We start from the raw sequence: 111654 nt of genomic DNA on the forward strand, positions 1-111654 counted from the left end.
ACTTTTGGTTTATTCAACTAACATGGTAGCTAAAGTGCCTAAAGTTTTTTTTTTTTTTTTAAATATTTATGTAAGCTAGTATATATATTGTTATACTGACACAACAAATTTCACAATATTTTCACAATTATTGACGTGTCAATTTCTTACAAGTCGAAATAAAATAATAAAATATGAGACTATGACCAACCATAACTAAAATTAAATATTTTGAGAAAATATTATAACATTTATTGTGTAGTGCTTTTGGTTTATTCAACGGGCACGGTAGCTACAGTGCTTAATTTTTTTTTTTTTTCAGTAATCGGTTTGTATTTTTTTTTCTTTTTTAAATATTTATGTAAGCTGGTATATATATTGTTATACTGACACAACAAATTTCACAATTATTGATGTGTTAATTTCTTACCAATCGAAATAAAATAATAAAATATGAGACTGTGACCAACCATAACTAAAAATAAATGTTTTGAGAAAATGTTACAACACTTATTATTATCACAATATTTTCAATATTGTTGAGATCTCAGTTTCTTATAGATTAAATAAAAAAAATGCTTTTTTTTTTTTTTTTTTTTTTTTTTTTTTTTTTCAGTTATCGGTTTGTGTTTTTTTTTTTTTTAATTTTTTTCTTTTAAATATTTATGTAAGCTGGCATATCTATTAACTATATAAAAAGAGCCAAAGGCTCATGAATAGTGTTTTTTTGGTTTATTCAATTAGTGAGGTGCACTTTTTTTTTTTCCCTTCAAGTATGCCAGTTGGTTTGAGCTTTGTTTTTGTTTTTTGTTTTTTTAAGATCTTTATATGTTTACTTTGTACTTGCAATGCAAGTTTACATTGTAAATATACAAAAGTGGTTAATATTATACACATTTGCACAAAAAATGATAAATATTGTACAAATTTTGTAAATGTGTACAAAATTTGCCAATTTTTGTGTGTCTACAATATAAATTTACAATGTAATTAAGTACATTATATGCATAAAGATATTATGAAAATATTGTAACACATGTGTCAATTCCTTATAGGTCAAAATAAAATAATAAAATATTATGCTGAGATCTAGCACAACTAAAAATGTCATGACATTTTGTTGTTATTACAACATATTCACAACTATTGAGGTGTAAGTTATAGGTCAAAATAAAATAATATAAATATTGGACTGAGATCTATCACGGTCTTATACGAATGAGATTAACTTTTTATGACATAATTACCAAAATTCTTAAAATTAATTTCTTTTTTGATTAATGTAAATCTCTATATATTTTAAAAATCTTTATTTTGTGATACAAATAAAATCTAAAATTGATCCTAATCACTACTTCCTTGACTAGTGTTGTTAAAGTTGCTAATCAAATTCATTGTTACGTCAATTTACATGTAGAAAAACTAGGTGGTAGATTTTGAATTTCCCTTATTATCATGTGCCTATTTTCCCTCCAAAATTTCTGACTATTTAGTGTTAGAAGATGAAATGGACTCCCGTCCCTTTTTTAATTGATTGCTTATTAACTGGGGATCATTTTTTTTCCCTGCTTTCTCACATGGACAGCTTCATCTTTTTGTTTCTTGAGAACTATGGAGTCAGGAAGTTGGAAGCTCTTTTTGCAGTTCTCATTGCAACTATGGGTGTGTCATTTGCCTGGATGTTTGGAGAAACAAAGCCTAGTGGAAAAGATCTTCTTATGGGTAAAAAAGTTTATTTAATTGGATATCTGCTGTTTGTTTTATAAGTTTCGTCATTGGTTGGAACCATAGGTGTAACTGAACCTGATCCTTCTTGTAGGTATTTTGGTGCCAAGACTCAGCTCAGAAACAATTAGGCAGGCTGTGGGAGTTGTGGGTTGTGTCATAACGCCTCACAATGTATTCTTACACTCTGCATTGGTACAGTCAAGGAAGATTGATCCGAACAAGAAAGGCCAGGTTCAAGAAGCACTCAACTACTACTCAATTGAGTCTTCGGTTGCAATTTCAATCTCCTTCATCATCAATTTGTTTGTGACAACGGTTTTTGCTAAGGGATTTTATGGCAGTAAACAAGCCAATAGTGTAGGACTAATAAATGCAGGGCAATATCTTGAAGATAAGTTTGGAGGAGGAGTCTTCCCGATTCTTTATATCTGGGGTATTGGTTTATTCGCAGCTGGACAGAGTAGCACGATAACTGGCACTTATGCTGGACAGTTTATCATGGGAGGCTTTCTCGACCTTCGTCTCAAGAAATGGCTGAGGGCAGTGATTACACGGAGTTTTGCAATTGTGCCAACTATAGCCGTAGCTCTTGTATTTAAAACATCTGAAGCTTCATTGGATATTCTGAATGAATGGCTTAATGTGCTTCAGTCAATACAGATTCCTTTTGCGCTTATTCCCCTTCTTACCTTGGTGGCCAAGGAGCAGGTCATGGGGGTCTTCAAAATTGGGCCTGTTCTTGAGGTAAGTTGTGAACTTTACTACTCTGTCATTTTGGGCATAATATTTTTCATTTTGTGGTGACAGCCATCTGTTGTTTGTCTAGCCTGTAAACTTGTAGACTTGTGGTTATGAACAATGAATCCTAGGTCAAGGGTTTTAGGATGGGCATATAGAATAGGCTTCTTTTAGTCCATTACTTGCATGCAACCTTGTCGCCTTGTGGTTATGTGGGTCAACTTTCATGTATGGAAAAAAATATTAACAAAGGGAGAAGCATGATGAAATTACTTCTCATGTCAAAATTATCAGCCGTCAATTGTTATTGGTTTTTGGCTATGTGCTTGATCATTCTTGGACTTGCTTCACATAATGATCTGGTTTCCCAAAAAAAAAACATCTAATGTATATATTCATCAAATTAATTTGTATTCAGATTCTCGATGTCATTTAGGTTATCTTAAACTTGGCCCTTTCATTGTCTACTCACATCTCTATTGGCCACAGATATATACATGAGCAACTCATTTGCCTATGCTTTTCCTTTAGTGACTGCCCCCCGCGCCCCCCACAAAAAAAATAAAAATAAAAATAAAAAAGGAAGAAAAGATTTAGCGATCATTATCAGGACTGTGTTAGAGAGATTTGGAGAGGTAGTAATATGAAGTATATACTTTTACTTTGTTTTCTTTAAGCTTGTGCTTTAATACTACCCAGATTTATAGATAGCTGTATGTGTGTTTGAGTATGTTCAATATTTTTGCTTGGGTTAGGTGGCTTTATGTTGTTTTGTTTCTGGTGCTAGATTCCTTCTCTTTTCCTCCCCTGAATTTTCTTTAAGTCAACCATGTGTTTCTTAGTGAGTTGATGCGGTGGTTGGCTAAAAACAAAACTCAGTAATTTATAGATCACAGCAAGATAATATCATTGTTTTGTATATTGTGGTGTTGACTTTGGTCCTTTATCTATGAAGTACATGTGTGTAATATTCATGTCATGTATATTAGGAATATCTGCCGTTTTATTCACATGATATAGTGCAATATGGTTCCAATTAGAAACACATGGATTTTATTAGAAGAAAGTAAATATCAATTAATTTTAGAGTTTTTGTTTTAAGATGTGTTGGTCCCGATGGTATGTAGCTGCTGAAATATTTTAATATTTAGCAAGAAACTGTTTAGAGTTATGTAGTTCAAGCCCTCATACTCTACGATTTACAGAAGCTATTTTTCCTGCATAGTAGATTTTGTTGTTCTTGTGGTAATGCTAATGTCTAACTGTATTCCTCTCCATATTGGCTTTTGGAATTTATATTTTAATCATAAACCATTAGGGAAACAACTGACTCTGTTGAGATTTGGAGTTTCCAGATAGGTTCTTCGTCTATAGGCTGATCATTTATATGCCTGTGAGGAAACAATGGAAAAATAAAAGGTTGCAATAAAGGCAGTCAAAGGAAGGGAGCTAACAATAAGCAGAGGCTGCAATTTTGTCTCTTTAATGATTTAGATTAGCTTTAGCTGGATAAACTGAAACATTCAAGATATCCAGTGATTAATAAAACCTCTCTCCATGCTTGACTAGTCATTTAGTTTCCAATAAAAGCATCTTGAAATATTTACCCTGTTCGTGTTGTTTGTTCAGTTGAAATTATATGATTCAATTCACTCATCAAGTAGATAAAGATGCTTGACCCCTTTTCTTTTTTTTCATCTAGTGTCTCCTCATGTTGCACATGGATAGCATGCTAGTAAACTTGAGTTATGGGTGCGCTGTAGTTTTTCTTTTAAACTATTGGAGTTGAGGGCTTTGTCTATCGTTCAGTTAATTGACTTCCAAATGATAACAATTCCCTACCTAACTTTATTTTCTAATATTTTGTCAATTAATGTTGCAGAGGGTGGCTTGGAGTGTGGCGGCATTGGTAATGATTTTCAATGGGTATCTGTTGATTGATTTTTTTGTATCTGAAGTTACTGGGCTACTGTTTGGTTTGGCGGTCGCGACTGGCACAGTTGCATATATAGCATTTATTGTGTATCTTATTTTACACAGTGGTACCTTCCCTTCGGATTTGATTACCTTAATTTCCAAGAGGTTTACTTCGACTGGGAACTGAGTCAACAAATACGCGTATGACAGAAACTATAGAAAATCTGAATTATGCTGTTGCTCAATGGAGCTGGCGTTTTAGCACAAGAGGGTCATTGATCTGCTCTTCAGAAGTGAAACATTCTTCTACATAACCATCTCTAAGTTTTGTGCATCTTGAATGTGAGTACAAAGATACAAACAATTGAAAGCATATTCATGTAATGCACCTTTTTGCATAATGGAGCTGCCCAGAGTTACATTCCATCAATTGATCACACCGGGTTATTTTCTTCATTTCAGAGGATGGACATAGCATTGTTACAAACTGCAGGATGAATTACTTTTTTAGTTTTTGGTTTTGTGGTATCAGTACCCACGAATTGTACCAGTAAAATAGAATAAACTGCTTATTCTTTTAATTTAACAGGTTAACATGTACCATAGTCAAACCAGCAACAACTGATACTTAAGGGATCAATACAAAAGAATGGAAGGAATTTTGCAAAATTGTTTGGATGCCCTCTCTGTCTCTCTTGAAGAAACAAAAGAAACTAGTAACTAGAGAAGAGAGGAATCAAATTATTGTATTACTACTTGCTTATTCCACTATGTACAACTCTGATTAAATAGAGAAACCCTAAACTTATAATAGGAATACAATAGCAGAAATAGGAAATCAAATAATCTCTAATTACTCAGTTTCCTTTTCTGAATATTTCCTTCTCTAAATATTTCCTTCACCTTCACGCCCAAGATTATACCATATATAGCTATCCACACATACCATACATAGAATCTGTCAACACTCCCCCTCAAGCTGAGGCATAGATATCTCTCATGCCCAGCTTGTCCAAGATTCTATGGAAGTGATTAGTTGCTGCCCCCTTTGTCAAGATGTCTGCGAGTTGATCTCCAGTTCTTACATATGGAGTGCAAATGATGCCTTTACGCAATTTCTCCTTGATAAAGTTTCTATCAATTTCCATATGTTTTGTCCGATCATGTAGAACTGGATTATGAGCAATATTAATTGCTGCTTTATTGTCACAAAACAGCTTGATGGGATCCTTACTATCATATCCAATCTCCCTCAATAGTATCTTCATCCATAATATCTCACATATCCCATGGGCCATTGCTCTAAACTCAGCCTCTGCATTGGATCTTGCAACCACAGATTGTTTCTTACTCCGCCAAGTAACTAAGTTACCTCCAACAAATAGACAATATCCAGAGGTGGAGCGTCGGTCTATGATTGACCCTGCCCAATCAGCATCTGTATAAGCTTCTATCTTCAAGTGATCATGTCGAGCAAATAGTACTCCTTTACCCGGTGAGGATTTCAAGTAACGGAGAATTCTACGAACAGCTTTCATATGTGTCTCTCGTGGCGAATGCATAAACTGACTTACCACACTTACTGCATGAGCGATATCTGGTCTAGTGTGTGATAAGTAGATTAGTCTGCCAACTAGTCGCTGGTATCTCCCTTTTTCTACTAGGGGGCTGTTGAGGTCTTCTCCCAACTTGACATTCTGCTCTATTGGATTATCAATAGCTTTGCACCCTAACATTCCTGTTTCTTTGAGAAGATCGAGTATGTATTTCCGTTGAGAAAGAAATATTCCATGCCTTGATCTTGCCACTTCAATGCCTAGAAAATACTTCAGATTTCCCAAGTCCTTTATTTCAAATTCTTGTGCCAAGGATTGCTTTAGTCTTTGTATCTCTTCCTCATCATTTCCAGTTAGCACCATATCATCCACATAGACAATAAGAGCTGTTATTTTTCTTTGTAGTGAATGCTTAATAAATAATGTATGATCAGCCTGACTTTGATTGTAGCCAAATTTCTGCATAGCTCGGGAAAACCTTTCAAACCATGCTCTAGGAGATTGTCTCAGTCCATACAGGGCTTTCTTTAGTTTGCACACTTTACCATTAGAAGCTGGTAGCTTAAGGCCAGGGGGGAGTTCCATGTATACTTCTTCTTCAAGATCTCCATGGAGGAAAGCATTCTTTACATCCAATTGGTGTAGAGGCCAATCTTGATTTGCTGCCAAAGAGATAAGAACTCGTATAGAGTTCATCTTTGCTACTGGTGCGAATGTCTCCTTATAATCAATCCCATAGGTTTGTGTGAAACCTTTTGCAACCAATCTTGCTTTGTATCTTTCCACTGACCCATCTGCTTTATGCTTAATTGTAAACACCCACTTGCATCCAACTACCCTTTTTCCATTCGGTAAGTCAACATAATCCCATGTGTCATTTTTCTTAAGAGCTCTCATCTCTTCTTGCATCGCTTCTTTCCATTTTGGATCTCCTAATGCTTCCTGGAAGGTTTGAGGGATAGACACAGAAGATAACTTGGATAGGAAAGAACGAAATGTAGGTGAGATATGTTGATATGAAAGAAAATTTGCTATGGGATGATGAGTGCATGATCTAACTCCTTTGCGTTGTGCAATAGGAAGATCAATATCATTTATGGTGGGTATAGAGAGAACAGGAGCAGAATTACCTGAGTCGGGTTCAGATGATTGCTCGGGAGCTTTAGGAGTAGTCTTACTTTTCTGGCGCCTTGAATAGACCCTTAGTTCTTTCACAGGTGTCTCATCCAGCTTATCATCAGTGGATGACAGCTCATTATTAGCCTCTTGCACTTCAACATCAATGAAATCAGTTTTCAGGTCAACCTTAGTGGAGGTACTAAGAATAGGTAATGACACAGAAAACTCCTCATCACCATTATACTCCCCCTGAGGAGGAGTTTGAGGTGAGAAGTAAAATTGTGTCTCAAAGAAGGTTACATCCATTGACACAAAGTGTTTTCGAGAAGGAGGGTGATAACATTTATATCCCTTTTGAGTAGGAGAGTAACCTATAAAGACACATTTGAGGGCACGAGGGTCTAATTTACTCCTAGATTGACCATGAAGATGGACAAAGCAGATACACCCAAAGACACGTGGAGGGATGATAAAATTAGAGGATGGTACAGATGAAAAAAGTACCTCAAGTGGTCTCTTGAAGTCAAGGACACGAGATGGCATTCTATTGATGAGATAAGTTGCAGTGAGCAAGGCATCTCCCCAGTAGGACTTTGGAACACTGGCAGTAAGGAGAAGAGCCCGTGTGACTTCTAGGAGATGTCGATTTTTTCTTTCAGCAACCCCATTTTGTTGAGGGGTATAGGCACAAGTGGTTTGATGAATAATACCATGTGTATGAAGATATTTTTGAAGAGTACCAGACATATATTCCCCCCCATTGTCCGAACGAATCATTTTTATTGAGGTGTTGAATTGTGTTTGAACCATTTTGTGAAACAGTTGAAAGACAGTAAACACATCACCTTTGTCTTTTAACAAATATACCCATGTAGTTCGTGAAAAATCATCAATAAAGGAAATAAACCAACGACACCCATTTAAAGAAACAACCCTAGAGGGCCCCCAAACATCAGTATGAATAAGCGAAAAAGGTGCAGAACTTTTATTACTACTAAGAGGAAAAGACACTCGATGGTGTTTAGCTAGTTCACATGTCTCACATTGGAATATGGAAACATTATTATGCTGAAATAAAGAAGGAAACAATTTTTGTAACAATGTAAAAGAGGGATGTCCTAGTCTGTGATGCCATAACCAAATTTGAGCTGCTGAGTCATCTGAGTGCACTGTATGATAAGCCTTTTTGAGCCATCCTTGTGCTTTGGGCTGTTTGTCCAGATAGTAGAGACCATCCTTAAGGCTACCACTGCCAATCATCCGCCCCGTGGTTAGGTCCTGAAAACAACAGTAGGATGAGTAAAAAATGGCTCGGCAATTTAACTCAAGGGTTATACGAGCAATAGATAATAAATTTGCTGCCAGGTTAGGAACATGAAGCACAGAGGATAAAGGCATGGATGGAGTCACAACAATTGAACCTTTACCACAGATAGGTGATAAAGAACCATTGGCTACTCTGATTTTGTCCTTGCTGGAACAGAGGTTATAGGAAGAAAAAGATGAGGATTTACCAGTCATATGATCTGTAGTTCCCGAGTCAATTACCCAAGGATCATCATACTCCGTTGACGATGCATTAAGGGCTGTAGCTAAATTACCTGAATGGGCAAAGGATGAGGATGTATCAGTAGGTGCTTCCAATCGAGCCATAAACTGACGCAGCTGTGCTAACTCCTCTGTGTTAAGTGCCCTTTCATGATTAGGAGCTGGAGTAGGTGCTGGAGTAGGTGCTGGAGGTATGTCCTCTGTGGAAGTAGTGTGATTTGCACGTGGACGAGAGAATCCACTAGAACGGCCCCCTCGCCCTCTTGTAGGACGGCCATGGAGCCTCCAACATGTCTCCCGAGTATGGCGTGGCCTATTACAATGATCACAAAATAATTTGTCCTTGTCATCTAGAGCATTCTCATTCCAATGACCTTTGTCCCGATTCTTAGAATCTCCTTTGGCACCACGTTGAAAAGTAGTGGCCAGTGCAGCTTGTTCTGGAGTAGATGAATATAACATGACACCCCGACGACTTTCTTCATTCTGAACATATGAGAACACCTCTTTGAGTGAGGGAAGAGGATCCTTTCCCAAGATTTGGACTCGAACTTGATCATATTCAGCTCGTAGTCCTCCCAAGAATTCATAAATACGTTCATCTTCAACAAATTTTTGAAAGTCTATCGCATCTTGTGTACATTTAGCTTTGAAAGTTTGATAGTGATCTAATTCTTGCCACAAACCGCGAAGGTTATGTTAGTAAGTTGCGACAGACCAATCTCCCTGTGAAGTCGCTTGAATACGACGCTTCAAATCATAAACTTGTGCTTTATTTCCCATTTTGGAGTAGGTTTGAGCTGCTGCATCCCAAATCTCCTTTGCAGTACGAAGAAATAAATATCCTTGACTGATCTCTGGTTTCATAGAATGCACCAACCAAGACATGACTGTAGAGTTCTCTGCCTCCCATCTGTCATATGTGGGATCAGTCTCCAAGGGCTCTGTGATTTTCCCATTCAAATAGCCCATTTTCCCCTTACTGTGAATAAACATTAATGCAGATTGGGACCATGTTAGGTAGTTTAGCCCGTCCAACTTTTGAGTTGTAATCTGGAGAGTTGGATTCTCACTTAGGGAGGTCACTTGACTCTCTATCCCTCTAGTGTGAGTTTCGGAAGTCTTGCTAACTTCTGACTTTTCCGAATCAGCCATCCAAATAAAATAGCTCCACAACCGGGCTTAATACAAAAAAAAACTGAGTAGCACAAATCAAAACATAGAGTAATATTCAAATAAAGAGACACATACCCCTTTTATTTATTTATTTTTTTTATTTTTTATTTTTTAAGAATAATTACATGTGGTAAAGCTGGGCAGGAAACAGAAAACAAACCAGATGGATGACACCCAGAGAAGCTCTGATACCATGAAGAAACAAAAGAAACTAGTAACTAGAGAAGAGAGGAATCAAATTATTGTATTATTACTTGCTTATTCCACTATGTACAACTCTGATTAAATAGAGAAACCCTAAACTTATAATAGGAATACAATAGCAGAAATAGGAAATCAAATAATCTCTAATTACTCAGTTTCCTTTTCTGAATATTTCCTTCTCTAAATATTTCCTTCACCTTCACGCCCAAGATTATACCATATATAACTATCCACACATACCATACATAGAATCTGTCAACATCTCTCCCCCTTACTTTTAATTATTCTTTAGGGAGAAGATATCTTAAAACATCATATATATATATATATATATGTATGTATTTTTCCTTTTCACAGTGAATCTTACATGGTTATTGGTCCATAGACTTCACATACAGTGAAAGTATGTATATATTTTGATATTAGGGGGTTTGCGGATATTTAAAAAGTATGAGGAGTTTTTTTTGATAAAGCAATCCTTGTACCACTTCTTCAACAATAATTTTAGAGTAATGCTAGGAATACATCCCTTCCCACACCCTAATACACACTTTATTCGTGTGTCAACTATTGATTGGATTTCAACATCTTCAAGTATGTGTGGTGGAATCCTTTAAAAGTGCTAAAATTCAATCTAAGAGCATCCACATCAGTGGATGGATAGTCTTCTATAATACAAAAACCTCCTCATTTTACACATTTTGGCCAAAAAACCTCCCCCATCAGCTCATGTAAACCTGTGTAAAATCATCTAAAAATTTCCATGAGCTACAGTAACCGTGCATATATACATGGTTACTGTAGCTCGTCTATACATTATTATAATAATTTCTAATTTTGCTCGTTTTTTTCTCTCTCTTCTCCATCTGCACAACCAACACCACCATCATCATCAACTGCTTCTTCCTCTTATACACACACTCCCACAGTCAAAATCAAAAATCAACCACAAAATCAACAACAAAATCACCCAGAAACACCACAAAACCAAACACACCCACACACAGACACACCAACGGAGATAGAGAGAGTGGATCGGAGTTCTTCTCGGCAGATCGGCGTGCTTGGATCGGCGTGCTTGGATCGGAGTGCTTGGATCGGCGTTCTTCTCGCCGTGCTTGGATCAGAGACAGAGAGAGTGGATCGGCGTTTGTGGCGGATCGGCGTGCTTGGATCGGCGTTCTTCTCGCCGTGCTTGGATCGAAGTTCTTCTCGTCGTGCTTGGATCGGAGACAGAGAGAGTGGATCGAAAGTTCTTCTCGGCGCCGTGCTCCCTGCTCGGATCGGAGACAGAGAGAGAGTGGATCGGAGTTCTTCTCGGCACCGTGCTCCCTGCTCGGATCGGAGACAGAGAGTGGATCGGAAAAAGAAACTCTAGAACAGAGTCTCGTGAGTGGAGAGAGAGAGAGACGCTCGTGAGTGGAGAGTGGAGAGACCGGGTATGGAGAGATAACCCAGAGAGAGAGACCGGGTATGGAGAGACTGGGTATGGAGAGATAACCCAGAGGGAGAGAGATAGAAGAGAGAGAGAGAGAAATCAGAAAATGTGATACAAGTAGAGGGAAAGCGCGATAAAAACGGGTATATGGGTTAGGTGGGAAATAATAAAATAATTAAGAAAATTGATTATTTAAATAAAAGAGGTGATAGAATAGATGAACTGATGTGGGTGTTTTGTAAAAATGATGGTGTAAAATAGAAAAAGTAGGTTTTTAATGTAAAATAGACGAAATCTTTTAGACGAGCTGATGTGAATGCTCTAAAGTTGACACATGAACAGGGTGTAGATATGGGTGTGGGAAGAGTTGTGTTCCTAGCATTATTCATAATTTTAGGGCCATAACTTATTCCATACACTTTTGTCATAAAAAAATAATAGATTAATGTAAAAATAATAGAATAATTATAGATTTATGTGAAAGTAACATATAATCATTCTGCTGTTGTGTAAATTAGTTACCATTAGTAAAGTGTGAAATAAGTTGTAGTCACGTGATTATTAGGGCCATCCGGAGCTACAAAAGTAACGGAACTACAAACTTGTCAAAGTTGAAGCATTAATTGGGTCATCAAATTGCGGATTATTAATCCGTGTGGATGCTTGGAAATAAATATCCAGAGGAGTTTCGTACTATGGTGAATTGGTTGTGGGAAAAGTAGTAGTTACTGTAGTTTCTTCATTCTTGTGCAGTAGACGAGTCAACTTAACAAAAAGAATGCCCAGGAATTGACCACTTGCCAGCTAGTAGTGTAAGCTAATAACACCTTGATGCCGCCTTTGCAAATAGGCTTGCAGCACCACTTTGATGATTTGGTACCACAGAGTAGTCTGGCGAAGCAGAAGTTCTATGTGACCCTATTATAGATTTTTATTTTTTTGAAATAATTTATGAGAAATGTTAATGGATAAGTAAGCGTATATTAGTTTAGGAGATATTTTTAAAAATTTTTATGGATAAAGGAAAGGATAACTAAATTTTTTTGATAATTTTTTATATTTATAATAAAAATAATGTTAAAATTTTCTTAAAATGATTTATTAACAATTGTTCTAAGCATGCCTGATAGCAAGACCCATATTTTATGTGGAAAAAAAAAGTGTAATACTCACCAACTCAAATGCAGATTGGACCAATCTTAATTAGTTTTTGTTTTTGTTTTTGTTTTGTTATTTTAAATACTAGCAAAAGGTTGGATGAGTTTACAAACATAACGTGCAAGGAGTTAATCATTCAAAATTAGAAGTCAACTCCAAAGACCAATATGTAGTCATGTCAAAGACCAAAGATAATATTGTGAAACAGCTCTAAGTCAAAGTCCTCCAAAGATAGCGACATAGCGCTATTCTCCAGTCTTACCAATACCTAGAAGGAAAAAAAAAAAACTTAGTCAAATTTTGTCTTTGTGGTTATCTTATGAGAAAAGTGATCTAAATTGATGGTTACTCCTATAATTGAAGTAATAAGCATTCACTACAAGCAAATCATTTTCTAATGAATAAAGAACAAGAAATACAAACAAATAGTTAGAGAGCAATGCAATCAAACAATGAAGATCACTTTTGATTTTTCAATTTAGTGAAATTTTGCAACATATCTTTTGATTTTTTTTAATAAACATTTTGCTGATTTTATTGAATTTACACGTTTGATCATCCAATCAAGGCCTTACTTGGAGAGCATCCATGTGTCATTTCTCTAATAGATAGTATTAAACACCAAAGAGGGACAAATAATATGCACCTTGTTTGACATGAAGACAACTCATTTGCCTTTGGTAATTGCAGGAAAAGATGAAAGATATGGTTAGTTAGAGTTTCATTGATCTTGGTGTGGATTACAATTGGGATTGGAGAGCAATAGTTGAAAGTAATTGAGATAATAATAATAACTGGAAGCATGGTTGTCAAAATCATGATCCGGATCGTAAAATCGAATGATTTTACGATCCCACCACATCAAAAAGTTTAAAATCGTATCAAGATTGCAAAAATGGTAGGATTGTATGTAGGATCGTAGGATCGTATGGGATCCTACCGATCCTACCATTTGGCTTGATTTTTTTTTTTTTTTTTAAATGGGATTCATTTGGGTAAGATAATCCACCTAAACCCACAAGTTTAATGGGTTATCAGAAGCCCAATAATGAATTGAAGTCCCAAATTTACCCCTATGTCAACATAAAATCTCAAAAAAAACCTATAGTACTTAAGTTTAACGTTTTCAAAAACAAAACCTAAAATATTTAGATGATGAAATGGGATATTACAATGATAGTGATTAGATTAGAAGAACCTTAGAATGAGAATTCTCTTTTGGATTTCATATTTGTAATTAGCTAGTTTACCTTAGATTAAGAATTCTCTTTTGGATTACATATTGTAAATTTGTAGTTTGCTAGTTTTTATATGCTAACTAGCCTAACTTATTTTGGATTTGGAACTTAGAATTTGGAAAACATTTTCCATATGTGTAGATAATATTTTGGTACTTAGTTGCTAATTAAACATATACTGAACTTTTTAGATACATTATGTCAAAAGTTAAATATATTTTGTTTCGTTAGAATGACATAAGAACGATGTAGTGCGTGCAAATTACATTTTATGTTGCAATATTTTTTTTTTAATGGATGGATTCATATTTTAAGTGATTATATAACATAAAAAGTTACTATCAATAGGTTTTTTGCTTAAAATCTGAAAATAGATAGGATCTTACGATCCACGATCCGATCCTACGATCTACGATCCTACGTAGAATCCCGATTTTGACAACCTTGACCGGAAGGCAATACATATGAAACAAACCAATGTATATACATTCATACATACATTGAAATATATATATATATATATATATATAATCCATGTATTGAACTTCAAACATTAGAATAAAATTGAAAGAATATGAAAATATAAAATTACCCAGATGGAATATTAAACATGAATGGCTAGCTTAACTGTCTATGTGGCACCAAAACACAGACACACACAGCATAACATAAGTGAATCAAGAAAATATATAAAAGCATAGGATTAAGGGTACCAGAACTTTGAGTTTGTGTTTATAGTACCTGGGTTTTTTTGCACAGACCTTGACAACCTCAAAATCTTGTCAGCCAACTGGGATTCTTAATCTTTGCAAAGCTAGACAGAGTGAGATAGTATCTATGTTTATCACGCTAGCTTAGACTCATGCAAAGGGAGCCTAATTGGGGTTTAGGGTTTTTCATCCCTTGTTGGGCCTTTAGGCCCAGCCCATCGTTTCCCAATTCCAACAGTAACTTTTATTTGTAATGGGCTCTAGCCTCTGGTCTTGATAGCTAAACAAGCCCAAAGTATCAAATAAATCAATAAAAAAATTTTAAAGTGGATTTTAATTAGTATAACCGATAAAGTCTTTTTTCTCCTACATAAGAAATCTAGAGTTTAATCTTGTCTACGTAAAAAATTATTGTGTTTTACTTTTAATCTTGTTTGCACAAAAAATCAATTGATAATTTGACCTGATGTGAATGATTAACTGGTAAAAGGAGTTGGTATATGTTTTTTTTTTTTTTGGTTAAGAGGATAATTCCATAAATTATGTTTGATTTCTATGGTGTCTATTAAAAAAACTTAAAATAAAATAAAGGCAAATAAGCAATGTCTAGCACATTTAAGACCCTTAAGCTTAGCTATGGGCAGGTTACAATTCATAAAGGGCACCTTTTTTATTTTTTTATTATCATCCAATTCAAATTGAAAGGATCGAATATACTCATCAAAATAAAATAGGACATTATTCTACTAATCCAAGTCTTCAAACAAACTTATCTTAAAAAAAAAGAAAAAAAAAAGACACATTTTAGTTCACTTTGTATATTTCCTTCAAGTCTACGTTCTAACTTTTTTATTTTTATTTTTATATTTGTAACCTTATAATAACCATGTAAAGCTACTGCTTCTTTGTTCTCCCTTGTCCACCTGAAGTCTATCGCTACTTTCCATTGATCACCAAAATCAAAAACCAAAAATTAAAATTAAAAAAAAAAAAAAAAGTTGGAGCGCAAAGAATAGTGCAAAATGTGAATCACTGGTTTCATCTGGAGCGGTTTGGACTGCAGGTGTAGCTGAGAGAGCTTTGGCGAGGAGTGGAAATGGAGGTTTCTGTGTACGGCCATGGTGGGAAGGAGCTAAGAAGGTTAGGGCTTTGGGAAGTGGTTTGAAAACAAAGCGTGAAGAAGAGAATGAAGGGATTGAAGCGAGCTTGAAGGTCTGTAAGGTCGTCCCGCCCATACCCATGGTTTTTGTCTCTGTCAGGGTTGGACTGGACTTTGAGTTTGAGTTTGAGGAGAGAAAGAAAGAAGTCCAAATCTTCTGTCCCACTTTCCCTGTTCCACTCTATAATCCACCAATAAAAACTTGCCACGTGTTCACCTAATTAATTAAATATTACTATTAATTAATAACGGTAGTATTAATAAGTCAATAATGATAGTATTTAATTAATTAGGTGAACGCGTGGCAAGTTTTTATTGGTGGAGTATAGAGTAGAGCAGGTGTAAAGGGGTGGGTTGTGCTAGTGGTATTGGGCCTCCTGCTGCACTAAGCCCAAGTTTTTCTGGATAAGAGAGTCCGGACCGGTCTAACTTTAACTTAAGGTGGTCCGGCTTGTGCGCAAACTAAGTCAAGTCTGCCAGAGACATGTTCACGGCAGGCGGAACTGTTTCAGATAAATTGTGACAGGCAGACATAATACTAATAGAATAAACAGGAAATATCTATCCACTTAAATGGGGGAAATGACCAAATAGCCCTTAACATCAATTATAATAACAACACTATTTGTTTTCCTTTTACGGAAGAGAAGGGAAAAAGAAATAACAGAGAAACATCAAATGTTCACGGGTCAATCGGAATACTGGAGGAATTTGACCGGAAATTCAATCTGCAGGAGCAGAACCACAAAGGGGAGAACGTCCCTCCTCAAAGCAGTCAATCTCTCAGGAAAGAATCCTGCTGTAGAGGTTAACAGCCTTGAGGGAAACGGGCCTGAGTGGTTTTCTGCGTAGGTACTTTCAAGTTTTTTCTTACAGAGGGCCAGATTTCATGAGGGAGAAAAGGGATTAATCTACCGGTGCATGCCCACCTTTCTAACTCTCACTATTTCTTTCTTTCTTCTCACTATGTTTTCCTTTTCTATTTCTTTTAAGTTTTTTATTTTCTTCTCTAAGTTCCGTTCGTCCTGTCCCCTGTTCACGGCAAGACCCTCATTTTATAGTGCCTGTCGTGACCCGATTTTACTGTTTTAACCCTTAATTCTCTTTGTCTGGTCTGGGTGTACTGGCCGACCATCACTGTTCCGTCTGTGCGTCGCCCTCCCATCTCCAGACAAGGAAGAGTATTTTGTTTGCTAGTCTGTCGTGGCACCCGGTAGTAAGCCATCTCAGCAGGACACCTCCCTGAAAGAGCCTGAACCGGAACCATAAAAATAGATTTTTCCCCTCTCCCCACCACCAAACCATGCCCTCTGATCCTCTGACCCCCCGACCTCACCATGCTCTGTATTGGCTGGGTACAGACTGGTGGTACCTGGGCCTTGTGTGCCTTCATTCCATATGTGTCCAAAACTTGCCTGCTGCCCATTTATCTGCCGTGGTCTGGAGGCTCGCCGTCCGTGTTTTTTGACCTCTTATGTGGGCTTTTCTTTGTTTTCCTGCTTCATTCAAGAGCTAGGCTTTGTCTGATGATGGGCCTTACATTTCTTTGGCCCACTTCTTAGTTTTCTTTATTTCTTACAATGTTGTACTGTTATTCCTGCCGTAATAACTTAATCCTGCTGAGCCTCTTTTGGGCCAGCCGTTTATTCCTTCTCTCAATGGCTTGGCGTGGCCGCTGTTTTGCTTTTACTTATGGGCTCCTATGTCCCTTTGGGCTTTCCTTTGAATATCCTTGGCCCGTTTGCTTTCTTTGGGCTTCCTTGGCCTATTTGTTAATTCCACACTCCCATAAGTTTTTTACTAACTTCATTGGGCTTCCCTGGCCCAATAACCTTATTCTCATCTTAGTTTGCATTACCTTGGGCCTGCGGCGGCCCTTTCTCGCTTTTCTACCTCATACACTGCCCATGGGATGCTATTTCTTTCTTTCCAGGCTTCTTTGAACCCACTTGCCTTTTCAAGACCCATTTGTTTATTTCTTGGGCTTGGGATCCATTATTCCTGCTGCTTGGGCCTAATGGTTTTGCTGTCTGCTTTGTTAATTCTTTGTTGCCCTTGTTATTGGGTTTTCTTTCTCACAAATGGCCCTCAACATCTAGCCCCCTGAACATATGAAACGTTCCTACGGTTCATATGTGAATGAAAAGACGTCTCTGCCCTTCTCTTTTCTCATCTTTTTCTTCTTCTCTTTTTTCGCGGGTCTTTTTTAAGCTGTGGACCTCTTCTTATATATACATATACATATATATATATATATACATATATTTTTTTTTTCCTTCCTGCTGCGAACAGGGTTGTCTCTTCGAATTTTCCAATTTGGTAGTTATTCTCTAAGCATAGCCGCCGCTTCATTAATTTCATCCCATTCTGATGGCTGACCCGTCACCTTCCTTCGTGTCGTTATTAATGACCTAGGTATTTAAGGAAGAATCCTTCTGCACTTTAAACACAAACTCCTTCTTTTCCAAGAACATATACTCTCCGTCTCTTACTCTTCACCATCTTTTCCCCTTCAAACATTTGTACCCATCTTCTCCGACTAAAACTTCTCACCATGTCGCCGGTGAAAAGCCAAGGTTCTTCCCGCCGTAAAGGGAAGGCGATCGCTTCTGACCCTCCCGCCGTTTCTGATGTAGGTGAGGGGACGGAACACTCCGATTCGGAACAGTCCACTGGGGAAGAGACACGGTGTGACCCCAACAGTGAATGCGCTCCTTTGATCGACCCGTGGTATGAAGTCCACCCTCACTTTCCAAAAGTTCCTGGTGACTATGCGCCGCCGCCGCCGGGTCGTGTATGGCTTGCCCTTGTCTTGCGAAACCCCGACATCTCTTGGGCTCCGTTAGCATCTTCAATCCTCGATCTGGCCATTCGCCAAGGCACCTCGCTTCCCATACCCATTCATTTCGAATTTGGGTCTAGCATTGCCTTAGGTTGGAGAGAATGGGTTAATAGTGAGCTTTCCGATACGGGCTTTATGTGGTTGTTGCAACGAGCCGGTGTCTTGAAGGCTATAGTCTCATTTCGATACCTGTCGAATTTCCGGGACCTCTACAACCTCCCACATTTGGTCCGACGATGGTGTACCACCACCCACACCTTCTTTTTCTCGTGCGGCGAACTCACCATGACCCTTGAAGATGTGGCTAATCAGTTACTCCTGCCCATTCTTGGTGATGCCGATCCTGCCACTCTAGAGTTTTCTCTGGAGGAAGAGGCCATTGAGGCTGAATTGAGGAAAAAGATAGCCGGAAATGCCAAGTTGTCATACTGGGTTAGTTCTTCTTCTAAGTTTTCTGTTGCTGCTCGCCGCGCGACTTTTATTGCATTTTGGCTTTGCAAATTTTTTTTTAGGTCCCACCCCTACTACGCCATAAAGCCTTCGTACTTTCATTTGGCTATTAAAATATCTGCTGGGGTGAGCCTGCCGCTGGCCCCCATGTTTTTGGGGCATCTGTATGTCCAATTAGACATTCTTCGTAGTGATGAGAGTCAGGCTGGGTCCTGCCACATTGTTACCTCTTCCGTTCATTGTACCATACTTCAGCAGTTGTTGTTTGAGCGTTGTGCTTAGTACTTGACAAAGTGTAGATCTGCTCGGTTTGCTAAAGAGAAGTACCAGACATGTCCGAGAGTAATTACTGACTTTTGCGGTAGGTTTGAGTTCGATTTTCTGGTTGCTTTTCGCTGGTCTGGCTTGAAGCTGATTGGCTATTTTGTGGTTGAATCTTTTGATAAGGGCGTCGGTTTTTCTTGGAGGGCCTATAGAAACTTGGGTACAAATTATACTTGTATGGATTCTGCCATGGGTTCGTTTGTTGACACCATTGGGACTGCCACCCCCTTGGTTAGTTTTGATGAAACAGGGATTACTTATCTGGCGGCCACTAATGCCGAATGGCTGCCTTACCTAGCTAATGAAGGCATTAGGTTTGTTCACTATCCTGCCAACTGGGTGAGAAGGCAGTTTAGGTTGGATCAAGATATCCCCGATGACATTTCCTTCCTCATGGAATTTCCTACTTCAGTCCGCCCTTTCCTGCGGCACACTGCCTTTGAGTTTTGGAGGCAGCGCTTCAACGTCGTTACAGTTCCCGGTTCACTAAGGGAGGGTCTCTATACTCTTCCCATGCACGGTTATTGGCACGCGGTGATGACTAGATTTGTAGATGAGCTAGCGGGTAGCCGTGGCTTCTCCCTTATTCCCCCTGATGGGCTAGGTATGGTTGTCTCGGTTAACCCTCGCTTGCTTCTTTCTTCCAAGTCTGTTTTGGCGTATGCTAGGAAACAAAACCAGTCGGCCATTTTTAAATGGGACGCAGAGAAAAAATGATGGTACTGGCATGCTGGTGATTACCCTCCTGGTTGGGAGAAAAAAATCAAGGTAATAAACATCTCAGTACTGAGTAAGAAAGTTCTTGCCAAACTCAAATCTGCCGACAAGACCAAGCCTGCCACCCCACTACCACCTACAGGTGCTTCTCTGGCTAGCAGAACTCGCGGTAGCAAAAGGAAGACAACCCTTCACCCTGTATTTGCTGCTGAACGGAGGGTAAGTTATCTCTCCCTTTTTTTTGACAAAAATACTTCTTAGCTTTCTTGCGGCTAACCTTGCTAATTTCCTTTGCCTCTTTTCTTTTTAGTCCAAGCATAAGGAAGACTCGTCAGTTACCCGCCCAATCTTGCTTGATGAGCCCGAATTTGAGGTAAGTCTCTTTTCTTCACTTCTCTCTTCTTCTTTTTTTCGCACGTGCTCCCTCTGCCATGTGTCTTTTGTTTTTTGCTTAATAATTCCTTTGATCTTCACGTTGGTATTTGTATTCACCTTCTTACCTTTTTTTTTTTTTTTTTTTTTTTTTTTTTTTTTTTTTTTTTTTTTTTTTTTTTTCCAGGAGGAGCCTGAACCTCTATCCATATATCACCCCACTGCCGAGGAGATTTCCGCCTCCATGGGTGTACCCATGGAAGGCTTTTTTAATGGGGCCGATGTAGTATTTGCAACACCCGCTCCCTCTACCGCTGCACATAAGGCTCTTGCCAAAACTCCCACCCCTTCCGTCGAGCCAGTACCCAAAGAGGGTACTCATATCGAAGGGGTTGGTGAGACTACATCTTTGTTTGTCGAGACACCCACTCCTCCAGAGGGAGCCATTCCTCCTACCGCCGTTCAAACCAAGACCGCTCCTTCTGTTCTGCCGCTTGTTATTTCGACCAGTGACCCTTTTGCAGCTATCTTCCATGCTGCAAAGGGCAGTGCTTCCCTTGTTGTTACTCCTTCCTCCATTCCCGGCTCCGCTACCCGTGGTCCTGATATTGACTTATCCTCGGAAGGGTCCGATGACATTCTTGAGGATCCCGATGATGCGCCCGTTCTGAAGAAGAGGATTTCCGATTCCGATGAAGAAGAGAGTGCTTCACCCGAGCCTGACTTCATGGGTATGTATCTTTTCTCCCTTTTTTTTTTTTTTTTTTTTTTTTTGTACTTGCGTTTCATTTGCACGCCTATCTCCTTGCTTGCAGAGACTTTTGAGGGGCCAGGAATTGCAGCAGGCGTGGGAATGACTGCTCCTACCACACCCGTAACACCTATTCCTGCCGCACCTTCAGCACCCTTTTCAGCCGTACCTACTGCTCCTGCTTCCGCTGTGCCTACAATACTTGTTTTTGTTACACTCGCAGCCCCCATTCCTGGTAGCTTTGGCAAGTTTCCTTTTCCTTTTATCACATCCTCTTTTTTTGTAAATCTTCTCTTCCCAGACCACGACTTCTCATTTTGCCTTGCATTTTTTTTTTTAATTTTTATTTATATAGGTCCACTTCCTACTGCCTCTTCTCAGTTTATGGTGGGTAGCAGTTCCATCGTCGTCCCAGATGATGCTGCGACCTTCGTTGCCCGTTTTGACCAACTGTAGGTTAACGACCTTGGTCTAGCAGACTTCTGGGCTTCCGGTCCTCCTTACATGGATTTTTATGGCTTCTGAGTCCCTGAGGATTGCGTTTCCCACTTGGTGATGATCTACAACAGCCGTGGTGACTTTATGCATGAATTCCGTCTTGGCCGTTCTGCTAGGGAGCATTTCTTGAAGATGTTAGGATGCGTGCTGAACAATATTGAGCATAACTTCATTGATTCTATTTCAGCCGAGAGAATCCTGTAGTGGAGGGCCATGATTCAGGAGCTTATTAGCGTGGGTTTTGCTGTGGAGTTTGTTCTTGATCATCTTCGTGAAGTTGCCCGAGCCCTTTTTATGAGGAGAGTTCAGCCAACGGTTGATGCCATAGATGCCCTCATCGAGCTCCAGGAGATGGATTTGGAGGGTTGTCGTGAGCGCCTTCTTTCCAGCGTTAGTGAGCCCAGTTGTTTTGGAGACCAGAGTCTCATTTCCGGACTCCATTGATGATGGCGCAGTTCCCTTCCCTTTTCTTCGCTTTCCTATTTTTGTTATGTCGCACAGAACACTTATATACTTCCTACAGTAGTTATTTGGCGTGTGTTTGCCACAGTTTGGGTTTGTAATGATGCTACACTTTGCTACTTCTTTTACTATTACTATGACATGATGCTAATATTTCGTACTTTTTCATTACATACTCATGAAAGCACGTTACAACTTTTTCTTCTGTGATATAGTCACTTGGAGGAATAAAAAAAAGTGATGGAAACATAAAAGTTTTTTTTTTTTTTAACAAAAGAAAGGGACAACCACATAACTCTTTCTCCTAAGCAAAATAACGTTTCAGCCATTTCCCATTGACGGGATCCATCAAGTCTCTGCCATCCATTTGAGTTAGGCGATAATACCCACTTTGATGTGCTTCCCTTATCACAAGAAGTCCCTCCCACTTTTGTGCAAACTTAGATGGTCCTGCCAAACCTCGCCTGACATAGTTTGTCACCTTTAACATTAGTTGTTCTTCTACAAACACTCTTTCCTTGGTCATCCTGCCGTAGGCTTCAGTCATCTTTTGCCTATATCTGCGGCTACGTTCTCGGGCTTCTTCTCTCTCTTCATCAAGTCCTTCTAGGTCCTCGAACCTTTCTGCCGTGAAGACTTCTCCCTCTTTTTCCTTTTCTCGCGTTTGCATGACCCTCAGGGACGGTGTCATTATTTCTGCCGGACTCACTACTTTAGTTCCATAGACTAAGGAAAAGGGTGAAAAGCCTGTGGCTGACTTTGGTGATTTTCTATAAGCCTAGAGAGCATCTGGCAGGTGCATCGCCCATCCTCCCGTATACTCTTGGCTCATTTTGCTGATGATCTTTATGAGAGTTTTGTTTGTTGCCTCTGCCTGCCCATTCCCTTAAGGGTAATAAGGTGATAACCTATGGTGCTTGACTTGGTAGAACTCTAGCATCCTCCTTACATCATTGTTGACAAATGGTGTGTCGTTGTCACTGATGATCCTGTGGGGCATCCCAAACCTCACAATTATATTTTCTTTGATGAAGTTTGCCACTGCTCTCCCTGTGGCCTTACGGAGTGACATTGCTTCTACACATTTAGTAAAATATTCTGTAGCCACTAATATCCATATGTATCCGCGGGATGGTGGATTGACTGGCCCTACTAAATCGAGCCCCCAAGTGTGGAAGAGCCATGAGGTGACCATGCTGTGCAAGCCCTGTGGATGGGTATGAATCAAGTTGGCTTGTACTTGACAACTGCAGCACTTTTTCACAAATTCTGCCGCATCTTTTTTCATGGTTGGCCAGTAGTAGCCCATCTGCAGCAGGCATCTGTAATGCTTTTTTTTCCCCTGGTGTTCGCCACATTCTCCTGAATGTACTTCTTTTATCATTTCTTTTGCTTCTTCAGGACCCAAACACCTCAAAAGGTCCCCATCATATCCCTTTTTGAAAAGGACCATGTTATGCAAGAAGTAACGTGTTGCCAACCTCTTAAGCTTGTATCTTTCACTGTGCTTTTGTGGCAGGATGCCTTCTGTTAGGTACTGTATGAAAGGGCTTCTCCAATCCTCGCTGACGAACACAGTGTAACTTTCCTCCCTGTCTACCGCAAGCTGGCAAGTCCCACATTGGGTTTGGATTTTATCTGCATCTTTACCCATACTTGACCAATAGAAGCCTGTTCTCTGAAGCCTGTTCTCTGAAGCCTGCGGTAAAGACTGACCTCTCCGCAAGACCCACAAGTTTTTTCATGCATTTCTTTCAATTTTCTCTGGGCTTCTTCCTACCCCACGCATCTGGATAAGACCCCACCTGGCATCCTGCGGTACAATTCTTCTTTTACCAAGGCATAATCTTTTAACATCTTTAATTCTGCTGCATCGTCTCCCTTTACTAAGATTTCCTTTATGGGGATCCGCCAATCCCCTTCGCCTTATTCCTTCCGGAACTTTTCCTTCAACACCTCAATGATGGATTCTTCCCTCTTGCTGACTTCTATCCTGGTGTTACTCCCTTTGAAGATTATTTGCGAACCCAGTGCAGCTAATGCGTCTGCAAACCGATTTTCGTTTCTCGGAGCATGCTCTATTTCAAAGGTTGAGAATTTTTCTTCCATTCTCTAGGCCATCGCTCTGTACGGGGCTAGGCTAGGCTCCTTTAAGGAAAAGCTCCCCTTGGCCTAGCAGACAACCAAGTTCGAATCTCCCAATACTTTCAAATGTTTGACTCCCATTTCGAGAGCCGTGGCAAGCCCGGTTAAGTAGGCCTCGTACTCCGCCGTGTTGTTTGAACAGGGGAATTCCAGCTTAAATGACAGCGCCATTGCCTTGTCTTCTTTATGATACAAAACTACTCCTACCCCTCCGGAATGGGTAGTAGAAGACCCATCAAATTTCATTATCCACTGTTCTCTGACTTCTTCTGCCATGACTACTTCCCCTGGAACTTCATCATCTAGTGGGAATTATTCCTCTCCTGGAAACTGTGCCAATAAATCTACTATAACCTGACTTTTCACTGCCCTCGGTGTCCCCATTCTTAAGTCGTATTGTGATAACTGTAGCAACCACTGGGATATCCTGCTGGAGAGGATCGACTGTTGTAACAGAGTTTTAATGGCATGGGACTTAGTCATCAACCATACTTTGTAGGCCAAGAAATAGAGACGCAACCTCTGCGAAGCGTATACAATGGCCAGGCACGCTCTCTCTGCCCTTGGGTAACGAATTTCTGCATCTTTTAAGGCGTGGCTGATGTAGTATATTGGCTGCTCGGCACCACCTCCATCTTCCTGAGCGATTAGTGCACCGATGGCGTACGAGTTGGTGGCCAAATAGAGTAACAGTGGTCTTTTATGAATAGGGGCCTGCACCGTGGGGAGGTTCATCATTATCTGTTGTAGCCTTTTGAAGGTCGTTTGTTGCGCTTCCCCCCACTCAAAATTTTGCCCCTTCTTAAGCAACTTGGTGAAGGCAGAGGTGATTGATACCAATCCAGGGATGAATCTCCGGATATAGGAGACTTTTCCTAAGAAGCTCTTTAACTCTTTTACTATGACCGGAGGTCTCATAGTTGCTATGGTCGTGGTTTTGGCCGGATCTACGTCTATGCCCTTGCTGTGAACCAGGAAACCCAAGAATTTCCCAGAAGACACGCCGAATGCGCACTTGAGGGGATTCATTCTTAACTTAAAAGCTCTGCATCTTTCGAATACCCTTTTTAACACACAAAAGTGCTCTTCTCTCCTCTTCGACTTAACCACTATGTCATCCACATAGTCTTCTAGCTCCTGATGCATCATATCGTGAAATATGGCCGTCATTGCTCGTTGGTAAGTTACGCCCGCATTTTTTAACCCAAAGGGCATCACAATGTTGTAAAAATTGCCTATGGGTGTTCTAAAAGCAGTTTTCTCTGCATCCTTTGATGCCATTCTGATCTGATTGTATTCGCTGAAACCATCCATGAATGAAAACATGGTGCTTCTTGCTGCGGAATCTATTAGTAAATCCATGTTCGGCAATGGAATTCGTCCTTTGGACAAGCTTTGTTAAGATTTTTGAAATCTACAAAGCATCTTATCTAGCCGTTCTTCTTCTTTACTAGTACTATGTTGGATAGCCAACAAGGATGCTGAATAGGCCTGATGAATCCTGCGGCCAGCAACTTCTGCACCTCTTTGACTATCTGCCCTTCTATTTCTGTGTGAAATATCCTGGCAGGCTGGGCCACTGGCTTGGCCTCTAGGTCTACATTTAATGTATGCGCAACTAGCCTGAGATCCAGTCCTAGCATTTCACTGTAGTCCCAAGCAAAAACGTCTTTGAATTCTTTCAACAACAGTATGAGTTCTAACTTCTCCTTTTCTGTCAGGCTTGCATTAATTGAGATAGGCCTTGGTTCTCGTGAATCAGACCCTAAGTCAACTTCTTCCAACTCTTCCTCCGCCATAACCTAGGTGTCCTTTTCTGCCGCAACTGCCTCATCCGTCTCTTCTTCTTTTCCCAAACTTCATTCAGCGATGCAACACGCCAAACTCTTGTGTTGCCCTTTTTGGGTGGGACCCACTTGCATCTTACCCATGGGCCCTACGCACCTTCATAACTTATACACAATCCTACCATTAAGGCCTCGGACCCTGATGCACTGAGGTGTTTTGTCTAGCTCTGCGGCAGACGCTTCTTTTCTTTTCTTCTTTCGCGCCAGTAGTTCTCTTAAACCGGGTTCTGGGTCGTCTTGGACATCTTCCCACCTAGGCACGAAGGTACCTCGTGGCTTTGAAACCGAGTTTTCCCCAGATGGAGCCCATTGGTCATAAAACATGGTTTCCACCAAGTGGGCTTTTGCCTGCTCGAATGGCGAGGGGTTTGCAGCTATGCGTATCATCCTGCCATTCAATCTTCCTTTCACACATTGGTGGTAAGTGGATGGGACCAGTCGGTGTTTGTGCAACCAGGGCCTTCCCAAAAGCACATGGTAGGATACTTCTGTTCTAACCACGTGGAAACGAGCTAAAGAAGCTATAGGGCCTACTTTCAACCACAACTGAATGTGGCCTACGGTGTACTCACCTCTTCCACCGAACCCCGTTACTTCCATCGGGCATCCTTGGATCTTTCTTTCTGAAATTCATGCTGCTTGCAAGGTGCTCAACGGAATGAGGTTTACGGAAGCACCTGTATCCACTAGGGCCCTCTTGATGGGGATTTGATTTATAGATGCTGCTAAATAGAGAGGCCTCCTGTGATTTGGGTGTCCCACCTCCATATCCTCACTGCTGAACATGATTTCTGTTGATTCCTGTAGGAGGGCTCTGTCTTCTGGCATTTCTACTGACAGCCACTCCACCTCTGCCCCGAAGGCGATACTTACCAAAGCCTCCGTGGCTATTTTCCTTTCTTTTGCTATAAGTCCCAACTGGTCAAATAGATTTTTGAACTTGGCACTCTGCTGTAGAGTGGTAATCGCCGCGGCAGGCAAGACCAAGTTTTCTTCCTCGTCTTCCCCCAGGTCTGCGCATATTACTACTTCTGCTACATCCTTTTTCTTGTGGTTTAGGAGTGGGTTTCTTTGGACTTCCTGTTGGGTTAGCTCCAATGTGCCTTCTTTAATCCTGCGGTGCACCAACCTGCGAAGCGCCCAGCATTCTGCGGTGGGATGTTGTACATAGTTGTGCAGGCGGCAGAAGTGAGGATCTCTCTTTTCTTCCTCCGTGGGCTCTCTGGAAACCTGGTTGGGTTTGAAGATCCTGTCCGCTATCCACTTATCAAGTAGCACATCCAGATCCTTAGGAGTACATGGTAAGGGTGGGGGCGTATCATACTCCCTTCCCTCTGTTTTCCTTCTCTGCTCTCCAGTGGACACTGTCATAGCTTGCGAGGTGTTTCTTTTTTCTAAACTGGGTTTTACAGACTGAGCTGTCTTTTTAGCTTTCTGCAATAGCTGCGCGAACTGGGAAATTTCTAGATTTTTCAGGACAGCTCTAAATTCCCGAATCATGTTGGTCATGCACATTTCCACTAATGTCCTTTCTTCACAGTGGTTGTAGTAGTCAAGTGCTATGTCCCTGAACCGTTTGATATATTCCATCAAATCTTCGCCATTTCTTTGCTTGGTCGCTTGCAGAGTTGCGAGCGTTACCGTTTCCTCTCCGTGGAAGTACTTAGTGCAAAATACATCCACCATGTCATCTCAAGTTGGGATCGATCCTAGTTTTAAGCCAATGTACCAGGTGTATGCCCGGTCACACAGTGACTTTAAAAACTCTCGCAGACATAGGTCTTCGTTTGCTGCGTAAGGGCTAAGGGTATCAATAAATTTGCTCACATGCTCTACTGCACTTCCCTTCCTGCCATCGTACTATGCAAAGGCCCTTGGCTCATACCTCTCGGGGTATGGTTTCCTGAGTACCTTTAGAGGGTAAGGAGGTCTTCGTGCGTAAAACCTCTCCTTTGGTGTTCTGGCTCTCTCTTGCTCTAGGAGAGTCGCTACTTCAGCCATAGTAATGAAGTGCTATTCAACGTTTCGTGGGACACCTCCTGCCAATGTCTCCTCTCTATCTGTCGCATGATCTAGGTTATGTTGGCTGCCTTTTTCCTTTGTTTTGTCAGCTTTCAGTTGACGGATCTCTTCCATCATTTGTTGCTGTGAGTGCTGCAGTGATTGCAATACTTCAATGAAAGTGTTGACATTGTCCGCGGGGACTCTTGTCTGAGGCTGAGGATCAGCCCTCATTCTGTTGGCACCTTTCGTTTGGTTAAGTTGCTATTGGTGAGGCGTTGTTGGCCTAGATTCTACTTGCGAGGGTACAACACTTATATTCCGTGTCGTCCTGGACTTTGGTGGCATTATTTGCGAGGGGCTCTGTTTTCTTTTTTCCTTTTGCCCCTATCTGCTTCCCAACTCTCCAGCGGAGTCGCCAATTGTAAAGGGGTGGACTGTACTAGTGGTATTGGGCCTCCTGTTGCACTAAGCCCAAGTTTTTCTAGATAAGAGAGTCGAGACCGGTCCAGCTTCAACTTAAGGTGGTCCGGCTTGTGCGCAAACTAAGCCAAGTCTGCCAAAGACGTGTTCACGGTAGGCGAAACTGTTTCAGACAAATTGTGGCAGACAGACATAATAATAATAGAATAAACAAGAAATATCTAGCCACTTAAATAGGGGAAATGACCAAATAGCCCTTAACATCAATTATAATAACAACACTATTTGTTTTCCTTTTACGAAAGAGAAGGAAAAAAGAAATAACAGAGAAACATCAAATGTTCACGGGTCAATCGGAATACTGGAGGAATTTGACTGGAAATTCAATCCGTAGGAGCAGAACCACAAAGGGGAGAACGTCCCTCCTCAAAGCAGTCAATCTCTCAGGAAAGAATCCTGCCGTAGAGGTTAACAACCCTGAGGGAAACGGGTCTGAGTGGTTTTCTACGTAGGTACTTTCAAGTTTTTTCTTATAGAGGGCCGGATTTCATGAGGGAGAGAATGGATTAATCTACAGGTGCATGCCCACCTTTCTAACTCTCACTATTTCTTTCTTTCTTCTCACTATGTTTTCTTTTTCTATTTCTTTTAAGTTTTCTATTTTCTTCTCTAAGTTCCGTTCGTCCTATCCCCTGTTCACGGCAAGACCCTCCTTTTATAGTGCCTGCCATGACCCGATTTTACTATTTTAACCCTTAATTCTCTTTGTCTGGTCTGGGTGTACTAGCCGACCATCACTGTTCCGTCTGTGCGTTGCCCTCCCATCTCCAGACAAGGAAGAGTATTTTGTTTGCTAGTCTGCCGTGGCACCCTTTCCTGCCACGGTCTGGGTTATTTCTCTCTCCCTATCCCTCATGGCATGCACCTAATGGTTCCAACTCAGCTTGGCTCTTTTGGGTAGTAAGCCATCTCAGTAGGACACCTCCCCAAAAGAGCTTGAGCCGGAACCATAAAAATAGATTTTTCCCCTCTCCCCACCACCAAACCATGCCCTCTGATCTTCTGACCCCCCGACCTCACCATGCTCTGTATTGGCTGGGTACAGGCTGGTGGTGTCTGGGCCTTGTGCATGCCTTCATTCCATATGTGTCCAAAACTTGCCTGCTGCCCATTCATCTACTGTGGTCTGGGCATCGCCGTCCGTATTTTTTGACCTCTTATGTGGGCTTTTCTTTATTTTCCTGCTTCATTCAAGAGCTGGGGTTTGTTTGATGATGGGTCTTACATTTCTTTGGCCCACTCCTTGGTTTTCTTTATTTCTTGCAATGTTGTACTATTATTCCTGCCGTAATAACTTAATCCTGTTGGGCCTCTTTTGGGCCAGCCGTTTATTCCTTCTCTCAATGGCTTGGCATGACCGCTGTTTTACTTTTACTTATGGGCTCCTATATCCCTTTGGGCTTTCCTTTGGACATCCTTGGCCTGTTTGTTTTCTTTGGGTTTCCTCGGCCCATTTGCTAATTCCACACTCCCATGGACTTTTTACTAACTTCATTGGGCTTCCCTGGCCCAATAACCTTATTCTCATCCTTGGGGTTTATGGGCCTGCCATAAACCCCTTACTTTCTTAGTTTGCATTACCTTGGGCCTGCGGCGGCCCTTTCTCGCTTTTCTACTTCATACACTGCCCATGGGATACTATTTCTTTTTTTCCGGGCTTCTTTAAGCCCACTTGCCTCTTCAAGACCCATTTGTTTATTTCTTGGGTCTGTGATCCATTATTCCTGCTGCTTGAACCTAATGGTTTTGCTATCTGCTTTGTCAATTATTTGTTGCCCTTATTATTGGGCTTTCTTTCTCACAAATGGCCCTCAACAACAGGAAAAGTGGGACAAAAGATTTGGACTAAAGAGCTATTTTCAGCCAATTTATCCTCAAAAATTTTGTAGATTATAAGTTATCGAATCACTTTATATATATGTGTGTGTGTATATATATATATATTGTCAATTATTTTGGTTTTAGAATTTTTTTTTATACAATGACATTAGTTTAAATTTAAAATTATGGGTTGTTTATTGTTCTGATATATTTTCTAATATATTAAGTTTTAATTTTGTTCATTTATAAAATAAAATAAAAATATTAAGTTTTAAATTTTGGTGATATTAAATAAATATTTTTATTAAAAGTTAGTTTCAGATTTATTATTGTAATAAGTCAATTATTCAATGTTAGTTAATTTAATTTAATTTCAAACACAAGTGAAATTCGAATTCATTATACGTTCAAAATTTTGTTCACTTTCTTGCTAAACAAGCTTGAATTTATTAATCAATATAACAAGAGGTTTCAGATTAATATTCTTTCCTGCTATCGGACATAGTGAAAAGTGAAAACTCATTCTAACATCTATGTAATGTGACATGCAAATTCTTTATTGTGAGAGATTAACTATTGTTTGAAGGGTAGGAGATAAACTTATTAATGCTTCAATTTTTTTATTTTTTTGAAGAACCCTTTAACAAGTAGTGGGGGCTAGCTTTAATAAATGGATTTTAAGCTTTGAGCAATGGGATTTGGGGGAAACAATATACTTTGTTTTCATAATGGCCATGATAATTTGGTTAACTTAATCCTGTTTGGTTTGTTGTTGATGATGCCGAAAAATCAACAATAAGTCACACGATCCTCACGTGCTCGAAACAACACCTGCACAACAAAAAGAGAAGACCTCACAGAGAGTACTGGTGTGGTGTCGGCCAAGTACCCTCTGAAAGTCAAGTTAGAACTTCGTACAACTCTAGAGTGCCAGAGCGGGGTAAATTATGCATACCTTGGTTAATGAGGGTATTGGGGCTTTTATAGTAGTAGAGGGTTGGCATCTTTTCCTTGGTTTAAAAGTATTTTCCTTATAGGAATTTTCATGATCGTATTTTACGGAACCCTTTCCTTGTAGGAGTCTTTTTAAACGTAGGGCACAAGATATTTCTTTGTATACATATGCATGGAAGCCAACGACAGATTCGTCAGTCTCGTGTATACCCTTCAACTTAATGTCATCAGCTTAGAGCCATAGACTCCATACTATTGCCATATATTAATGGATACAAGGCCTATGAGTTTGTCTAGAACATTGCTCTATGCCTTTATATCAGTGAGTACATTTATAATTTTATCCTTATCAGCTGCCCTCTACTCTATATCTCCGTCAGTCTAAGCTAACGGCTTATGGAGTTATTTATTAGTTTTCTTTTGCTCAGGAGAGAGGAAGAATCATTTATAGGCGATTCCTCGAGCAGCCTTTATTTAATGCTTGGACATGTAGCACAATCCAATTGGCTCCGCTTCTGGATGATGGTGTCGCTTCATCTTCCGTGCCTATCCTCCCTTATATATACCTCGTCTTTCCCTTCATTTTTCTCTATTTTACTACTATTGACTGTCAAAGCGAACCTGTCACTTGAGAGATCTTCACCCTCGTTCTCTGTTTTAGCTAAAATCGTCATCTTCTAAGAATCCGTCAGCTTACCCTTTGCTCTTATTACTTTCTGTTTTCTATGTATTTTTTAGAAAGGCCATCAACTTAGGTTCTTGGAATGCCTCCATCGCTTGTAGGTAGTCAGATGTCTAGAGAAGCGATGAGTGAACAATCGTCAGTCTATGATGAAGCGGGCTACGACGAGGTCTTCTCGCCAGGTCATGAGCCCGAGGAGGGCTTTTCCTGGTTGTCAGAGAGGGAAACGTCAGCCCAATCTTCTGACGAGGAATTGGAGAGTTATAGAGGGGAAGACAAGGGAGTGATGAATAGTGAGGAAGATGAGTAATGAGGAAGATGAGGGGGAAGGAGAAAGAATGACAAGGACAACAATGATGGTGACGAGGATGATAGTGATGAGGAGGCTTTAGATAGCACCTTGAGAGCCCCTAAAGATGACCGTCCTTTCATTCTCCCTAAGATATGGACTGTCAATGACTTTCTGCCGACGATGTTGGACAAAGTCTTTAAAATCCTACGAAACTGTTACCAGATACCGGATGACGTCCCAATCTGTCTCCCTGGGAAGTTTGAGAAGTGCTACTTAGGGAAGACTGTGGACGTTGGCATGTATGATGCCATGTTCGCAGCAGGGTTAAAGCTGCTGCTGACAGTGCTTCACCATCAACTGGCCAATTTTTTGGGCTTGTCTGTCAGCCAAAATCTCCCCTAATTCTTGGAGGATATTCATTAGGGCTGAGATTTTGTGGGGTCTTTTAAGTGGTGGGAACTGTCAGTTAACAATTGACGAGGTTTTTTGGTGCTATCGACCTCAACATATAGTTTCGTCTCAAGGGATATACCACTTTGCGGTGAGGAAGAAGGGGCTAAAGTTGGTATCTGATATGCCCGACTCCAATAAGAATTGGAAGAGTATATACTTTTTTGTAAAAGGGACGAACTAGGTGTGTCGTCAGGAAGAATGGAAGACGATGCCCCATGGTTATTTTGACAACACTTGGGCTTTTGTCAAAGATTTAGGTTAACCCCGTATGCTCTTTTTCCTTTGTTTGTTTGTTTCAAACTTCTAACATCGTCTACTTCCCTTATTTTCAGCTAGCATTCGTCCTCATATCACAGAGGACTAAGAAGATTTCATCCATCAGGTAACAGAGATCCCGTTGGAGCAGAGAAAATGTCGGGATCTCATTACACTCGACACTTTACACCTTTACTGCGAAGGTTTGGAGCCGACACTGATCACTCGCCAGTTAAATGCCTATTCTCGTCAACATAAGTATTTCTAAATTTCCCGTCATCTTTGTACGTGTTTTTCTTTATATTTTTTTTTGTCATCACTTGTGCATACTCGTCTTTTGCTTTTGTAGAAATGGAGGTAGCTAGACAGAGGGTGAGGGCAGCTGCTTCTCATAAGAAAGAAGAAGAAAAAACAAAGATGGGGGAGTCCTCATCAGCCCCTAAGGCCATTGGTAAGGGGGCGGCTAAAAGGAAAGCTGATGGGAAGGACAAGCGCTCGTCGAAAAAGGCGTCCGTAACTCCGGGAGAGAAACTTCCTAAAAAGCTGTCGCCTCTAAAGCACGGGGCTGGTAAGGGGTTGATAACGATGCTCGGTCCCGTCACTCAAGATTCTGAGCGTCGCCTTCTTACCCACAAGGATTATGCTGTTGAGATGCTTGAGTCCATTATCAAAGACAAAGATGCAGATCCTTGTGTTGGTCAGGCAACGAGTGAACTGGGGGATTCAGGCCTTTATGACCTTGCTCGGGTAAGTATCTTTCATTCTTTCTTTTACTTATCCATTTTCATGCGAATCAGCCGATGGTTGCTCTATTTTGTAGGCCCTGGTTCGTATGAAGGCTTTGCAGGTCAAAGGTGTTGCCAATGAAGGGGTGATTGCTCGTCAGCAAAAGCGCATTAAGAACATGACTGACGGGCAAGAACAATACAAGAGTGCCCTCCGTACTCTCAATTAAGAGTTGAAGGAGTTGAAGGAAAAACTAGAGGAGAAGGGCCGTCAGCGAGCAAAAGATCTAGAAGCTAAGGAGACAGCAGAGAAGGAGTTGGCGACTCTGTTGAGCCAAGTAGAGACAGCCAAGGTCGACACTGTAAAAGAGTTCAAGGATTCACAGGCATTCATTAATTCCTACGTCGAATATTATGGTGTGGGGTTTGAGGATTGCCTTAAACAGGTCAAATCCAATTACCTTGACTTGAACTTGGCGAAGATCTCAATGGATGCCCCCTTGCTAACAACACCTGCAGGTGACGCTGTTCCAAAAGAGACTGACGACTCTACCGAGTTAGATCAGGACACTCAAGATGACCACGTCATCCTTGCTCAACCTATGTTGAATCCTCCCGTTACTCTATCTCCGTTTGCCAATCCTCTAGTTGCTGACGACCATTTAGCTCGGGATGCTCCTAACCTTCCTCTTCATGGTGACGAGGCCCATAAGACCCCTCTACTTCATGAACGTCTTGCATTTTTCTTTCCTTTTTTACTGTAACTGTAATCTAATTCTTGGATACTGCCCCTTTTTGTTTTCTCTTGGGCCTTGTTTGTAGAAACTTCATTTTAATTATGGTGTTTTATTTCTTGTGTTGTTGTATGTTTATCTTCTTGCTTTTATGAATTCGTCTACATGTGAAATGACTTCTTCTACTTTCTGAACTTGGTAATGAACCCATCCACTTTGTGGACTCGTTCACTTTTTGTACTTGACAATACATTTGTCCACTTTGTGGACTTTGGCAATAAACTCGTCTACTTTGGACTTGTCCATTTTATAGACTTGATTATGTTTATGTTTGGGACTTAGTAATAAACTCGTTTATTTTGTGGACTAATGATCCCGTCCACTTTATGGACTAGAACCTGTCTATTTTATGGACTTGATAAACTCGTCAACTTTATAATCTCGTCCACTTTATGGACTTGACCACCTTGCGTACTTTATGGTTTTAAGCTCGTCTATTTATGAACCATATTTTTCATCCTCTTGGGATAAATTCATCTGTCTTGTGGACTGAACAATGAAGTCATCCACTCTGTGGATTCGTCTACTTCATGGACTTGTCCACTTTATATTTACTCCTTTGGAGATGAGGTCTTCCATTTTATGGACTGAACAATAGAGCCGTCCATTTTATGAACCCATCCACATTTTTGGATTTGATACTTGTCCATTCTAGGGACTTTAACAATGTTTCATCCTTTTGGGATGAGGTTGCCCATTTTATGGGCTTGAATAATAAAGCCATCCACTTTATGGACTTAGCAATGTCGTCCACTTTATGGACATTAATAAGCTTGTCCACTTTATGGACTTGATAATTTTTCATCCTCTTGAGATGAGGTTGTCCACTTGATGGACTGCATATTAGGGTCGTCTACTTGTCTACTTCGTGGACTATTTTTCGTAGATAAACACTTTAGCCATATCTGAATAAACTCATCTTATTATAATAAATCATGCATTCGTAGAAAAAGTAGTTCTTAAAAAGAAGAAGACCTGCCATTTGGGCTTAAAAAGAGTTATTGTAGCAAAATCTAAAGTAAAATAGAAAAACTGAGAAGTGTAGCTAAATTTAACTAAGGTATACAAAAAATAAAGGGGTGCTGCTTTTCACGCCATCCTCTTTACTGGTAATACTTCTGCAAGTACTCGGTGTTCCATGGGTGGTGTAGCTTTCATCCATCCATCATCTCCAGGTGGTAGGTGCCCTTCCTCTGCCATGACATGACTCGATAGGGTCCTTCCCAATTGGGGCCGAGCTTTCCTTGGGTAGGATCTCTAGCAGCGCCCATGACCTTTCTCAAAACGAGATCTCCGACTTGAAAGTCTCTGTGTTGGACCCAGGAGTTGTAGTGCTTAACCATGTAATCCTGGTACCGTGCAAGCCTTTGTTCTGCTGTCGTCCTGACTTCGTTAACTAGATCAAGTTGTAGACACATAGCCTCGTCGTTTTTTTTTTTTCTTTCATCATGGTTGTCTACCCTGTAGCTTGTGAGTCCGACCTTGGCTGGAATGACTGCTTCACTTCCATATGTTAGCTGAAATGGTGTTTCTCTTGTGGGCGTCCTCGCCGTTGTCCTATACGCCCGTAGTATGCTTGGCAACTCTTTAGGCCATATACCCTTTGCCCCCTCGAGCCGAGTCTTGATAATTTTGAGTAAGGATCGGTTCGTGACTTCAACTTGTCCATTTGCTTGAGGGTGGGTGAGGGAGGAGTAGTGATTTCTGATCCCTAACTGTGAGCAAAAATCCCGAAAAGAGTCATTGTCAAATTGTTTCCTGTTGTCTAAGACTAAGACTCTAAGGATCCCAAACTTGCATATGATGGACCTCCAGACGAAGCTTCTCACGTTCTTCTCCGTAATGGTGGCTAAGGCTTCAGCTTCCATTCATTTCGTGAAGTAGTCTATGCCCACTATCAAGAACTTCAGCTATTGCACTGCCTTTGGGAACGGCCCCATGGTGTCTAACCCCCACTGAGCGAATGGCCATGGGGTTGTCATAGGGGTCAACTCTTCGGACGGTTTTTTGATGATATTGCTGAATCTTTGGCATTGTTGCAGGCTTTGACATAAGTCTGAGTGCCTTTTTTCATGGTGGGCCAATAGTACCCAGCTCGAATCAGCTTGTGTGCCAACAATCATGACCCTGAGTGGTTTCTGCAGATTACTTCGTGGACTTCTCTCATGACGTAGTTCGCTTCCTCGAGACCCAAACACCTTAGGTATGGGCGGGGGGAGCCTCTCTTATATAAGACGTCCTTCATCAAGATGAACCGCACTGCTTGGACCTTCAGCTTTCTTGCGGCCTCCTTTCCGTCTGGTAAGATGCTATTTTTCAGGTAAGAGACTAACGACATGGTCCAATTGCTTTCAGAACCTATCTTTTGCACATCGACGGAATCTATTAGTGGAGAAAGTTAAACAAAAGAGAATACGTTATCAAGGGTAGTCATATGTTTGGTTGAAGCGGATTTGGCAAGGCGGTCGGCTTGCTTATTCTCTCCTCTGGGGATCTGGATAATTTTGGCCTTCAGCTCGTCTACCCTTCTCCTTACTTGGTCTAGATACCTCTTCATTCTTTCGCCTCTGCACTCATAATCCTTGTTTACTTGGTTAGTGACGACTTGAGAGTCGTAGTAAAGAACCACTCTTGCGGCTCCCGCTACTTTGGTGAGATCAAGCCTTACCACTAAAGTTTCATACTCCGCTTCATTGTTGGTGGTAGGGAAGTCGAGGCGGACCATACATTCGATCTGGTCTCCTTCAGGAGAGAGAAGCACGACACCTACACCCCCGGCCTGCCTGTTGGATGACCCATTTGTATGTATACTCCACTGCGGACATTCATCTGCCCCCTTGTCTTCCTCGTTGGTGAACTCTGCTATGAAGTCATTGACGACCTGCCCTTTGATTGCGATGCGTGGGTAGTATTGAATGTCAAACTCACTCAACTTTATCGCTTATAGTGCCAACCGACCTGTAGCTTCAGGGTTGCTCATTGCCCGCCGTAAGGGCTTGTCAGTTAGGACGATTACCGTTTGGGCTTGGAAGTACGGCTTGAGTTTGCGAGTTGCTGTAACTAAAGCGAAGGCGAGCTTTTCCATGGGTGGATACCTTTCCTCTGCACCACAAAATGCCTGGCTAGCGTAGTATAATAATAATAACAAAACAGAGTACTCTGACTATTTAATGAAAAATGGCCAAGTAATCCCTACTTATAAAACATAATTGCAATCGTTACAATGTCATTTACAAAGAAAGTAAAGGAGAAAGAAAGTAATATGAACTAATCAAGAATGGGCATAAAGTCAAGTTTAAGTTTGGTCCGCAGAAGCAAAACCAAAGAGGGGAGAACGCCTCCTCTCAATGCAAATAATCTCCCAGGAAAAGATCTTGCCATGGGGATTAATGGCTTTGAGGGAGTCGGACCTGAATGGTTAATGCCCAAAAGGAATCCTTATTATGTTTTGGAAGAGAGCAGGATTTGAAGGGGGAGAGAGGGAAATCAACCTATCGGTGCATGCCTATTGTATTATCTCTCTTTTTTCCTCTATTTCCTCTCTTCTTTCCTCTGTTTTCTCTCTTATCTTTTTCTTTTCTTTCTCTTGTTTTCTTTTACTCCGTGAATACCCTCTGTTTTTTTATCCTTTTTCAGGGCACGGCAAGGGTCCTTTTATAGTGCTTGCCGTGACCAATTTTTTTACCACTTTGCCCCTTAACCGCATTTGTCTGGTCTGGGTGTACTTGCCGACCACCAAAGGGTTCGTCTGTGTACCACTCACCTTTGCTAGACAAAGGCAGGTTTGTTTCATTTGTCAATCCACCGTAGCACTCTTACCTGCCGCGGCATAAATACTTTCTCTCTCTTTCCCTCAAGGCATGCACCTAACGGTTCCCCCCTCAACCTTACCTCTTTTGGGTGATCTGTTATCCCAGCAGGGCGTACCTCCCAAAAGGGCTTGGGTAGGAGCCACAAAATAGGTCTTTTCCCCTCTCCTCACCACTAAACCATACCCCCTTTACCTCTTACCTCTGACCCATGACCCCACCATGTCCCATATTGGCTGGGTACAGGCTGGTGGTGCCTGGGCCTTGCGTGTACTTTCCTTTCAAATATGTCCAAAAATCTGCTTGCTGCTCATGCGTTTGCCATGATTTGGAGGCTCGCCGTCCGTGTTCTTTGACCTCTTATGTGGGCTTTTCTTTATTTTCCCACTCCATTCAAGAGCTGGACTTTTTCTGATGATAGGTCTTACATTTCTTTGGCTCACTCCTTAGTTTTCCTTATTTCTTGCAATGTTGTACTGTTATTCCTACCGTAATAACTTAATCCTGCTGGGCCTCTTTTGGGCCAGCCGTTTATTCCTTCTCTCAGTGGCTTGACATGGCCACTGTTTTGCTTTTACTTATGGGCTCCTATGTCCCTTTGGGCATCTACGGCCCGTTTGCTTTCTTTGGGTTTCCTTAGCCTATTTACTAATTCCACACTCCCATGAGCTTTTTACTAACTTCATTGGGCTTCCCTGGCCCAATAACCTTATTCTCTTCCTTGGGGTTCATGGGTCTGCCATAAATCCCTTACTCTCTTAGTTTGCATTGCCTTGGGCCTGCGGCAGCCCTTCCTCGCTTTTTTACCTCATACACTGCCCATGGGATGCTACTTCTTTCTTTCTGAGCTTCTTTGAGCCCACTTGCCTCTTCAAGACCCATTTGTTTATTTCTTGGGCCTGTGATCCATTATTCCTGCCGCTTGGGCCTAATGGTTTTTTGCTGTCTATTTTGTCAATTCCTTGTTGCCCTTATTATTGGGCTTTCTCACAAATGGCCCTCAACACCTTTTAGAACTAATATTTCAAGAGATAGTAAAATATGAAGGGGCAAACATTACTAATGGAAATCAACGACATAACAAATACGAAAAGACATAACAAATATGAAAAGATAAACAAATGTAAGAGACTGAAATAGTAAAATAATGGTTTAGCTCTAGTGCATATAGTGCACTATACCCAATTAAATAATGACACGTTAATTCTGTTAATTTGTCTTTGCTAAGTCAACTGTTGAATACCACTTTCACCAGGATTCACATCCCATGCAATACATAGGGTATTGCACGGGGTGCAATAGTTCTAATATCAACCATTGATTTAATCCAATGGTTGTAAAGGATTGCGACGTCATCGATCCGTGTCTCATTATTTTTTTTCTCCATTTTCTCCCACTTCACTTCTCTTTTTCTTTCTCTTTCTCTTTCCCTTCCTCTTTCAAATTCACCAAATTTCAAAAAATTTCTCTCTTCCACCAAACCTTGCCGTACGTGGGACACCGGCGTCGAATCTCCATGATCATGGCTACAAATGGAAGCTTCTGAGGCCCACACGACCACCACCATCGGTGCTTGCCGGCCTGACCTTCTCGTCTCCTTGTTTTCTCGTTCTCTCAAGTCCAGCTGTGGCCAAGCTTCTGGTTGCCCCTTCTCTGGCAGTGCTTCTCAGCGGCATCACCAACGTTGGTGGCCGTCGGGTCCTCATTTTCTCCTTAATTTATTTTCTCTTCTATTTTTTTTTCTCTTTATGTTTGCTTTTAAACATGACTGAAACCCATGTTTTTTTTTTTTGATTAGTTTGATATTGGGTATGGCAGAATGTTCAATTGGCAATAACCCCATGTTCTATTTTATTTTAATGTTGATCTTGGAAATGCGTAGAAGATTTTGTCAAAATGTCTATTAGAAACTTTGAAGTAATGTTTCTTGGCTGAAGCTTGACCCATTTATCTCAAATTTCTTAGTTTCTTTCATTGAAACATTACTATACTTCTTAGCTTAATAATAATTTCTGAAATTGGAATTTATCACGGTGTATCAGTTTTTTCTCATTGTCTTAGTTTGTTATATTTTATAGTTTTCTCTCATTGTCTTAGTTTGTTACTATCATGTTTATTTTATTTTAAAGTTGATTTGGAAATGCACGGAAGATGTTTGTCAAAAAATCTATTTGAAACTTTGAAGTTAAGCTAATTTATATGCATATTGTGCAGTCTTGAGGGAGGTCATCGGATTGTGAAATGCACCAGGATGCTCCCCCAATAGGTTGATTCTTTTCATTTCATAGCTAACAAGAGAGGGATCTAGGCTCTAGCTAAGGTGATGAACAGAGTTAACGGTTGATTCGTTTCACTTCCTACACCAAGAAGACTGTCAAGTTCTTGTTTTTTCAATTTCAATTGGCCAATTCCATTTCCAATCTTGACCATGGGGAATCCAAGAATCAACTAATGGCTTTGTCAACAATAATGTATCTTGTATTTATCAGCATGTATCTTCTGCAAACGGGGGAAAAAAAAAGAATGAAATGGACTTGTTCTGGCCAGGGTGTTGTGTTTTTTGCCTTCTGTTGTTGCTACGGAATTGAATAGCTGAACAAGTTTTTGCATCTTCATATTATATAGCTGATTTTGTGCTGCTAAGCTGATTTTGTGTTGACAAATATATGTAATGTATACAATTTTATTTGTGGTATAAGCTTTCTTAATGCATTTCGCATTTTTATCTAGACTAAATGGAGTTGTTTTTTGTGTATGAATTTGCTTGGAGCAAGTACTAATATTGACGATGACTCAAACACAAATTATATTGAAGTGTTTACTTGACTCTTTATTCTTTTGAAAACAAGGAATACATATCAAGAGTCTTCAAAGAATGCTTGGCCAATTTTACAATCAAAATTCAATTCAAGAGAGTTGACAAGAAATGAATTTGATCTAAAAATGAACAGAAATTTATTAGAATGTACACTTTGACCACAAGGCCATACAACAACAGTTTTGTTGAAATATACACTTTGTTAACAAGAAACAATCTTCCCATCATCATAAATTCATAATACACAATTCCCACAAAAGAAAAAAAGAAGGTCTTGTAAGCTTCAAGATCAAGTTCTTTGACAACCGTAAGCGGCATGACCTGCTCATTAATTTCCAGACTTCCAGCTAGTGTGCCTCCTGCCTGCTCATAAAGTTCCAGCTAGTGTGCCTCCTGCTTCTTGACCGTACAATACGAATGTAATTATAAGTTTATAACTAAGCCACACATACATCACATGCATAGACATAAGCAAAGTAAACCTTTTAAATTTAAAGAAGCCTACATAACCTCAGTGGCTTTCAATGTTCCAATCTAAAACCATTATTTATTTATTTTTATCTTTTACATATATTTAACAAATCTTGGAATTACAACTTCCCCCACCCCTCCATAGGTTTTGCTAGTATAAATATTTCCAGTTCTTAAAGAGATTTGTTGTTCTACTATTGACAAAGAGCCCCTTTTACTTCCACCCATGTAGTCAAAATGGAATTTCAACAAGCATGTTGTTCATTTGTATATACAAGAATTTAGGGAAATAAAAATCACAATGTGACCAACAACTTTATTTTAACCATTGGAAAATCCTTTTAACACAAAAACCAAAATTTTGATTTCCATCTCTTTGTGGGTGCATTTCGCAAAAATTATCTAGAAACTCTTTGACCTATACTACATGTTCAAGAGAAAAAAAAAAAAAAGGCCATATACGTAGCAGTAAGCTAACTGAAAAGAAGTTTTTATTTCATTTCCTAGGCTATGCAGTCAGGAAAAGTCTAAAATCCAAAGAAAACAAAGGAAACAAGAACAAGACAGAGGTATTAATGAAATGTTCTTGTTGCTCTCACTGTTGCACAATACAGAAAAAATAGACAAAATTTCAAACACCTGAACATTGAAATAATTTTTATGAGCTATTGAATCATTGAGTGGTAAAAAAGTGTCTAACATTTGACCGTGCATAAGGTGCTAGTCATCTTTAACTTTTCTCTGCAACTAAAGGAAACCCAAATGCAAGAATGTAAAGACAATATTTGTGCACGTTACTAACCAAAAAAAAAAAAAATTACTAGCTAATAACAGGGGAATTCAGACAGAAAAAGACCAATAGAAGATAATAGAACTCTATAAAAGAAAATAAACAAGTATGCACATATCCAACAGAAATATGAATATCTAATAAACAAATGAAGTAATATCTAATAAACAAATGAAGTCACATTATTAGAAGAGTAAATCTCATCCCTTTTACCCCAAAATCGGTAAGCAAACAAGAGGAAAAAAAAACCTACATACCAAAACAACAGAAATTGACAAAAACCCCCAATTATTTTTATCATCAGTGAGCTTAACATTACTTCAAAGTTTCTAATAGACATTTTCACAAACATCTTCAACGCATTTCCAAGATCAACGTTAAAATAAAATAGAACATGGGGGTATTGCCAATTGAACATTCTGCCATACCCAAAAAATCCAACCTAAGAAAAATCACCAGACTTTACATGCATTAAGAAAACCCAATATCAAATTAATCAAAAAAAAAAAAAAAAAATGGGTTTCAGTCATGTTTAAAAGCAAACATAATGAGAAAAAAAAATAGAAGAGAAAATAAATTAAGGAGAAGATGAGGACCCGACGGCCACCAACGCTGGTGATGCCGCTGAGAAGCACTGCCAGAGAAGGGGCAACAAGAAGCTTGGCCACAGCTGGACTTGAGAGAACGAAAAAACAGGGAGACGGGAAGGTCAGGCCGGCAAGCACCGATGGTGGTGGTCGTGTGGGCCTCAGAAGCTTCCATTTGTAGCCATGATCATGGAGATTCGACGCCAGTGTCCCACGTACGGCAAGGTTTGGTGGAAGAGAGAAATTTTTTGAAATTTGGTGAATCTGAAAGAGAAAGAGAAAGAGAAAGAGAAAGAGAAGTGAAGTAGGAGAAAGTGGAGAAAAAAAATAATGAGACACGGATCGATGACGTGGCAATCCTTTACAACCGTTGGATTAAATCAATGGTTGATATTAGAACTATTGCACCCCGTGCAATACCCTATGTATTGCATGGGATGTGAATCCCTTTCACCAGATCCATCTCAGATCGCCCAATTCCTGCAAATAGAACTGTTCCTTTTCTATCATCAAAAACAAAAACAAAAAGCGCAAGCAACCGTGAAAATGAAGGTAAAGCCACGCACCCAAACCTGACGTGTCACCCTCTCAGTGGCCAGAAAAAAACATAAACCTCACTGAATCCGACGACTCATCATCCTCAAATCAACAAACGAAACAGCTTTCCTCTCAAACAAAAAAACAGCTTCGTACAATCGTACCTTGCCTTAGCTTCCCCCAAACAAAAACCTCTGTACATAAATAAAAACGCACACAAAATCTTCCGATAACGACAAGACATGAACGTCGAAAAGCGAGACGACAAGGAAGACTCTAAAAACGACGAAGAGACAAACCGGCTGTTATCGGAGTCTCATGAATACGAGGAGAAAATCCTGATCGCCGAGGCGGAAGAATCGGACGGCGAGGATTTAACGGTGCCGCCATTCTCATGGAAGAAGCTGTGGATGTTTACTGGGCCTGGGTTTCTGATGAGCATAGCTTTTTTGGATCCGGGAAATCTGGAGGGAGATTTGCAAGCTGGGGCTATTGCTGGGTACTCGTTGCTTTGGTTGCTTTTGTGGGCCACGATTATGGGCCTCATGATCCAGCTCTTGTCGGCCCGAGTTGGAGTTGCCACGGGTCGACACCTGGCAGAGCTTTGTAGGGAAGAGTATCCGGGTTGGGCCGGGTATGTTTTGTGGGTCATGGCTGAGCTGGCATTGATTGGAGCTGATATTCAAGAAGTTATTGGGAGTGCTATTGCTATTCAGATTTTAAGCAATGGGTATTTCCCCATTTGGGCTGGTGTCCTTATTACTGCCTCTGATTGGTATTTACTATTTTTTCTCTCTCTTTTTTTGTTTTTGTTTTTTGGGTTTAATTCCTGTTGTTGTTGGTATACTGAATATGGGTTTGCCACGTTTAATTAATTAATTTTTTTAAGAAAAAAAATGAAATAGCTATGAAGTTTCTTGGAATGTAAATGTGGTGTAGTTGGGTAAGGCCTAGTCCAATGTTTCAATGCATTGAACTTGTCGGTGACGTCACCAAAAATGGATAATTGTCATGCCCAATGCACTGGTTGCTTTGGCACATATTTTGCACCTTGCTTTTTAGTCAGGCAGCGGCAGGCACAAATAACTTGAGCTGAAGTGTGCTACTTAGGTTGTACTAAAAGGTCTCAGCTAGGATGCTTTTGCTGTGCGATATTGGGAGTTTGGAATAACACCTTTGCTAAAGTATGTCTCTATTTAGATGCCTAGTGTCAAGACTCAAGATGCATTAAGGCCTAGGCGAGTTGTAATCTTGTATTTTAGGGTCTGTTTGGATACCATTTATTGCTGAAAATTGAAAATACTGTAGCAAAATAAATTTTAAATGTGTGAATAGTGCCGTAGGATCCAGTTTTAAAGAAAAATTTGCTGAAATCTGTACTTGTAGATCCCATGAACAGTGTACGGACCCCCACAAAAAATGCAAACGCATTGCTATCCAAACTTACGCTTAATTGATAATTAGTTCAACTTGTTTTTTCATGTGTCAAGACATTAGTGTGAAGTAAGTTTGAGTTCTTTATTATCTAGTGATGCTAGGAGTAATGTAGATTAATGTATCACCAATTTGAAAAATGTAATTTCATGAATTTATTGACTATGTTGTTAAAAGTGTTGCTAATCAAATTCATTGTTACATCAATTACAAGCTTTATTATCTAGCGATGCTAGGAGTACTGTAGATTAACGTATCACCAATTTGAAAAATGTAATTTCATGCATTTATTAACTATGTTGTTAAAAGTGTTGCTAATCAAATTCATTGTTACATCAATTTACAAGCTTTCTGTAGAAAAACTAGGCAGTAGATTTTGAATTTTCCTTATTATCATGTACCTATTTTTCCTCCAAAATTTCTGACTAATTAGTGTTAGAAGATGAAATGGACTCCTGTCCCTTTTTTAATTGATTGCTTATTAACTGGGGATCATTTTTTTCCCTGCTTTCTCACATGGACAGCTTCATCTTTTTGTTTCTTGAGAACTATGGAGTGAGGAAGTTGGAAGCTCTTTTTGCAGTTCTCATTGCAACTATGGGTGTGTCATTTGCCTGGATGTTTGGAGAAACAAAACCTAGCGGAAAAGATCTTCTCATGGGTACAAAGTTTATATAATTGGATATTTGCTGTTTGTTTTATAAGTTTCATCATTGGTTGGAACCATAAGTGTAACTGAACTTGATCCTCCTTGTAGGTATTTTGGTGCCAAGACTCAGCTCAAAAACAATTAGGCAGGCTGTGGGAGTTGTGGGTTGTGTCATAATGCCTCACAATGTATTCTTACACTCTGCATTGGTACAGTCAAGGAAGATTGATCCAAACAAGAAAGGCCGGGTTCAGGAAGCACTCAACTACTACTCAATTGAGTCTTCGGTTGCACTTTTAATCTCCTTCATGATCAATTTGTTTGTGACAACAGTTTTTGCCAAGGGATTCTATGGTAGTAAACAAGCCAATAGTATAGGACTAATAAATGCAGGGCAATATCTTGAAGCTAAGTATGGAGGAGGAGTCTTCCCGATTCTTTATATCTGGGGTATTGGTTTATTGGCGGCTGGACAGAGTAGCACGATAACTGGCACTTATGCTGGACAGTTTATCATGGGAGGCTTTCTCAACCTTCGTCTCAAGAAATGGCTGAGGGCAGTGATTACACGGAGTTTTGCAATTGTGCCAACTATAGCCGTAGCTCTTGTATTTAAAACATCTGAAGCTTCATTGGATATTCTGAATGAATGGCTTAATGTGCTTCAGTCAATACAGATTCCTTTTGCACTTATTCCCCTCCTTACCTTGGTGGCCAAGGAGCAGGTCATGGGGGTCTTCAAAATAGGGCCTGTTCTTGAGGTAAGTTGTGAACTTAACTACTCTGTCATTTTGGGCATAATATTTTTCACTTTGTGTTGACAGCCATCTGTTGTTTGTCTAGCCTGTAAACTTGTAGACTTGTGGTTATGAACAATGAATCCTAGGTCAAAGGTTTTAGGATGGACATAAAGAACATCCATTACTTGCATGCAACCTTGTCGCGTTGTGGTTATGTGGGTCAACTTTCATGTATGGAAAAAATATTAACAAAGGGAGAAGCATGATGAAATTACTTCTCATGTCAAAATTATCAGCCATCAATTGTTATTGGTTTTTGGCTACGTGCTTGATCATTCTTGGACTCGCTTCACATAATGATCTGGTTTCCCAAAAAAAAGAAACATAAAATGTATATGTTCATCAAATTCATTTGTATTTAGATTCTCGATGTCATTTAGGTTTTTATCTTAAACTTGGCCCTTCATTGTCTACTCACATCTCTATTGGCCACAGATATATACATCAGCAACTCATTTGCTTATGCTTTTCCTTTAGTGATTGCCCCCCGCGCCCCCACCAAAAAAAAAAAAAAGATTTAGCGATCATTATCCAGGACTGTGTTAGAGAGATTTGGAGAGGCAGTAATATGAAGTATATACTTTTACTTCTGTTTTCTTTAAGCTTGTGCTTTAATACTACCCAGATTTATAGATAGCTGTATGTGTGTTTGAGTATGTTCAATATTTTTGCTTGGGTTAGGTGGCCTTATGTTGTTTTGTTTCTGGTGCTAGATTCCTTTTCTTTTCCTCCCCTGAATTTTCTTTAAGTCAACCATGTGTTTCTTAGTGAGTTGGTGTGGTGGTTGGCTAAAAACAAAACTCAGTAATTTATAGATCACAGCAAGATAATATCATTGATTTTGTATATTGTGGTGTTGACTTTGGTCCTTTATCTATGAAGTGCATGTGTGTAATATTCATGTCATGTATATTAGGAATATCTGCCGTTTTATTCACATGATATAGTGCAATATGGTTCCAATTAGAAACAGATGGATTTTATTAGGAGAAAGTAAATATCAATTAATTTTTGAATTTTTGTTGTAAGATGTGTTGGTTCAGATGGTATGTAGCTGCTGAAATATTTTGATATTTAGCAAGAAACTGTTTAGAGTTTTGTAGTTCAAGCCGTCATACTCTAGGATTTACAGAAGCTATTTTTCCTGCATAGTAGATTTTGTTGTTCTTGTGGTAATGCTAATTTCTAACTGTATTCCTCTCCATATTGGCTTTTGGAATTTATGTTTTAATCATAAACCATTAGGGAAACAACTGACTCTATTGAGATTTGGAGTTTCCAGATAGGTTCTTCGTCTATAGGCTGATCATTTATATGCCTGTGAGGAAACAATGGAAAAATAAAAGGTTGCAATAAAGGCAGTCAAAGGAAGGGAGCTAACAATAAGCAGAGGCTGCAATTTTGTCTCTTTAATGATTTAGATTAGCTTTAGCTGGATGAACTGAAACATTCAAGATATCCGGTGATTAATAAAACCTTTATCTCCATGCTTGACTAGTCATTTAGTTTCCAAAAAAAGCATCTTGAAATATTTACCCTGTTTGTGTTGTTTGTTCAGTTAAAATTATATGATTCAATTCACTCATCAAGTAGATAAAGATGCTTGATCCCCCCCCAACCCCATCTAGTCTCTCCTCATGTTGCATGGATAGCATGCTAGTAAACTTGAGTCATGGGTGCGTTGAAGTTTTTCTTTTAAACAATTGGAGTTGAGGGCTTTGTTTATCATTCAGTTAATTGACTTCCAAATGATAACAATTCCCTACCTAACTTTATTTTCTAATATTTTGTCAATTAATGTTGCAGAGGGTGGCTTGGAGTGTGGCGGCATTGGTAGTGATGATCAATGGATATCTGTTGATTGATTTTTTTGTATCTGAAGTTACTGGACTACTGTTTGGTTTGGCGGTCGCGACTGGCACAGTTGCATATATAGCATTTATTGTATATCTCATTTTACACAGTGGTACCTTCCCTTCGGATTTGATTACCTTAATTTCCAAGAGGTTTACTTCCACTGGGAACTGAGTCAACAAATACGCGTATGACAGAAACTATAGAAAATCTGAATTATGCTGTTGCTCAATGGAGCTAGCGTTTTAGCACAATAGGGTTATTGATCTGCTCATCAGAAGTGAAACATTCTTCTACATAACCATCTCTAAGTCTTGTGCATCTTGAATGTGAGTACAAAGATACAAACAATTGAAAGCATATTCATGTAATGCACTTTTTTGCATAATGGAGCTGCACAGAGTTACATTCCATCAATTGATCACACCGGGTTATTTTCGTCATTTCAGAGGATGGACATAGCATTGTTACAAAATGCAGGATGAATTACTTTTTTAGTTTTTGGTTTTGTGGTATAAGATTCAGTATGCCCCACGAATTGTACCAGTAAAATAGAATAAACTGCTTATTCTTTTTATGTAACAGGTTAACATGTACCATAGTCAAACCAGCAACAACTGATACTTAAGGGATCAATACAAAAGAATAGAAGGAATTTTGCAAAATTGTTTGGATGCCCTCTTTGTCTCTCTCCCCCTTACTTTTAATTATTCTTCTATCTTCTTTTGTTGTTCATTTCTTGGAATCTATGATAGACACATGAATGATAAGTCCCACTTCTTGGGTTACTAATGAGTAACTTAGGGAGAAGATATCTTAAAACATCAAATATATGTATTTTTCCTTTTCACAGTGAATCTTACATGGTTATCGGTCCACAAACTTCACATACAGTGAAAGTATGTATATATCTTGATATTAGGGGGTTTGCGGATATTTAAATAGTATGAGGAGGTTTTTTTGATGAAGCAATCCTTGTACCACTTCTTCAACAATAATTTTAGAGTAGTGTAAGGAATACATCCCTTCCCACACCCAAATACACACTTTATTCGTGTGTCAATTATTGATTGGATTTCAACATCTTCAAGTATAGTGGTGGACCCCTTTAAAAGTGCTGAAATTCAATCAAAAGTTGACACACTAACAAGGTATAGATATGGATGTGGAAAGAGTGGGAAGAGGTGTGTTCCTAGTATTATTCATAATTTTAGGATCATAACTTATTTCACACACTTTGCCCTTACTCTCATGGTTGCCAATGCCAACGAGCTGCAAAGATTAAAAAAAAAAAAAAAGATTAATATAAAAATGATAGAATAGTAATAGGTTTATATGAAAGTGACATATAATCATTTTGCTGCATAAGTTAGTTATGGACAGTAAACTGTGGAATAAGTTGTAGTCCAATAATTATCATGGCCATCCAGAGCTACAAAAGTAACAGAACTACAGACTTGTCAAAGTTGAAGCATTAATTGGGTCACCAAATTGCGGATTCTTAATCCGTGTGGATGCTTGGAAATAAATATCCAGAGGAGTTTTGGACTTTGGTGAATTGGTGGTGGGAAAAGTAGTAGTTAGTGTAGTTTCTTGTGCAGTAGACGAGTCAACTTAACAAAGAGAATGCCCAGGAATTCTTTCTTGTGCCAGCTAGTAGTGTAAGCTAACACCTTGATGCCGCCTTTTCACATAGGCTTGCAGCACCACTTTGATGATTTGGTGCCACAGAGTAGTCTGGCGAAGCAGAAGTTCTATGTGACCCTATTATAGATTCTTATTTTTTTGAAATAATTTATGAGAAATGTTAAGGATATTAGTTTAAGAAATATTTTAAAAAAAATTTCTAAAAAAAGAAAAAAATAATTAAACTTTTTTAACAATTTTCTATATTTATTATAAATATAGTGTTAAAATTTTCATAAAATAATTTATTAACAATGGTTTTAAGTATACAAGATCTATATTTTATGTGAAAAAAAAAAAAGTGAAATACTCACCAACTCAAATGCAGATTGGACCAATCTTAATGAGTTTTTGTTTGGTTATTTTAAATACTTGTAAAAGGTTGGATGAGTTTACAAACTTAACGTGCAAAGAGTTAATCATTCCAAATTAGAAGTCAACTCCAAAGACCAATCTGTAGTCATGTCAAAGACCAAAGATAATATTGTGAAACAGCTTTAGTCAAAGTCCTCCAAAGATAGCGACATATCTCTACTCTTCAAGTCTTACCAATATCTAGAAGAAAAAAAAAAAAAAAAAAACTTGTCAAATTTTGTCTTTATGGTTATCTTATGAGAAAAGTGATCTAAATTGTTGGTTATAATTGAAGTAATAAGCATTCACTACAAGCAAACCATTTTCTAATGAATAAAAGAACAAGAAATACAAACAAATAGTTAGAGAGCAATGCCCAACAATGAAAATCACTTTTGATTTTTCAATTTAGTGAAATTTTGCAACATATCTTTTGATTTTTTTTTAATAAACATTTTGCTGATTTTATTGAATTTACACGTTTGATCATCCAATCAAGGCCTTACTTGGAGAGCACCCATGTGTCATTTCTCTAATAGATAGTATTAAATACCAAAGAGGGACAAATATTATGCACCTTGTTTGACATGAAGACAACTCATTTGCCTTTGGTAATTGCAGGAAAAGATGACAGGATATGGTTAGTTAGAGTTTCATTGATCTTGGTGTGGATTACAATTGGGATTGGAGAGCAATAGTTGAAAGTAATTGAGATAATGACAATAACTGGAAGGCAATGGTGGCTCTAGACCCAAGTGCTTTCACAGTGTTTGAAATGGGATTAGCTTTGGGGTTTAATAGAAACAAATCAAAGCTAATTGATATAAGACTATAAGTTATGCATTTGGACAAGCTACAAGGGAATGGTGACTTTTCTCTTTTCTAGATTGAGCTATGAATATTCCTATTTAACAGTATTTTTTAATACATTTGACTAACATTTTTTTTTATAACTCAATTTTTGGGGAATGGAGAATTTAGTTACACTATGAGTATCTCCATTATAATCATCAAAAGGTATTATCAGTTGAGAACTTAGAGATATAAAGCTCTTAAACTTTCTTTCTTTTTTTGGATAAACAGCTCTTAAACTATAGTAGACTATAATAAATGATAAATCCAATATAAAATTTGAAGAGATTTTAAGAAAAGATGGATTAAAGTAAAAAGTGTTTATATTATTATATTATTAAAATTATTCCTTAAGAATAATTTAAATTATATGATATGACAAAGGTAGTTATTTACACGTTATCTAATACTTTTTTGGAAATTTCATGTAAAATATATCTTTAACTAATATGATATGAAATTATAAAAAAAAAAAAAAAGTAATATTCCTTAACTTTCTAAGAAAATTCCAAGAAATTGAGTTAGCTTCAAAACAATTGATCTAAGTCTCTAACCAATTCATTACTAAAACAAGAAAAAAAAAAAAAGAAAGAGACTAACCTATTCGTTTCCATGAATTTTTCATGACTAGACAAACGTGCTTATTAAGAAAAGAATTATACCCATTTAATGAGAAATTATGATGGTCAAAGGACTCAAAGCCAAGATTTGAACAATTTTAGTATGTTCAATACATATTCAATCGTATCATACTCCATAAATGTGTATCTCATTCGGTCATTCCATATAGAAACATATCTGATTCTTCATATTCGGGTCCATTTGACAAATTTGGCCCTACGTAAAAAAAAAAAAGCAAAAGCTGGTCCCTAGAGTCACACACCCACAAGGAATTTGACAACGACAAGCACTACTATAGTAAACTTCTCACACACACACACACACGCTCACGCTCACGCTCTTGCCTCTCGCACGAGAATTTTTTTCTATAAATTGCATGCAGAGTTTTTAGTGCTATCAAACACTACTCCTCAGCCTCAAATCCTATCTTGAAAGAGTCCTTAAATATCAAAATTCAAAACCCACAAAAAACCCTTCAAAATTTTTGGCTTTTTTTCAGTAATCTTCTGCTTTAAAAGCGCGTCCCTCTTTGAAAAACCCACAAAAACCCTTCAAAGTTTTCATCTTTTTTGCTGGTTTTTCAGTAATGGAGAAGGATTTGAGAGATTGGGTTTCAAGCAGATCGCTGTCTCTTGGGAGTCCAAGTTCTTTGAGTCCTTTGTATGAACAGCTTGAGCCTCCACAAACAAGTTCTAGTTTTGACCAAACCCTGATGTTGTCTGAGTTTTCTAGACTCAGCGTCTCTTCTTCTTCCTACAACAACAACAACAACAACAGAAGGAGAAGTAGCAGTAGCAATAGCAATAATCGGGCTTTGAATATAGGTTCTGGTTATGATTTGGCTAATGGGGTTGGGGGGGTGGACCACTTTTTGCCATGTTCTTTTCAACCAGAGAGGGAAAATCAAAGAGTTGGTGAGTTTGGGCATTTGGGTGCGGCTAATACCAATTTACTGGAAATTTTTGTGCCTGAGAGAAACCAATTGAGGCAAAGGGAGTACCCAAATAGGCTTTCTTGGAATGGGAACGGTTTGGTTTCCGACATATCTATGAATTCCTGTGGTTTGGTGGATGGCTTGGGGAGCAAGAAATCGAGATTTCCCAATTGGTTAAAGGAATCTATGAATTGTTGGTCGTTGAAAGATTTGCGTGGGATGATGTTGTACATGGCGCAAAATCAACAATGGAGCCGGTATTTGCAGAGTAAAATGGATGTCTGTACGGATGAGGAAAAAAATTTGATTTTTATGGAGTTGATAGAACATGTTGGTAAATTGATGCTGCACCCATTTGGTAATTATGTGGCTCAAAAACTTGTGGAGATTTGTAGTGAACATCAGAGGACTCAGATTCTTCAAAAAGTGATTGAAACAAATTCTCTTGTTCATATGTGCCTTAACAATCTTGGGTATGTTTGGTTTACATTTTTTGTTTTTTAATTTTTGATAAGGTGAAGGGTGGCTATTACTTGTTCTTTCATAGATTCAAATCCAGGGACTCTTTTGTTTGTTTCTGATTGATATATATATATATATATATATAGCCGTCCCTAAAATTTGATTGTTGTAATTGTTGTTGCAGATATTTGATTGTTGTTGTTGTTGTTGTTGCAGATCTCGTTCTATACAGAAATTACTGAAGCATTTTACCACCCAGCAGCAAATCTCTATGTTTATGTATGCTCTAAGCCCTGGTACTCTTGCATTGAGTAAGGACTTGAATGGTCAGCATGTCATCCAACATTGCTTGATGCATTTTTCTGATGAAGATAACATGGTAATGATCCGTTTTGTTTGCCAATATTTTTATTATGCTGCAATTTGAGGTTATTGGGAATGATTATAATCATGTCAATTTCAGCATCTGTTTCATTCAGTTGGAACTATTTTATCTTCCTACTATGTGTTTGCTTGGTTGTTTTTGTTGCCTTTGTTACCATTTTGCATAGTCCTTCAAAGCAAGCGTTCAAGTCTGATGGTTGAACCTATTCCTAATATTCATTTTGACAATAAGTATATCATATTAAGAAATCTGTAGTGGTAGTAAAATTGAGTTTGTAACTATCTGTAAGTTGAAACTTTGGAGTGAATAATCTTAGCTTTTATTTAATATAAGATTAAATAACATGAGTCCTGGCAAGGAATTATAATGATTGTTGTTGATATGACTTATCGAAAAATGATTGTTGTTGATATGTAATTTATGTCTGCTACTCAATTATAATAATCAGACTTTTATTATGTTCTTCAAATGTGCAAATTTTTGTTGTCCTGGCAGCACTTAGTCACTTAACAGTTCCTCAGTTTGTAGCTTTGAAACTGGTGGAAAGCAATTAATCCTTTTTGTTAGCAACTTTGCAGCCACTTAAATTATTGGGTTCTCATATCATCATTAGGATATATGATCATTTATGGTCCTTGTCCATGTTAGCTTGCACCCTCTCCATTGGAGAATAGGTGTGTTATATTTGTAAGAGCCATTATATATCTTCTTATTTGATATTTGGCGATAAGATTATATTTGATACATATGAGTAAGTTTATTGTAACAGGAAGAGGATGCACTCTTTTGTTGCGCTTTAAAGTGCAATCAGTTGCCTTGCTTATATGAAATATCAGTAATTTGTAATTTTGAACTTTGTTTCTTTTGTATACTTCCTTTGTACTTGGATTTGCATTTTTTTTTGCTATTAAAAAAAAAAAAAAAAAAAAACCAGAAACTGTGTTTTGTCAGTCTTTTTGGATTTTGTTGACATGTGAATTCACTAGTTTGTTTGTCTTGGGGTTGAACAGGCGGTAGCCTTTTGATTCATTGTTGTAGCCGAGAAAGATGTTCTTTTCTCCCTTTTTATCAAACTTTTCTCTATCCTGTGATGGAATATGAGAATTAACAACACATCCAAAATATTTTATTAATTGTACCTGACGGCCTGAGGCCAATTTCCAAGTAACAGTCAAGTTTCTGATTTTTAGAACACCTATTTCTCTTTTCTTATTTTTGATTGGCCAATTTCTGTAGATTCTAAAACACTCATTTTGACAAACGGGTTATGTCAAAGCTGTTAGGGGAGCATTATGTCCTTTGTAAAAAGATTACCTAATGATTTTTTTCTGTGAAGATTGAAGTTAACTTATACTGTATATTAGTAAAAAAATTTGACTAGTCAAATAGAGGACTATTTGGAGAGGTATTAAAGTTTGATCCTGTTCTGAGTTCAAGCTTTCGTGATTATGAATTTGAGAGTTGACAACATCACACAATATCTTATGCATCTATAGTTAACCAGCACATTGGACAGTTCCTGTTGTCTAGTACGTCTTTGATTATCATAAATGGAACTAGGAGGAACTTATATTGTGGTATTGAATAAGGTGTTGGGACTTGGGTCATCAGGATTACTTTTCTTGAATGCTTTCATTGATTTAATTGCATAGTGTAAGTTGGATGATTGGATTTAGTCTTCCCCACTTGTTAATCCAATAAACTCGTTTCACATGAAGAATAAAAGAATGATTACACACATTTATGTATTTATTCATGAATGGATGCATGTGAAGACATATACTTGTGTTCTATGTACTTACTAACACTTCAATCAAATGTATGTCAATCATTTTCATCTTTATCCACCAACACCTCTTTAATTACAGGACACTATCATACATGCATACTATTTCCAATAGTGTTTGTTAAAAAGTTAGTATTGCTACTAGATCTTTCTTAGATATATATGTACATATATCCTAAGCACATAAATTAAGGAGTTAATTTCCTTTTTTTTTTTTTTTTTTTTTTTTTGCAAAATCATGGAATTTTTAGTCTGAAGGCACCAACCTTCTCGTGTGGTAGATTACCAAATTGTCCCCATTTTTTTTTTATGGTCATTTGTCCCAAAAAGGTTAAGTTGTTAGGAAACGGTGAATTTAGTCATTTAATTGTTTTTCGAGCACTCCTCATGTGTGGTTACAAACTCTCTCTTAATAAGCATGATCCAACACTTTTTAAATGGGAGGTAGATCAGAGACGGGGTTCGAACTCAAGATCATCTACTCCTAAATTATGAACTGTACCAAAAGTTCTGTTAGGATATAATTTAATCATAAAGCCATTATTCTTGTTTCCATTGCACCTTTGTTTCTTAGCATGCCACTACAAATTTGGATTTTGGCTTCATGAAAGTTCTGACGCTTGTCATTGCAGCATCTTTTAAATGAGGTGGCAAACAATTGTCTCAAAATTGCAACAGATAGAAGTGGGTGTTGCGTGCTGCAGAAATGTCTCAAGCACTATAAGGGTGCACTCAAAGAACGTCTGGTGGCTGGGATAATAGCAAATGCATTACTCTTAGCAGAAGATCAATATGGGTATGTTCTAAAATAGTACTTCATTTATGCTTTGCTTACCAGCATAACCATAACCTAAGTATAATACTTCTCGATTGCTATTTGTGATTCTATAGCAACTATGTGGTGCAATATTTGCTTGAATTGAGGATACCACAAATCACAGAAGATCTCCTGAGACAGTTTAAAGGGAGCTACTTTATCTTCTCTAGCAATAAGTTTGGTAGCAATGTTGTGGAGAAGTGCTTAGTAGAAACAGTAGAAGAACATTCTGCAAGTATAATGATCGAGTTGCTCACAGATCCAAAATGTTCAATGCTTCTAATTGATCCTTATGGAAACTTTGTCATCCAGAAAGCTTTATTGGTGTCTAAGGTTAGTTCATCTTAACGCTTCCTCTTTATTATAATATCACTTGTGTTAGATAAGCTTGAGTTTTGGATTTTATGCACAGTTTTTGAAACCTGAGTGATTATTGAGCTGCCCGAGTAAAATGGAATGGGCTTGTCTCTCAGTCCCAGTTGTCCAAATAGCTAAAATTATTTTCTAACAAACCTTTTAAAAAAAAAATGATGGAGTAAGTTGGCCTGCCTTTGGAAATTTTGGACTGCCCTCATTCAAATGGCTTGAAAACTTGACTGGCTGATCGGTTGCCAATTCTATGCCTTCAAGTTTGTACCCATATCATCACCATGAGAATATGAGGAGGTCATTACAAAGGAAAATGCTAAAAGTATTACCAATTTTATTACGAATGGTTTACAAATTGACTGGACAATGAATGTGATTGATGCCATTTCAACAACATAAAAAATGAATGTTTGAATTACTTTTTGTAACTAGTGACACGTCATTTTGTAAAATTTGTTTAGTCAAATTTGTAGTATAACTATCATCACGCCATTACAGATGCATAATTGGTATCCTGTTTCGCTATAAGTCTTTAATAGTTTAGAATAACTAAATGTTTACTAGACTAATAGTAGACTAAGTAGAGGTTATGGATTCTCAATAGACTAATCATGGTATTTATTTCCTTTCTATTATTCTATTCTACTAAGAAAAATTGTTCCTTCAGCCTGTTCAGGGGTGGTGGTACTATTGAGCTAGAGCTCATTGGCATAAATTAAACTGAATGTTAATTCTTTTACTCAATATAAAATTAAAAATGGAGTCTTAGTACGCTTTCAGTTTAAAGTCATTTATGAGTTGTAATGTATGGATAATTTTAACCTGGCCTGATTACTTGGAGTCAACATGTTTCTTGTTTGTTGCAATGCAGGGATACATCCGCAATGCCTTGCTAGAACTAGTTCAATCAAACACTCCAATGATGACCAGCAATCTTTATGGCCGAAAGGTGCTTACTTTTTGTCAGAAGGAGCTGCATATAAATTTTAGGACTCGTTGTTAAAAATCTGTTTCACTTCTAGAGTGTCTAGCTATTTTTTGTGCTGTGCCATTTAGTTACATTTTAGGGATTAGGGTAGATTGGTATCATAAGTATCCAGATGTATCAGCATTTTGGGTTTTGGTTGTTTGTAATATGTAGTCTTAAGGGATGGAAGGTGTGTGCTGAAACTAGAAGTTGCAAAGGAGCTATCTCAAGAAGTTGCATACAACCCTCACAAGGGGGAAAGGAATATAATACAGTATATGTTCTTAGGCCGTATATTCCAAGGTCTTTCCAATGTTGTTACACTAGCTCTTCCAAATGTTGTTACACTGTAAACTCAGCGTTTGATACGTGCTTGAAATATATTAGATTGTTTCTTGTGTTACATGTCTGAAAATGGAGAGGATCTTGTAAGGTCAGGGCAATCACTTTCTATTCAATTAACATTGTCTTCTACTCAACCCTTGTTTAATTATCTTTCTCTAGCACTTGTACTAGTAACATTGTGGATTATGGATTATGGATGCAACAGTGATGAAACAATACTAGTAACATTATGTGAAAGTGCTTTTTAATCAGAACTGAGAATTATGATATTAGGAGACATATCTTATCCTTGGCAAAAGGCATGCTGGGGCTAATGATTAACAGTTCAAAATCTAATCTAATATTTCTTGAAAAAATAATGCTACAAAAACAACTCTAAAACAAACTTTTTCATAACTGTTTTTTGAACAAGTTGTAATTAAAGTAACATTACTTTCATTCGGCTTTATTAGTGACATTGACATCACTTTTTATATCACTAAGTAATCACAATATAGAACACTTTTAACTATTATGAAAAAAAATTGTGAAAAGGTCTATATCCTAGGCTTTATTGTTGTTATCAGAATTAATCATAAACTATTATGCCCTTATCCAAAACTTCATGTAGTTACATCACATAAATGCATTTATCATTTTCAATGTCCTATCTGGTCCGTTTTATAGTCTTTAAAAGTAGGAAATGGCCGACCAAGGAAGGTCACCCATCTTTGCAGCACATTTTCTTTTAATGGTTGCTAGTCTAGTTTTGAATGTTGCTTCTGGTCCGCAAATTTCAATGTCGCATGTCATATGGGGAAGAACAAGTTCAATAAAAGAAAAAAGAAAAAAAAAGTTGATGATTCCTTAAGTGCTATGAATATGAATAACTCATCCATAAAGGTGGAGAAAATGAACTTCACCTAAATGTAACCGCCATAAAGATTTCTATTATATATGGCAAATTCATAGATATGACGCTTTTTCTAGTAAAAAGAGAAGGATATTTCATATTCAACAAACTATAGAATTGGAACAATTCGACAAAGTTAAATTTGGTTTTTTAAGGGAATATATTTGGTCCCCTTTTTGAACTAGTTGTTCTAACTAAAAAGTTATAAAACAAAAAACAATCAAAATCAGCCATATTGTTCTTGGTTGTGATGTTCCAACTACTCCAAAGGACAGGTAACTTACCATAAAAAGACTAATAGAAAATTTACTAAAAACTTACTCTAATTTTCAAATAATATCGTTGAACTACAAAATTCATGACTTATTAAAATTGTTATTACCTTTGGAAATAATTTTAAGATAATTAGTCTATTAAATTAGTATATTTGGAATGAAGGGAGAAAAGTGAAGAAGAGTGGCCACAATATGTCGTATTTATTTAATATTACTCTCTTATTTTTTCTGAAAAAAATAAAAAAATCTTCCTAGTTAAAACATATGGTAAATTACAAAATTAGTTTCATTTTTTTTAGATAGTCGAGTAAGGCATATTATTACCAAAGTGAAAAAATAAAAAAGAATTAAAAACTCTAGGAGACAATAGCATGGACTTTAAATGAACTAAACCGAGTTGAGCATTAAAAATTAAAGATTGATTTATTAAATTTTATTTTGAATACAAGTTGAACTTAAGTATACATTACATAGCCAAATTTAGTTTAGTTTTTTTTTGTCAAATAAGTTAAAATTTATTCACAAGTTATTGATTAATTTATTCTCTCTCATATATTGTAAACACCACAACTAAAATTGTTTACCCTTAACATATTTATACTAATAATTAATTATCAAATTATATATTTTTTTGGTAAACATTAAATTATAGTTGAAACTATGTAACTTGAGATAATAGATAGAATGATTTTTGTTTAACAACTTATAAAAAATCAATTCCCAACCTTAAATGTTTAATTTTTTTACTAAAAATAGAGTGTTTGTACTATCAATAAATTAAAAATAATAAAATTGATATCTTAAAAACTTACATTATACATACAAACTTAACTAATTTAATCTCATATATACACACACACACACTCAAACCGACCATCATATTAATGAGTTTATTAACAAACCCATTATTATATTTGATCTTCATATGTTTAATATTTAAAGACTAAAGTGCAAACTACACCTTTAATGTTTAGGGTCTTTGAATTTGACACTCTTAAATTTTAGGATTTTGATTTAAACTCCTAAAGTTATATTCTGTTTGCATTAACAGACAGCAGCCTCATTCATCCATATTTTTCGTTAAGTTCCACATAAATTTGTCGCATATGTTTTGTCTATTCAATAAAATATGGATGAAATGGAGGGGCTACTGATACAAAAAGAGTGTAACTTTAGGAGATAAAACTCAAATTCTAAAATTTTAACATATAAAAGCCAAATATTTCAAAATTTAACGATATAGTTTGTAGTTTATACATAACAAAACCTAAACTTATTTTTTAGAAGATTGTAAAACCTAACTTAGATTGGAGCTTAACATGTTTACTAAATAAAAAATATATATATAATCTCCCTTTTTTTTTCCCAAACCAAGCCATCTAAATCTAATCAACCACCCGATCTAGGATATAGGAGAGATAGCTACCAAATTAAAATATAAAAATATGATTACTACTCGTAAACTCAATTTAAATTTCCAAATCACAATTATCTCTCACCTAACTTATCCGTTGACTTCAAAAAGATAAAATAAATATATTTAAAAAAAAAAAAGAAAAAACAAATTCTAATCAGGAGTAATTACCACCAACGTGGCACAATGTGATTGGCCACATATAATGCCTGACCGGTATATCTCCTTGCGCCCAATACAGAAGTCTCTCAGATAATTGTCAGATTAGAAGTCAAGAAACGACGAAGACCAAAGAAAAAAAAAAAAAAAAAAAATCTTATAAACTCCATTCTCTCTCTCTCTCTCTCTCTGAATATCACAGTGAAAATTTTTCCTTTCGAAATTGAAACACGAAGATTGCTCTCCAAAGCGATAATCTTCTATAGTTATAGCAGCAGCAAAGACGAAGCGCGATGGCTCTGAATTTGAGCTTGAGGTTGAGCTTGGCTCATCTAGCCTACGCGCTTTTGATTTTTCTCTACTGTTCTTCTTCTTCTTCTTCATCCTCAGCCGTTGATCTCCTCCAAGGCTCAACCAATCCTCGCCGTCCGATGATCCTCCCTCTCTATCTCTCTTCCTCTAAAACTACCTCCTCCTCCACCTCCGATCGCGTCGTCGCCGATCACAATCGTCGCCAGCTCCGCAACTCGCCGCCTCCGCCGAACGCTCGCATGCGACTCTACGACGATCTCCTTGCGAACGGGTTCAATTCTCAATTTTACTTATTATTATTATTATTTTTTCATTTCTCTTATTATTGATTTTGATTTTGATTTTTTGGTTTGGATTTGTGATAGTTACTATACGACGAGGCTATGGATTGGAACGCCACCACAGGAATTCGCGCTGATTGTGGATACTGGAAGCACTGTGACCTATGTTCCGTGCTCGAACTGTGGACACTGTGGGAAACATCAGGTTTAGCTTTCGATTTGTGTGCTTTTATTAAATTTTTTTTTTAATTGTAGGAATATAAATTTTCTATTATGGTGAGCTTGCAATTTATGCTTTGTTTATAGTTTTTTTTTTTTAGAAATATATGAACAGTGTATTGATGAACTCTATGGAGGAGAGGATTAGGAAGTTTGGTTTCTGTAACTCTTAATTATCATACTATAATTGATTGTTGAATGATAAATTGATTTAAAGTTTAATATTACAGTTGTTGGTTTGCCAAGAATGGAAGAGAAAAGAACTAGGTTTCAGTTATTTTTATTTCTTCTTTGTTGAGGGAATGAAAAAAAAGGGTAAAAGAAGGCCAAAAATCAGTAGAAGTAGTAAAAAAGGACATATCAATTACGGGAATAACAAAGATAATTACTTTGGAGTTTGGATTGAACAGAATGATGGAAGAGAATACATGTGGTTGACCCTAGCTAATAATATGTTGAGGATCCATAGCCAATGCCAAAAAATTTGGGAGTAGGGCTTGATTGTTGTTGTTTTTTTCTTTATTTTTTTGTGGACTTTGAAAACTATAAGCTGTGAAAATGGTGGGTATGTTTTTCTGAATTTTGGTGGATGATTGATTAATTGATAGCTTTCTTTTGAAAAAAAATTAGCAGGTGATTTATTGGAAGCTAATATTATGTTGTTGTTCAGGATCCCAGGTTCCAGCCAGAGTTGTCTGGTACATATCAACCAATGAAGTGCAGCGTTAGTTGTAATTGTGACAGTAATGATGCTCAATGCACTTACGAGAGACGGTATGCTGAGATGAGCTCTAGCAGTGGGGTGCTTGGTGACGATGTTCTTTCCTTCGGCAATGAAAGTCAACTTGTGCCTCAGCGTGCTGTTTTTGGTTGTGAAATCAAGGAAACCGGTGATCTTTACACCCAGCGTGCTGATGGCATCATGGGTTTAGGACGGGGTCGGCTTAGTGTGATGGATCAACTAGTGGATAAGGGTGTTATTAGTGACTCATTTTCGTTATGTTATGGTGGGATGGATGTAGGTGGGGGTGCTATGATTCTTGGCGGCATTTCTTCTCCTCCTGATATGGTATTTACCCATTCAGACCCTTATCGCAGGTAAAATACTTTTAAACTATCAAATTTGTAGGGTTTATTAAAGAATGCATTTTGTGCATCTCACACATATGCTTTAGTCTTGTGATGTCAACAGTCCATATTACAATATCGATTTGAAGGAAATACTTGTTGCTGGGAAGAAATTGAAGTTAAAGCCAAGCGTCTTTGATGGAAGGCATGGAACAGTCTTGGATAGTGGAACTACATATGCCTACCTTCCAAGAGAAGCTTTTCTTGCATTTAAGAGTGCTGTAAGACTCTCTAGCTTTGAGTTTCATCCTCTCTTTATAGTGTATTTAATTTTGTGTCATTTGCCTGACTAAGAAGAGTTGGTTGGGGGGGGGGGGGGGGGTTGGAATAGGAGGATGTTTGAGTTTTGTTCAAGTTGAAATGTGTTTTCTTAATTTATTTGCTTCATCTAAATCTTTGGCTTTTATGTCTGCTGCATAAAAGCATATATGCTAGCCAACAATTCTAGATATCACTTAATGGATTTATGACGCGTGTTTGGTGAGTTTCTCATTAATAGCTGACTTGGTAAAACTGACAAGTTTGTTTGAAGGCCAAACAAGCAAAAATTAGTCCCTTTTACAATGTAGAACGAGACTGCTTTGTGCTTACCAAAAAACAATGTAGAACACGACTATATGTGTATGGAACAAAGTCTGGATACAGGTTGTAAAAATTCAAATTATAAGAATTCTGATTCATTTTATAGAGAATGGAAGTAGATTGTTTTCCCCCAATTTTATACTTTAGTCAATGAGCTCTATTTCAAATGGCACTTCCCCTCTCTATAAGAATAGGGTGGAGAATGAGCTTGTAAGTCCTAAACCCACTGGGTATATGTGTAACTTACCAATCAAAGAAATATTTTTATGGATGGCCCCACTGTAGTTGGATTAAGTGCCTTAATCAAATTTATTTGAAATATAGATCCTTCTTTAAATTTATTTCATACTAAATTCAATGTTAGAGCATATGTCAAGCTTCTTTGCTTTGAATGAAAAAAAAGAAAAAAGGTTCTTTGTTTTGAAGTGACTGTTGAATTTTGCTCTCATTTGACTTCAGTTTTAGTGAAGTGTGAACTGCAACTGGGTTGTTAAACATTTTGGCTTCTATGACAATACAACTTGTCAAATTTTTGTGACTTATATTCTGAATGTTGGGATCGTATATCCTATTTTTGCAATTTTAACGTCACTGTGGCTAGCATTAGGCAACTTGCAATCATACTCACAGGTGACCATTTAGGTATTTTTGAATCAATCATTCCTAGGAAAGGGAGGGGTAGGAAGTCATTCTATCATGGCACCAGTTAATATTTTTAAGTTTTGGAAAGTTCATGAGTATCATTTCAGCAAATGGGTATACTTATAATCCTGTGTGGACCTTGCATCAACTTTGGATCATATATCCTGGATCCTGGTTTCTTTTAGGCCTCTAAAATTACTTCCCTTGGTCTTGGCAGCGGAATATTTGTTACTTATCCAAAAAAAAAAAAAAAATTCCTTTGATCCTTTTCTAATCTGTCACTTATCTAGAAAATTGAAATCACTGCCTCTAGTGTTGCCCTTAACTCTTGCAGCTGTGATGTCCTCTACTGTCCTTGCATCTATAGAAGACACCTTTTAACAGTTGGATGCTGTACTGTACTGCCCTCTAACTATAAACTCCTGTGTCAATGTCAATGACTGACATCAGTTTGTCCAAGTATTCCTGTGTGTTGCTAATTAGTTTTTAATTTTAGATTATCCGTACTTTTTGCGTACCTTTTTGTTGAATGCCTCAGTTGATGGGTGTTGTATGTGATATGCAGGTGATGAAGGAAACTCGTTCCCTCAAACAAATCCATGGTCCAGATCCAAATTTTAATGATATTTGTTTTTCTGGTGCTGGAAGGTACTGCCTAGACTAGATAGATGTAAACTGAGTTTAAGCACCTCTTGCTTGATTGGTTGTCTTGAGATTACATCTTAATATCTTTACTTGCATTGTGCTTAGGGAAGTTTCCAAACTATTGGAAGTTTTTCCTCAGGTTGATATGGTATTCAACAGTGGAAAAAAGTTGTCACTGTCTCCAGAGAACTACTTGTTCCGGGTAAGTTGATGTTAATCTTCCTCAGTTTTTTCTTCTATGGGAAAAACAGTGAATGCTGTTTACCCAATTATAGTTTTTTTTTTGGGAGTAAAAATTATGGTTTCAAATGTTGTTAAGCACATAATGATGTTTATTTAATGTGTTATTTCATTTGTTTTCTTCTTTTCTTTCATGGTGTGTATTTTAGCATACAAAGGTTAGTGGTGCATATTGCTTGGGAATTTTTCAAAATGGAGATGATGCAACTACTCTTTTAGGAGGTATATTTTTTTTGGAATGCAAATCTCTGTTGTGCTTACTATGTAATTAGTTCTTGCATTTGTTAAAACCAAAAGATGCATTATGCTCAACCTGCCTTGTGCACTCCAATATGAAGTCAAGCAATAATTTCCTTCTCTCTCTCTCTGAAAATATGGCATGCATGTGCATGAGCACACAATGGGTATCTCAGTTAATTTTTGTGGATTTGTTACAGGGATTGTTGTTCGTAACACCCTTGTGACTTATGATCGTGAGAACGATAAGATTGGCTTCTGGAAGACCAATTGTTCTGAATTATGGAAGAGTTTGCATTACATTGATCCTTCAACCCCATCTCCTTTGCCACCAAAAAGCCAGAGTACAAATGTAAGCATTCCTCCTACTGTAGCTTCTGGTGGATTGCCTCATGCCCCAGCCCCAGCCCCAGATGGATTGCTTCATGCTGTTTTTCCAGGTAGAGCAAGTTTTAAGCATGTACATACCTTTTGTGCTGTTTTTTCCCCCCAAATTGAAACATGCAGCCTCAATAATTTCTTAGGTTCTTTCTTGACATATAACTATTTGGTATGAGTTTCAATATGTTGAGTTTCTATTTCTTGCAATATAGAATTAGACTGACATGTATGTAACTAAAGATTGAAGTGAAGATTCTCCTGAATACACACACACACACACACAAGTTTTTTTCTGTTATAATGAATAAAAGCCTCTTTTTGGTTGGTTGTATGCATTTTTGGAACTCTTGCGCTTATTATACACTTATAATTTTCTTTTACATTGCTGTCTAGACTGTTGTCACCGATGTTATGTTTACCATGTATTGTATGTAGGTGAATTTCAAATTGGACTGATAACATTTGATATGAGTCTTAGCATCAACAACTCCTATATGAAACCCAATATTACAGAGCTTACCGAGTTTATTGCCCAGGAGCTAGATGTTAAAGCTTCTCAGGTATAGTTGAGCTATTTTTTCCTCAGGCATGGTTGCATTGTAAGAGGTGCCCTGCTAAAGAATAGCTTATTATTTAAAGTATTTTTGAATCTTTAAGCCTTATAATTTCTTAGTTTCAATGCTTCATTCAATCTATCAACCCCATTTATTCATTTGTTTGTCTCTGTTTGGAGATAATGGACTTTTGTTGGGTTAGTTTGGTTGCCCTTTCCCCTTGACCATGAATTGGTGTAAATATTGGATTAAATATCATAATTCCAAGTAGTTGTTCCAGGTGCCTTCTTTTAACGTTTAGTGATACTTAGCTCAACTGAGCCTCAAGTATCCGTTTCTATATGTGCCATGATTAAAGATATATTTATATCTTCCATTGAAAAAAACTGAATTTTTAAAAATGCTATATATGCTGAAAATTAATAGAATGTACTAGGAATATACAAGTCAGGCTGTCTGGGTCTGCATTTCCTGATCTGCTGTGGTTTAAACCTTTTATTTAAAAATAATTGGATCAGAGCTGTGGGTATAGTCATTAAAATAGGTGGTCCACCTAATCTAACCGATTTTATTGCTACCTTGGTTTCACTTTGCGCTTCTAAAGCCTTCATTGCAGTGTGCCACTATCTCTGAATGTTTCCTTGCTTTGGCAGAAGATTTTAGGTCAATTTAACTTGATCTATTTGTAATGCTCACTGCTTGATTTCAGGTTCATTTATTGAGCTTCAACTACAAATCAAATGTTTCCCTTTTCAAATGGGCTATCTTCCCAGATGAATCAGCTGATTACATATCTAATACCACAGCGATGGTAATGCTTGATGCTGAAGTTGTCTTATATACAACTGTAGCCATTCCCTCAATTCACTATAGTGGTTTACCTAATGCTTATTTATTTGTGTGCAGAGTATAATTCAGCGCTTAAGGGGACATCATATGCGACTTCCTAAGAAATTTGGAAGTTATCAGCTTGTTGAATTGAATGTTAAGCCCCCAGTGAAACCGTACGTTATTTGCTTTTTCTCTAGTTATCTTCTTTTCACTTATGTACATGGTGTTTCCACTTCCATTTCCTGCCGATCCTTACCTCTGGATCCAGATTCATGCAGTAAAGCAGGACTATCTGTGTCATTATTAACCTGTGGAGTTCAGACTCCTTTACCAAAGCCCTTTTAGAAGCAAATTCTTTTGTGTTGGATAAGATGGATTAGACTGTAGTCACTAATATAAAATGCTCGAATGAAATGTTATTAATACATGGAAGGTTTAGAATTTTTAGCTAGAATATAGCGATGTCTTAAAAAGAGAGATGCATTTGCTCTGGGAAAATCATTAGTCAAATAAACTTAAATTAGCACTTTTTTTTTCAATGTACATCTATTAATAAGTCTCTTCAGTCTTCCCTATCTCGTAATTGCTAACATCAAGAAATTTGTAATTTCCAAATCTAAGTAGTTAAATCCAAATTCCTAAGTTCTTACATCTAAAGGCAGCATATGCAATAGTAGCCATTTCCAGAATTCAAGCCTAGGAATCTAGGATACACAAGCTGTAGGGGACAGGTTCGGATCTACTCCTTGTTTCGCAGCTTTATCCTTATTTAGGGGAAAGAGATTTGCAGCTTATACTGTCTAGTTGAAATCCAGGAAAATTTTCAGGTAATTTAAAGCTGCTTTAAGTGCAATTTAGACCTTATGACTTTCTCACACTCTCACCCCTACTCCATGACCTCCTAGGAATGTTGTGCTGAAAAAGTAATACATATGGGCTTTTTTTTTTTCCCGGTTAATATTGTTAATGCTATGTGAAGTTTTGCATTATGAACAAAGTTGATCATGTCAAATTGTAATGCAGTTTTTAATAATTTATTTGACAAAAAGAAGAATTCCTGGGTCTGTAAAAGAAGTGAGGAGAAAAGAGGAGCTTTATATAGCATCAGTAGTGGTTGTTCTATATATCAATATCCATATATGTGAATGTCGTATACTTAAGTCTTGAAGAAGTCCCTTGGGCCAAGCACCCTGATCTAGCTTAAAGATTAGTTTGTTGATGTATATTACTAGTCTTTATATTTTCGAAGTTTACATTAATAAGTTGATTTATCTTCTAATTGTTATCTATTAATCTATCAATAACTGTAACTATATTGGCATTCTTTCAGGAATACTAGATTTTCTAGTCCCAGCTTTTTGAACCAGTTTAGCTTTTAAACAATGTTTTTACTGCTTCCTTTTCTTTTTCATATTTCACAATCGGAATCCTGTGGAAAATTGCAGAACTTGGTGGAAACAAAACTATTGGGCAGTGGCTGTTGGAGCATTAGTTACCCTGGTTCTTGGACTTTCAATTTTTGGGGCATTGTTAATTTGGAGATCTAGACACACAGAATCTAGTTCATATGAGCCTGTTAATGCCGCTGTTCCAGAGCAAGAGCTTCAGCCACTTCAAACTTCAACAGGGCTTGATGGTTTATAGTGTATATAGTCTTCTTAACTTAGTGGGTAATTATTGTTCTGGATAGCATCAAATTTGACTATTCAAGCTATTGATTTCAAGGTGACGGAATCATTGATCCCTCCATTGTTGTATAATGAAAAAGAAAATGAAAAAGCGGATAGAAAAAGTAGTTGCTGAGGAAAAGATCATAGTTTTTGACATTAATGTATGTAGAAAGTTACATTTTGATCGAATAAAACAATTACAAGATATTGTCATTATGCAAAATAATCTTGGTGGCCCCAATGTACTACTCAAAACTGATCACTTGGGTACAGCAATCCAATTCTCTGGATCTCTAATGTTACTTGTGGTTGCCTACTAAGGATAGCTTCTAGTTTTTCGTAGTGAATTAGAAATGTACTGACTACTGAGTACATCTTATCTGATACGAAGGAGAGTTTGCATTCCTTAGGACCATTAAACATGTCCATTCTCAGCCATGAAATCATGTTTTTTCTTTTCAACGTGATAGGATCAATTTGCAGGTAAAGTTGATTGCCTTTCAACATTTTTGTCTCTAAAGCAAGCAAACACGGCCGATATTTTTTGTACATTGTACACAATTTTGAATCAAACTGTAATGATTTCAGGACACTTTTTGTTTTGAATTGATTTGAAGATGATCCACCCCTAGAAATTAGAATTCTCTCGTGCATTTTGGCAGAACAATCAGGAATTCTGTCTCCCCAGGCCCAGGCCCTTACAATTTTCAGAGACATGTGAAGGGCCCAATTGCCACTAAGCCGAAAAGAAGAAAAATTGTAAAATATAAATAAATCTTTTCTCACATTTCAGCAATAAAATGAAATGGAGAATATCTTTGAAAATGGAGCGGAATTCTAGAGCAATGAATGAAAAATCAGCAACCACCTAAAAAAAAGGTTATAAGCCCCAGACAATTGTTTTGCTGCTTCAATAAAATTATTCATATATATATATATATATTTTTATAATTTTTATTAAACTATATATATGCCCAAACTGATCAAATTATTTTTCTTTTTTACTGGGCATATGTTGCTGTAGGTGGGTAAACCTTTGAAAATTTACTTAGGACAAAACAAGGTTACATTGTAGATACATCTTTTATGTCATACATTTGCCGTGGTTATTTGGTTGTTTAAACCAAAGGCCTTGCGAAAAAAATATGAAACACTCAAATTGTGATCAAGAAAACGAAAAACGACAAAAAAAAGAGAGAGAGAGAGAGAGAAATCCTGGTGAGAGCTGAGAGTGTCAATTTAAGTCAAGGCGTTGTTGAATTTTAGGAGTGTCACGTGGTATGTGTGAGTTGGTCATCATAAAGTGAAGAATAGGGAATCGCTTACAAACAAAGTGCCTGTCACATCGTACAGTGCACGTGAACACGCTCCGCATGTAAACCAAGCTATTTTAGAGTTTTTTTTTTTTTTTTAGTTATACAAACAATAAAAATAAAAGTAATGTTTATTATAAATGTTAACAAGACTAATATAAATTCTATTTTATAAAAAAATTGGATTAAAAAAAATTAAACTGACCACACAGTATGTTTTAATATATATATTTTTTCTTTTTATGAAGCTGGACTCATAACTTATAAAACTGCAAAAAAAGAAAAAAATTACAAAAACAAAGACAAAAAGCTACTATTACATATTATCTTACAACATGCTTCTGCGATTTTAAAGAGAGTATACAATAATTTAGTGTGTAACAAATATTTTTTCTAAAATTAAAAAAATGCGTTAAAGGGGTTCAATCTAACCATGGACTTGTGTGTAGGTTCCAGATAGTTCAACTGGTAAAATTTTTTATGGTTAAATAAGAAATCTGGAGTTCAATCCCTGCCTACAACAAAAACCGATTGGTGTCCATAGGTTGAAACTCTCTAAAAAAAAAAAAAAAAAAAAAACCATGAACTTGTGTAGCCGAAACTTTTAAATGAACTATGAATTAGTTACGTTCAAGCAAGACAATGAACTATAAATTGGAGTTTATAAGAAGGAACATGACAGCTGGCTGTTACTAAGTACGTACTACCTTGCCAAATGACAACCTGATTTTTCTTTTTCCTATAGCAATGCTTTCTTTACCGTGTGGCAGTGATTTTAGTTGTGAGAGCATTTTAAGCTTTCAAATTTTCTTGATGTTCATATTCTAGTTTTATAAACAATAAAAATGTTACAATTTTTTTTAGTTAATTGTTGAGATAGTTTAATTAATTGTGATAAAAAAAATATTGAAAAAAAATTGAGTTCGTTGATTTATTGTTTAAAAGTTGGTCTAATGTTCTGCGTATCTAAACTCTAAAGGTGAAATTTACCTCTTTCGCGTATCATGGGGATTCTTTCACTTTGTAATTTTGACTAAAACTTTCCCTTTTTTCCAAATTGTTCCCTTGGTTTATTGGGGGAAAAAAAAAAAAAAAAAAAAATCTTCTTATACACAGTTTCGTACACACTTTCTATTCACATATATTCATTATTTCACATTTTATACACACCCATTTTTGAAATTATATTTTTAAAATACGATCTGAGTCATATAGTAATGTATATATTGTGAATGTGTAATAACTAATCAATAGTGTGTAACTTTCATCGCCCATTATAAGATATGCATGGCTGAACTAATCTCCAATCAAGGGATAGCTACAGATAGTAAACGCTTTCATAAACACAATTAAGTAAGATATCATCATCTTCTCCACAATTAATATTTTTTGGTAAAACACAATTAAGTAATTTATTATTATATATATTGCAAATGGGAAACTACAATAGACAGAATACAATACACACATAAACAAATTTTAATGACAGACACTATCACATTAACAACCAAACAAATGAAGGACCCCCATTTATTCCTTTGATATTCCATCTTCTATAGCCTAATCTATTAATGAACTCTATAATATATCCTTCCTCTTCTTTTTTTTTTTTTTTTCTTTTTTTTTGAATAAATAAAACTCTATGAATATTAACTTTCATTAATATTTATAAGGGTCCTTGACTCAGAATCCCAACCAAGAAATGATCAAGGGCACTTGCTCTTGCCCTTGGCGTTCTTGAGGTCCCTGTAGCAAGGGCACTCGTCCTTGTTCCCATAAGTCCCAGATGGCACACACTGACACTTCTCACAGCAAACACCGCAGTACTTCAAGCACCGGTCCTGTATTCCTGCCTTTGAGCACCTCACCTGGCACTTTGAGTCACAGAAGCCTATATTTTGTTTAAAACACAAACTAATTAGCATTTTTTATTATAAATCGAAGCGATATAGGACTGAATCTCAATGTACCATGACAATTAAACCATTCCATCCCAAAATATCAAAGTAAATCCAGCAAGATTTTAACTTTTTAACGCAGAAGATTTCAAAAAAAGAAAGAGATTGTTTTAGTTTGTAGAAGTAGATGATATCTTACTTGAACCAGCCATTGTGGCCTCAAAGAAAGATGAGCTGAGGACAAGACAAACAAGCAGGAAAGTTGCAAAGGCAAGCTTCATTTTTTTCTTTTCTTGACTGTGTCTTAGAAAATGTAGAGAAAAGATGTGTGGAAAGAAATGTAATGTACTGAGTTTGGCCCCAAAGGCAAAGGGTGTGTGTGTGTGAGGTGGTGGAGACATGGAGTAGGGGAGTGGAGTATTTATAGTGAAAAAAAAGAAGCTTAAGGGGGTTAGGTGAAGTGTTTGGAAAGTGTAGTATGATGAAAATTAAATAAACAAGATATCAACTTGCAAATTACAGTCTGTCAATTTGGCTTTCATAAAGAAAGCTACGAGGCGGATTTGGTTTTGGAGGTGGGTCTGGTAAGGAGTGCCCAAGGGACAGAAGTAATAAATTATTCAATTGAGTTGTAATGTAATGTATAATATTTTAAGGTTCTTGTCAATATATAGGTGTTCTTAGATAATTTTTGTTAATGGAGCATTTTAGAAAATTTTTATATAATTTTTATGAAAAATATTAAAAAATAAGTTTTTTTTTTTTTCCTATAAAAAGTTTTTAACAATATTTTTTAATCTAATGTCCTTAGAGTATTTTTTTAACTTTTCTCATTTTGAAAAAAAAAAATCACTTGTTAATCATTTACCCACACAAATTTATAGATGTTATCGAATGTGATTTTCTTAGTATTTGTGCGCATGTTAACTTTAATTTTTTGAAAATTTTATAAAAACATCATTTAAGGAAGTATTAAAAATGTACCTTAACTTAATGTTTCATATTTGACAAAACAATTTTAATCTGTATTTTTTTCAAAGTAACTTTTTTAAACTTCATTTTTTTTTAGGTATGATTATTTTCAAACAACTTCACTTTAAAAAAATAGAAACAAAGAATCTAGAGAAATAGATATACCCAACAAACATGTATCCTCTAAGAAAATAGTTGATAGAAGATTTGAAGATGTAAGTACGTTTATTTTTTACGTGTGCATTTTGTTATAACTTGTTTGATTGTCAAATTAATAATTGAATTACAACATTTATACAATAATTTAGCATTTAAAACTCTCCAATCACTTATTGACATCCAAGCAAGCTGTCAGGATATGCATCAAGTATGAGTAGTCCCTCAACGTTTTGATGAGGCACGGCTGGTGGAGGAGACTTCTAGCTTTAAAGTACTTCCTTTCCTTCCAGACCAGTAAATGCAGGTTGACTTGACCTACTTAATTACTCCATACAATGCGTTATTCTAGTTTTACGGGACTTTTATTAATTACCAAGGCCGTTACGTGAAGCTTAAATTTGTCTTTTCCTGCTTTTTAAGGTTACGTGAAGTTTCCATATGTTTTACGTTTTTCGTAAAAAAATTTGAAGTAGGAGAGGATAACGATGAAAGGCATAAACTCAATTAGATGCATTCTTTTTCCCTTTGCTCATATTGACATTTAAGAAAAGATGCAACCTCGTGTACATGCATGCTTACTATATGAACATTCTCTTGAGTAAAAAAACAGCATGCTCAACTCAATTAGCTTACATCTTCCGACCAAAATATAAAATAGTTAGAAAAATCAATCAGTCGACTTTGACTTGTCTATAAGCAAGGCTAGGAACTTGCTCAGAACTTGTGTGAGAACTATGAAGCTTGTTCATAATTTACTTAGAAGCATCGTAGGGCACGATTTTCAAAGATATAGGTATATCCAGACAGAGTAATTAACTCTTATATATATATATATATATATATATATATTTTTTTTTTTTGATAGTCAACACAAATAGCTTTCATTAACTTGAACAATTGTTCATCAAAAGAACATCTCTATGCACTTGGCATTGAATCATTGGTGGGGTGTCTTCCACCCACACTACACAATCATTAGTAAATTTGGCGTTTTGAGCCAATACATGAGCAGCCCAGTTTCCTGTTCTACGGACAAAGCTTACTTCCCAATCCGGAACCCACTGCTTCCAGCGGCTTGCACCAGAAATCAGCATTTGTATTGAGCTTGGCGGCAAGCACTTCCCCAACAAGGCATTTGCAACAAGCTGAGCATCCCCTTCCAAAATAATCTTCTTCAAACCGAGGTCCCCTGCAAGCAAAAGGCCTTCTTCAAACGCTTTTGCTTCAACTTCCACAGCTCCTAAGGGAATATTCAGCTTCTTACTCATGGCTCCCATGATTTGGCCTTGGTCATTTCTAATCACAACACCAATACCACAGCTGCTAGACTCCTTAAACACTGCCCCATCCACATTAGCTTTATACCACCCCTCCCTAGGCGCCTTCCAAGCTTGAGATCTCAACACCACAGGAAGCTTTTCCCTTGAATTCCCTATTCTGAATTCCTCCACCAGCAGCTCAGCCTCCTTGACAATCACCTTTCCTGCCTTGCCCCTCCCTTCAAATTTTAATGAGTTCCTATTTTTCCAAATGCACCAAGCCGTAGTCGCAAAACACTCCCAATTCACCTCCCTACTGCCTTCCCAAAGCTTCCACACAATCTCCATGAAATCACGGTGAGCACATCTGAATTTTGGCAGCAGCAGATTGGACTCTCTCCACACAGCCCCCGCCACCTCACAGTCCCATAAGGCATGCCCTGATGACTCTACCATTCCACATACCCCACACGCCTCCTCAATAGGAATTTTCCTAAGCTTTAAACAGTAGTTTGTAGGGAGAATGTTCCTACATGCCCTCCACAAAAATTGCTTAATCTTACTAGGACATTGCATCTGCCAGAGGAACTTCCAGAATTTCCTGCCTTTTCCTGGATCCGACCCTTCACACATTTCCCCTTTGTTGCTTCTTTCACACAGCCAGCTGCAAGCCACCTTATATGCACTGCTTACCGTGAACCTTCCATTTGGGGTCCAAGCCCATGTCACCCCATCCTCAGGAAGAGAGACGCTTATTGGAATACCCAAGATGGTTTCCGCTTCGTGAGGAATGAAGACACTTCTCACCAGATTTTTGTCCCAGCTCCCTTCAATCTGATTAATTAAGGACTCCACCATCTCCCCTTCAAAATCTTGTGGTTTAGGACTAATCACTTTGAAAGAATGGGGGGTTGGCAGCCACCTATCCGCCCAAATTCGCACCTTTCGTCCATTTCCAATACTCCATCGCATACCCCTCTCCAGGATTCCCCTTGCAGCCAACAAACTCCTCCACATGTAAGAAGGCATATTACCCAGCTGTGCCTCCATGAAGTTATTACCCGGGAAATACCTTGCTTTTAGAACTCTATGAGCAAGGGAGCACGGGTTTTGGGAGAGCCGCCACCCTTGTTTCGCCAACAAGGCCAAGTTAAAAGCCTTCAAATCTTTGAAACCCATTCCCCCATCAGCTTTTGGTTTGCACATTTTCTCCCAAGCGATCCAGGCAAGCTTCTTTTCTTTATCCCTTTGGCCCCACCAGAAATTTCGAACCATAGAGTTTAGCTCGCTGCACAGGGAGTCAGGAAGCAAAAAACAGTTCATTGTGTACGTCGGGGTAGCCTGAGCCACAGCCTTTATCAGAATTTCCCGGCCTGCATTGGACAGTAACCTGCCTTTCCAGCTTGCTACTTTCCGCCCCACTTGGTCTTTTATCCGATTAAATGCTTTCCTCTTGCCCCTGCCTACTAACGGAGGCAGCCCCAAATACCTTTCGTGTTGGTGGATTATTTCCGCCCCAAACATCTCCTTCACCGCTTCTTTAACCTCCACCCCCGTGTTCTTACTAAAAAAAAGGGAAGTCTTTTCCTTATTTAGCTTTTGCCCGGATTCTCTTTCATAGTCTTCAAGGATTTTGGTGACTTTTAGGCCCTCTTCCAACGACGCCTTACCAAATACAATGCAATCATCCGCAAAAAGGAGATGAGAGATCCTTGGCGCCCTTCTACATATTTGAACCCCACTCACGGTCTCCCCTCCTCCATTCCTTTGCAACATGGCCGAGAGGCCCTCCGCACATAAGAGAAAAAGGTAAGGAGAGATAGGATCTCCTTGCCTAAGTCCTCTAGTAGGAACAATCCTACCCTTTGGTTCCCCATTAATTAACACCGAGAAGGAAACAGTGGTCACACACATCATCATTAGAGATATCCATCTCTCCCTAAAGCCCATTTTTCGCATTATCGCCTCCAAATACCCCCATTCCACCCGATCGTACGCCTTGCTCATATCTAGTTTAATTGCCATTAACCCTTCCTTTCCCTTCCTCCTTTGGTTAATGCAATGCATAACTTCGAAGGCTACAAGAACATTATCCGTGATTTGTCTTCCGGGAACAAAAGCACTTTGAGCTTCATCAACAACATCCGGAAGAACCCTCTTCAACCTATTGGCAAGAACCTTGGATACAAGTTTGTACGTCACATTACATAAACTAATTGGGCGGTATTCTGTGATTTTTTGGGGGCATTTTACTTTGGGAATCAAACAAATGTAAGTATCATTAATTCCACTAGGCATAACCCCCGATCTAAGAGTATGGATAACACATTGAACTACTTGAGGTCCAACCACATCCCAATATTTTTGGAAGAATATTGGGGACATACCGTCCGAGCCCGGAGATTTTGTCGGATGCATTTGCATAAGAGCTTGCCATACTTCTTCTTCCTTAAACTCCTTTAACAGGTCGTCATTCATTTCCTCTGTCACTCTTCTGCCTACTGCCCCCAGGCTCGCCTCAAATTCCGTGGGGAAAGTCGTACTATAGATTTCCTTGAAATAATCTAAAATAACTCCTTCAACTTCCTCCTTGCTCTCCCTCCACCTTCCCCCAGAGTCATTTATTCCTTCGATTCTATTCTTCCTTTGTCTATTGTTCGCCGTTGCATGAAAGAACCTCGTGTTCCTATCACCATATTTGATCCACATCGCCCTAGACCTCTGATTCCACATTATCTCCTCCCTAAGCATCACTTCATTAATTTCCATTTTCAGCTTTTGCACTTCCTCCGCCGGTTCATGAAGTAAATTCATCTCTTCCAACTGTTGTAATCGTTTTTGTTTCTGCTTCAAAGATTTATTAACATTTCCAAAAACTCTCTTGTTCCAATTTTGAAGTTGGAATTGGCAGGATTTCAGGCGCTTCTGGATCGAGAAATCCGGATTACAGTCTAGAGGATCCCATGCCCTTTCAATAACATCCCTACAACCCTCCTCCCTAGTCCACATCTCTTCAAACATAAATCTCCTTCTAGCTGCCTGCCTAATTTCTCTCCTTCTAGTCGACAATGACAACAAGCAATGATCAGAAGCCGCCATTGATCTGTGAACTACCTTCGCCTCCGGAAACAAATTCAACCAGGCCTCATTAGCTACCATTCTATCCAGCCTAACAAGGGTTCGTTGATCCCCAATTCTCCCATTACACCAGGTAAATCTCTGACCCACAAAACCCAAGTCAAACAAACCACACGTACTCAAACACTCCCTAAAACCTTCCATCTGTCTAGCATCCCTCTCTAACCATCCTAATTTTTCATCAGAGTTCAAGATTTCGTTAAAATCTCCAAACACAACCCAAGGCATATTACATTGTCTATTTAACAATTCAAGTAAATTCCATGAAATAGGTCTCATACCTGCATCGGGGTGGCCATAAAACCCCGTCGCTCGCCAAGGCACAGCTCCGTTATTCTCGCACACCACCACGTCAATGTGCGAATTTGAGCAGCTCTTGAACCTCACGTCCGCCCCTTCTCTCCATAGCATAGCCAATCCTCCACTCCGACCATCGGATTGCACCGTGATGCCCTGTGTTAACCCCAGTTTGCGTTGGAGCCCCTTTATCCTTCTCTGAGAGGCTTTGGTTTCTGATAGGAAAACCAAAACCGGATCGCTTTTCTTCACCTCGTCGGTGAGAGCACGAACCGCCGGAGCTGATCCCATTCCCCGGCAGTTCCAAGCCAGCGCCGTCATTTGGCTCGGCGGTGCTGCCTGGCAGCCACCGCCACTCCGCCATCCTTGGTGCTCAACTCCCCTGTTTCTTCCTTGCCCACATTCTCACATTTTCTACGTTTCGTTACTCCTACATTCTGATCAATCTCCCTTAGTATTAGGTCTCCTTCCCTTTTTTTCTGCAATGGACCTATCACTTCTCTCATTTCCTCATCCGGCCCAACCCGAGCTTTCCTCTTCCAGTGCCCACTCGTCGGGCCCAATTTATTTGCTACCCAACCCACCTCTGGGTCAAACTGCATGGCCATCGGGCCCTCCTTGCACTCCTCTAGTCCCAAGCCCAAGCCCACCTTGTCATCCTTTTTCACCGTCCCCTGGCCCTGCCCAAATTCAAATTTTGGGATGCTCTTTTCTAGTGTTTCAGCCCCCTCAATTGGACAGGCCTCTTTCCCGCCATTCTCTTTCCCTACTTCCCGTTTTTCCTCTCCTACCTCAGCTAGCTCACCTAAGTTGCTTCCCCCCATGCTCTCTGCACTACCTGCTTCCACCTTTTCCCCAGTAGTCACCTCACACCGACCTGTCCTATCACCCAGCTTCTCCAACTTACCATCCCCGAGGCAGATAGCGTCCAAGTCTTGAGTTTCACGCGCCACCTCCTCCCTCACCTCAGCCATTCCGTTCTGCCCATCCTCTGTTGGTTTTGCTCTGTTTTTTATTTCACCGGTGTGCTTCTTTCTTGCGAAACCGAATTCCCAGCCTCCTTTTCTTATTGGTTCTCCTCTCAACCAAGCTCCATATTGGAGCTCACCCTTCCCCACTACTCTGTCATTCCCAAGTTCTTCCATACAATCCTTTAAGTCATGTTCTAATAGCCCACACCTGTAGCAGAAATTCGGGAGGCGCTCGTATTTGAAATGCACCCACCTTGTTTCTCCATTCTCCATATTAATCTTCCGCCCCCTAATCAATTTCCTAGTAACGTCTATCTCAACCCTTACCCTTAGACAGGTGCCCCATTGAACACCGGTGTCCTCAACATCAACTTCAAGAAACTTTCCAATACTTTCACCAATAGCTTTCCCCGTCTCCTTTGTTCGACTCTTCAATGGAAGATTATATATTTGTACCCAGAAAGGAGACCATTTTAGCAGAATGTCCTTTGGATTTTTATCCCCTTCAAACTCTTGGAACAACACTAACTGTTTATCGTAGTGCCACGGCCTCATATCCATAACCCGTCTTCTGTCTCTTTCATCTTCAAACTCTACCAAAACAATTCATCTCCTATTACAGAGAGCTGGATGTTCTTATTTGGTTTCCATAGCATCCTAATATTTTTCCGCAGCGCTTCTACCATTAAGCCTTTCCTAGACAGCACCTTCATAACTACACATTTCTTTCCTCTTTCCACTGCTGCTCTGGTACACTCATCTCCCAACAAGATACTTTCCTCCTCTTCCTCCGTAACCTTCAGTCTCTGCCATAGTATCTCCAACTCCTCTGCCATTTCCTTAATAATACACTTGGACTGCACTCGCACCTGACCTTACTACCCAAAAGGCAGAAGGTCACTTTAACTCCCACAAGTGACTGTGGGATGATACTTGCTTCCACGGGCCAAAGGCTCGAGAGCACCTTCTTTCAGTAATTAACTCTTATATATTGAGACCATATATAGTTTTACAACATGCATGTATATGCCAACTCTTCATCAGACCATTATTTTTCCTTTTTGAGAACCCTTCATCACCTGTACTCAAACTAAAGCAAACAACACTTGAGCCCAAATTCCAAGCTCCCAAGTTTCAGGGTCTCCCTAAAAAGAACTTTTGATATGAGTCATCGCCTAATCATTGATCCCATATCAGGTGATAGCAGTGTGTAATATTATGTGTACTACTGAAATTTTGAGGAGTTTATTATCATGAGCACAACACATTTATTAAAGCACTATTTGAATCATTTAACTCTTGCCAAATATCATGTAAAGTGATACAAGAACTCTTATCACCAAGTTACACCCCACCATAGTAAATAGAATCTTCTTTCAAATAATGGTTTTATACAGTACTACAAACTTAGTAGTGGGCTATACAAAACTTAATTGCAAATTAAGACTAATTCATTTGTTGATCTGAACTCGGATAACCCAACTGTCATGACCCACCGACCCCAAGTTTGCTAAATTGGGTGGCCATGCATGGACCATGGATGCCAATTGCATGTAATAATTGCTACAAATAAGTAAAAACGATCCCTTGGTTTCATAAATGTATTATTGGACAAAAATATTCTTAGGATATGTTTGGAAATTGTTTTTTCCCCTCATTTTCTATTTTAAAAATAATTTTCTATTTTTGAAACAAAAAAACTTATTTGGCAACTCAAAATGGATAGAAAACAAAAACTGTTCTTAGAACTCAATTTGTGAAGAAAACTGAAAACATATAAAATGTTGTTTTCAGTTTTTAATTTTTAAAAGTCAATGAAAATACGTATTTAATTTAATAAATTTGTCTCATTTAATGAGTTAGTATTAAAGTTCAAATCCTAGTAACAACATATTTTAGTATTTTCTATTTTTTAAAATATTTTTTTAATTTCAACTAACCAAACATGTTTTTATTTAAAAAATATAAGAATTTTTTTTTTTTTTATATTCCTAAAATCAAGTTTTTGAAAATAGAAAACAAAAACTGTTACCAAACATAACTTTACTATTTCACGTTTCGTACATACTCTCTATTGGCATATACTCATTATTTCACATTTTGCACGCATTTTTTTTAAAATTATATTTTTAAAACATGATTTTTGTTATATGATAATGTATATACAGTGAATGTGTAATAATTAATAAAGGGTCATGCTAACGAGTGTCCTTAGGGTATTGGTTAATAATCTATTTTATAAAAGTTTTGACATCACTTTTATGGAAAATGAAAAAAATTGTCAAAACATTAATTATTTTTTTCTTTTTTCATAAATAAATTATTAACCAATGCCCTAAGGCCATTCATTACACATTTTTCTTTAAAATGTGTGTAACTTTCATTGCTCTTTATAAGATATGCATGGCTGAACTGATCTCCAATCAAGGGATAGTTATAGATCATAAATGCTTTCATAAACACAATTAAGTAAGATATCATCAACTTCTCCGCAATTAATATTTTTTGGTAAAACACAATTAAATAATTTATTATATATATTGCAAATGAGAAACTACAATAGACAGAATCCAATACACACATAAACAAATTTTAATGACAGACACTATCACATTAACAACCAAACAAACGAAGGACCCCCATTTATTCCTTTGATATTCCATCTTCTACAAGGCCTAATCTATTAATATATATCCTTTTTTTTTTTTTTGAATAAATAAAACTCTATGAATATAAGGGTCCTTGACTCAGAATCCCAACCAAGAAATGATCAAGGGCACTTGCTCTTGCCCTTGGAATTCTTGAGGTCCCTGTAGCAAGGGCACTCGTCCTTGTTCCCATAAGTCCCAGATGGCACACACTGACACTTCTTACAGCAAATACCGCAGTACTTCAAGCACCGGTCCTGTACTCCCGCCTTTGAGCACCTCACCTGGCACTTTGAGTCACAGAAGCCTATATTTTGTTTAAAACACAAACTGATTAGCATTTTTTTTTGGGGGATAAATCGAAGCGATACAAGTCTGAATCTTAATGTACCGTGACAATTAAACCATTCCACCACAAAATATCAAAGTAAATCCAGCAATATTTTAACTTTTATAAGACAGAAGTTTTCAAAAAAAGAAAGAGATTGTTTAAGTTTGTAGAAGTATATGATATCTTACTTGAACCAGCCATTGTGGCCTCAAAGAAAGATGAGCTGAGGACAAGACAAACAAGCAGGAAAGTTGCAAAGGCGAGCTTCATTTTTTTTTCTTGACTGTGTCTCAGAAAATGTAGAGAAAAGATGTGGGGAAACGAATGTAATGTACTTAGTTTGGCCTCAAAGGCATAGGGTATGTGTGTGTGTGAGTTGGTGGAGACATGGAGTAGGGGAGTGGAGTATTTATAGTAAAAAAAGAAAAAAAACTGGGGGTAGGTGAAAATGTTTGCAAAGTGTACCATGAAAATTAAATAAACAAGATATCAACTAGCAAATTACAGAATGTCAATTTGGCTTTCATAAAGAAAGCTACGAGATGTTTCTTGGTAAGGAGTGCCCAAGGGACAGAAATAATAAATTATTCAATTGAGTTGTAATGTAATGTATAATATTTTAAGGGTTTTTTTTTTTTTTTTGATTGGTGTTCTTAGATAATTTTTGTTAATCGAGCATTTAAGAAAAAATTTTATACAATTTTTGTGAAAGATATAAAAATTTATTTTAAAAATCAGTTGTTTTATTTTTCCTATAAAAAGTTTTTAATAATATTTTTTAAATTAATGTCTTTAAAGTATTTGTTAATTTTTCTCATTTTGAAAAAAAAATAATAATCGCTTGTTAATCATTTACCCACACAAATTTATAGTTGTTCTAGAATGTGATTTTCTTAGTATTTGTGCGCATGTTAACTTTAATTTTTTGAAAATTGTATAAAAACATCATTTAATGAAGTATTAAGAATGTACCTTAACTTAATGTTTCATATTTGACAAAACAATTTTGATCTGTATTTTTATCAAAGTAACTATTTTAAACTTCATTTGTTTTTAGGTATGATTATTTTCAAACAACTTCACTTTAAAAAAATAAGAAAATAAGAATCTAGAAAAATAGATATACCCACCAAACTCGTACCCTCTAAGAAAACATTAGATAGGAGATTTGGAAATATAAGTACGTGCCAACTAAATAGGTGATAAAAAGTTTTATTGTTTACGTGTGCATTTTATCATAACTTACTTGATCGTCAAATTAATACTAATTGAATTACAATATTTATACAATAACTTGGCACTTGAAACTATCCAATCACCTATTGACATCCAAGCAAGTTGTTAGGATAAGTATCAACTATCAAGTATGTCTCCCTCTACGTTTTGATGGGGTCACGGCTGGTGGAGGAGACTTCTAGCTTTAAAGTACTTCCTTTCCTTCCAGTCCAGTAAATGCAGTGGACTGTTTTTGTTGGGTGTGCTGACGTGTCACTCGTTGACTGGACCTACTTAATTACTCCACACAATGCGTTATACTAGTTTTACGGGACTTATTAATTACCAAGGCCGTTACGTGAAGCTTAAATTTGTCTTTCCCTGCTTCTGAAGGTTACGTGAAGTTTCCATATGTTTTGCGTTTTTCGTAAAAAATATTTGAAGTAGGAGAGGATAACGATGAAAGGCATAAAGATCAGTCTAAAGTCTGAACTTGTATTATAGGAGTATTCTATTTTTAAGATAATTTTTAGGCAACAAGAAAAACGCTTCTAGAATAATTTATACACTTATAAACTTTTTTTTCTCCCTTAAAAGTTACCTTAACTTTTATGGGAAAAGTGTAGCATGTTTTTGTGTTAAAATTTATTTCTCTTTTTTTTTTGTGTGTTTGTTTCTTAAAAAATAAAAAAGTAATCGTTCTTAATAATAGTTTTTTATCATCAGACTAAAACACTAATTTGTTTTTATTGTAAGCAGAGATTGAATATCAGATCTTTAATTCAATTATAAGAAACTTTACCAGTTGAATTAACTGAAACCCACTAAAATAAAAAATAAAATAAAATAGGTTAGTTGAGCATTTTTTTTTAGAGAATTTCAACTTATAGTATCCGCTCCTGATAATAGTTTTTTATCATCAAACTAAGTCACCAATCAGTTTTTAATGTAAGAGGAGATTAAACCATACATCTCTTATACAACCATCAGAAATTTTACCAGTTGAGTTAATTGAAACTTACAAAATTTTTAATAATATATATGAGATCCATTTTAATGTTGTTTTTTTTAGATAAGTAATTTAAAAAAAGAAAATGAAATCCATAAACGTAAAAGCTTACACTCGATCCAAACTAATGGATTGGCTATATTAAGATACTTTAACCTATTTTGTCATATATTATTAAAAGATTATGTATATTAATCATTTCTATATATAAAAAATTATAAAAAGTACTTCAATCATATATTTAATTATTTTTTCTATTTTTTGGTGTATACTCTAAGAATAAACCCGATGATCCATCATAATTTTTTCACGTATCAAGCTTGCATAGTAGCAAACATTTCCTTTGCTTCAACGGTTTCCAAAGCATTCTAGCTATTTAGTAAAACTAAAACAGATATAAAGAGAGATGAGCTTCATTATAGCGATTTGCGCAGCACCAAGGCATCTTTTAGCACTTTCTCAAAAAAAAAAAAAAAAAAGGCATCTTTTAGCAGTGGCCACTATTCCAATGTTGAGTGGGTTCCATTATAAAGAAGCCCCAACTGTAAAAGCTTCTTCAATCTGGCTGACAACACATGTATATCACATCTGCCATGACCATAATTCATAAAGCTACGCAATCTTTTGATGATCTCTAGCAATATAATCGACAGCGATGGCTTTGGACAATTTCGATTTCAAAGAGTTTATGTATACGAATTTTTTTTTTTTTAAATCAATGAAGTTACATATTGTGGTGGATTTCGTTTGTAAATATTTTATCGTCAAATTAGAGATTTGAGTTTTGAATTTTGTCTATATAAAAAATTAATTAATATCTTAATTTAATGATTTAAAAAATATTATAAAGAAAACGGTATAAATTAAAATTCTGTTATATCTATAAAAAAGTAATAACAATAATAATAAAGCTATTTATTGTGATTGGTATTAAGCTTCATGTGCCGGTGATTAGTGTTATATATATTTGTTCATAGCAGATCTTTTTTTTTTTTTTTGGAAAATATTAAATATTTTTAACACACACGGGGAGAGAGGAGAAGGTTTTAAAGAAATTTACAGTGGTGTATATCCAAAAAGGTCTAACTCTTAAATATATAACACAGACTTTGAACATCTTTTAACTCACACTCATTTTCCAATATGAAATTAACCCACTATTTTTTCTTTTAAGAAAAAGAGGAGGGTTGTGGTAGGTTGATGTTCAATTAGTGACTATTATGAATGGAATCATTTTCAGAGGAAAACGATTAATGCACCGGTAAAAAGAGTGAGTTGCTTCAATTTAAGAGAGAAAAAGAAAAAAAAAAAGAAAAGAAAAAAGAAAGAGAGTAAAGAAAGACTCAAAATAACATTTAGTATAAGTAATAAAAATTGACTTATATCAATTAAAGAAATAACAAAGAGTATGATTTCAAATAGAATATAATGAAGGGAAATAATATATGTAGTCTACACTAGTTAATCTATTGAAAATTCATAATCAACTGCAAGTTTGAAATTAAGGTTTATCGTTGTTGTTATTGTTGTTGTTGTTGGAGTAGTATTGTGATTGGTATTAATAAAAGTGATCTAAAAAGTAAAGGGAAAAAAATCATTTAATATTTATCTTTTGATTTCTCACATGGTTAAAATGAGCACTATAAAGAATACTATGTTGAGTTGGAAATTGGGATATATGGACGGACTTGAAGTAGATCTAATGTCCAGTTGCACTGGACTGACACTTTTTTTTTTTTTTAACCCACTGGACTTGACACTGGTTCAATGATAAAAACATGACACAATCTAGATGGGTTCAATGTAAAGTAGGTTTTTTTTTTTTTTTTTTTTTTTTTTTTTTTTGGCTTACACAGCAGTTTGTTTTGTGTGTAGGTAATCGATAGCTTTAGATTTAAGAATAGTGTGGATTCTGGAATTTACCTAGGAGTCGAAAAGCAGGGCTAGCAGTGCTGCAGTGGCACTCACATTACATTAAATGAAACAGGGGATGGTCGGCCCCATCTTCTGCCGACTAAAATGCGCCGCTCACGTGACCTGTCTTAGGGGTTAAAAAATAAAAAGTGAGGAACAGTAGATTATTTCGTACTTTAATTAATTATCTTTAATAAATAATATTATTTGTGTTTTTTTAGATTATTATAAGTACTTACATACTAAATAGTTCCAACTTCCAACTCATCTAAATGATGCCCTGGTATTATTTGTGTTTGAATTTAAGTTTTACACATAAAATTAAAGATGAAAATTACAAAACTTATAAGTGTGTGGATGTGTTTTTTTTTTTTTTTTTTTGAGGAATTGTGGATGTGTTTTGTTGAATACTTATTTTTATTGAGAATATAATATAAAAAATGAAGAGACAAAATAAGTGAAAAATGTCCATGTAGGGGCACGATTTTTAACGACCCAAGGATGTCATTGGGCTCGTATATAAAGGGCCCGAACAATATGATTTGTAGAGAGTGTGTTTGGAAAGGCTAGACCTTGGTCGTTGGGCAACGGTTTTAGTCAGGATTTTCATGGAAGCCCATACGAAGGTGGGTTTAGCCTGTAGGGCTAAGCCTTACACGGATGTGGTGTGAAGATCTATCTCCTCGGAATTAGTCCGAGGAGAGTCTCGTCCTCGCCATCCTTCTCTTTTATGAGTTCGTTCTCCCCCTTTTCTCTAGTTCCTGGGAAGACCCCCCCTTTTGTCAATGCAACGAGCTTCCCTTTTATACTAGTATTTCCTTCCCATTCTTCACCTACGTGTCCGTTTCTTCTTGTTTGGGGTGGTTACTCGTCTTGTCAATCCTCACATCAGAGTGGTTGGGAAAAGCTGGACAGCATGGTATGAGTATAGGTTTGTCAGGCGATGGACTCCACATTAAGGCGTTGGCAGCCTTCTCCCTTGTGCTGCTTTTGTACTGAATTTGTCCTTTTCTTCAGGCTTTTTTGTGAGATGTTGGGCGTAAAGTCGTCCTCGGCCACATCCTTGGACCTTCAAGGAGCTTTCATTGCGCGTTCTTAGCAGTAGGGCTCCTCGGCCTGGGCTTTGGGCTTTTAATACGAAGTGGGCTGGGACCTCAGATTTCAGGCCCCACAGTCCCCAAAATCTCTTTTTTATTTTTTATTTTATGGATAAAATATATGATTTCTTTTAAAATTTGGCTGATAATTCTTAATTCTCTCATTCATTCTTACAATCAAATTTTCTCTCGAGTGTGATTGGTCAATTTCTAGAATAGTTTATGAGATGTCATTCCTGCAATCAAATCTCCTCTCAAGTGTGATTGGTCAATTTTTAGTATAGTACATGATATTTACTTGTTATCTTGCTCCCTTGATTATTTCGATTTGGAGTTTTTCTTTTTCTTTTTAGAAAAGCAAATCAAAGTTCTCATTGAGTGCACGGTTTGTTTTCGGTCTAAGAAAAAAGTATCTTATGACACGGTTTCATAAAGGATGGCTTGGTTTTCAAATTCCATCTCTTCACTTGTTATAAGCACTTAAGGAAAAAAAAAAAAAAAAATCTACTCTTAATTAATTGAAAAATACTCTAACATTTGATATATCTCTTCTGTCTATAACTTATTTAATTACAAAGAAACTAAAATATAATATTTTATTATTCATATTTTTCATTAAAAGAAGGAAATTAATCAATTTAACTAAAGAGGGTAATATCGTAGATGATGCGTACAAGTAATCGATGATATGGCATAATATATATATATATATATATATATATATATTGGTAAAAACAAGCATAATATAATTAGTTATGGGTTAAACAGGTTGATTATATATTTTGAACCGTCCTTAAAGAGGTGGCTTAGTACAAATTGAACTTTAACGAGGTTTTTTTTTTTTTTTTTCATTGAATATATTTTTATACAGAAAAAGTCTCTAAAATGAGACAATTAATTCAATCAATACAATAGTGTGTATGAGAAGGTTTCTCATGCATCCAATATTAAACACACTCACTCTCACTATAAATTGAATGGTTGCCATGGGATTTGTGAATTCCTCCGAAGATGGAAACTTTTAGAATGATTACGTTGGCTGAACAAGGAAGTCAAAAAATATATATAGTTTTAACCTTAGCATCAGATTGATCATGATGTATAAAAAATAAAGAAAAAAAATCCGGGGTTGGTTTTTTGAAAGTCTAACTAGGATCTTATTCGACTTATGATGGCACATGGCATTTATTTGTTGGGTGGGTGGATCACTCCGCAGTGCTAACATAGTCCATTAAGAACATAGAATAATTTCTCGTCGTTTTGAATTTTTTATACAACTTTATATTAACCTACAATCAAACGTGTTTTCAGTTTTTCAATTATTCTAATAAATTACTTTCAATTATTTTTAGTTAATTTGTTTCCTAGAAACAAAAGTAACCAATCACTCTCACTATGACAATCCAAGTGGGTGGAAATAATAAATTAGAATAATTAGATACTAATGGCATTTTAGGGTGTGATTAAAACTAATTAAAAATTCAAGATGTTTCCACAAAACTTTATTAAACCACAATGAATTAGATGCATTTTAGTGTTTTACTCTATTTAGTATCAATAAACTCAATTCCTAGTTTGTTAGTGGCACCATGAACTAGAATCTCTTATTAACCTTTGCCCCCACCCCCCCCCCCCCCCCCAAAAAAAAAAAAAAAAAAGACTCAAGTGCTAGCCTAGAAGAGCAAAACCTAATTGCTCTTGGTGGATGCATTAATTTTACTCAATATATTATTCCATCCACAAACTCAATTAGTAGCCAGGAAGAGCAAGGGCCAGATACTACCATTCCTTTCCAGAGGTCAACTCATTTTTAATATACCATTCTTTTCCCTTTGCTCATATTGACTTTTGATAAAAGCTGCAACCTCGTGTACATGCATGCTTACTATATTAACATTCTCGAGTAAAAAAAAAGCATGCTCAAGCAGCTCAACTCAATTAGCTTACGTCTTCTGACCAAAAAATAAAATAGTTAGAAAAATCAATCAGTCAACTCTGTCTTGCCCATAAGCAAGGCTAGGAACTTGCTCAGAACTTGTGTGAGAATTATGTAGCTTATTCATAATTTACATAGAATCATCGTAGGGCACGATTTACAAAGATCTAGGTATATCCAGACAGAGTAATTAACTCTTATATATTGAGACCATATATATAGTTTTACAACATGTATGCCAACTCTTCATCAGACCATTATTTTTCCTTTTTGAGAACCTTTCATCACGTGTACTCAAAAGTAAACAGCACTTCTTGAGCCCAAATTCCAAGCCCCCAAAGTTTTAGGGTCTCCAAAAAACGAACCTTTGATATCAGTCATCATCTAATCATCCTTTAGCATGTTATGGTAATGTATAATATTACGTTTACTACTGAAACTTTATTAAGTCTATTATCATATGTACAACACGTTTGTTAAAGTACTATTACTCGAATCACTCAATTCTTGTTAAATATTATGTAAAGTGATACGAGAACTCCTATCACCAAATTACACCCCACTATAGTAAATAGAATCTTCTTTCAAATGATGATTTTATACAGTATTACAAACTTAGTCATGGGCTATCAAAACCTAATTGAAAATTAAGACTAATTCATTTGTTGAATTGAACTCGGATAAACCCAACTGTCATGACCCACAGACCCCAGGTTTGCTAAATTGGGTGGCCCTGCATGGTCCATGGATGCCAGTTGCATGTAATAATTGCTACAAAGAAGTAAAAACGATCCCCAGTTAGTGACTACCTTTCGCAAAACGTGTTAGTTTTGGCATTGGACCGCATGTGTGTCCACGTTATAAAAATCTATTGGATTCGAGTTGCTTGAAAGATGAAAGAAGCTACTAGAAAAGAGAAAGAAAGAGAGGGCCAGCTCAGACAATGGCTGGAAATAAAGCTTTCATATTTGACTATTTGTCACTAGAAACGACCCCAATCCCATTCATGCATACAGAACAGATATGTCAGTTTCTTTTCCCTTTGACTCACTTCATCAGCTGAGCTGGTTCCCATATATGCAAGCTCAAGGTGTATTCCACTAGAGACTAGCTGTCCCAATATGCCCTCATTAAGAAGCATCCCGGGTTAGCTTTTTACTAATTAATTGAAATTGAATCAAACTACAGCATAAATTATAAAAAAAAAAAAAATGTGATTCCCTAGGTTCTTATCAAAATGTTAAATTTTGAAAACTGTACCAGTGTACCTAAACAATTATAAACCTAACCAAATACTGTGTATGCAATGGCCAATGGGGTTATAGAATAAGACAAGGGGTAGCAATCTAATATGAACGTGGAAAAGACCTTCTCCATTGGCTATATATCCTATATATTACATTTTTTTTCTTTTCCCTACTTCACTAAATCATACCAACTACCATCTACCAAGTCCAAGCAATATAATTTTTTATTACTGGGCTGTGTGTAGCCCAGATCAGTCCAGCAATACATAAGAATGCGACTTTCATTGGGTAGATTTGAGTCCAAATCTTTGACTTACAGGTCAAGTTCAATTCAATTTTGTAAAACTTGATATGCTTTCTTTGTTCTGTCTATGGTTTTTTTACCAAGAAGCAACTCGTTGTTCAATAATAGAGGTGAATGGATGGTAAGACTGTGAATTCACTTCCTGTATCACTGTGAGTTGTAAATACCTATAAACGAATTTGAGGTTAAAAAAACATGTAATTGCTAATTAACAGAGAGTTTAAATCTTGCATTCAACCTGACATTTTATCACTTCTGTAGCGGACAAAATATGTGGAGTCCCTTTGCCAACTGGTACTCGATTTGTAGGGACAATTGATAAGAATTATATGATGTTCACTGATACTAGTACGTTTTGTACGTCGGTGTTGGTATTGTTGTTGTGGTCCTTGTGGACTGGTTCATCATCTCATATAACTCGATGCCATTCACCAATTCGCTTTTGACCATGTCAAATGACATTATAGCGAATGTCATTGAGAACGGCCATGACGTAAATCTGAAAGTTCCAACTTCAATCAATCACATTATGAGTTTATGGATATTTTGCTTGTCTTATAGGCAACGGGTGAAATAGTACGATGAAATGTTGATTGTTGAGACATCATATATAAACCCAGCACAATATTTTTCACTACTTAAGTGATGAAAATTAAAAGAGGTTAGAGTTTTGTTTTTTTGTATTTTTTTAGGTTAAAGTTATATAAAACATAACTTTGCATACTTTGCACAAATTGGAAAATCTGATCTCCACTTGAACAGTAACACACCTAACAAAGAATTGCAGTTGTAAATAAAGCCAACAGGTCCTCTTCTAAAATCTTGTCGCGCGTCGTTCTCATTTTACAATGTTGATGACCCACCAAAATTATTCGGTAGTACTAAAAGATTTTTTCTGAGATTTTTTACTTTCTTAAAAAAAAAAAAAAAAGTTTTTTGATGGTGTTATTTTATTCATTAAACAAAAAATGAATTGATGTTTGTTTCTAAGGTTTTGAATTGATGCCACAGTAGAATTGAAATAGTAGGACATGTGTAATGAGACAGCTAAAAATATAGAAAAGAAAGAGTAGTTAATAGAGATACAAATAAATAAAAGGTTATGGAGGTTAAGATATTACAGTATATATTATGATAGAATACAAAATAAAATAAAGAAGAATAAGAAAAAGAAAAATGTAGATCCCAATTTGTTGAGATTAAAACTTAAAGTTGAATTGATTATATTTATTATCATTTTTTATAATTTTTTTATTAAAAAAACCTATTTAAGTAATTTACTAATTGTTAGAGATCCTTCCTCCTTTTTCTTTTTCTTGTTAGTGAGTAACTTTAAAAAAAAAAAAAAAAATCCCTTAATTAATTTGAAGTACATAGTACATACAGGATGTCTATATATCTTATGTGGGGTATGCACAGATTGAGTTAGGTATGATTTCAAGTTTTCAAACCAATTCCGCGTTTTTACAAGAGCAATATTATGTTCATAATATTTTTACAATAAATCTTAAATTGTAAGTTGTTATTGGTTGTTACGGATAGATAAAAAAATAATTTAAGTTTTGAATTCAAATTATAACCAATAACAACTTTACACCTATGATTTATTGTGAAAATGTTATGGATGTTACACCTCTCATTTTCATAATGTGAAATGTCCAATCCAATCCAAAACATTTTTATAAATCAACCCAACTACCCAAGTACCAACCCCAATTAATAAGATTGTGGATTGTAATGTCTGGAAAGTCTGAGATTTTCAGAGTTCAATGTCAGTAAATACTGTAAATATTTTGGATTTTGCTACTTGCCATAGCCTTTAAAACAAAGCTGAAGCCCTAATAAGCAATTAACTCGTAGCCAATGTGATATGAACAATACATCGCAACTTCACCTCCAGCTATATGAAGGCAAAATTTGATTTATGTCCAATACAATGTCAAAAGACTCAAAACCCAAAAGGTTTGTAAAGACTTAGTTTACGTTCCAGCAAAAAAAAAAAAAAAAAAAAAAAAAAAAAAAAAAAAAAAAAAAAAAAAAAAAAAAGGTTTATCATGAATTCCTATAACCAAAAACTGAATCGTATCTTACTTTGATTATAAAGAGCTATTCTAAAAAAAAAGAAAAAGGAATTCCTAAACACTAGAGAATAAAAACTTAGATTTTATTGGGCTTGGTCATGAGTGAGCCAAGCCCAAGTCCAAACCATGGCTGCCCATGATAATATGAAGAACCTCCTCTCTTAATGGTCCTTGCTTTAGTTGGGCCACAATTCTCAGGACCCAGAAGATAGCCATACTGTCCTCACTTCTCAATAGTAGTGAAAAGAAAAAGGATGGCAGCCCAACCTTAAGTTATGGTGATAAGCTCTACTTCACAAGATATTTGCATAAAAGAATGATTTGTGGGTTTGTCTATTTGCTGTTTTGGATGTTCTAAGGCCCACCAAATGGGCTTGTGCATTTCCAAATGTGGTTTCGGCCTTTCATGCGTACAAACCCAATAACAGGGAACAAGCCTAACCAAAAGGAGCAAACTTATACACTAAGAAGGAAGTGATCCTGAGTTTTAATTAGTTTAACTGATAAAGTTTTTTTATAGTCCAATAAAATATTTAGAGCAAATGAATAAAATTTTCTTCCAAATTAACAAAAGACATTTGAAATTCATTTGAACTTTTTATTGAAATGATCCATTATTTAGTCACTAAAAAATACGTCATTTGACTCAATTTAATAGTGATTTTACATTATTAAAAAACACGTTTTGATAATCTTTGAATCTTCACATTGAAGTTGAAGAAAATCTTCTAAATTGATTTTTAAGTAAGCCCTATTATCTTAAAAATGACTTCTAGTGTATTTGAGAGAATTAAGGAGGAGAATAGAGGTAAGTGGCTAGATTAGTAAAGAACTAACCTTTTATTATATTTCAGTTGTTTTCTTCACCTTAATCCTTTTATCTACTTCCATCTAAACATAGGGTTCAAAGCCAAATAATAATAGTTAATTCAAATTGTAAATCAACCCGTCCCTCCAACCTCTCATCTCTTCGGAATAAACAAATAGTGGAAATCTCAATGCCCTCAAAGAATGTCAAGCTATTGATGTCTATGTAGATCCATTAAACATAACCTTAATCCCATCTCAAGAAGTACTTTGACTCCCAAAGTAATTAGATAATGCATAAGTTATAACCAAACTCCTTACAGAAATTGTGCTCCAAATTCTAATGGCACACTAACATTGACCAAAAATCTCTAGGCACCTAAACCCATTGGTGGGAAACCACATAGGTATTATTTTTTTCTGTTTTTTTCTTTCCTCCTTCTCTTTTGGCCTCTAGCATACCTAACGAGTAGGTTTAGTCTTTAGATAAGTCTAAAGTTATCCAAAGTTGAATTCGATCCTAAATTCTCTCCGCTTTTATTTGTGAACACATCAATTGCCTTTTATTTTCAGCATTTAGGTGTAGAACTGTAGACAACATAGTAATTAATTCGGTGACTTTAATATGCAAGTCTTTCAACGAGTTTAGGCCAGCAAAATCTTCTAAACCTAGACTTTATCTTAGAGGGAAATTATTGTGTACTCCCGGAGTATCATAAATGCGTACTTCCTCCTCTCACATGAATGGTAGGTCCCATTAATTAAATTTATGATAGGACCTACCATTTACGTGAGAGGGGGGAGTACGCATTTATAATACTCTGGGAGTACCTAATAATTTTCTTATTTTAGAACCCACAACAACCTTAGGTCCTTATGCAGGGGCATGTGTAATTCTTATCCCCAACATTTTGCGATGGCCACAATCTCAAAAAAATTTATTAAAAAAAGAAAAGAAAAAAAGACTTAAATGGATGAGATCCATAAGCAAAATATATTAAAGAAAGGTGGGTGTGTAGTGCAAAACTGCTAAGAATGAAAGCTTAAAGAAAATTATTTTGTTAAAAAAAAAAAACCCTATTATTTGTTTCTTTGGGACAAACTAACTTTTTTTTTTAATTTTGTCAAAAGCATTCACATTAAATATACTAAAAAATTTAGCTTTTAACACCTATTTTCTCTCTTTTCTCTCTCACTTTCCAACCAATGAAAACAAATGAATTAAATAATGGTAGCAATATGCTACAATGGTATGCTACAAGTAATATCATTGTAGCATGTTGTTAAATTTCTTTTAGTTTTAGCACTTTTAATATAGCATGCATTTTGGTGATTGAGGTAATAAAAATAGTTTTTTTTTTTAATGATTTCACGACCACCACTGTGAATGCTTCATAGCCATTATAATCCATGACAACCTACCCCCTTTATTTATATTTATTGAAAATCACTAAATCTAATGAAGTAACCTGTATATTGGGAGACAAATTTTCATTAACAAATATTACATCCAAATAGCACTATTTTGTCATTGACAGTTTGTATGATTATGAGTATAGAACATGGTAAAGAGAGAAGATAATATAGACAATTAACATAATGAGAACGCATATAGTGGAGTACTAAACCAGTAAAACAATGTCATTTGCTTGTAATGTGAGTTAATGAAGTTTCCTCCTAGTAGTTTTTATAAAAATCTGAGATTTAAACTAAAAAAATTAAAAAGTTAAGACGTAAGTTGTCATGATATACATTTTCTTTTGGATGATTGGTACTTTTTTTCCCAATAAATAAAGGAATTTGGATCAATAGCACCAAGCAAACCAGTCAGCAATTCAGGAAAATAGGATGGAAACGTTTCAACTTTCATGTATCAACAACAAGGCTTGTTGATTTGTCATCTCACACTCAGTACTAGGGGTTGTTTTTTAACAAATTTTTTAAAGGACCCACAAAACAATGATAAAGGTGTTAAGGAAAGAGCCCAAAGTAAAATTTGTCTTCTTCTCTATAGCTCCTTGTAAGAGTAAAAGTTTATCATCATCAACAGAGATTGACAAAGGAATGGTAAAGATCATATCGGGAAACAGAGATATCTTAGTGCATCATGTCCAGTGATACGGTTGCAGAGTTTGGGAACTCAATCATAGGGACCATTGGATAGTGTTATTTCTTAAAAGATAATAGCTAGGTTAGGTAGATGTGAAATGAAAAATCTCTCTAGGCGTTTTTTCTCTTTTGGAGCAAGCAGTGGCACCTGATTCCATTTGAAGGGTCTCTCTTTCTTTTTCTTATTAGCCTTTGACTTTGTGATTTGTGTCTTTTGATTTGGTGTGACTTGTTCTCTAGCTTAACTTTTACCCTATAGAGCCTGGCCAAAAGGAAAAAGATAAAAGAGATAAAGCCAATGATATATTCATAATATTTCGTAACAAATTTTAAGTGTTTTATTGTTATTGGTGGGTTATTTGGTACGACTTATTCTCTAGCTTAACTTTTACCCTATAGAGCCTGGCCAAAAGGAAAAAGATAAAAGAAATAAAGCTAATGATATATTCATAATATTTCATAACAAATTTTAAGTGTTTCATTGTTGTTGGTGGGTAATAACCAATTATATATTATTTAGATTTTATTGTGAAAATATTGTAAAAATATTTTGGACTATAACTTTTCAAGAAATAAAAGATTATATTTCAATTTTTGAAAAATACATAAAATCCAAAAGTGACCCCATAAATCAAGGAACTTTTGTTTAAGGGTAACACTTAAGTCTGAACTCCAAGTTTTCTACCGTAATAAAAAACCCTTAAGTTTTTTAGGATAACCAACATCCCTTTAAATATGGATACATGTTATCATATGATTAATTTATTTATTTATTTTCACATATATTTAAATGTCTATGTATAAAATAATATTCTTTCTCAATAAAAAAAATGTATAAAATAATATCATAATAGATTAAGTGTTACACTCAAAATTTGAGGGGAGATTTCATGTTTTATGGAAAAAAGAGGGTTTGTTGTATTTTCTATTTCTTTTTCTTTTCTTTTGGGTCTTTCGTAATATTTACAATCCGGCTATTGCGTTTCTATCAAAATGGTCAATAATAGACCAATATCGACCATTTTGGCAGTATGTGTTATACTAGCCATTAAAAAGTATTAGTATGACTCTTAAACATACCGAATAAAATATCGATGCTTATAGGTTATGCTGGAGATTTTTTGAAGGTTTCGGCTAATATACAAAAAAATAATAAAAAAATTAAAAGAATGGTTATAAAACATGTTATTTAAACTAGCACATTGGATTCATGTAGTTATTCTAACCCTGAAATATATCAGTTGTTTCTATATAGTGATTACCCTAAAATAATATATTGATATTAACTGGTATTGAATATTTTGTTCCATTGAAAAATTAAAACAGTTTCCAATATAATGCTGACTACTTTGGTTGTGAAATATGACCACCTTAGTTATTCAGTTTGCTAGGTTTGCTAGTGACATTATGTATAATTTTACCATATGCTCGCATTTATTTATCTATTTAGTTTATTGGTGATGCACTTATATGGTATTTATACGTAATAAAAAGGGTTTTCATATTCCTTTTTGTGAAAGGAAATAACAATACCGATACTAAAATAATTTGTGCATATGCTTCTTGTAAATATTAAATTAATAAATTAATAATTTGATTCTATATGGCGCCATTGAACACTATATAACAACTTCTTTTCTTTTGTTGATGGGACCCTATATGACAACTTAGTTTTACTAACTATAAGGAATTAATGGGATTTAACGCACAATTTAGATTAAGAAGAATGTAAGAATTTTTCTTCTATTTTGTTTTTGTTTTTTGGGTTCAGGATTGATTTTTTAAAAGAGAGAAATGAAAAGTCCAACTAATATTGTTTGCTAATCGCAAGAGCCAATGTCCGTCAATAGTTTAATTCCCTATTTGTAAATTTCAAAAGATTCATAATTCAATGATTCCGTCAAAAAAAAAAAATCAATGGGCAATTCGAAATAGAAATCAAACATTGTTCCGTGATTAGCGTAGTGATTGAGAAGTAGTGCTTCCAAAGTATAGATAGCTAATGGAAGCCTTTTTTTGAAAAAGATAAGTGGGCAACTCGTTTTTAAGTACTGTCGGTTTCAAAGAATATAAATAATTATTATGTGTATCCTAAGTCGTACCATATTTCTTCTGTTAGGTCAAATTTGTACGAGTTTAGGTCCCCCATTTCACGGAATTGAAGCTCTCCTGGTTTTGGACATTAAAGCAAGCATCATACATCACAATATGATTTTATGATTCATGCTGCTTTGTTGCGTTGGGACCAAATTAATCTAAGTTTTTTTATGGACACACATATTCACACACTTTGACATAATTTGCATATTTATTAATTTGTGATTATATTACGTTATTTACACATTGCATACGGTCCATTACTGGAACTTAGTGAAAAGTACTTTAATTGTTGCTTGTCATGTGTTTAAATTGTGTTGAAATGTATGTGGTCCTACTCTTTTAGGATTGAAACACAAGGAGGAAAGGGCTATTACTTCAGGTTGCTCGCTTGCATCATCGACGGCTTTCACATGCTTAGGATATCTCTCCACATGCTTGAAAAATCTACCAAATGGTCCACAAATTGAACCACCTAGATTTTATATCCATCACATTTTTTGATTGAAGACACTAGTCAAAGGCAAGGTCCAACCCAATCAACCAATCGTTGGTGCTTGCTGCTTGGCAGTATTTGCGTCTATGCATGGGATTAAAAAAGAGGGAGTAAATTGAAAAGCAAAAAACAAGAGGGAGTAAATTGAGGTGGATTCTTTTTTTTTTTTTTTTTTTGATAGGGAGTTGGATTCTATTTAGTTTAATATGAGATACGGGATCAAATCAGGTCTAAGTTGAAAATAAATTCAGTAATATCTTAGGTTGCGACTGAAATTTGAGAAAAAGTTAACTTATTTTACTTTTTCACTTATTTTTGCTCATAAAGTAGGTCTCATTGCTCCAAAAGGCAGTTTTTAATTTTTTTTTTTAATATATTTTCAGCGAAAAATTTTCAATTTCAACATAATAAGTGGTTCACAAACAGATCCTTAATTGGATGGTAAAACACAGTTATTATAATCGTATTTTGAAAATAAAACCAAATGTTAAGGACTAAAATGAGAATTTTGAAACACTAAGAGCCAAAATAAAAACAACCTCAAATGTTAGAGGCAAGAAAGTACATTAATCTAAAATATCATAAGAATTTTAACTTCTTTTTAAGATTTCAATCAATTTAATTTCTTTTTTTATTTTTCAAAATGAAAGATAGTGGAATCCATTTAGCGTGCGGTTGGATATGACGTTTATTGCATGTTTTGTGTTTGGCGTTCGAACAGTGGGACCCACGGCACTTTGCACATTTCAGCCATTCACGCAGCTTGTCCATCCTTGCTGGGACTCACATGTACTTTTTGTGGTATTAATACCACATTTCAGCCATTGTGTACTGTGCACATCTCAACATACATTTGCGTAACAGTTTGTCCATCTTTGCTAGGACCCATGTGTGCATTGTTTAGTCTAGTTTTAAAATTATTTGATACAATGTTTTTAAGTTTCAGCAAAATAAGAGGTATCCAAACATACCATTAATTTCTTAGGATCAGATAAAATGAGGTAATGAGCGAACAATTTAAGGAGAAGATTAGAATGCGAAACTTGGCATAATTGGGATTAGAGTTTGACATCATACAATATAATTGACTTGGTTTGTGATTATGTGTTGTTTTATTGATTTCACTTAAATCTCTCGAACCAAATTAGCTTCTTTTTTTTTTTTTTTTTTTGGGTGAGAAACTCTCGAACCAAATGAGCTAGATGAAAATTCTTCTTTTTAAACTAACAAAAAATTACATTGTGTTGCTGTTAGAAAACCTTTTTTCCCCCCTTGATAATATATGGATTTTTTTTTTTGCTAAACTTGATAATATATGGATTTAAAAGTTATAATACCCCCCATTACATTCCTTACCCACGAGTCCTTGACTAATTATAAAATCAATTCATTGTCATATATATTGTAGTAATCTACCAGGGGAAAAAAATACCATAGATATTTGGAATATTAAAACAAAAACGATTTTCTGTGATCAAATATTTTGTTTTGAAATCTTTTAAAATCTATTGGTTGATATGATTGATCTATTTAATAGGAGGATCCTTTATTAATACTTATGTTTTCATGAATTAAGCTAGTGTCACAATTTACTTATATGATAAGTTGTAATTGATAGAAAGTTGTAGCATCAATATTACTTTGTTTTGATAGTTGTATTCAACAAAGGAATCTACTCCTACCAAAAAAATATATTTTATGTAAGATCATGAGAATCTTCCGCTCAATAAAACAATACAACAGTTAAAAATTTGAGAGGATAAGATAGCATAGCACAGCTACAAAAAAAAGTATAGTGGTAGAGCTTTCATGGGCCCTAGATTTTCATATATTAAGTTGTTGAATAAAATATTTTTATGTTTTTGAGAGTTCAATAAAAAATTTCAATCTGACATGAGAACATTATTATTATTATTATTTTTTTCCATAAAATACATTTTTCACCTCTTAATAAAAAAATAATAATAATAAAAGAAAAAATTGAAAAAGAGAAACACACCCATTTCTGCCGCGTGCTCACCATGCTGATAATAATAATTGAACGGAAAGCACATCATTGATTTGCACTATGAATTCTTTATTAATTTTCCTTTAAAAATAAAAATAAAAAATAAAAACAAAATACATTATTCAATTGTGCTTTGACCGTACCTTCTCTCCATTTGACCGTTGCTAACGGAGTAACGGTAGTCATGGGCATTGGCGCCGTTTCATGCCTGTCATGAATTTTTTTTTTTTTTTTGTTAACTTTTTTATTATTATTAAAAATAATAATAATATTATAATAAGATGGAGATAAAACCAAGAAAGTAGAAACTACCATTTGACCATAATATGGTGAAAAGTGAAAACGCATCCCTCTCACTTTTATTTAGGTAAAAACAGAAGGTAAAATTATATTTTTTGTATTTTTAGGTATTTCCTTTTGAGGGGAGCTTGTGTACTGGCTACTGGATACGTTAGAATATGGACACATATCCAAGAGTAGATACGTGTTGGTATTCTAACGTGTCCAGTAGCAATTGGCTACTAGATACAAGTCAAACTCTTCTTTTCGATCCTTAAGTTTTGAAAACTTTTAATTTAGTCTTTAAATTTTTGAACAAATTTTTATTTGGCCCTTGTTGTCATCTCAAGGACGGAATTCTCTTACTTGGTTGATAGAATTCTCACTTGACACACGCACATGACTAGTAAATAAGAAAAAAAAAAACTTTTTATTACCATTGAAAATAAAAAAACTTTTTATTACCATCGCCTTAATTGGGAAAAAAAATCCACATCAAAAAAGAAAAAACAAATTTCAATTTAAAGGAAAACGATAAAAATTAATAAAAAGAAACATTTATATTATTACAATTTAAAAAAAATATGTAGAAATAAATAAAATTCAATTTTATCCCAAACAACATAAACTCAAGATTTTTTGATAAAAATTCAAACTTTTCTTTTTCTTTTTCTACCATCTCTCGCCAGCCAAACATTCCAAGTCCACATGCCAAAAATTAAATAAGAAATATTAACAAATACTCTAAGGGTATTGGTTTAAAAACTATTTTTAGAAATGTTTTTGTAAGGACTCAATTTGTAACGACTTTAAAATGATATTGGGTTCACATGTTAAGGGCCCAAATAATATAATTTGTAGAGCGTGGGTTTGAAAGGCTAGGCCCTGGTCACTGGACGGTAGTTAATCATGGAACTCATGGTAGACGCGCAAAGACAAGCTAAGGTTGTCCATGGATCTTGCCCATGAAGCTTAATGTTCTTATTCCTCCTCTCCCCTTTTTTGGGTACCCTCCTTTTTTGCCCCCTTTTTTGGCGCATAAGCCTTCACATTATATAGCCATTCTCGGTTAATCCTGACCCTCCATCTGTTGATCAGGCAGGTACCTACTCGAGTACCTGTCCTATCAGCCGTCTCCCCCTACTTTCTGTTAGTTGCAATAACCGAAACCACACTGTTCAGGAGTTTTTTCTCATTAATATGGCTAGGGACGTTTGTGGGCGCATTCAATGCGGAGGTGACGTATTTACCTTGAACCACCTCCACTCCGTACCCCCATGTGAGTCCCATTCTACTCGCCTTTTCTTCTGAGGGCGCTTTGGAGGCTGCCTTTGATGACATGTCGCTCTTCCCTTTGAAGTCTTGGGATGCCGAGGACAGGGTCATCCTCTGCTGCATCTCTAGGCTATTTGGTCTTTCATTATTTGTCCTCAGTAACTACTATCATCGGCACGGGCCCTGGGTCCTAATGGAAAGTGGGCCGGGTTATAAGTCCTCTGGCCCCACAGTTTTTATGGAAAAATGATAAAGTAATTAATTTGTTGACATTTTTTTTTTCTCATAAAATTTGTGTTAAAACTCTCCTAATATGGTTTATTAACAATTGTGTTAAAAGAACCCATTAACATGACCTCAACTAAATATAAAATAGATCACTGCCACAACTCCTTTTTAGGGAATTTATAATTATGCATAATTTGATCGATTTTACGTCTTTTTTATTAGACAGCCAAAATATGATACCAAGTTTGTTATTCCTTTTATAATAATAATAATATAGATAAATATTACCACTTATATTATAGCTCAAGATATATATGGATAAACAAACCAACTAGATTTAGCTCAATTGACATATATTTTCGTTATAAATACTAAATGAATTTATTATATAAAATATCAACCTTTAGTGGGGTCTAGTAATTGACCTTTGTCCTCCTTGCCCTGAGCATGGGTTTGAGTCACCATTATTAGCTAGGATCATAGGACAAAAGGTCATATGTGTGAAGGGTTTGTCTTGTCGAGTTGAAAATGGCTTGCCCTAAAACCCTACATTTTTTTTTTTTTCAATTATAAATATATATGAAGTATGTTAACATGTGCACCTAGGACAATCTATAATAAAAATAAAATGGATCCTACTTAAAAAAATTAATAAACAAATATAATTTAAATTGAAAGTGATTCAATCCATGTTTAAGGCCAATTAATTACAATTAAAAATTCAATCCTAACTAATGCCCAAGACCCATAAAATATTAATATTCATATCATAAATAGAATAAAAAAATAATTTATTTAACATATACTTTACATTTTGTGTGTTTTTGGAAATAACTTATAAACTAGCTTTTTATTTTTTATTTATTTTTTTAGCTTTTATATATAACTTTTATCTATAGTTTTTAAATCTCTCAAAAAATTTTTTTAGCAAAAAGCTATTGCGAAACGGACAAATTTTTTCTTTTAACTTTTATTTATAAAATTTTTAAAATCTAACTTTATTTTTTACTTTTTTTAAAATGTAAATATTTTATTAGTTTAACATATTTAAGAAAAAAACTTTAAATAAAAACTAAATAAATTATCCTCAAACAATAATCTATATCGTGCATCTCTCTGGAGTAAATGTGATAACGACCACTATGACCATGTTACTTAGATCGCTCTCTCTACCCTTTTTTACTTTCATTAAAAAAAAATAATAATAATAATGATAACGTCTCGTCCTGTTGCTGATTGTTGATAGTTACCCTTTCAAAAATCTAACCAACCAACCAACCAACCCCTGAGCTCGCTTTTCCTCTCTCTCTCTCTCTCTCTCTCTCTCTTTTTTCTGTTCTCACTGCCCAACCCACAACCTATAAGAAAAAGAAATACTGTATTATATATTAAACACACACAAATTAATACTATAATATAATTATATAAAAAAACAACAAAAGCCGCAGAATAATAACAATCTAAAACTGTTGGGCTACACTACAGTTTCCCTGTCTCACGGCAATATAATCTTTCTCTTTCTCTCTCTATTCGTTCACTTTGAGCTCTGCTTTGCTTTGTTCTCGCTGTCTCAGCTTGGAAGTGAAGCCCAAGGGAGAGAGAGAGAGAGAGAGAGAGAGAGGTGGAGTGGCAGAGTCGTAAAAATGGAGAGAAAGCAAGGGTTCTTTTCGGCACTGAAGGAAGAAGTGGTACGAGGACTATCTCCGGCGAGGTCAAGAGGGAAGTCTCCGGCGCCGAGAAGTGGGTCCCCCATGTCCAGCTTACTAAGACGACGTAGCAGCAGTAAAACCCAGCAGGCCCACTACTACGTGGCGCAACCGGAGCCGTTGATAGGGAGATCCGGGAGCTTGAGGCCCACGGAGGCCTTATCACCGTTGAAAGAAGGACCCGACGGAACGGACGGCCAGGATGGGAGGATGGAAGGCAGGTGGGCCCATTGGATGAAGAAAAGCCAGCTGTCAAGATCTCCTTCAGTCACGTGCTCATCCTCTTCTTCCTCGAACTACAGCAGCAACGGCAACAACAACAATAGTAACAGTAACAGCAGCAAACGGTCGGATCTGAGGTTGTTGCTTGGTGTCTTGGGTGCGCCGCTTGCTCCGGTGCACGTTAACACTGCTGACCCTTTGCCTCACCTTAGCATCAAAGACACTCCAATTGTTAGTACTTTTATTTTTTTTTGTTATTAGTCGCTATCTAAAATCTTTGATATGTGACATTTATTTACTAGATAGTATTAAAGTTTAAGGCTTATTTTTAATTATGGATTCTCTGGGACCAAGTACTTTGGTTTTTTTTTTTTTTTTTCCCGATAATTAAAAGGTTTTTGGAATGTTTTTTGAATTTATTTTTTTGACCCACTAGCAAAATTGATTTCGTGAAACTTTTAATATATGGTTGTAACTGTTTTTTTATTAAATGGTTTAGTCAAGGTAGGTGAGAGTGTAACTTGTAAGTTTACTTTCATTTCACGCATGCTGGATCGTTATCAGTTTTATGCTTACATATTTTGCTGTGATTATGTTTTGTCAAAATTCGTTTTGTATTTTTTAAAATTGATTTGTTAATTTTTAAACCTTTTTTTTAATAAAAATTGAAAAATTTTATTTAGTTTTTAATGAAGTCTGCTGTTTGATGATTGAGGACAATATCATTGAACCACAAATGTTTTTGATTCGGGTAAAACTTAGGTGCAGTAGCTTAGATTCCTAATTGAATTTACAACAAATAAAATTTTATCTTTTCTGAGAACAATTTAGTTATTTTATTGGTCGATGCAACTGTATGGTTGAATTTAAGTGAGACTATAGCTAAGTTCTACCCTTTGATTCAAATATGAAGGATTGGAGTCGTATGAAATCCTGAACAAGTAGGATGAATGTTTTTGAGGGATTTTCCTTTCTAGAGTTATCTTTCTTGTGAGGGAGAAAAGCCAGGTTATTTGTTAGTTTTTCTATAAAGCCTGCTACTTGATTCAGCTTTAGATAAGTGTGCTTAATCGTGATTTTGTGGGGGTGGACTTTGCAGGAAAGTTCATCTGCCCAGTATATATTGCAGCAGTATACGGCAGCATCTGGAGGGCAAAAGCTTCAGAATGCTATTCACAATGCTTATGCAATGGGAAAGGTGAGGATGATAGCTTCTGAATTTGAGACTGCTAACAGAGTTGTAAAGAGCCGGAATTCATCCAAAGCTGCAGAGTCGGGTGGGTTTGTCCTGTGGCAGATGAATCCCGACAAGTGGTATGTGGAGCTTGCACTTGGCGGCAGCAAGGTTCATGCTGGTTGCAATGGGAAACTTGTGTGGAGGCACACACCTTGGCTTGGTGCACATGCTGCTAAAGGGCCTGTTAGACCCTTGCGCCGAGCCCTTCAGGTGAACCTGCTTGTGCTTAATTATTAATTGTTCTTTTTTGCTTCCTTAAAGTGTGCAATTAGATGAACACGCTTCTGATTTGCTTATTTGCTGAAAGTTAGTTAAATTATATTTGTTCTTAGAAAAATGAAGGTTTTAAAAAGTTGTACATAAACAAACGAGCTAAAATGTTAAAAGAAAAAGCTGTTAACAAAGTGCTTCATGCCATATGCCACATTGGTACTTGATGATGACAATTGCGTGCCTTATTGTTTTCAGGGACTTGACCCCAGAACCACTGCAAGTATGTTTACCAATGCAAGATGTACTGGAGAGAAGAAGGTCAATGGAGAGGATTGTTTCATCCTCAAGCTTTGCGCGGATCCTGTGACATTGAAAGCAAGGAGTGAAGGGCCAGCAGAGATCATAAGACACGTCTTGTTTGGATACTTCAGCCAGAAAACAGGACTCCTTGTGCACTTGGAAGACTCCCATTTGACCCGCATTCAGAACAATGGAGGGGATGCGGTGTATTGGGAGACCACAATCAATTCCTTCCTCGATGATTATAGGCCTGTTGAGGGAGTAATGATTGCTCACTCGGGTCGTTCAGTTGTAACCCTTTTCAGGTTTGGGGAAACAGCAATGAGCCACACTAAAACTAGGATGGAAGAAGCATGGACAATTGAGGAAGTGGCTTTCAATGTCCCGGGCCTTTCAATGGACTGTTTCATTCCTCCTGCTGAAATAAGATTTGCTTCTATGAGTGAAGCCTGTGAACTTCCTCAGGGTCAGAGAGTAAACACTGCTGTGGCAGCTGCAGCTTATCGTGCCAAAGTTGCTGCGTTTGAGAATTCTCATGACGGCAATGTTAATAATATAATTTGGAAAGCAGATGTTTAGGAAAGAGGGAGGTCTGTTGGAAAATATCACAGGGCTAGCTCGGTATCTAGTTTCACTTGACTGACAAATTAGAAAGTAGTTTGGTAAGGTAATAGCAGGGTTGTTTGCAACTTTTCGGCATGGGAACAGTGCCTCTTCAAATTTGTAAATACAGCACGATCATTCACAAGCATTCTCAGTTGCCTGAGCGACTTTTTCTATCTCTCAATGGAGAATCTTATTATGGAGTCAGGACTTGGGTTTTTGGTGGATGAATTGAGCAAAGGGGGGTGTGTTCCCATTTACTTTCTATACATGTTCTGAAAACAGGACATCTGAGGTTCATTTTCAAGTCTTGAGTCTTGTAAGATTTTCTCGATTGCATTCGACTGTGATACTTCAAGATCAATTAGGATTCCTGTAAAATTTCGTCTGTGAAGGCATTTAACATTATATGCATAGCCATGTAATGAGAGTTTCACGCCAAAAAGACATGGCTTTTAAAATATTTTGAGTACTATGTTATGAATCATGAATGTGTAACATATTAGTGCAGTATTTCTATTTCCTATTTGTTTATCATAGAATTTGAATGTATGCTGTGCAGTGTGCACTATGTAGTTAGAGAATTTAAACCAAAAGACCTCTCTTATCAGCATATTTAAACCAAAAGAAGACCCTCTTTGAATTTGAATGAACGCTGTGCTTATGGAAATTGACACTGACAGTTTGACCACTGGTAAACATGTCATCGTTTACCTTGAAGTTGTAAACATGAGCTTCCACTTCTCTAGTCTCGGTGTATATCCTATCCAAACATTGTTTTAACATTGCATTTTAAATCTTATTGTTCCAAATTTTACTGGTTAGCACGCCTGCAATCTTTTCTGGACGTAAAATGTAAAAAATGCTAATTTCTTCTTTAAAATTTAAAATTTTATACATTTTTAGTTGAACACCAACATTAACTTACTAATTATAGATTATGACAGCATGCTATTGCTGCTAAAAAGCCGTTACGAGAAAGCAAATTGTGTATGATTAAAATTGTTGAACGCTAATTAAAATGCTTACGCTGAGAAGCTCGTTATCATTAAGCCTTTCTCCTTGTTCACATTGCATCATTATGTTGTACAACAAACCTTTCAGAGTTCAGAGTTCAGACCGCTCCTGTCTTTGCTTTTTTCATTTTTCTTTTTGGTAGTGAATCACACGACACAAGACTCTTGATCATCATAATCATTTAATAAATAAATAATATATATACTTATAATTTTATTTCTTTTCATCAACACTCATAGAAATTTTTATTTTGATACGTGCCGATTAGTATACACCAAAAAAGAAATAGAAAAAAAAATCATGCAAAACTTTTACTTCATTTCTATTTGTTTTTTTTTTTTTAAATGAAGAAATAAAAAACAAAGAAATTATTTCACAAATGGAAAATCCCAAGATACACATGGTGATTTATATGTTTTTTTTTTTTTTGTTACTTAACTGGAGTAAAATAATATGGCTAATTAATCTTTTGTTGGGTTTATTTTTTCTTTAAATCGGATCTCCAACTCATTATGTGGTAGTTAATAAAATTATTCAAGTGTATTATATCTCACTAGTATCAAATTCACGTAATGCATGAGATAATGTAATATAATTATTTTATAAGAATATGATGCAAATTTTGTAGGTTAAATAGTGCATGTGTTATTTAAAAGTATTTTCTATTTTTATAAGTTTTATGTAAAGAAACATATAATGTATTTTACATTTACAAATATATATATATGAAATAATTTTTTTTGATAAAAGATTTAAATTACATAATTATAATATTATTTTTTATAAATAGAGAAGATGTTATTAAAAGATTTTTTTTTAAAAAAAAAATCTACTACAATAGGGTGACTAATTTGAACAAATCCAAGAATATTAAAAAATAATGTATACCCTCATTCCATAGAACACATATAACATGTTACAGTAAGTTTAAATTATTATTTAGAGCCCAATTAATAAAAAATGGACCGAATGGACTGAAGTAGTCTGAACGGACCAAATTAAACTGAAGTAGATTGAAATAAACCGAATGGACTGAATGGACCGAAGTAAACTTAATGGGTCGGAATGGACTAAAGTTGACCAAAATGGACCGAAATAGACCAAATAGATTGATTACGCCAATAGTTTTTTTTTTTTTTTTTTAAATCGTACTCATCAAAAAATAATTAGTGGAGATTCAATTCAATAAGTGAGGAAGAAATCTATATAAGTGTTTTTTGAATTAAATAATTTAGAGGTTTTTTTTTAATAAAAAAAAAAAAAAGAAAAAAAAGAAAGGGAAAGACCTATATAAGCGTTAGACACATTTAAATAGAACACGAACAGGCTTCACGCCGTGTAGAAGCAGTGCACTGCGTATCATCGTGTTTAACACGAACACAAGAGTTCAGTTACGTTGCGTCGGTTACGATTCATAATCCGAATAGTCTCGTACCATCCTATATATATATATACTAGTCTCTGAGAACTTGGTCAAACAAAAACCAATCAATCATGGGGAAGAGGAAGAGGAATAGTAATAGGAGTGGGAGATACTACCCATCAAAGAAGAAGATGGGGAATAGGAGATGGGAGGAGTTGAACCAAGATTGCTTGGTTGAAGTGCTTAGAAAATTAGACATTGAATCCTTGTTAACCAACATTCCTTTGGTGTGTAAGTCTTGGTACAAAGCCTCTTTAGACCCCAAGTGTTGGAAGTGCCTTAATTTTCATGAACTCGCATCTTCACCTTATCTACGCCCACCCTACGATTCACCTTTCTTCGATGACTTCAACATTCTAAACGGGAACAATGACTTAGCCAATGCCTTCATAAAATTTGTGGTTGATCGCAGTCAAAGATGTGCCACTACGCTTGTGATTGCTGGCTTCTTCACTCAACAGTCCTTGGAATATGTCTCCCAAGAGTAATACCATCTTTTTTCCTTATATTCATGCTTTTTTTTTTCCATCTCTTTTAATAAATATATTAGCCTCTTCACATATGTTTAAATGATCTTCTTTTCACTAAATTGAAAGGCAAAACTTGAAGACAATTCCTTAATACTATGTATTATATCTTAGGTTTTCAATTGAATTCAACTACATGGTTATTATGTTATTTTTCAAGAAAAAATTGAACTCAACCATGTGGTTGTATTGATTAAAATTTATGCTTTCTATTATTTGAAAAAATGTTGAACTTAATTTAATAACTTAAATTTCAATAAACAACTTACTCTGTACTTAATTTTTACATAAGTTGTACTTCCGTGTTTAAACATGTATTGTAGACTACTAGTTTTATGGAATTGGATTTTTTTAAAACTATTTTATAAAATATTTTTATTTTGAGAATGTTGCAATTTTATTTGAGAGTGTATGTGGGGTTTTTACTGGGGTAGAATTTGATGACAATTTTTAAATATCTCAATTTACCTTAATGTTCATAGTTTTTCTTATTGTTAAATCTGTTTCAATTAAATAATAGGATTACTTTTATTTTAAAATCTGTTTCAATTGACGTGTGTGTTTATATATTGAAATGCACTCCTCTTATTTTATTTTATTCTCAATAACCATATTCTCTAAGATGAAAAATAATTAGCAGGTGCCCAGAATTGAAGTGCCTTAATATACCGATGGAGTTTATGTTTGGGGACGAGGGGCAGCATCTCTCTAAATTTATAGGCAGTTGGGGGAATTTAGAGTTGTTATCTATTGAAATTTGCTATTATCTTGATCAGATTTTGACCCCAATCAGCACTCATTGCCATAAGTTTCAGGCGTTATGTTGCCGTGAAATCCAAATTAGAGATGAAGATGCAATGGCCATAGTCAAATTAGAACAAAAAATCAAGTACTTGAGATTAAGTAGTTGTCGCTTGTCCCGTGAGAATGTTGTGATCATTTTAAAGGGCTGCAGACACCTTGAGCTCTTGATTATGAGGTACTGCAGTGGATTTAATGTAGATGATGAGATATTGAAACTTGCTTCTCATATCAAGACTTTTGATTATCAAGGAACCTATGCTTGAAGATTGTTGTTGATGTAGACCTGTGTGCAGGCACTTGAAGACGCGGATTACTTCTAGTTTGTACCAACCAACAATTTGTTTTTGTTTTTGCTGTTGTTTTTTTCCCCCTTAATTATGGTTTATGGTAATGTTTGTTAATTTGGTTGTTGTATGTTTCTATCTCTATTTAGTTACTACTGTTTAATTATCACCATCAATATATCATGTTTATTAAATTCTTGATCTCAAAATCTTACAAATCTACCATCTAATAAATGGCTCAAAATGATTCAACAGTCTGAGTAAAATCTTAATTACGTATGAATAGAATAGCTAATAGTAATCTAGTATCATACTGCTACATTATTATTTGTAATTTCAATAGGTTTTTGAACTTAAATGATGCTCAATCTTACAATATGATCTTGTTGATCATTCCTCTGTTTTTATGTAGGATCCTAATTTTAACAACCTTATAGTATATACAGCATTCTATGGGATATCAAGGTTGTCTAGAGTAGTAGGTCTCCATTTAATATGTTTCTTATTCATTCTTACAACAATTGTATTTGCTTTATTGATCCTTCTGTCATTTGTTGTTCTTCCAAAAGGTTTATTATGGAATTAATTATCCTTTCTGTCTAATAAAGTAGAAACATAAGATGACACAACAATTCGCCTTTAGGAAAAGATTGTGGAAATTGGGTGCCCTAGTGAATGCTAAGTATGTGCCTGTTAGCATATAAATTTGTTTTACACGTTCTGTGTCATGCCAAATCTGTTTAAATGTGTTTCACTTTTTGAAATACTTTACAAGAAGGAGTGCTTAGCAACTTGGAAGAATTCATTGGTCCTTACCACCACTTTGAGAGCAAGTGATAAGGTCAAGTTTGCATAATGCAAAAGTAACCTGTTTTCTAGGTAGTATTTGTAGACTTACCTTTCTTTTTTATAAAGTCTAATCTATAATCAAGAATTATGAAATAGTCAAAAGTTGGAACAGTATAGTTGAAACATTTGATCAACTTTCTCTAGTTTTGGTATTGCTGCAATTGTCTCTTAGTAGCTTTTCCCATTTAGTTTTTTCTTCTTGTTAACACGGAGCATATTTTGCACATTAATATGTAGATTTATTTATAATTAGCATTGCTCTTGATAGTGGCTTTACTTGAATCATCAATTATCCTTAATTCAATCAGGGTCTCACAGCTGATCAATTGTTTTACATATATGGACATGTTATATAGACACTTTGTACCAAAAAATACATAGATGCCATTCAGAACATTCATATATGTTTCTCTTTTGTGCTGAAAAATACATAAATTTCACTCAGATTAAGAATATTCCTATTTGTACACTTTTCTTAAGCTTGTAAACTTGTGAAGGCCACCGAACCTAAGCTTGGATTCTTTTCATTCATGCTAAGACAACAAGTCAAGTTAATGCATGAACTCTCTCCCACTTTTCTATCACAAAGTTGCTAAAATAATCCTATTCATGTGGTGTAGAGAAGAAAAATGCTTTCTTGTATGCTGCTTGTTGCTGTTTCCTTCACTCTTGCTGACTAATCTGTGAAATATAATAATTTGTTTTTATTTTTACAGAATAGCGTATGCTATTTATACTTAAAGATGTTTACTTCTTATACTAATAAAACATTTATGTTTTTAGCCAAGAGTCTTGTAACTCTCTGGTATTGTTGATTCTCTCAATGGAGAGTATCTGAGTCCAAACTTCCACTCCTCCACTTGTAAACAAAAGGAGGAAAAAAAAAAAAAGGCTCCAGAAATTAGAATCACTGTTCTACAACATGCTGGAGCCTAGGCCAATATTGTTGAGATAGCAGATTCTTCTTGGTATTTGGTATAACTATGCTAATCAATTGAATTTTCCTCGTACATGAATACTTTTAAAGGATACAAGGACTTTGTCTTTTGCTGGATA

At 36.4% G+C, this 111654-nt stretch overlaps 8 protein-coding genes, 2 long non-coding RNA genes and 1 pseudogene across 10 annotated transcripts in view; 8 read left to right on the plus strand and 3 right to left on the minus strand.

Moving 5' to 3' along the window:
* LOC115973888 (metal transporter Nramp2-like) overlaps positions 1-5012 on the plus strand; it is a 7643-nt gene extending 2631 nt beyond the window's left edge. Inside the window, exons 2-4 of the mRNA XM_031094131.1 lie at positions 1565-1701; positions 1799-2451; positions 4328-5012. Of these exons, the coding sequence (XP_030949991.1) occupies positions 1565-1701; positions 1799-2451; positions 4328-4549 (1012 nt within the window). The 3' untranslated portion in view covers positions 4550-5012. The remainder of the gene's footprint in view (positions 1-1564; positions 1702-1798; positions 2452-4327) is intronic.
* Positions 5013-20617: 15605 nt separating this feature from the next.
* Positions 20618-21580, plus strand: LOC115977921 (uncharacterized protein KIAA0754-like). Its single transcript, XM_031099951.1, has 3 exons — positions 20618-21104; positions 21189-21368; positions 21480-21580. The coding sequence occupies exons 1-3, from the start codon at positions 20618-20620 to the stop codon at positions 21578-21580; spliced, it is 768 nt and encodes a 255-aa protein (XP_030955811.1).
* Positions 21581-39951: 18371 nt separating this feature from the next.
* Positions 39952-40856, plus strand: LOC115973889. Its single transcript, XR_004087827.1, has 2 exons — positions 39952-40043; positions 40560-40856. It is a non-coding gene; the product is annotated as an uncharacterized LOC115973889 (long non-coding RNA).
* A 425-nt stretch (positions 40857-41281) lies between these two features.
* On the minus strand, positions 41282-43105 carry LOC115973890. The gene is made up of 2 exons (XR_004087828.1): positions 43021-43105; positions 41282-41556 (listed from the first exon to the last, which is right to left on the minus strand). It is a non-coding gene; the product is annotated as an uncharacterized LOC115973890 (long non-coding RNA).
* A 382-nt stretch (positions 43106-43487) lies between these two features.
* Positions 43488-48934, plus strand: LOC115973887 (metal transporter Nramp2-like). The gene is made up of 4 exons (XM_031094130.1): positions 43488-44323; positions 45507-45643; positions 45740-46392; positions 48238-48934. Exons 1-4 carry the CDS (start codon positions 43791-43793, stop codon positions 48457-48459), a joined length of 1545 nt encoding a protein of 514 aa, XP_030949990.1. The 5' UTR covers positions 43488-43790; the 3' UTR covers positions 48460-48934.
* Positions 48935-52210: 3276 nt separating this feature from the next.
* On the plus strand, positions 52211-57921 carry LOC115974865 (putative pumilio homolog 7, chloroplastic). The gene is made up of 5 exons (XM_031095406.1): positions 52211-53205; positions 53411-53573; positions 55998-56161; positions 56257-56515; positions 57423-57921. Exons 1-5 carry the CDS (start codon positions 52385-52387, stop codon positions 57552-57554), a joined length of 1539 nt encoding a protein of 512 aa, XP_030951266.1. The 5' UTR covers positions 52211-52384; the 3' UTR covers positions 57555-57921.
* Positions 57922-60722: 2801 nt separating this feature from the next.
* Positions 60723-68551, plus strand: LOC115973896 (aspartic proteinase CDR1-like). The gene is made up of 12 exons (XM_031094137.1): positions 60723-61186; positions 61281-61401; positions 62086-62513; positions 62608-62764; positions 64333-64415; positions 64518-64614; positions 64802-64874; positions 65090-65329; positions 65706-65830; positions 66534-66635; positions 66731-66828; positions 68101-68551. The coding sequence occupies exons 1-12, from the start codon at positions 60897-60899 to the stop codon at positions 68297-68299; spliced, it is 2013 nt and encodes a 670-aa protein (XP_030949997.1). The 5' UTR covers positions 60723-60896; the 3' UTR covers positions 68300-68551.
* Positions 68552-71031: 2480 nt separating this feature from the next.
* On the minus strand, positions 71032-71948 carry LOC115977909 (snakin-1-like). The gene is made up of 2 exons (XM_031099940.1): positions 71736-71948; positions 71032-71529 (listed from the first exon to the last, which is right to left on the minus strand). The coding sequence occupies exons 1-2, from the start codon at positions 71935-71937 to the stop codon at positions 71345-71347; spliced, it is 387 nt and encodes a 128-aa protein (XP_030955800.1). The 5' UTR covers positions 71938-71948; the 3' UTR covers positions 71032-71344.
* A 9011-nt stretch (positions 71949-80959) lies between these two features.
* LOC115978097 (peamaclein) lies at positions 80960-81687 on the minus strand. The gene is made up of 2 exons (XM_031100120.1): positions 81500-81687; positions 80960-81287 (listed from the first exon to the last, which is right to left on the minus strand). The coding sequence occupies exons 1-2, from the start codon at positions 81579-81581 to the stop codon at positions 81103-81105; spliced, it is 267 nt and encodes an 88-aa protein (XP_030955980.1). The 5' UTR covers positions 81582-81687; the 3' UTR covers positions 80960-81102.
* A 21113-nt stretch (positions 81688-102800) lies between these two features.
* On the plus strand, positions 102801-106192 carry LOC115973921. The gene is made up of 3 exons (XM_031094162.1): positions 102801-103572; positions 104441-104788; positions 105047-106192. Exons 1-3 carry the CDS (start codon positions 103057-103059, stop codon positions 105668-105670), a joined length of 1488 nt encoding a protein of 495 aa, XP_030950022.1. The 5' UTR covers positions 102801-103056; the 3' UTR covers positions 105671-106192.
* Positions 106193-108148: 1956 nt separating this feature from the next.
* On the plus strand, positions 108149-109846 carry LOC115974427 (annotated as a pseudogene).
* Positions 109847-111654: the final 1808 nt, after the last annotated feature.

The sequence above is a fragment of the Quercus lobata genome, chromosome 2 (genome assembly GCF_001633185.2).
Source record: "Quercus lobata isolate SW786 chromosome 2, ValleyOak3.0 Primary Assembly, whole genome shotgun sequence".
NCBI classification, from domain to species: Eukaryota; Viridiplantae; Streptophyta; class Magnoliopsida; order Fagales; family Fagaceae; genus Quercus; species Quercus lobata.

What these genes read in the sequence shown, in the direction of transcription:
- LOC115977921 (XM_031099951.1), top strand. Translation starts at nt 20,618, where the DNA reads ATGGGTGTACCCATGGAAGGCTTTTTTAATGGGGCCGATGTAGTATTT. An exon ending in ACCCGAGCCTGACTTCATGG is followed by an intron (nt 21,105 to 21,188) that starts GTATGTATCTTT and finishes CCTTGCTTGCAG; the next exon opens with AGACTTTTGAGGGGCCAGGA. An exon ending in CCCCATTCCTGGTAGCTTTG is followed by an intron (nt 21,369 to 21,479) that starts GCAAGTTTCCTT and finishes TTATTTATATAG; the next exon opens with GTCCACTTCCTACTGCCTCT.
- LOC115973887 (XM_031094130.1), top strand. Translation starts at nt 43,791, where the DNA reads ATGAACGTCGAAAAGCGAGACGACAAGGAAGACTCTAAAAACGACGAA. An exon ending in CTTATTACTGCCTCTGATTG is followed by an intron (nt 44,324 to 45,506) that starts GTATTTACTATT and finishes TCACATGGACAG; the next exon opens with CTTCATCTTTTTGTTTCTTG. An exon ending in CGGAAAAGATCTTCTCATGG is followed by an intron (nt 45,644 to 45,739) that starts GTACAAAGTTTA and finishes TCCTCCTTGTAG; the next exon opens with GTATTTTGGTGCCAAGACTC.
- LOC115974865 (XM_031095406.1), top strand. Translation starts at nt 52,385, where the DNA reads ATGGAGAAGGATTTGAGAGATTGGGTTTCAAGCAGATCGCTGTCTCTT. An exon ending in ATGTGCCTTAACAATCTTGG is followed by an intron (nt 53,206 to 53,410) that starts GTATGTTTGGTT and finishes TTGTTGTTGCAG; the next exon opens with ATCTCGTTCTATACAGAAAT. An exon ending in AAGCTTTATTGGTGTCTAAG is followed by an intron (nt 56,516 to 57,422) that starts GTTAGTTCATCT and finishes GTTGCAATGCAG; the next exon opens with GGATACATCCGCAATGCCTT.
- LOC115973896 (XM_031094137.1), top strand. Translation starts at nt 60,897, where the DNA reads ATGGCTCTGAATTTGAGCTTGAGGTTGAGCTTGGCTCATCTAGCCTAC. An exon ending in TTCTTGCATTTAAGAGTGCT is followed by an intron (nt 62,765 to 64,332) that starts GTAAGACTCTCT and finishes TGTGATATGCAG; the next exon opens with GTGATGAAGGAAACTCGTTC. An exon ending in GTTAAGCCCCCAGTGAAACC is followed by an intron (nt 66,829 to 68,100) that starts GTACGTTATTTG and finishes GGAAAATTGCAG; the next exon opens with AACTTGGTGGAAACAAAACT.
- LOC115977909 (XM_031099940.1), bottom strand. Translation starts at nt 71,937, where the DNA reads ATGTCTCCACCACCTCACACACACACACCCTTTGCCTTTGGGGCCAAA. An exon ending in GGCCACAATGGCTGGTTCAA is followed by an intron (nt 71,530 to 71,735) that starts GTAAGATATCAT and finishes AACAAAATATAG; the next exon opens with GCTTCTGTGACTCAAAGTGC.
- LOC115978097 (XM_031100120.1), bottom strand. Translation starts at nt 81,581, where the DNA reads ATGAAGCTCGCCTTTGCAACTTTCCTGCTTGTTTGTCTTGTCCTCAGC. An exon ending in GGCCACAATGGCTGGTTCAA is followed by an intron (nt 81,288 to 81,499) that starts GTAAGATATCAT and finishes AACAAAATATAG; the next exon opens with GCTTCTGTGACTCAAAGTGC.
- LOC115973921 (XM_031094162.1), top strand. Translation starts at nt 103,057, where the DNA reads ATGGAGAGAAAGCAAGGGTTCTTTTCGGCACTGAAGGAAGAAGTGGTA. An exon ending in GCATCAAAGACACTCCAATT is followed by an intron (nt 103,573 to 104,440) that starts GTTAGTACTTTT and finishes TGGACTTTGCAG; the next exon opens with GAAAGTTCATCTGCCCAGTA. An exon ending in CCTTGCGCCGAGCCCTTCAG is followed by an intron (nt 104,789 to 105,046) that starts GTGAACCTGCTT and finishes TATTGTTTTCAG; the next exon opens with GGACTTGACCCCAGAACCAC.